Here is a 144,179-nt window from a genome sequence, read left to right as displayed (position 1 = left end):
CTCCCAGCTACCGCTTTCACCAGTGCTGACAACTGAGGTCTCTTGCACCAGATACGGGGGCGTGGCTACCAGAAGGTAAGCAAATTTGCTGGGGGTTCTCAGCCCCAAGCTCTACAAACTTAGGGCCTGAGGGAGGCAAACAAGGAGAGTGTGCCCAGGCACTAATGAAACAGCTGCTCCACGCGTGTGCAAGGTTGGCGGAACTGTGACCACCGACAAAACAGGCCCAGTGGACCGCCAGACACATCGCTCCAGTTGGGGGAGGGGCAGAGCCGCCGGGCGCCTGCAAGGTAGGCGGACCCACTACCCACCAGCAGAACAGGCACAGCAATACACAGAGCGGCAGAGCCACCCCCCGAGCCTACAAGGTAGGCAGACCTGCGACCCACCGGCAGGTCAGGCCCAAAAACCTGTGGAGGGGCACAGTTGCCCCACGTGCCTGCTAGGTAGGCTGAACTGTGACCACCAAAAGAACAGGCCCAGCGGCCGGCCAGACACATCGCCCCGCCCCGGTTGGGGGAGGGGCAGAGCCACCGGGCGCCTGCAAGGTAGGCAGACCTGCGACTCACCAGCAGATCAGGCCCAGTGACCCGCGGAACGGCAGAGCCACCCCCGCGCCTGCAAGGTAGGCGCACTTGCCACCCACCGGCAGGTCAGGCCCAGCAACTCTCGGAGGGACACAGCTGCTCCACGCGCGTGCAAGGTAGGCGGAACCGTGACCACCGACAAAACAGGCCCAGTGGCCCGCCAGCTACATCGCCCCGGTCGGGGGAGGGGCAGAGCCGCCACCAGCACCTTTTAGGTAGACAGACCTGCAACCGACAGACAGAACAGGCCTAGTGGCCAGCGGAGGGGCAAAGCCGCTGCTCACGCCTGCAAGGTAGGCAGACCTGTGACCACCGAAAGAACAGGCCCATCGAAAGTACAGGTACAGCGGCCTCCTGGCGTGGTAGGCACATTGCCTCAATTGGAGGAGGGGCAGAGCCACCGCCAAAGCCTGCGAGGGAGACTTTGCAGCTATACAAGAGCAATATAAATATATAGGGGGAAAAATCAATAACACAACAGTTTCACCAAGCAGAAAGAAACGCGATCAGTATGAAAAGACAAGGAAAGAAAGGACCACAAGCAATGCAGGTCAACTCAACTTTAGAAGAGGTAATATCTGCAGCAGATGGAATGTCAGATAAAGAATTCAGGATATACATGCTTCAGATGATCTGGAGTCTCAAGGAAGACATTAGACAGCAAAATCAGACAATGAAAGACCACTTCGACCACTTTGACAATCAATTACATAAACAAATCCAAGAAGCTAAAGATCAATTATACAGGGAGATAGAGGTTATAAAAAACAAACAAACAGAAATCCTGGAAATGCAGGAAACAATAAACCAACTTAAAAACTCAATTGAGAATACTACCAGCAGAGTAGAACACTTAGAAGATAGAACATCAGACAATGAAGACAAAGTATTTCAACTGGAGAAGAACATAGACAGCTCAGCAAAGCTGTTAAGAAACCATGAGCAGAACATTCAAGAAATATGGGATAACATAAAGAGACCCAACTTAAGAGTCATGGGGATACAGGAAGGTATTGAGGTCCAAACCAAAGGAATGAGCAATCTATTCAACGAAATAATACGAGAAAACTTCCCAGACTTGAAGAATGAGACAGAATCCCAAATCCTAGAAGCCTACAGGACGCCGAATGTGCAAAATCATAAGAGATCCACACCAAGACACATTATAATGAAGATGCCCAACATACAGAATAAGGAGAGAATTTTAAAAGCTACAAGAGAAAGGAAGCAGATTACATTTAGGGGTAAACCAATCAGGATAACAGCTGATCTTTCAACACAGACTCTGAAAGCTAGAAGATCCTGGAATAACATATTTCAAACACTGAAAGAAAATGGGTTCCAACCAAGAATTGTGTATCCCGCAAAATTAAGCTTCAGGATGGAAGATGAAATTAAAACCTTCCATGATAAACAAAAGTTAAAAGAATTTGCAGCTAGAAAACCATCTCTTCAAAACATCCTTCTGCTGATTTTCATTGTTGTTCTTCAGTTCCTCTTCATGGAATATTTTGCCAAGGATTTTTTTAGTTCAGGCTTTCAAATTTTAAAATCTTTTAACTTCTGTTTATCATGGAATGTTTTAATTTCATCATCAAATCTAAAGCTTAAGTTTTCTGTATATAAGATTCTCGGTTAGCATCCATTTTTTCTCAGAGTTTGATATATGTTGTTACAGGATCTTCTAGCTCTCAACGACTGGATTGAAAAATTTGCACATATTCTAATTGGTTTCCCCCTATATGTAATCTGATTTTTTTCTCTCATGTCCCAAAGATCCTACCAATGAGATACATCACCAACCTTTTTGAATTTTTAGTTGGAGACAGGGTCTGGCTAAGTTGCCAGGGTCTCTGACAACTGCTGCGTCTGCCTGGGAGCTTGCCATCCTCCTGCCAAAGCTTCCCAAGTGTCTGGGACTACAGAAGTGCATCCCCACACCCAGCCAGTGAAAAGGCTTCTGAGCAACAATGACTGATCTGATACAAAGCACCTAGGCTCAGATTTCTAACCTACTTGTCTGTCGGTTCCATGTGTCAGAATACCTGATTACTCTTCTTCAGATTCTGCCTTACTTCAGTTCCCATTCATTAGACTAGGATGGACATCCTAGAGACAGAGGAAGGAAGGAATGCTGGAGAACTTCTGGGAGAGGCTCTCTTTATCCCTAGTCTATTTAGCTACAAAAATATATAAAATATATCAGACAATTGGCCAATGAAGAACTCAAAGAAGAGGTTTGTTATCTTTAAACTACTTTCAGAATTTATTGATGGTCTGAGCCTCTGCAAAGGGTTCAGTCTGAAATCTTTTGCTTTTTTTGACATAAAAAATAAAACCAACACTACGAAAAGATCAGGGGTAGGGGATAACAAATCGACAAAGATACACTGGCATGCTCTCATTGCTTCCTTTGGAGGTGCTGGTTTGGTCTGCAATGAAGTCAAGAAATAGTTTTGATTCATTTATAGGATCACTAAAAATATGCCTAGCATTCTGTTAAGAGCCCAAAGTATTTAGTGATTGTGGGATTCCTTGAAGTCTGTGGCACTAAACCATGCCTTCTGCTGCAGCACAGGTACTGTGGCAGGGGTGAACTCCCTCCAATGGGTGCAGAGTGCTGTGGTGTATTATGGGCATTTTAATAATATTGGCTTTCTAATCTGTGAGTATGACTTCTAATTATGAGCAATTCTTGTGTCCTTAGAATAAATATGACTTATTGTCATGCAAAATTTTTGACACGTTGTTGGGTTTTGTTTGACAGTATTTTGTTGAGAAATGTTGCATCTGTATTCATCCTGGGTATTGCTCTGCGCTTTTCTGTTGTTGCTGTGTGATTATCTGGTTTTACTCTGAGGATCATGCTCTAACCTTGTAAGGATGAGTTTGGTAGATATCCCTGTTTTTCCATTTTTTGAAATATGTTGAGAAATTTCAGAAGTAGTTTTTTTAAAAAATGTTTTGTAAAATTCAGCAGTGACTCTGTAATGCCCTGGTGTTTCCATTGATGGAGAAATCTTAATTACTGATTTAATCTGTTACTCATTGATGGTGTATTTAAATTGTCAATTTATTTTTTATTCATCATGGTAGGTTACGTGTGTTCTGGAATTTATTCATTTCTTCTAGGACTTAAGTAATTTACTGTGTAATTGTTCATAGCACTGTCACATGTCCCTTTGTATTTCTGTGGTATCAGTGGTAATATCTCCATTTTCATGCCAAGTTTTATTAAGTTTTCTTTTACTTTTCTTAATCCAGTTAATGGTTTATTTATTTTGTTCATATTTTTAAAGAACCAACTTTCTATTTCATTGACCTTTTATCTATATTTTGGTTTTAATTTTATGTTTTTCTTCTCTGATCATTATTATTTTTTTCCATATTCTCATGGGCATTTGCTTAGTTTTGTCTACCTTCTTATGGGTCATTATTAGGTAGTTTATAAAAATTCTGTCTGAATTTTGGTAAAGGAATTTAATGCTATAAACTGCTATCTTCTTACTTCTCTTGCTATCTCCCACAGTATTTGATATTTTGTGTATTACCATTTATTTGTCTCCAGCATTTTTTTTAATTTCCCTGTTTATGTTTTCAATGAACCACTAGACATTCAATAGCCATGTTGATCAATTTCCGTATCTTTTTATACTTTCCACTGTTCATTTAGTTGTTGAATTCTAGTTTCATTTTATTATACAGAGAATACATGATATGATTTTAATTTTTTAGTATTTATCAAGACTTGTTTGTTGTCACAGCTGGTGTTCTACCACTGGGAATATTCTATGTGCAGAGAAGTATGTGTATTTTTCAGATATTGAATGAAAAATGTTCTATAGATATCTCCTAAGTTCAGGTGATCTGTAGTGTAGATCAACTGCTCTGTTTAAATGTTATTTTTGTGTGTGAATGGTCTGTCCACTGTTGAAAGACAGGTGTTAAAGACTATGGTTATAGTCACATTTGTTTATCCCTTTCAATCTAAAAATACTTGTTTGACCCTGCTATAGCATGTATCTGAATTTCTTTCAAATCCTGTATTAAAGGGTCATCATCTTAGTGCAAGTGGAACATGGTATAACCATTTAGAAGTAGATCACAGAGAGACATCTTCAAGTCATTTCACCAGAGCACTTTCCTCTTTTTCCTTCATTATTGTCCATAAGGTGAATGGGCTTCCCCAGCCAAATCCTTCTGATGTGATGTACTGCCACACATTAGGCCCAGAAACAGTTTGTGCTAATTGACTATAGATTGTAACCTTCAAAACTAGGGGAAACAAAATAAACCCTCCTTTGTTTTAAGTTAATTATTTAAGGATTTTGTTGTAGTAATGGCAATCTGACTATTGATAGATTCTTTTCTCTCTTTAATTTGTTTGTCTGCCTTGCCAATGGGATTTATTACTATCTTTTATTTATTTATTTATTTATTTATTTTTTATAATAATGGCACTTCCCATTCTTTGAATCCAAATGTAGGGTTTCTTAAGCACTTCTTTTAAGTCTGCTGTACTCTTGATGAATTTCATTAGTTTTACCTTGTCCAAGTAATATTTTTTTTTATTTTTTGAAGGATAGTTTGCTGGCTATAACATGTTGGTTGGCAATATTTTTTCTTTTGGATTTGTGAATATATCGTCCCATTCTTCTCTGATCTGTAAGGTTTTGATGGAGAAATTCACTGTTATAAATAAGGAAATCCCCAAATATTATTATTCATGATGTTTCCTTTTGCTGATTTTAGAATTCTCTGCTAGTCTAAAGGAAATACCCAAATATTATTATTCATGATGTTTCCTTTTGCTGATTTTAGAATTCTCTGCTAGTCTTACACTTTTGATAGTTTGAATAAAATAGGCCATGGATAGGGTTGTTTTTATTTCAGACTAGTTGGAGTCCTTTCAACTTCCTGCATATAGAGTTTTATATATTCTTTAAAGATTTGCAAAGCAGGTTGAGCTGTTATTTTATTACATATGGTTTCAATGAATGCTCCCTTTTATTCTCTAACAAGAAAATGAATAATGCAAAAAAAAATATTAACTTGACAGTATCCAAAAGTCTCATAGACTTAATTTATTAGTTTTTATTCTTTCTTTTGTAATTGTGTCTGTTTGAGTTTTTTTAAAATACCTTTCCTCAAGTTCAGAATTCTTTCTTCTGTTAAGTCTGGTTCTTGTTCAAGATTGCAGTTGCAATTTTTTCTAAGATCGAATTGTTCAGTTCTTATTCTATCATATGATTTCTATGTGATCATTGACTATCTCATTCACATTATGAATTGTTTTTCATATTTTATTGAATTGTCTGTCTGGATTCTCTGACACTCACTGAGCTTCCTTAGGATCATTTTTTTAAAGTCTATTCTCATGCACTTTATATATGGTCTTTTTTTAGTGTCTGTTTCTGAAGAACCACTATGATCTTTGGAGGTATCATGCTTCTTTGTTTATTCATGTTGCTTATGTCTCAGGTACCTCCCAAGCCAGATTCAAAGCCTATGAAGACTGTTGAAATCCCCTGCAGTTAGAATACCTGGTCTGTGGTGAAGATAGGGACCTCTACACTTTTCTAATTATCTTTTATTTTTTTGGGGGGTGGGGCAATGTGAAACTCCCTATAATCAGGGAGACAAGATCAATGTTGTAGCATGCCTTATTCTTTCTCCTGTGCTGCAATCTCTAGTTTCTGGACCTTCCAGGGTTCCTGCTACTCCCTTATTGAATTCAATTTTTCTCTCTCTGTCACTCCCCTTGAGAAATGGTCATGCATTTGTTTCCTTGGTTCTTCCCTATGGAGGTGGAGAGGAGTAGGCACAACTATTCCAGCATATTAAATCTTCTCCAGGGAGAAATTCCGTAATTATTAAGGTGAACATCTGAGGAAATTATTCTTCTTAATAAAATATCAAGATTCTCATTTTGTTGATAATTGCCAATCAAATTCTATTTCTGAAAATCAGTGGTGAAACATGTGTGCCCCTCTTTCCAGAAATGACAACCGTGGTATAGGCAGTGAGGATGCTGTTCTTGTACTCCAATGTGATAACATTTCTTTTTTTTATTGGTTGTTCAAAACATTACAAAGCTCTTGATATATCATATTTCATACATTTGATTCAAGTGGGTTATGAATTCCCATTTTTACCCTGTATACAGATTGCAGAATCGCATTGGTTACACATCCACATTTTTACATATTGCCATACTAGTGACTATTGTAATCTGCTATCTTTCCTATCCTCTACTATCCCACCTCCTCTCCCCTCCCATCTTCTCTCTCTACACCATATACTGTAATTCATTTCTCTCCCTTGATTTTTTTTCCCTTTCCCCTCACATCCTCTTATATGTAATATCATATAACAATGAGGGTCTCCTTCCATTTCCATGCAATTTCCCTTCTCTCTCCCTTTGCCTCCCACCTCTCGTCCCTGTTTAATGTTAATTTTTTTCTCATGCTCTTCCTCCCTGTTCTGTTTTTAGTTGCTCTCCTTATATCAAAGAAGACATTTGGCATTTGTTTTTTAGGGATTGGCTAGCTTCACTTAGCATAATCTGCTCTAATGCCATCCATTTCCCTGCAAATTCCATGATTTTTTCAGTTTTTAGTGCTGAGTAATACTCCGTTGCGTACAAATGCCACATTTTTTTATCCATTCACCTATTGAAGGGCATCTAAGTTGGTTCCACAGTCTAGCTATTGTGAATTGTGCTGCTATAAACATTGATGTAGCAGTATCCCTATAGTACGCTCTTTTAAGGTCTTCAGGGAATAGTCCGAGAAGGGCAATAGCTGGTTCCATCAAATGATGGTTCCATTCCCAACTTTCCCAGGAATCTCCATACTGCTTTCCAAATTGGCCGCACCAATTTGCACTCCCACCAGCAATGTACAAGAGTACCCTTTTCCCCATATCCTCACCAGCACTTGTTGTTGTTTGACTTCATAATAGCTGCCAATCCTACTGGAGTGAGATGGTATCTTAGGGTGGTTTTGATTTGCATTTCTCTGACTGCTAGAGATGGTGAGCATTTTTTCATGTACTTGTTGATTGATTGTATATCCTCCTCTGAGAATTGTCTGTTCAGGTCCTTGGCCCATTTGTTGATTGGGTTATTTGTTATCTTATTGTCTAATTTTTTGAGTTCTTTTTATACTCTGGATATTAGGGCTCTATCTGAAGTGTGAGGAGTAAAGATTTGTTCCCAGGATGTAGGCTCCCTATTTACCTCTCTTATTGTTTCTCTTGCTGAGAAAAAACTTTTTAATTTGAGTAAGTCCCATTTGTTGATTCTTGTTTTTAACTCTTGTGCTAAGGGTGTGCTATTAAGGAATTTGGAGCCTGACCTCACAATATGTAGATTGGAGCCAACTTTTTCTTCTATCAGACACAGAATCTCTGATTTGATATCAAGTTCCTTGATCCATTTTGAGTTAAGCTTTGTGCATGGTGAGAGAAAGGGATTCAGTTTCATTTTGTTGCATATGGATTTCCAGTTTTCCCAACACCATTTGTTGAAGATGCTATCCTTCCTCCATTGCATGCTTTTAGCCCCTTTATCGAATATAAGATAGTTGTAGTTTTGAGGATTGGTTTCTGTGTCCTCTATTCTGTACCATTGGTCCACCTGCCTGTTTTGGTACCAGTACCATGCTGTTTTTGTTACTATTGCTCTGTAGTACAGTTTGAAATCTGGTATCGCTACACCTCCTGATTCACACTTTCTGCTTAGAATTGCTTTTGCTATTCTGGGTCTTTTATTTTTCCATGTGAATTTCATGATTACTTTATCTATTTCTACAAGAAATGCCATTGGGATTTTGATTGGCAATGCATTGAACCTATAGAGAACTTTTGGTAATATCGCCATTTTGATGATGTTAGTTCTGCCTATCCATGAACAGGGTATATTTTTCCATCTTCTAAGGTCTTCTTCTAGTTCTCTCTTTAGGGTTCTGTAGTTTTCATTATATGAATCTTTCACTTCTTTTGTTAGGTTGATTCCCAAGTATTTTATTTTTTTGAGGATATTGTGAATGGGGTGGTTTTCCTCATTTCCAGTTCAGAAGATTTATCGCTGATATACAGGAATGCCTTTGATTTATGCATGTTGATTTTATATCCTGCTACTTTGCTGAATTCATTTATTAGCTCTAGTAGTTTCTTTGAAGACTGTTTTGTGTCTTCTAGGTATAGGATCATATCATCCACAAATAGTGATAATTTAAGTTCTTCTTTTCCTATCTTAATGCCTTTAATTTCTTTTGTCTGTCTAATTGCTCTGGCCAGTATTTCGAGAACTATACTGAATATAAGTGGTGAGAGAGGGCATCCCTGTATTGTTCCAGATTTTAGAGGGAATGCCTTCAGTTTTTCTCCATTTAGAATGATGCTAGCCTGAGGCTTAGCATATATAGCTTTTATAATGTTGAGATAAGTTCCTGTTATCCCTAGTTTTTCTAGTGTTTTGAACATAAAGGGATGCTGTACTTTGTTGAATGCTTTTTCTGCATCTATTGAGATGATCATATGGTTCTTATCTTTAAGTCTAGTGATGTGGTGAATAACTTTTATTGATTTCCATATAGTGAACCAGCCTTGCATCCCTGGGATAAATCCTACTTGATCATGGTGCACAATCTTTTTGATATGTTTTTGTATCCGATTTGCCAGAATTTTATTGAGGATTTTTGCATCTAAATTCATTAGGGATATTGGTCTGTAGTTTTCTTTCTTTGAGGAGTCTTTATCTGGTTTGGGAATCAGGGTGATATTGGCCTCATAGAATGAATTTGGAAGTTCTCCCTCTTTTTCTATCTCCTGAAATAGATTGTAGAGTATTGGTATTAGTTCTTCTTTAAAGTTTTTGTAAAACTCTGCTGTATATCCATCCGGTCTTGGGCTTTTCTTGGTTGGTAGTCTTTTGATGGCTTCTTCTATTTCCTCACTTGATATTGGTCTGTTTAGGTTGTTTATATCATCCTGACTCAATCTGGGTAGTTCATATGTCTTAAGGAATTTATTGATGCCTTCACTATCTTCTATTTTATTAGAGTATAGGGTTTCAAAACAATTTCTAATCATCTTCTGTATTTCTGAATTGTCTGTTGTGATGTTGCCTTTTTCATCTCGTAAGCTAGTAATTTGGGTTCTCTCTCTTCTTCTCTTTGTTAGGGTGGCTAGTGGTCTATCAATCTTATTTATTTTTTCAAAGAACCAACTTTTAATTTTGTCAATTTTTTCAATTGTTTCTTTTGTTTCGATTTCATTAACTTCAGCTCTAATTTTAATTATTTCTTGCCTTCTACTATATTTGCTGCTGATTTGTTCCTCTGTTTCTAAGGCTTCAATGTTTAGTGTGAGGTCATTTATTTGTTGGCTTTTCCTTCTTTTAAGGAATGAACTCCATGAAATGAATTTTCCTCTTAGTACTGCTTTCATAGTGTCCCAGAGATTTACATATGTTGTGTCTGAATTTTCATTTACCTCTAAGAATTTTTTAATTTTCTCTTTTATGTCTTCTGTAACCCTTTGTTCATTCAGTAGCATATTGTTTAATCTCCATGTGATGTAGGATTTTTCCTTTGTCATTTTGTTATTGATTTCCAATTTCATTCCATTATGATCAGATAAAATGCATGGTAGTATTTCTACTCCTTTGTAATTGCTAAGATTTGCCCTATGACATAATATATGGTCTATTTTTGAGAAGGATCCATGTGCTGCTGAGAAGAAAGTGTATCTGCTTGATGTTGGGTGGTATATTCTGTATATAACAATTAAGTCTAAATTATTAATTGTATTCTTGAACTCTATGGTTTCATTATTCAACTTTTGTTTGGAGGACCTGTCCAGTGGTGAGAGAGGTGTGTTAAAATCTCCCATGATTATTGTGTTGTGGTCTATTTGACTCTTGAACTTGAGAAGAGTTTGTTTGATGAACATAGCTGCACCATTGTTTGGGGCATATATATTAATGATTGTCAAGTCTTGTTGGTGTATGATTCCCTTGAGCAGTATGTAGTGTCCTTGTTTATCCCTTTTGATTAACTTTGGCTTGAAGTCTATTTTATTTGATACAAGTGTGGACACCCCTGCTTGCTTCCAGGGTCCATATGAGTGATATTTTTCCCAACCTTCTCCTTCAGTCTGTGTATGTCTTTTCCTATCACATGAGTCTCCTGTAGGCAGCATATTGTTGGATCTTTTTTTTTTTAATCCATTCTACTAGCCTATGTCTTTTGATTGGTGCATTTAAGCCATTAGCATTTAGGTTTACTATTGAGATATGGTTTGTATTTCCAGCCATATTTGATTATGTATGTTACTTAACATGATTTGTTTTTCCTCTATGATTAGTTTTTCCTTCACTGTACTACCTCCCACTGTTGGTTTTCATTGTTATTTTTAATTTCCTCTTCCTGTAATGTTTTGCCAAGGATGTTTTGAAGAGCTGGTTTTCTAGCTGCAAATTCTTTTAACTTTTGTTTATCATGGAAGATTTTTATTTCATCTTCAATCCTGAAGCTTAATTTCACTGGATGCATGATTCTTGGTTGGAACCCTTTTTCTTTCAGCATTTGAAATATGTTGTTACAGGATCTTCTAGCTTTCAGAGTCTGTGTTGAAAGATCAGCAGTTATCCTGATTGGCTTACCCCTAAATGTAATCTGCTTCCTCTCTCTTGTGACTTTTAAGATTCTGTCCTTATTCTGTATGTTGGGCAACTTCATTATGATGTGTCTTGGTGTAGATCTCTTATGATTTTGTACATTCAGTGTCCTGTAGGCTTCTAGTATTTGGATTTCTTTTTCATTCTTTAAGTCTGGGAAGTTTTGTAGTATTATTTCATTGAATAGATTGCTCATTCCCTTGGTTTGTACCTCTATACCCTCTTGTATCCCAGTAACTCTTAGGTTTGGTTTCTTTATGTTGTCCCATAATTCTTGGATGTTTTGCTCATTATTTCTTAACCTTCTTACTGAGCTGTCTATGTTCTTTTCAAGTTGAAAAACTTTGTCTTTGTTGTCTGAAGTTCTATCTTCAAAGTGTTCTATTCTTCTGGTAATACTCTCATTTGAGTTTTTAATTTGGTTCATTGTTTACTGCATTTCCAGGATTTCTGTTTGTTTGTTTTTTATATACTCTAACTCCCTATAGAGTTGATCTTTTGCTTCTTGGATTTGTTTATGTAATTCATTGTCAAAGTGATTTTTCATTGTCTGAATTTGCTGTATAATGTCTTCCTTGAGACTCCAGATCATCTGAAGCATGTATATCCTGAACTCTTTTTCTGACATTCCATCAGCTGCAGATATTACCTCATCTAATGTTGAATTGAACTGTATTGTTTGTGGTCCTTTCTTTTCTTGCCTTTTCATACTGCTCATGATTCTTTCTAGCTTTGTGAAACACTTGTGTTAATGTTTTTCCCCTTATATATTTGTATTGTTCTTGTATAGCTCCAAAATCCCTCTTTTCCAGAGAAAAACAATGTTAACAGTTCCCAATATCAACAGTACATTATCTAAGCACAAGTTTTCATTATTAATACATTTATAGTTAGATTCTAAGTCTATAGGTATTGGTTTTAATTATTAATTAAGAATATATTCATTAGTTTCATAAAAGGCATACCATATCTGGTGGCATATAGAAAACTTAATTTCAGACGAAGGATGTTATACTTAGAGGGAAAGGAGTGAGGGTATGAGGTTAAACTAACTTAGCACCTTTGGAGAACTCTGACCAATAGACTGGTAATTTATGGAAGAATGTATAGACCCAACCTTCTATCTGTATTTAGATAGTTACCCTATGTATAGATAGCAATAGTTAGGAGATTGAAAGTGGAAAGAGAGAATACGAATGAAAAAAAAGAAAAAAATAACAAGGAAGAAAAGAGAAATAAGAGAAGGAAAAGGAAAGTAAGATATAAATAAAAAATGGGGGGAAGGTGGGGTATATGCAATTCCTCCATATTATATTTCTTTGGTAATTTGGTTGTTCATGCACAATTCTTGGTTTCACATATGTTGAAGTTGTGGAAGAGAGAGAAGAAAAGAGAGAAAGAATGAGAAAAAAGAAAAAAAGTCTCTCAGAACACTGTTTTCCTTGCTTCCAGTAGGTGGCGTTGCCTATTCCTAGCTTGAGCCTCTGTATTCAGGGTGGTGGGTATAGCCAGTGTGAAAGGAAATTAGCTTCCACCTGTATCTTCCTTACTCTATTCTCTGAGGTAGAAACCAGGTGCCTGTATAGTTGTTGCTTTGCGTTGATAGCTACAACCCCCAAAAGCTTGTGGGAAATATTTTGAGTTATCACAGCAAAGGGTGGGGGAGTTAGAAACAGGGTACCTGGATTAGCTGCAGAACCATGCTAGTAGCCACACCCCCTTTGATGGGTTTTAAGGGTTTATAGGCTTCCTCCGGAGTAGCAAACAGGGCGGGGCCGGGCTTCCTCTTCCGGTCTGGCTTGGTGCGCGCCTGTGATAACATTTCTGAAGCCTCAGGAGTAATAAAGCAGGGAAAACACAACTAATCTTAACCCTTCACTACAGACTATGTAGTTGGAACACTATAAATACGGATGTAAAAGAACATTTTTCAAAGCAAGTATATTCTACAAAGAAACTAATTCTCACGAGAGCAAGAATTTAAAACCATATAACCAATAGCATATTAATAGTCCTTTCAACCAAATGTTCAATTCCTACATTTCTCCAACTAGGATACAATGCCCAGACAAACTTAGAGCAGGGATAAAAGAAAATATGTTATTATCTGTAGATATATCAGATTATTCAGAAATTTTCTTTGGTAAGTAACATCTAAGACTCCTTTTTATCAGAATCTTAGACATTCTTCTAATTATTGAGTGTGTTTGTGGAGCAGATATTATTGAAATCTTGCAAACTTTGGGGTAATTTGTAGGTGGAAAAATAAAAACAGATGGAAGCTTGAGACACTGAGTGGCACTGGTAACATGACTGCTTATTGCTTATTCATGGGGTTTAAAAATCCATTTTTCTTCTAGTCACTGTATGCAGAGAATAAGCAGGTGTGTACTCAGAAGAAGAACATCAAAGCTCGTGATTTATTTGTTTTACAGAAAATTCAGATTAATCCAAATGCAATACACAAACCATTTTTGGATCATAATTTTAACACATTAAATTCTAAGTTTTATTATGTTCAAAATTGACACAGGTGCATTAAGTACATCAGAAATTATAACCTCCTTTATATACCTGTATATATATATATATATATATATATATATATATATATATGTGTGTGTGTGTGTGTGTGTGTGTGTGTGTGTATGGAAATATATTTTTCAAATGCTGTAGTTATTAATATTACTTTTATCAAATGAACAGACCTCTAATACATAAGAATTATTTCAAAGTTATTGTAAATGGAATATTACTTATTTTAAATTTTATACATATTCTGCATCTGGAACAAAATGGATTAATGAGCCTGAATTTATTCTACAAATATGCAAAATGTTATATTTGATATAATCAGGAAAGCATGAATATAAACTGGATTTAGCTAAACAAAACAGATAAAATTAGGAAAAATTAAGGATCAATCCAAATTCATTATGTGTCTTATCATAAAGTTGAGTTTTTGTTTGCTTCTATTTGTAAAAAAGGACAAAAATTTTCTTGACCTATGGAGAAGTTTATTTTGGTAACTCACTGGTGATCAACAGATAGATTCAAGTTCCTCAAGGGAAAATATATTTGGGAGACTATTACAGTAGCAAACAATATTTATTTATTTAATATCATTTCTAGGTTTCCAAAAATACATTGAGTAAACTCATCCTTCTTGGGAATGTTTTCCAACTGATTCTGAAGTACAGCCATATTATATTTAATAAAGGCAGCAAAATATAACAAAATATAAATAAACAAGAGTGAGCAGATTCTGCCATTAAATTTAGGAGAGTACACAGCAGAAGTCTTCCTAGCAAAATAACTTGGAAAAAATGACTTAATTTGGTGTTCTCTCTCTCTCTCTCTCTCTCTCTCTCTCTCTCTCTCTGCCTGTCTCCCCCTGCCCCTCTTCTTCTCTCCATTTGTATCTGTCCCCCAACTTCATCTCTATATTCTTCCTATTATATGTACTAATATACAAGATATACAAGTATAAGGCATTGGTGAATACAACCCATAAAATTGTGTTTCTGTTCTTTTCTTTCAATGTTTGCACAACGTAGGTCACCATCGAAGGTTGTTGTAAGGAATAGAATATGCCATGAAACATTGTAGGAACAATGGAATGATTAATATATCTTGAGCTACATAGGCAGACAAGGATTAATATTTATTATTTGATAAATACGGAAGTTCAATCACTGATGAAAACTTGATATTCAAAGTAGTTTGGAAAAAATCACAAATCCAATTATTTTAATGAATTTAGATCTTTACCTCTCAGTGTGGGGTTCCTCACAGAATGTGGTCAGGATTCCAAGAGGACAAGTTTGAATCAAATAGCACTTCTGTGCCCTAGAATCAAAAGCCACAAATTATCTCTTCCAACCTGCTCTCTTGGTTAAGGTGGTTGTAAAGCACCACCATGTTTCAAGAAAAGGAATCAGATCTCACCCTTGAAGAGAGGACATCAGGTCCTTGATAAAATGTAATCACTGAATGAAACGCACTGCTGTGCCATTCCTTCAAATATACAATCTGCCATACATCCCAATTTCCAAGACATTAATTACAAATGTACTTTGTGAAATAACAAAGTATCGCCAGGTGGGCAGTGCCTCACCAGGAGTCCTTTTCCCTGCTCAAGAAAGTGTAAGCCAACAGAGAAAATAAAACTGAAATACTGAGTGAGAAAATAAGATGCAGAGTCAAAAAAAAAAATTAGTTTTAAAGCAGACTGACTGATAGGTCCAGCCTACATAGAAGCTGGAGCTGAACAATTAGAAAATGACTCCTGTGGTTTGTTTAAGGGGGTACATCAAAGGCAGGGATAAGGTTTCAGGGGTGGAGTTTTGCTTCATGATGTCTTGCAGTCAGCAGGTTGACTGGCATCTTGGCATGTTACACCCATCTCTGAGAGGGTGCCCTGCAGCACGTCACCCCATCTTAGGTGCTGTGTGGAACCAGAAAGAGCTGAATAGAGATTCACATGTATATGGGTGATATCACCCTCTAGGATTGCAACAGAAAGTTCCCAAATTCCAGAATTTCCAATTCAAAGGCGACAATGCCATTGCAGTTCACACATAGCCCACAGATGGCTCTCCACCATAAAATATGGTGGTTGTCCATGTAACTACCAAAGTGGTTATCAGAGAGGCATTCCACATTCTGAAGGAAAATATATATGTTCATGTTGAATAAAATGGAGTCACATTAATAGCTTGGGAAAAAAACTCTCTCTTAAGGAATCTGATTACCTGCATTTTGTATATTTTTAGAAAACTATGAGGGAGAAATGCCTTGCTTCATATCTCATGTGGAAGAAGTAATGACTGTATTTCTCTCTGAACTCAGGAAGAAGAGTAACTGAAAGTTCAGAACACAGCTTGACACTGGTAAAACAGTGGTGGTCTGAGCCTAAAGGGACTCCCTGGGGGGATGGAAGAGTGCCTCCAATCCAGCCTGCAGAATCTGAGGACTTGACTGCCCACCATGGGCAGGATAAGGGAGGCCACTCAGGCAGAAAACTCTAAGCAGGGCAAGTGATACAGGCTACATGCTTTGATAGACAACTTTTTTTTTTTTTTTTTGGTACTAGGGATCAAGCCCAAGTGTGATTAACCACTGAACCACATCTCCAGCACCACCCCCTGCCCCCTTTTTTTAGAGACAGGGTCTTGCTAAGTTGCTTAGAGCCTCACTAATTTGTTGAGGCTTGCTTTGAACTCACAATCCTCCTGCCTCAGTCTCCTGAACAGCTGGGACTAGAGGTGTGAGCCATAGCACCAGCTGATAAGACCACTCTTGTCCTCTCTCTTTATTTTCTAAAAATTAGTCATTATCAGTATAACAATCTTAGAATAATCCAGGTAAAGGGCATCCAGAAATTAAGCTAATGTTAATATATCTCCACAGAAAACTCCATTTCGGATGCATGAGGTAATTAATACATGCATGATGTTCATCCCCAGAGTTTTTGTATTAGAAAGCAAAAGGAAAAACTACCCTGTTATTGTTGCGTGAAGAAGAGTAACAGAATACTAAATGACCATGGAAATGGCCATATCAATGACAAAATCAATTATTTGGGGAAAGAACTTTTCGAACTCATCTATTAAGGTTCAGGAAGCATTTCACCTTGTTCGACTCCTCAATGAGTAACTTATTCCTTCTCGGCTTCTAAGGAAACATACTACAGGAAACAATGGGACAGAGCAACAGGAAAGCAGGCCCTGGGTTTGGCTGCCTCCCACACATTGAAGGCCTTTACATCCAACTTGGCCTGTGACCCTGTCTTCTCATCTGCAATAGTGATAATGACAATAATTATATTAAAAAGTTTCTGAAGAGAAATGGCATGTGGTAAGTGCTTAATAAATGTTACCTGTTATGTAGATTCTGGGCTCTCTTGGCACATATTGATAAGCCAGAATGGAGACCATGTGTGACTGACTCCAGTAGGGACTTGAGGTAGAGATTAGGCATGTAGTCATAATGGGATCAATTTAGAAAAAAGATGGAGGTCAATTAGTTAATTGACACTGCTTGGGGGAATGAAAAGCCAATGGTAACTCATGGTTTTGAACAATGGGATAAAACAACAACAACATTAACTGAGTACAGATTGGGAGGTGGTGAGGGCTGATTTTCCCTACCCCAGTTCCCATGTTGAAGCCGAAACCTTAGCACCTCAGTCTAATAATGTATTTGAAGACTGACCTTTACAAAGGAGATTAACATGGGTCAAATCCAACATGATAAATTATGATAGGATGCCCTGCTTTCTCCAAAAGTCTAGTTGTACAACTATATGAAAGAAATCACTTGGCTTTGTGGTAAATGGGGGAAAAAAAAAACAGATATTTGGTCAACAGCCAATATAAGTCAACAGTGCAGTGTGATTCAATCCTGATAATGAGTGCTTTGGGAATGTAAAATAATTATCAGACAGTGTTCTGCATTAGCAAGATATTAATTTTTTTCATAGGGTATATGAACATTGTTTAGTTATTTAATTAAAACTATTTTAGAAAATACAGGGCAGTCATTCTCAAACTCTTTGGTCTTTGGATCTCTTTACAATTTTGACAGTTGTTAGGTGCAGGACAGGCTGAGTAAGCTGTCTGCAGGGCATGCCAAACAAAGTTAGCTGCAGGATGACCTGGCCACTCAAACCCTCTGTCTGGTTCTTTATCAACTATTTGCTTCAAGCCCAAATGCTCAAGCTCCCGCTCAAGGCTGAACACAAAACCCCCTGCTCAAGGCCACACACGTAACCCCCATTGTGCCAACAAGGCAGCTTGCAGACCCAGAGACCTCATTAGATTTGGGCTATAAAAACTCCCTCCTGCCAGGCCCCTCTCTCTCTTGCTATCTCTCTTGCTTTCTCTGTCTCTTCTCTTCATCTCTCTCTTCTTTTTCTCTCTTTTCTTCTCTGTTGCACTGCTGTAATAAAGATCTCTTGGTTGCTCTGAGTGTTGTGGTCACTTCCTTTCAACAGTTACTGAGGATTCCTAAAACTGTGTTTATATGAATTTTTCCTCTCAAAATTTACAGTATTAGAAATTAAAACTGAGAACTTAACAAAGAAAAAGGAGATTGCATTTTAATGAGGTTGACAGGATGGCACACAGTCGAATCTGCCTGGGGCTTGTGTTTTTATAAGAGGACATTTGGACACACCAAAGACACAAGGAGGCTTTTGCACAGAGGAAGCCCCATATGAGGACACAGCGTGCAGAAGACCCTCGGGTACTCAGGAGAGGCTTCTGAAGACACCTAACCTGCCACCTTAATTGTATATCTGTGGTCTCCATATCTGTAGAAAAATAAATTTCTGTTGCTAATGTCACCCAGTCCATGCATATTTTTAGCAGACAGTCAAACTAACATGAAGGAAAACAGAGATTCCAATGTGGAAATCTAGAATTCTATTGCTGGCAAATTAAGGGTTCCATACATATTTTGGAACAAGAGTATTGCTTGAGGGCATCCACACACTTAATCTGCCCAAGAGCCTGCTGCGGGCTGTACAACATTTCAACTTCCTGACAGTCCTCCCTCTCAACTCTTCCATAACCTCAGTTTGGTTGAGTCTAGTGAGGTCTTAGGTGGTATTTTTCTTTTATGACACCTTAATCTTGTTTATGCATTGCTGGCACCAGAGAAGGTCAGAAAAAGAGCCTCAGCTGAGTAACATTTAGAAGAATCACCTGCCCTGTACCAGGACCTGTCAGGTCAGGGACAAGGCTAACTGCCCCCAGGACCTTCTCCACTTCCACAGCCACCTGCACAGGGTGAGCATGTCTGCCTGGCTCTTCTCTCTTTCCTTCATTTTCCACCTCAACTATCAGCCACTTGGTAAGGACCACTCATCACTTTGTTCCCTTCTCATATAGTATTTGCATAAATCAAAGACAATCATGACAATAGAGGGACCTGCCATATGAAGCAACTTTACTATGTCTCCCAAAAAATTCACAATCCATGGAGAACTACTCTGCTTTATACATTACCAGCAAATAATTGCCGACTACTAATATATCCCCCCTTCAGAATACATGCATGATTATGCCAGAGGTGGGGGTTGGGGTATCAGCCTGGTCATCCTGCAAGAGTCATATTATCTAGAGCCAACCCCAGTGCTAGGAGGCCTTTCTTTTTCCACTAAGGGCCAGAACAAACACATGCACAGTAGAGGATCCAGTCATCCACACAAGGAAAAGGGTCTGTCTCCAAGATTTTTCCATGGCCCTATCTGCCTTACCTCTCAACTTTCATCAGTTTACTTCCAGTACTATAAAAAAATTTCACAATCACACACAAGGTTTAAAGGTCTGAAATGATGAGAAACAGAACTGATTATACAGATCAATGCAGATTTTCAATAAAAAGAATGAGCAGATAACTGGTAGATATGATAGAATAAATTGCAGGTGAACAGAAAACAGACAATGCAAGGAACCCAAAGGAGACCTGGTGGAAGTACAATCCCTTATTCCCAAAATTTGAAAAAAAGAAAAAATGAAACTACGTTTGTGAAAAATAAACTAGTTACTGACTGGAAAGTTTAGATAAAAGTATTCTTCAACAATTCAAGGGGGAAAAACAACATAAGATGATAAATAAACACAAAGAAGCTTGGATTAGAACACAAAATACCAACAAAACAGATTTGAAAGGAGAGAAGGAAGGATTTCCTTTCAAAAATTGCAGAAAAGTTCTCTGGTGAAAGTGATAGTGTGAACGTAGCATAGAATATGACTGTAAATCAGAAGGCAATGGCAATGCGATGGGGACTTGAAAGGTGGTATCAGACTCCTTTATTTAACTGCATAATTATGATCAATATCAGTGGCATGCATAATAATATTTCCTGGAAGATATAATGCCCCAAACAACATGGATAATCTGGCAAAGGGCAGAACTGAAAAAGTCTGATAGACATGGAATAGCACTGTTCATTCTAGGAATATATATTCATATTTCTATGTTGTGGAAATTCCATGGGGTTTCATTTTGCTTTGATAATACCCAAGGATAGTAATACAAAAATATTTAGGCTATCTGCTTCTATAATACTAAGGCCTCTCTAATTGGAACCTGACCTACTGAATTCTGGGCAATCTTTCTGGGTCAGAGCAGACTTAGGGTCAAATGAGAGTTCCATGTGTTCCTAACCCATTACATCTTTGAGCAGCAATGACCACTAAATCATCAAAACTTTAGTTAAATACCATACATATGTGACAATATACATCACCAGAGTACCTCATTCAAGGGCATAATTGTGGCAAATTAGTTTTTACTGGGATAATCAATAGTATTTCCTACAAAAAGTAAGATCTAAAGGCATCCTATAGAACATCCCACAAAAGGACAGGAACCTAGAGAACACTGAGAGAACGGAAATGTGTGGTTCCTCCAAGAACTATGCATTCACATTGCTGGGCCATGAAAACCCCGTGGGGTTCTTGTGGCCACTTTTGCTTTAATGACACCCAGGGATATCACTAAGAACATAATATTTTAGGGTATATGCTTCCACAGCACCAGGGCCTCCTCATTAGAACCAGATCCAGTGAACCCTGAATCATCTTTCTGGATCTGAACAGACTGAGGGTCAATGTTCAGTATGTGTCCATGTGGTATCCCAGTCGATTACAGGGAGGATCAGAAATGACCCCGAAGTCATCAAAACTTTAGCTAAATACCATACACATAGGGACATGAATATCATAATTGATGGAGTGTGGACTATAATACTACTCAGATATATTGACCATCTCCATTTTTGATGCTAGGTTCACTGCTGATACTAATGTACATAGATGTGCACTACAACTGCCCTCTACTCACAACACAATATAAAGACACACTCACATTCTTACCAACTAGACTGAATTCAAATAATGATGAAATTTCAGTTGGATTATCTGTGCTGAATGATCAACAAGTTTCCTTCAACACTCGCCCAGGTCACATACTGTACCTTTTAGAAAGGAGACACTGACAACCTCCTTCCCATCTATCCTGCTGGGCTGAGGTCCCAAAGAGAAAGCAGGGATGCAAGACATCCTAATGTGTCAGCTGTGAGGTCACCCATCATGGAGCTCAAAGGCACCACTGTTCTGCTCCTCCTTAAATAGGGAGCTGCCTGACTTCCCCCAGCACAGACTTAGGAGCAACTTGAGAGCCTCCTCCAAGATGCTGGTGGTCCTGCTCACACTGGCCTTGCTGGCCCTGAACCCAGCTCCGAGCTCCAGTGAAGGTATAAGGGAATGCTGCTACTGCTGCTAGTGGTGGCTGGGAGCTTGGGTTTGATTCTGGTTGGGGCCTAGGAGACCATGCTGGAGACGGGAGGGGGCGTGGAGAAGGGATGGGGGAGATGAGAAGAAACCCTGGAGTGCAGAATTCTTACAACAGGAGTAAGACCAGTTATGTCCTCATTCCACATTAAAGCTTTGGATTTTACTTAAAATACAAGGGAATGCCATAAACATTTTTGACTAGAGGAATGATAAAGTAAATGTTTAAATTGCAGAAAAAAATCTGTGATATAAGAATGGAAATGCATATGGCAAGACTGAATGTGGTGGTCAGGTTTTGAAGACCATATATCATAATTAAAATAGAAGTGGGTACCTGCAGCCTTACTGTTGAGGATGTGGGCAGAGAAAGGAGATAAGCACACATATCTTCAGAGCTGAAGAATCAGACAACAATTTGACTCTCTCCAAATAGACATAAACATCAGGCAGGGCCCAATTTTTGCATTTTACTCTTACTCATAATCAATATTGCAATGTGCTTTAAGAAGTAGCCAAATGTTTACTGCTGGTTCCTCTCTAGAGAAGGCACGTGTAGATAAGCAAAAATTTTTGAACAAAGCGATGAAAGAATAACAAAATGTGACACTAAAATACCACAATACTTAATAAATATTAGCAGCAATGTTGAGAGATTCTAGGAAGAATAAAAATATAGTTGTTTTTCTTTCTTAATGTACATAAAATTGTTAAGAGACAGCATAGCAGCCACTAGTCACTTACTGCTTCCTGCAGTGGGAACATCATCTCAGAGAGTGATTGGTGAGTTTATTTATAAGTTATAATGATTGTGGCTGGAAGTCACACTTCCCCACAGGACTCTTCGTGACCAGGTTTTCCCTTCCTTCTGCTCTACTTCCTTGAGGTCAGCTATAAAGACTTTTCCCTACTGTCAGTTGAAGCCCAAATGAGCCTCAATCGAGCTTTTCTTATTATATTCCCTTAGGAATTATGTCATTATCCTAAGTCATATTATCCTCATTTTTCTTTGGGGGATTGACTGAATTCTAGTTCTCCCAAAGGTAAAGGCAAACCCCCTGAACCTAGAACTGGAGTCCATGTACAGGACTGCCAACTTGGGTAACAGGGACCCCTGGCGAGGCTGCCTGTTCCCCCAGGCAGGAACTGATGGCTGGGAGATGATACATGATTGGGAAGGGTCCTAATTCTGACTTCTCCGTGGTGCTCAGAATCACTCACCAGCTTCCTTCCTCCTTGATGTTCCTCTCAAGCATTGTATTGTTTGAAGATGAAATGCACGAATATAATTTTCTGTCTTTTTTCTCCACTCAGCTGAGTCCCTGTAGCTGAGCAAAAATTTGCTGCAGCCATTTAGAGGATCCAGTGGGCCATCACTTTGTCTTTCTCTTCTCTACCTTACACTGTTCCCATGTAGGTGAAGAGGCCTGAACAATTAGTCCACTGTGTCAGCACAGGGCTCAGATGTCAAGACTTGAATTCATGGGCATCCCCTTATTATTGTGTCCAAAAACATAACTGGCAGCATACCTGACATTAACAATTCTTTCATTTTGTTTCTTTTCTGTCTCTGGACATATCCTAAATCTCATCTTTTGATACTGAACAACAAGTGATTGTTCCAGGAGCCAGATGTGAGATGGCTCATATGATGAGTATACTGTTGAAGGGAGCTCGTCTTCATAAGGAGGGAAACAACATGTGGGCGGCTGCTGGTTATAGGATCCTCTTGGTAGAAAAAATCTGTGTGATCAGTTCAGAGAGGGAAGTAGCAAGGAGAGTTTTCCACCACTAAGCTCCTGCATTCTTCTGCCATATCCATACAGGTTATGAGGTAGAAAAACAGAAAGGGCACCAGCAGCCTCAGGGAGCCCCTAATGGAGAATTCAGACCTCGACCCCCTGCGGGTAATAAAAACCATCAGGAAGATCCTCAGCAGGGCCCACCTCAACAAGGAGGCCAGCAGCAGCAGCCAAATGGACCCCCTCATCCTGGAAACCAGCAGGGACCACCCCAACAAGGAGGCCAGCAGCAACAGCCAAACGGCCCCCCTCAACCTGGAAACCAGCAGGGACCACCACAACAAGGAGGACAGCAGCAGCAGCAGCAGCAGCAGAAGCCAAATGGCCCCCCTCAACCTGGAAACCAGCAGGGACCACCCCAACAAGGAGGCCAGCAGCAACAGCAGCAGCAGAAGCCAAATGGCCCCCCTAATCCTGGAAACCAGCAGGGACCACCCCAACAAGGAGGCCAGCAGCAGCAGCAGCAACAGCAGAAGCCAAATGGCCCCCCTCAACCTGGAAACCAGCAGGGACCACCACAACAAGGAGGACAGCAGCATCAGCAGCAGCAGCAGAAGCCAAATGGCCCCCCTCAACCTGGAAACCAGCAGGGACCACCCCAACAAGGAGGCCAGCAGCAACAGCAGCAGCAGAAGCCAAATGGCCCCCCTAGTCCTGGAAACCAGCAGGGACCACCCCAACAAGGAGGCCAGCAGCAGCAAAAGCCAAATGGCCCCCCTCAACCTGGAAACCAGCAGGGACCACCACAACAAGGAAGCCAGCAGCGTCATCGTCGCTCTCCTCGTCCTGGAAACCATCAGGGACCACCCCAACAAGGAGGCCAGCAGCAGCAGCAGCAACAGCAGAAGCCAAATGGCCCCCCTCAACCTGGAAACCAGCAGGGACCACCCCAACAAGGAGGCCAGCAGCAACAGCAGCAGCAGAAGCCAAATGGCCCCCCTAGTCCTGGAAACCAGCAGGGACCACCCCAACAAGGAGGCCAGCAGCAGCAAAAGCCAAATGGCCCCCCTCAACCTGGAAACCAGCAGGGACCACCACAACAAGGAAGCCAGCAGCGTCATCGTCGCTCTCCTCGTCCTGGAAACCATCAGGGACCACCCCAACAAGGAGGCCAGCAGCAGCAGCAGCAACAGCAGAAGCCAAATGGCCCCCCTCAACCTGGAAACCAGCAGGGACCACCACAACAAGGAGACCAGCAGCAGCAGCAGCAACAGAAGCCAAATGGCCCCCCTCAACCTGGAAACCAGCAGGGACCACCCCAACAAGGAGGCCAGCAGCCGCAGCAGAAGCCTAATGGCCCCCCTCAACCTGGAAACCAGCAGGGACCACCCCAACAAGGAGGCCAGCAGCAACAGCCAAACGGCCCCCCTCAACCTGGAAACCAGCAGGGACCACCCCAACAAGGAGGCCAGCAGCAGCAGCAGAAGCCAAATGGCCCCCCTCAACCTGGAAACCAACAGGGACCACCCCAACAAGGTGGCCAGCAGCAGCAGCAGCAGCAGCCAAACGGCCCCCCTCAACCTGGAAACCAGCAGGGACCACCCCAACAAGGAGGCCAGCAGCAGCAGCAGCAAAAGCCAAATGGCCCTCCTCGTCCTGGTAACCAGCAGGGACCACCCCAACAATGACTGCTGTAATCAAAAGGTAATCAGAAGCATGGTCCCCCATTTCACCCTGGGTTACCCTTGTCCCACCACCAACCTCCCCAGGGATAGATTAAAAAGCTCTCCACCAGGCTTACTATTTCATAATCAAAATTCAGTGACATCCAAGATGGGTAGTTCATTCTCCAAAAAAGGCCCTTGATCCTATCCTTACCAAGTTCAAAGTGCCAAAACATCTGATGGTAAATGGGGAAATTACAGGGTCATAGAGCCAATTTTTAAATATTCCTAAATATTCTGGGGTAGGATGGAAAGATAAGGTAATGCTCAGTTTCAGCACTACTCCCCTAAATTTTCCTTTTTCCAAATGGTTACCTGTCTTCTTGTTGGTTCCTTTAAGCAGAGCAGTGTTCTCCCTCTGGTCCTCTGCCTCTTTTCTCAGACTCAATGATTTCTCTTTTCACAGTGGACCCTGATTTCTCTTGGCTCAGTTCTATCTCTCTGTACAGAATTCAGGTCCAGAACACCTGCCAATCAGTATTCAAGTCTATGCTCTTCATTGTCTTCTAGCTTTCAAAATGCTCAGGGCCCAATTAATCTATGCTCATGTTAAAAAGCAGCCTAGCTGAAGAGAGAGTATGAAGCCAAATCTGAAAGGCATATTCTTTCTTCTTACCCACATGCCTTACCATAACTACAATCATAATTTATTTTTGACATCTTCTTGGAAACATTTATGGACACAGAAGTACATCATCTTTATTTTTTAATAAAAAATTACACTAAAAAAAAGTAAACTGAAGTGATGCCATCAGTTATATGCAGATCTCTTCATTGCTGCTCATTTCAGAGTATATTTCTTAGAAAAATTTTACCTTAGTTCATAAACATATACAGATAGCTCTTTTCTTCCTTTCTTTCTTCCCTACCTACATCTTTCCTTCTTTTCCTTTATTACTTTCTTGCTTCCTTCCTTTTCTAATTCTTTATCTTTTTTATGCAATGTTATATTTTTCTTCCTCATTTATTATTTTTACAATTCCACAATATGCCATTTTTTTAATTTTTCAATAACTGCTTCAATCCAACCCTATGAGTATATGCCTACCTTGTTTCTGTATCACTATTATAGGTATACATTGTGATGACAATCTTTGAAAATATAGCCTTGGTTATTTTCCATGGGAACCAAAAACTAAACAGCTTCATCTTTATTTCTTCAGATAACAAGCAAAAATTTTAAGTATATTACATTGTGGCTGCCTACTAAGAATGAATGATTAAATTAAGAAGAAAATAGGGGAAGGAGAAGGAGTTGGGCAACAGGAAGAGGAGGTGGGCTGTCACCTAGCCTCACTTCAGTGATACCAACAGGAATTATAAATTTCCTACCTTATCAAGTGTCCTCTACAACCTTCTTTGTTTATTTGTTTCAGACACCAGAACAGAAGATGATGTCCTTCAGAGTATTTGGCTTTGCAATAAGTAATCATAGCTGTATCTTCTATGACCCAATAAAATAATCAGCATACCATTTCTGACTTCTGTCTCTCTCTCTGGGGCCTGGACAGTATGAAATTTGGGGGCTATAGATGCAATGTAAGAAAATCTAGGACCCTTTCCTATGGGTGCTTCCAACAAGCTTCCCACCTCCTTCAACCACAAGCCAGCTGTCAGGCAAAGGACTTCCACTTTCCCCTAACATCTCTGGATTCCATAGGACATGTGCAATCTTTGAAATTATTTTTAAAGTATTTACTAGTCCTTGTAACTTTAGAAGAACAACAAATATGTAATAAATATGAGAAAATTGTACAGGCTGAAAAAGCCTTCAATTTTCTAAAAATATTTGAACTAGGTTTGGTGAAGGGACATGAATGAGAACGTAGGTTGCTTCTTCCTGGAACCCACCATTCTCTTTCTGCTACTTTATCATTGCTGAATTCTGAGCCTCCCTACGTCCCCCACCATTCTTTATCAAATCCTCAGTAAATTTCATAAGAGGCAGCATGATGGACTTTAAGTTGGAAGTTAGGTGCAGTCCTTCAGACTTGATTTTAAAGTCTTTTCTCTTATGATCTTTGGACACCCGGTAACTTAATTATACTCAACATAAGGAATGATAAGAGGGACACAATTAGATTTTTCAGGAATTTCATACAATCTGAGATATTAATCACATTTATCTATGTGACTCAGCAGACATGAAACATTTCTCATTGCCTGTGAAAATGTAACATAGCCAATAACCCTAATTAGTTTACTATCTCTCTTATATAAAGAAAGTAATTTCTTTGAGGGTATTCCAAGATCCTCAGGAAGCTTGCAAACTTAGTGTGAGAGCAAAAATTCTTAAAATGGCCTTTGATTTTGGAAAGTTGTCAAAAATGCCAAAGGCTAAGAACATTTCATTGAAAACAATTACAGCTTACTGTGAAGCAATACTAAAGTGACAAAATGTTGTCAGGCAAATATATAATTTATGTAGTGGCCAAATGAAAACCAAGTTGTTTTAACACCGAGAAGGCTCACTTTTCTTACGTGATTTCATAAAAGGCAACATGAAGCATAAGAAAGCATTTTGAGGGCTGGGGATGTGGCTCGGGCGGTGGCGCACTCGCCTGGCATGGGTGCGGCCCGGGTTCGATCCTCAGCACCACATACGAACAAAGATGTTGTATTTACCGATAACTAAAAAATAAATATTAAAATTCTCTCTCTCTCTCTCTCCTCGCTCACTCTCTCTTAAAAAAAAAAAAAAAGAAAGCATTTTGAAGAAACACAAAAGTCTTTATTACCTATAGGGGTATTTGAAAGACAAAGAAAAACATCTACCTTTTAAGACCAATGTTAGAAAAAGATTTTGTCATTTTAACAGAGATCATTCTAGCTGTTATATTTGTAACATTTTTTGATATTAAGAATCGCCATTAAAAATAAAATATAAATTAATGTATTCAATATTAGCTAGTTTACACAGATTGAATTATTTTTCAAGGTTCTTTTTCACAAATCTATAATTTTGTTGTATCTATTTGGATTTTGTCCTATGTTTTTCCTCTTCTTCTTTGTGAAATGAGCAATAATTCTTAGGGCAAAAATGATCCTCGTTTTTCCTTAAGAAGAACAAATCCTTCATACTTCAAAGATCCACATGACAAATACATGATTCACTTTTCTCACATGGTTGTTTTCCTTACATTTTTTACCTGTAATTTTCATACATTAATAGGACTTTTTGACTCGCAGTAACTGTAGCTGTGTGAAGCAAGTGCTTAGTCATAATACAGTTATTGGATTTAGCATTGATCAAGTTCATTAACACAGGAAAATGCCTTCCATGTTCTTTAATAAGAAAAAGATACATTTGTATTCAGAAATTGGTATTTTTTCGTATCCTCATATGAGATTTGAATGAGAACTGGAAATGTTCTAGTAGAAGACATATTATAAATATTATCATTGTACAAAAGTTCATTTAAACACGTTTATCTTTCACAAACCTATTTATATATTCTTAACAATTATGTTTGGATTACTCATGAATGTTCCATGACATTTGACACAGCTAACCATCATCTGCAATTAACTCTGTGTACAGTGTTTGTCTATCAGGCAGTCATCATCCGAGTAAGACTCATAAAAAAGTTAAATGCATGTTGATTCCTTGAGAATCAAGTTGCTGTTTTTACAGTTTTCCCTCAGCATAAACTTCCAGTTCATCATACTAAACATGTTAGTACTTTTGGATGTCAAAGGACTTCTTTCAAATGTAAATTTTTTGTTCTTGCTTAAAGAAAAAGAAAGAAGCCCAAAGAGGGTCTTTACTTATTTATTTATTTATTTATTTATTTATTTATTGTAGTTTATGCTGGTATCACCCTCTGGGGTGACAAATGTCTAGAGTCTTCTCCAGTAACACAGCACTAATATTCTGCTTCTAAGGAGAAATTACCAAGGCAGAGAGGATACGTCCTGTATTGATGTTTTTGTTTTTTTTCAATTGCCCTCAAAGAGTTTTCATGCAAAAATGCAGAGGTGTGACTTCTTATTTTCTCACTGCTGTTTGATAGACATGAAGTAACAGAACCTGCATTTCCACTTGCATATCTATTCTTTGGTTGTGTGATATTAACTTTCAGTATGGTTGTAAAGACCCAACAAAAATTATGGGTGCTCATATAATTCTGCAAGCAAATTAGTAACAAAGGAAGACATTTTTCTTAAATTAAAAAAAATTAAGCTAGTTTTATTTGCTGAAGACTTAAGTCACAGGAACTTGAAAAGCATTTCAGTTCATTTTTGTAAAATTCTTAGAGAAGATTAAATTTACATAAAACTTATTTTTCTTTATGACAATTAAATAGATTTCTTTTATCTAGTCATTGGGCACTACCATCTATGCTTAAAAAATATTGCACATATAAAACATTTACTTGAACTTATATAAATGTACAGATGTTAACAGATCTTATTTTCATTTAGTGTTTTAGAAAACTGTGTGACATGAATAAATATATCCCACTTTTTTCCTGCAGCATTTGAGATCCCTCATGTTTTCTTCCATTTATTACACACATGAATAATACTTTAGATTAAAACTTCTCTTTGGCCATGAGAGCCTTAAATTATTTTTCACTAGTTCATCACTGTCTCTAAAAAAAGTGCAGTTTGATGATAGAAGAGAAACTGAGTCCCTGGATTGAAATTAGCTCATTATTGCCTTTCTACTGGAACTTGTCCTATCTGATAAAGGTCAGTCCATTTACTGTGAAGACTTCTGATGTGGGAGCCAGTGTAACTTTTGTACCAAGAATATAAGTAACAAAAACTATTGGTGAGAATGTGGGGGAAAAATACACTCATACAATCTAATTGTGGGTGGGACTGCAAATTGATGCAACCACCCTGGAAAGCAGCATGGAGATTCCTCAGAAAACTTGGAATGGAACCACCATTTGGATTATTTATCCCACTCCTCAGCTTATACACAAAGGACTTAAAATCAACATACTACACTGACACAACCACATTAATGTTTATAGCAGCTCAATTCATAATAGCTAAGCTATGGTGCCCTTCAACAGATGAAAGGATAAAGCAAATGTATTATATACATAATGGAATATTATTCCACATTAAAAATGAATATGATTTTTCTGGTAAAAGGATGGATCTGGAGACTATTATGCTAATTGAAATAAGCCAATCCTCCCCAAAAAATAAAAGTTGAATGTGTTCTTTGATATGAGGATGCTAACATACAAAAAAGGGGAAGTCCAGTGGATTAGACAAAGGGGAATGAAGGGAATGGATGGGAGGGTAGAAATAGGAAAGACAGTGAAATGAATCTAGCATAACTTTCCTATGTTCATATATGAATACATCACAACGAATCTCTACATCATGTACAACCACAGGAATTGGATCCTAAGTTACATTCCATGTATTTATAGTCTGTCAAAATACACTCTATCTATTGTTATATATGCCTAAAAAGAAGCAATGAGCACAGAGTCTGCATGTAGTTTTCCTGCAGATTACAATCCTGCTATTAGAACAATTTAAAAATAAACTTGAGCATCCACTTAAATTCGAGGTAATCATCCATGAATAAGGACTAATAAACCCCATTAAATAATGTGCTTTTAAATTTCATTATACTTCTTTCTTCTTTTCTTATACTCATCTGTTGTGTTTAGATACTTAGTTATATGTTTTGATTCATATATATATATATATATAATTTTTTTAATTTTTCAATTACATACTTTTGCTTGGTGGCTACCTTGATGCTCACAACCCCATATTTTGATTTTATGAAGTGATTTTAAAATGATAACAACATAATATAATTTTAAAGATAAGAGAAAATATACTAATTAAAGTTTCTAACCTTGCTCTCCCTTAGTTCCTGCATTTTGAATTTTTGATGTACCTATCTACATATCTTTTTTTTTAATATGGAGATTGAACTCAGGAATACTTGGCCACTGAGCCACATCCCCAGCTCTGTCTTGCATTCTAGTTAGAGATAGGGTCTCACTGAATTGCTTAGTGCCTTGTTTTTACTGAGGCTGACTTTGAACTGGAGATCCTCCTGCCTCAGTCTCCTGAGCTGATGGGATTACATGTGTACATCATTGTACCCAGACTACATATCATTCTTAAATGTTTTTTTTTAATTTTGGTCTTCATTGTAAAGATATCAGAGGCTTACACACCACATTTACCAAGTCACAGCCTTTTCAGTTTGTCTGTACAGTTACTCCTAGCAGTCAGCTTCATATCATCTCATGTTTTTTTCTTAGCAATAATAATCTGTTTCTCTCAGTTGAGGAATTCCCACTAGCATTTCTTGTATGTCAGGTCTGGTGCATATACAATATCACAGCTTCTGTTTGTCTTGGCATGTCTTTATTGCTCCATCATTTCTAAATGAAGCATTCCTGGGTACTGTATTCTTAGTTGGCAGATTTTATCCTTCAGCACTGTGAAAACCTTCATGCTACTATTTCCTGGCCTGATAGGTTTCTCTGGAAGAATTTGCTGTCAGGCAAGTTGGGGCACAAGTTTTCATTTCTTTTCTATTGCTGCCTTGAGTATCCATCCTCTCTTAATCTTTCACTTTGAGATCTTTATTACAATACTAATGGTTTTAGACTTGAGTGATACCTGACTTTTGATTGAATTACTTGAACCCAGATATTTGTGCCCTTTTCTAGGACTGGAAGTTTTGTTATCTCTTTGAATAAGTTTTCCAAATCTTGGGTATTCTCAGGTCTCTCTTGTACCCTAATATCCTAAATACCTGATTTTTAAATGCTATCCCATAGTTACCACAATATCTTCATTCCTCTCTATTCTTTTTCCTTCTTTCTCCTCTAACTATGTACTTTCACGTAGCCCATTTTCCAGCTCACTAATTTTGTTTCATCTACTCTACTATCATTTTTTTCTTTCCTGTTTTTAATTCCATTTATTTTTCAGCTCAAAATTTTCTGTTTGATTTTTTCGTCACTTTCTTCTCTCTGTTAAGACTTTGTTGGAGTACTGACTCATTTCTCTGTGTCCTCTTGGAGCTCACTGAACGTCCTTTATTTGTATATCTGTTAAATTCTCTATGTAAGAATTTGCCCTTGCAGGACAGTTTCTGGATTTTATTTTGATTGTTAGTTGGGGCTAACACATTAAAATAGCCACCCCCAGTGTCTTTCCTCTGAGTTTTTAGTCACTTCTGATAATTCAGCACTTGATGGCTGACTAAGTGCCATTTTGGTCATCATTTTTCTTAATTTTTAGTGTACATTAATTATACAGAATAAGGGGCTTCACCTCGCCTTTTCATACATGTGTATAATATGCTTGATCATAGCCACCCCCAGTTACCTTCTCTGACATTACCCTGATCCCCTACCTCTTTTCTAACAGTCTCTGTTCTACTTTCATGTCATCTTACTTTTTTCCTGAAGATTGTACATATGCAACAAAAATAATATACACTACTTGTTTTTGAGTCTGGCTTATTTTGCTTAATGTGATGATCTCTATTTCCATCCATTTTTCTGCAAATGAAATGATATTATTCTTTTATTTTTACCTTTTACTTTTTGAGGTACTGGGTATTGAACTCAGGGGCACTCAAGCACTGAGTCACATCCCCAGCCCTATTTTGTATTTTATTTAGAGACAGGGTCTCACTGACTTGCTTAGGGCCTTACCGTTACTGAGGCTGACTTTGAACTTTCTATCCTCCTGCCTCAGCCTCCTGTGCCTCTGGGATTATAGGTGTGTAGCAATGCACCAGGTGATGTTCTTTTAAATAACTGAGCAATGCTCCATTGTTTACACATACCATATTTCTTTACACATTCATCCACTATAGGGCACATAGTCTAATTCCTTAACTTGGCTATGTGTTGTGCTTAACATGAGTATGTGGTATCTCTATAGTATACTGCCTTTAACGTATTAAGGTATGTACTGAAAAGTGGTAGAGCTACTCATATGGTAGTTCTATTTTTAGTTTTTTGAGGAATTTCCATAGGCTGTACTAATTCACATCCCCACAAATAGAGTATAAGTTTTCTTGCCACTCCATCTTTAACATCTTTATTATTTATATTCTTGATGATTGTCATTTTGACTTGGGTGAGAAAGGATCCTTTTTTAATATTTTTTTTAGTTGTAGTTGGATATAATACCTTTATTTTATTTATTTATTTTTATGTGATGCCTCGCATGTGCTAGGCAAGCGCTCTTCCACTGAACCACAACTCCAGCCCAAGACAAGATCTTAATGGAGTTTTGATTTTCATTTCCCTGATGTCTAAAGATGTTGAACATTTTTTATATAAATTTTTGCCATTTCTACTTCTTTTGAGAAGTGTTTGTTCAGTTCACTTGCTCATTTATTGGTTGAGTGGGTGGCTTTTTAAAAGGTTTGAGTTTTAAACATATTCTGGATAATAATTCTCTACTGGGAGAATGTTTTCTCCCATTCTGTAGATTCTCTCTCTAATTTACAAAACCTTTAAATTTGATGCTATCAAATTATCTATTCTTACTATTATTTCCTGAGCTATTAGCACCCTTTCTGGGAAGTCATTGCCAGTGCTTATATATTGAAGTATGCCCCCTGTTTTCTTCTAGCAGTTTTAAAGTTTCAGATACTATACATAGGCCTTTGATTCATTTTGAGTTGATTTTTATCCAGTCTGAAATCTAATTTCAACCTTTTACATGTAGATATTGAGTTTTCTCAATAGATTTATTGAAGAGGCTATCTTTCTCCAAAGTATATTTTTGGCACTTTTGCCAAGAATCAGCTCACTGTACACATATGGGTTTATTTTCGATGGAGTCAGCCTTTCATGTTTTGTGACCATTTGAGTAGTAGAGGGCAACCGAGGCATAAAAATGTCCAAAATCTATAGTGAATGTGTTCAACATAAATTGACTGAGCACCTATTATTCTTTGTATTCTTGATGATTGCCATTTTGACTTGGGTGAGACAGGATTTGTCCTTGCAAGCCTCTATTTGGGGTTTGGGGGGCATAGAGTCTTCATCAACAGTCACCTGTCTCCTGAAAGAATTCTGTTCTGCTCTGGGAAGAATCACCTTGAAGTGACTATCCTCAGGTCACCATACCAGATCTATGATCATGAATGCGACAATGCTGTCACATCCCAAACCCAAACTTCACTGAGACAAGTGAAGTGCTGGGTAGGACCAAGACACACCCTTTATTTACTTCTCACTGTGTAAGTTGACTTGTGGACCAAGATTACTGCAAACCAGCAATTGGTCACATGAGACAGATTAGAAATCTGGTAGACTGAGGCCAGGTCTCTATCTGGAATAAAAGACTACTGTTCAAAGGAGCAACCATGAGAATTAACCTGAGAGTGTGAGCTTTTAGCATCTGCTCACAGTTAGGCTTATCCAGCCTGGCCCTGAGTTCTTAGACAAAATATTGTGCATACCATTGGTAATAGAGCCATACTCCACACCATCCTGTCCAATATTTCAGTAGTGTTAATGAGGACAGTGCTTTGATCTCCAAGTCTATCACGAAATTAGGTGAGACCCAGTCTCAAAATTTCAGGGACCTATGCCTACTGGGGGTTAGGTGTGAGCCAGCCCACTTGAAGGCTGTAAATAATACAAACCAAAACTAGACTATTTCCCACTGGTATGTGGTATCTGCCAATGCCAGGCAGGTATTAAAGCACTTTCTGCAGAAGAGTGGCCTTTGGTGCCCATCTGGTGCCAGGGTCTCACAATTGTGCACTTGACACCAAACTTAAAGGCAAAATCCTGTGCTACATTTTATGCCCTGCTCCTGGGGGATAGAGTCTTACTCCCCCTTCTACTATCCAAGGTTGGGGAGGAGTGGTGGCAGCAGTCCCTCAGGCCACCTGGCTAATTCAAGGATAGCAAGTTAGGTTGCATTTACCAGTTTCCTATAGCAATCATGAGGATCAGCCTGGAATTGGATTTCACAAAGGCATTGCTGGTACTGGGCTTCAAGTCTAAAGCCTGGATTTAACTTTTTTTTTCTCTCTCTCTCTCTGCTTAGCTGTGTGAAGTTGGTGAAGGAGTGACATGACCACCTATTTCCTTCTCGGCTCTTTCACTGTTTCTTGTTATTATTCTAAAATCAGAAACTATGCTCTATCAGCTGGATTTTTAACTATTATACATGTATTTTTTGTTAGGGCAATTTGTTCAACTTGATCTGTGGGCAGTTGATTACTGGAGAATCTAGCTCAGCCACCATCTTCTTCTATCTCTAATTTTTCATGAGTTTAAGCACTGAGTGATTCAATATTGAGGCATCACTAGACTATAAGGAGTTGAGCTAGTATACTAAGGAATCAAACAGAAAATCTTTGTAAGCTTATAAACCAAGTTTCTGTTCCCAACACTATATTGAAACAACTTGGTTTATAACAATGACTTCTAGCTTGCCACAATGAATGAGCATCTTTCAGTTATCATCTTAACTTGCTTCTCAGCAGTGATGAACAGAGTTTACAATTCTGTCCTACTTAGTATATTCTTCTCCTTTCGTTCCATGATACTGTACGAATCTGTTCTAATTCTCTTGATTGTTTACTCCTTACTTATTTTCTTTTCAGATACTTTTGAGTGTTTAATCTATGCCCATGTGTTTCTAGGAATTTACCATTGTGAACATAATATCTTTGTCCACACACAAAGGTGCTAATGGATCCACCTTTGTGAAGGAAATTAGTTCCTTTACACAAGAAACTTCAAATATATGTCTTATCTTTACTCTGTCTTTCTCCACATGATGGCTTTTCTTTCTTCCCTTTCCAGTCTTTCCTCCATAGAGGACCCTACAAGAAGGGCCCTCATCCACCGAATCTGGCATTGATATCACATTTGACTTTCCCCAGAAATGTGACAAATAAATGGCTCCTATTTAAAAATTACTCATGCTAAAATCTTTTGCTCTTGTAGTATGAGCTGGCCAATACAAAAAAATTAGTACCAGAAGTGGGATGCAGTTGTCAACAATATTTAAAAATGTAGAAACAGTTTTGGAATGACATAGTGACTGAAAGAACCTTAAAGTAACATGAGAAAAAGCCTGAATAGCCCAAATTAATATTTTCAATTATAGTAAGGGCCCAGAAGAACAGGGGAATCATATGAAAGCTCTCAATGTACATGGGAGTTACTTACAAGACTGTGATCAAATCTTTACAATAATATGAACAGTAAAGTCCGTTGTGATGGGGAGTTAATGAATGTCATGGCAACTTTAATAAGACCTTCCTTGCTATAAAGTGGCAACCATTTTGCTGAAGAGTGTTTCTATCCTTGTGTCTTTAGAAGGCAAACTTAAGTGTGATGAAAGAGTATATTGGGTTGTATAATTTTCTAAAAAATATGTTGTGGTTATACCATGTGTTCTCCTAACTTTTTATAGTAAAAGAAGAAAGGCAAAATTAATTAAAAGTGCAATTTATCATTAAAAATTATTTAGAAGTTCAAGAGCTGAAAAATTCTCAGCCTCACCAGGCTGGAAAGAATAATAAGCTAGCATGGCAGAGAATATCAGGAATGTTGTGACTAAGAGAATGTGTAATAAGTAGATTAGTATGGAGAGAAGGAAAACAGATGCTATTTATAAAGACAGGGGGAGAAGGACCCTAAAGGCATTCCAGAGATCTTCAGTACTGTAGTTCTGTCCCAGGTACAAAAGGAAAGGAACTTAAAGGCAAGATGGATTGGGGGAATGGTTCCAATTACCTGTGGTACTTCAGTGTTTGCTCTCTGAGGAGCCAGATGAACATATTCTAACAGAGCATATCTTAAATGCTCTACCTGTGGCTCAAAGGGCTACAGTGTGACTTTGACTGGATCTCTAGCAGGCACAGGACATAAACCATGGCAGCATTCACATGAGTTGACTTTATTCAAAACTGTTTATTCAACATATAAATGCTAACTTTAGTATTTAAAACACTCCAAAGAAGGAGGAAAAGAAATGTAAGTGGAATGCTGATGAAATAAAGTATCTTTGCACATCAGCAGGTTGCTTGTAAAAAAGAATGACATGTAAGTCTACATCCTCATTGAAGTGCCAATGATTCCAATCTTTGACATGAGAGACTCAGTTTGTTTTCTATGTGTACAGAGAATCATGACATCTCTAATTAGGTCTATGTTCTCAAGGTAGAAAGTGAAGCCCAATCTCTCATACAGACTATAAGATTCCAGAAGAATATTACCTGCTGTTTCCTTATATCTAAAGTAAACTAATTACCATATTCAAAAAGATAAGGTTTGTGTAATTTACTCTATTTCTCCCACTAAGAAGTACTAAAATCCCTGGATGTTTTATATAACAAAAACATAAAGAGACTCTGAAAAATGGAGAAAACAAGGCAAAATTATCAGGGACCGAGAAGCAGATAAGATGGTAAGTTCTCTACATTTTTCTTTTGCCTTTATATATTACAGACACGTAGTTGAAGAAATCAAGAATAAAGAAAGGCCAATGATCATAAATGGAAACAATAACAACAAATGCCTATTGTTTTAGCTGTTCAAACAGAAAGTAGACAAGCTGGGAAGACAGAAATTCTATGGTGGCCAAACATATACAGAGATGTTATGACCTTCAGACTATATTGCAGTCCTTCACATATGTGAAGGCATAAAGAACCCTAAACCCTTCATTGTTGCAGTGTGAGCGAAGAGTAGAAATTGGAAATACCTTCCCACCTAGGAAGAATGAGCCCTCATGTTTTGTTCACCATAGGTAATCAATGGACCATAAAAGGGTAGTCTGGATTCCCTTCCAAACCAGCAGTAATGATGCACAATTTGTCTCCACACTGGTGTGTTGTCAGTGGAGACAAGGTGGGAAGCAGTAATAAGGCATTTTTACCCCTAATAGACATGGTGGCTTCCCTGGAAGTCTGCATGGGAGCCAGAATTTTATCCCCAGCCAGCAGTCATGACCAAAATTCCCTTTTTATTAATGTCAACAGATGTTGAAAGACTAAAGCAGCAGCCCTATTCCCACCTTCAGGAAGACTTTCTTGAGCAAAAGTCAAATAATTAAAAAATTAAATAATATATAAATTCTCATAATACTTGAAGTAATCCAATGAAAAATATCCACAGTCAGCTGGTTACATGTGGTTTATAACAAAAACCCTGCTATCCTGCCAGCTGAATCACAGAAGAAGAAAAAATAGGCTTGAAAGAACTCAGCAAATTAATCCTCAAAACAACCCAAATTTGACAAAAGACACAAGCATACAGGTTGTAGGTTTGTGATTCCAACTGCCTTAGTCCATTGTGCCACTACCATACAATACCATATTCCAGGTGGCTTATATTAAAAAGAAATATATTTCTCATAATTCAGGAAGCCAGAAGTCAGATAGTAAGTGGCCAGTGTGGTTGGGTTCTGATGAGGACCCTCTCCTGGTGTGTAGACAACCTTGTTCTCATTGTATCCTTGCAGGGCTAAGAACAGAGATACTTCAATTGTCCTCCTGTTTTCATTATGGCACTAATGTCCACATGAATTCCTGGCATGCATGATGTGATTTAACCTTAATTACTTTTGAAAAATTCCACCTTCAACTGTCATCACAGGTCAGGATTTTAACTGATGGATTTGGAGGCACATAAAAATTCAGTTCACAATCCAAGTAAGTTTAGCAGTGGCATGCACACCAGGATACACAATACGATAACAAAGACAAAGGGAAAATGCTTAGAAGCAGTGAAAGTGAAAGAGCTTTCCTTTGTTGGAGGAAATTACACAAATGAATCAGGAAACATCGGAAACATGAGAAAGCCACAAGGAAGTAGCTCCATGTTTTCCACAGTGCTGAAATAAAATATCTGTTCATCCTGACTTCTTTATTTGTTGATTTTTTTTAGGAAAGAAAGGAATGGAAAGACAATGTATGGAGAAAAACAGAGAATTTGTGAGCAGCAGACCCTACTTAAAAAAGAAATAATAATTATAGGCCAATTTTGTAATCAGTAGTGAAATAATATAAAAAGAAGGTGAAACAACAACAAAAAAAACAACATATATGGAAATATACGTGGAATGCAATGTATCCTTCTCTTGCTCTTGAGTGTCTAAATATATTTTGTGGTTGAAGTAAAATTGTAATATCATCAGATAGGAACCAAAGTGTATATTGAGAAATATAGTCATCCTCTGGTGTTCCTGGGAATTGGATCCAGCACACCGATTGTCCTAATTTCCTTGCAGGCTCATGTATTTTACATACATGCCAAATATTCTGTATGTAATCTATGCACATCCTGCCATACACTTAATTTACTTCTAAGCCACTTGTAAGAGTTAATATAATGTGTGTACTATGCAGATAGATGTTAAGGGTATTGTTAAGACATAAGGAAGAAAAATTGTGCATGTTCGGTACAATCATTGTTTTTGAAAATTTTTGATCCATATGTAGTTGAATGAAAGAAAGTAGAACTCACAGATACAGAGAGCTGATGGAATACAACTATATTTTAAACAGATGAGGGAATAGATTAATATAATGCTAAAATATGAACTGCAGTAGACTCTGCTAATTATATATAATGTAAAATCTAGAACATCCCATGAATGAAGAATGTAAATAATTTAAAATAAATAAAAAAGGTTGAAATTTGGAGACTTTATAAAATAAATTAATTATTTTTATGCACTTAATAATGTTGAACAGAACTGGTACACATTGTAAATAATGCATGTAAGGCTCTCAGTGCCGTCCTTTCCTGGCCTTTGGTACCTGCCCTTAGAAGGACAGCAGCTGGATTGGGCTCCTTATCCTTAGCTACTGCCTGTGACACAGGGCCCTCTCAAAAACCTTTCTCCTCTTGACAGATACACTATCTCTAAATGACTCCATCTAAGCCCAGAGCTTCGAATCCCACTTAGACGAGGACACACTATTTGCATGGCACATGCACAACTTCCCTGGTTTGAAACCACATCACTGTTCTCTAGGTAGCCATGTCTTTTCAGTTAAAATTTGAAACAGAAACTTGTTTCCATCATTGCAAATACTAACATGTGACAATTTGGAGACCACTGACACTTTCTACTGGCTTAATTTTGGAAATCATCAAAATGATTCATTGTAAACTTCCAAGCTAAAATCTACTTTGAAACTACAAAGAAAAAGTATAGAAAGTGGAAAAATCATGACTGGAAAAACAAAATTATCTTGTTAAAGAAGATCAGTGAAGGGCAAGTGTAAGAAATCTTCAAATTTGATATGCTCTGGTACAAACTTAACATAAGAATGAGAGATTTACTACATGTTGTACAAGAAACATAGATGAATGTGCAATATTTGCCTCTAGCATAAAGTAATGAGCAATTATATAAGTTAATAATGCCAAACACTTTTGTAATAGCTCTTAAAATATATATTAAGAGAGCAAAAAGAAACTTAATCACCAAAGTGTGGCTGCACAGCCCCAACATCAGGGTATATATGGGCTTAAGGCTGCTGCCACCATGAACCTGAGTTATCACAGCTTTTATCAAGGGACAATAAGGACCTGGTAAGCTGTCACCAAGGTCCCTGTGGGCTTGGCTGCACCTGAGTACCTCTACTAGGGGTGCTAACCATTATCCTGTTACTGAAGTAACAGGGAGTTCTTCCATGGGGTTGCCTCTCTCTTGTTTCTCCCACTAACAGCCAACTTGTTATAATTACCCTTTCACTAGTCATATAATCTAATACCTCTATATTCTCACATCCTGCCTCACAAACATCTCAGCCAACTCTCCAGTCCCCCATTCTACCATTAAAAACTATAAACCCTTACACAAACCTACTATCTGGTAGAAGATAACTGAACTTATCATTTCTGATTATGGTGACAAAACTATAAATGTAAAAATAGAAGCTAACTGATATATGGCTGCATGTTGGGATATTGAGTGCTATAATATTGATCTCCCCATTAAAGGTGAGATATTGGCACCCTATAGGGATACTGTAAGAGAACAGGGAAGCTGTAATACCTCAGATCTAAATTGCATGTGAGGAAGACACAGAGACATCATGAAAAAACAAGGAGAGTGCTCCATACAAATCAAGATATTACAATAAAAGAATCCATAGATAGTGCAGTAGATAAAATGTCAGAAAAGGAATTCAGGATATATATAACTAAAATGATCTGGGAAATAAAAACAACTTAAGTGAGCAGATATAGGCACAAATGGATCACTCCAACAAATAGATAAGAGAACAAATACAGGTTGTTAGAGATTACGTCAAGAAAGAGAGATTCTGAAAAGAAAAGAAAAAAAGAAAGAAAAGAAATCCTTGAAATGATAGAAACAACAAGCCAATCAGAAAACTTGATAGATAGCATCACTAACAGAACAGATCACTTGGAAAACAGGACCTCAGACAATAAAGACAAAATATACAATCTTGAAAATAAAGTTGACCTCACACTCAAAATGGTAAGAAACTGTGAACAGAATATCCAAGAATTAGGAAATACCATCAAAAGACCAAATTTATGAGTTAATGGGATAGGGGAAGATTCAGAGATTCAAACCAAAGGAATGCACAATCTCTGCAGTAAAATAATATCAGAAAATTTCCTACGCTTGAAGAATGAATTGAAAAATTAAATACAAGAGGCCTATAGGATACCAAATGTACAAAATTACAACAGATCTACAGCAAAACACATTATAATGAAAATACCTACCATACAGAATAAGGATAGAATCTTTTTTAAAATTTTTATTGTTGGTTGTTCAAAACATTACATATCTCTTGATATATCATATTTCAAACTTTGATTCAAGTGGGATATGAACTCCCATTTTTACCCTGTATACAGATTGCAGAATCACATCAGTTACACATCCATTAATTTACATATTGCCATACTAGTGTCTGTTGTATTCTGCTGCCTTTCCTATCCTCTACTATCCCCCCTCCCCCCCTCCCCTCCCCTCTTCTCTCTCTACCCCCTCTACTGTAATTCATTTCTCCCCCTTGTAATTTTTTTCCCTTTCCCCTCACTTCCTCTTGTATGTAATTTTGTATACCCCTGAGGGTCTCCTTCCACTTCCATGCAATTTCCCTTCTCTCTCCCTTTCCCTCCCACCTCTCATCCCTGTTTAATGTTAATCTTCTTCTCATGCTCTTCGTCCCTACTCTGTTCTTAGTTACTCTCCTTATATCAAAGAAGACATTTGACATTTGTTTTTAAGGGATTGGCCAGCTTCACTTAGCATAATCTGCTCTAATGCCATCCATTTCCCTGCAAATTCTATGATTTTGTCATTTTTTAATGCAGAGTAATACTCCATTGTGCATAAATGCCACATTTTTTTATCCATTCGTCTATTGAAGGGCATCTAGGTTGGTTCCACAGTCTTGCTATTGTGAATTGTGCTGCTATGAACATGGATGTAGCAGTGTCCCTGTAGTATGCTCTTTTTAGGTCTTTAGGGAATAGACCGAGAAGGGGAATAGCTGGGTCAAATGGCGGTTCCATTCCCAGCTTTCCAAGAAATCTCCATACTGCTTTCCAAATTGGCCGCACCAATTTGCAGTCCCACCAGCAATGTACAAGTGAACCCTTTTCCCCACATCCTCTCCAGCACTTGTTGTTGTTTGACTTCCTAATGGCTGCCAATCTTACTGGAGTGAGATGGTATCTTAGGGTCGTTTTGATTTGCATTTCTCTGACTGCTAGAGATGGTGAGCATTTTTTCATGTACTTGTTGATTGATTGTATGACCTCCTCTGAGAAATGTCTGTTCAGGTCCTTGGCCCATTTGTTGATTGGGTTATTTGTTTTCTTATTGTCTAATTTTTTGAGTTCTTTGTATACTCTGGATATTAGGGCTCTGTCTGAAGTGTGAGGAGTAAAGATTTGTTCCCAGGATGTAGGCTCCCTATTTACCTCTCTTATTGTTTCTTTTGCTGAGAAAAACTTTTTAGTTTGAGTAAGTCCCATTTGTTGATTCTAGTTATTAACTCTTGTGCTATGAGTGTCCTATTGAGGAATTTGGAGCCCAACCCCACAGTATGTAGATCATAGCCAACTTTTTCTTCTATCAGACGCCGTGTCTCTGATTTGATATCAAGTTCCTTGATCCACTTTGAGTTAACTTTTGTGCATGGCAAGAGAAAAGGATTCAGTTTCATTTTGTTGCATATGGATTTCCAGTTTTCCCAGAACCCTTTGTTGAAGATGCTATCCTTCCTCCATTGCATGCTTTTAGCCCCTTTATCAAATATAAGATAGTTGTAGTTTTGTGGATTGGTTTCTGTGTCCTATTCTGTACCATTGGTCCACCCTCCTGTTTTGGTACCAGTACCATGCTGTTTTTGTTACTATTGCTCTGTAAAGGATAGAATCTTAAAGGCCACAAAAGAGAAAAAATCAGATTATCTATAAGAGAAGACAAATTTGGATCTCAGCAGGTTTTTCAACCCATACTCTCAAAACCAGGAGATACTGTGAAAAACATATATCAAGCTCTAAAAGATAATGGATGCCAGCCAAGAATCTTATATCCAGCAAAATTAAGCTTAAGATTTAATGACAAAATAAAAGCCTTTCATAATAAACAAAAGTAAAAGAATTTACATCAAGAAAGGCTGCACTAAAGAACATTCCTGGCAAAATATTCCATGAGGAGGAAATGAAAAACAACAATGAAAATCTGCAAACGGAAGAGCTACAATAAAGGAAAAGCTAACCAAAAGAGAACAAATAAACCAAAAGCTAACCAAGTTCAATACCAAAAATAAACAAAAATGACCAGAAATACAAACCATGTCTCAACAATAACGCTAAATGTTAATGGCATAAATTCACCATTCAAAATATATAGGCTGATAGATTGGATTTCGAAAAAAAAAAAAAAAAGACCCAACAATATGCTGCCTTTTAGAGACTCATCTCATAGGAAAAGACATACACAGACTGAAGGTGAAAGGTTGTGATAAAAAGTAGTATTCACATGATCTGTGAAACAAGCTGGGGTTTGAAATAAAAGAGACTTTAAGCCAAAGATAATCAAAAGGGATAAAGATGGACATTTCATTCTGCTTAAGGGAACCATGCATCAATAAGACATAACAGTTATAAATATATATGCCCCAAGCAATGGAGCATCTATGTTTATCAAACAAACTCTTCTCAAGTTCAAGAGTCAAATAGTCCACAACACAATAATTCTGGATGACTTTAACACATCTGTTTTACCACTGGATGGATCTTCCAAACAAAAGCTAACCAAAGAAACTATAGGACTCAATAATATAATCAATAACTTAGACTTAACTTACATATATAGAGTATATTAATCATCAAGAAATGAATACACTTTCTTCTCAGCAGCACATGGATCCTTCTCTCAAAAATCAAATCTTAGCAAATATAAAACAGTAGAGATACTACCCTGCATTCTATCAGATCATAATGGAATGAAATTAGAAATCAATGATAAGATAAAAAATAAAAGGTACTCGAACACCTGGAGACTAAACCATATGCTACTGAATGAACAATGGGTCACAGAAGACATCAAGGAGGATATTAAAAAATTCTTAGAGGTAAATGAGAACATAGACACAACATATCAAAATCTCTAGGACACTATGAAAGCAGTATTAAGAGGAAAATTCATTGCATGGAGTTCATTTCTTAAAAGAAGAAAAAGTCAACAAATAAATGGCCTCACAGTACATCTCAAAGCCCTAGAAAAAGAAGAACAAATCAGCAGCAAGAGCAGTTGAAGGCAAGAAATAATTAAAATTATAACTGAAATCAATGAAATTGAAACAAAAGAAACAATTGAAAAAAAATGACAAACAAAAGTTGGTTCTTTGAAAAAATAAATAAAATTGACAGACCCTTAGCCATGCTAAAGAAGAAAAGGAGAGAGAGAACTCAAATTACCATCATATGTGTTGAAAAAGGTAATATCACAACAGACACTACAGAAATACAGAGAATAATTAGAAATTATTTTGAAATCTTATACTCAATAAATTAGAAGACATTGAAGGCATTGACAAATTTCTTAAGTCATACGATTGGACCAAATTGAGTCAGGAATATATACATAATTTAAACAGACCAATATCAAGTTAGGAAATAGAAGAAGCCATTAAAATCTTCCCAATCAAGAAAAGTCCAGGACCAGATGGATACACAGCCGAGTTCTATAAGACCTTTAAAGAAGAACTAATACCATAATCTTCAATTTATTTCAGGAAATAGAAAAAGAGGCAGCACTTCCAAACTCATTTTATGAGGCCAATATCACCCTGATTCCAAAACCAGAAAAGACACATCAAAGAAAGAAAACTTTAGACCAATATATCTTATAAACATAGATGCAAAAATTCTCAATAAATTTCTGACAAATCATATACAAAAACATATCAAAAAGATTGTGCACCATGATCAAATGGAATTTATCCCAGGGATGCAAGGTTAGTTCAACATAGGGAAATAAATAAATGTAATTTATTGCATCAATAGACTCAAAGATAAGAATCATGTGATCATCTTAATAGATGGAGAAAAAGCATGTGACAAAATACAGCATCCCTTCATGTTCAAAACAATAGAAAAACTAGGGATAACAGGAACATATCTCAACATTAGTGAAAAAGAATCCCTGTCTTGTGCAGTTTTTTAGAGGAAAAGCCTTTAATTTTTCTCCATTTAGAATGATTTTGGCCTGGGGCTTAGCATAGATAGCTTTTAAAATCTTTCTATTATTTCTAGTTATTTTAGTGTTTTGAACATGAAAGGGTGTTGTGTTCTGTCAAATGCTTTTTCTGTTTCTATTGAGATAATCATATGGTTCTTATCTTTAAGTCTATTATATGATGAATTACATTTTTTTTTTAATTTCCACATGTTGATTTTAATTCTTGCACCAAAGAAGTCTTATTAAGGAAGTTGGGGCCTAATGCCACATGATGAAGACAAGGACCTACTTTTTATTCTATTAGATGCAGTGTATGTGGTTTTATTCTTAGGTCCTTTGTCCATTTTGAGTTGAGTTTTGTGCATGGTGAGAGATAGGGGTTTAAATTTATTTTGTTGAATATGGATTTCTAGTTTTCCCAGCATCATTTGTTTAAGAGGCTATCTTTTCTCCAATGCAAGTTTTTGGCAACTTTGTCTAATATAAGATAACTGTAATTTTGTGGGTTAGTCTCTGTGTCCTCTATTCTGTACCATGGTCTACCACTATGTTTTGTTGCCAATACCATGCTGTTTTTGTTACTATTGCTCTGTAGTATAGTTTAGCTCTGGTATTGTGATGCCACCTGCTTCACTCTTTCTGCTAAGGATTGCTTTAGTTATTCTGGGTCTCTTATTTTTCCAGATGAATTTCATGATTGCTTTTTCTATTTCTATGAGGAATGTATTGAGATTTTGATTGGAATTGCATTGAATCTGTACAGTGATTTGGGTAGTATGGTCATTTTGATAATATTATTTCTGTCTATTCAAGAACAAGGTAGATTTTTTTCATCCTCTAAGGTCTTCTTTTATTTCTTTCTTTAGGATTCTGTAATTTTCATCTTATAGATCTTTCATCTCTTTCATTATGTGATTACCTAGTTTTTGTTTGTATGTTTGTTTTATTTGTGGATTTTTTGAGGCTATTGTAATTGGGGTAGTTTTTCCTCATTTCCCTTTTTGAGGATTTGTCACTGATATACAGAAATGCCTTTGATTTATGGGTGTTGATTTTATATCTTGCTACTTTGCTGAATTCATTTATTAGATCTAGAAGTTTTTTGGTGGAACTTTTAGGGTCTTTTAGGTATAGAATCATATCATAAGCAAATAGTGCCATTTTGAGTTTTTCTTTTCCTATGTGTATCCCTTTAAATTCTTCATCTAATAGCTCTGGCCAGTGTTTCAAGAACTATGTTAAACAGAAGTAGTGAAAGAGTCATCCCTGTCTTGTTCCAATTTTTAAATGGAATGCCTTCAATTTTTCTCCATTTAGAATGATTTTGGCCTGGAGCTTAGTATAGACAGCATTTATGATGTTGAGATATGTTCCTGTTATCCCTAGTTTTTCTAGTGTTTTGAACATAAAGGGGTGCTGTATTTTGTCAAATGCTTTTTCTGCATCTATTGAGATGATCATATAATTCTTATCTTTAAGTCTATTGATGTGATGGATTACATTTATTGATTTTCATATGTTGAACTACCTTTGCATCCCTGGGATAAATCCCATTTGATCATGGTGCATGATCTTTTTGATATATTTTTGTATTCAATTTGCCAGAATTTTATTGAAAATTTCTACATCTATGTTCATTTAGAGATATTGGTGTGAAATCTTTCTTTGATATGTGTTTGTTTGGTTTTGGAATCAGGGTGATATTGGCCTCATAGAATGTGTTTGCAAGTGCTTCCTCTTTTCTATTTCTTGGAATACATTGATGAGTGTTGCTATTAGTTCTTCTTTAAAGGTCTTGTAGACCTAGGCTATGTATCCATCCAGTCCTGGGCTTTTCTTGGTTTGTAGGCTTCTGATGGCATCTTCTATTTCATCACTTGAAATTGATCTTTTAAATTTGGGCAAATTATATGACTCTAGAAATTTTCCAATGCCTTCAATATTTTCTATTTTATTGGGGTACAAATTTTCAAAAATATTTCTAATTATCTTCTGTATTTCTGTAGTGTCTGTTGTGATATTTCTTTTTCATCATGTATGTTAGTTATTTGAGGTTTTTTTTTCTCCTTCTCTTTGTTAGCCTCCTCGGGGTTGGTCAATTTTATTTATTTTTTCAAAGAAACAACTATTTTCTGTCAATTTTTAAAAATGTTTCTTTTGTTTCAATTTCATTGATTTTAGCTCTGATTTCAATTATTTCCAGTCTTCTTCAACTTTTGGTGTTGATTTGTTCTTCTTTTTCTAGGGCTTTGAAATCTATATTAAGTCATTTATTTGTTGACTTTTACTTCTTTTAAGGAATGAACTCCATGGAATGAACTTTCCTCTTAAAAGTGCTTTCATATTGTCCCAGAGATTTAAATATGTTGTATCTGTGTTCCTATTTACCTCTAAGAATCTTTTAATCTCTTCTTTGATGTCTTTTGCAACCCATTGTAACTCAGTAGCATAATATTTACTCTCCAGGTATTGAAATAGCTTTTCTCATTTTATCACTGATTTCTAATTTCATTACATTATGGTCTGATAAAATACAGGGTGGGTTCTCTACTTTTCTATATTTGCTAAAAGTTGATTTGTGGTATAATATATGGTCTCTTTTAGAGAAGGATTTATATGCTGCTGAGAAGAAACTGTATTTATTCATTGAAGGATGAAATATTATATATATGTTAGTTAAGTCTAACTTATTAATTGTATTATTGAGTTCTCTAGTTCCTTTGTTCAGATTTTTTCAGAAGATCTATCCAGTGGTGAAAGAGGTGTGTTAAAGTCACCCAGAATTATTGTGTTGCGATCTATTGGACTCTTGAACCTGAGAAGAGTATGTTTGATGAACATCGATGTTCCATTGTTTGAGGCATATAAATTTATTATTGCTATGTCTTGTTGATGAATTGTTCCCTTAAGCAGTATGAAATATACTTTTTATTCCTTTTGATTAACTTGGGCTTGAAGTCTACTTTATTTGATTTGAGAATGGAAACCCCTGCTTACTTCCACAGTCCATGTAAATGGTATGATTTTTCCCTACCTTTCACCTTCAGTATGTGGATGTCTATTCCTATGAGATGAGTCTCTTGGAGGCAGCATATTTTGGGGTCTCTTTTTTTTTAAATAATCTGTCAGTCTATGTCTTCTGACTGGTGAGTTTAGGCCATTAACATTCAGGGTTATTACTGAGACATGATTTGTATATCCAGCCATTTTTGTTTATTTTTTATATTTAATTGAGTTGATATATTTAACTTCTCCTTTCATATGTTTTTCCTTTAGTGTAATATCTGCCTTCTGCTGATTTTCATTGTTGTTCTTAAGTTCCTCTTCATGGAATATTTTGCCAAGGATTTTTTTTAGTTCAGGCTTTCAAATTTTAAAATCTTTTAACTTCTGTTTATCATGGAATGTTTTAATTTCATCATCAAATCTAAAGCTTAAGTTTTCTGTATATAAGATTCTTGGTTAGCATCCATTTTTTTCTCAGAGTTTGATATATGTTGTTACAGGATCTTCTAGCTTTCAACGACTGGGTTGAAAAATTTGCACATATTCTAATTGGTTTCCCCCTATATGTAATCTGATTTTTTTTTCTCTCATGTCCCAAAGATCCTACCAATGAGATACATCACCAACCTTTTTGAATTTTTAGTTGGAGACAGGGTCTGGCTAAGTTGCCAGGGCCTCTGCCAACTGCTGAGTCTGCCTGGGAGCTTGCCATCCTCCTGCCAAAGCTTCCCAAGTGTCTGGGACTACAGAAGTGCATCACCACACCCAGCCAGTGAAAAGGCTTCTGAGCAACAATGACTGATCTGATACAAAGCACCTAGGCTCAGATTTCTAACCTACTTGTTGGTTCCATGTGTCAGAATACCTGATTACTCTTCTTCAGATTCTCCCTTACTTCAGTTCCCATTCATTAGACTAGGATGGACATCCTAGAGACAGAGGAAGGAGGGAATGCTGGAAAACTCCTGGGAGAGGCTCTCTTTATCCCTAGACTATTTAGCTACAAAATATATAAAATATATAAGACAATTGGGCAATGAAGAACTCAAAGAGGAGGTTTGTTATCTTTAAATTACTTTCAGAATTTATTGATGGTCTGAGCCTCTGCAAAGGGTTCAGTCTGAAATCTTTTGCTTTTTTTGACATAAAAAATAAAACCAACACTACGAAAAGATCAGGGGTAGGGGATAACAAATTGACAAAGATGCACTGGCATGCTCTCATTGCTTCCTTTGGAGGTGCTGGTTTGGTCTACAATGAAGTCAAGAAATAGTTTTGTTTCATTTATAGGATCACTAAAAATATGCCTAGCATTCTGTTAAGAGCCCAAAGTATTTAGTGTCTGTGGGATTCCTTGAAGTCTGTGGCACTAAACCATGCCTTCTGCTGCAACACAGGTACTGTGGCAGGGGTGAACTCCCTCCAGTGGGTGCAGAGTGCTGTGGTGTATTATGGGCATTTTAATAATATTGGCTTTCTAATCTGTGAGTATGACTTCTAATTATGAGCAATTCTTGTGTCCTTAGAATAAATATCACTTATTGTCATGCAAAATTTTTGACATGTTGTTGGGTTTTGTTTGATGGTATTTTGTTGAGAAATGTTGCATCTGTATTCATCCTGGATGTTGCTCTGCACTTCTCTGTTGTCGCTGTGTGATTATCTGGTTTTACTCTGAGGATCATGCTCTAGCCCTGTAAGGATGAGTTTGGTAGATTTCCCTGTTTTTCCATTTTTTGAAATATGTTGAGAAAAATCAGAAGTAGTTTTTCTTTAAATGTTTTGTAAAATTCTGCAGTGAGTCTGTAATGCCCTGGTGTTTCCGTTGATGGAGAAGTCTTAATTACTGATTTAATCTGTTACTCATTGATGGTGTATTTAAATTGTCAATTTATTTTTTATTCATCATGGTAGGTTACGTGTGTTCTGGAATTTATTCATTTCTTCTAGGACTTAAGTAATTTACTGTGTAATTGTTCATAGCACTGTCACCTGTCCCTTTGTATTTCTGTGGTATCAGTGGTAATAGCTCCATTTTCATGCCAAGTTTTATTAAGTTTTCTTTTACTTTTCTTAATCTAGCTAATGGCTTATTTATTTTGTTCATATTTTTAAAGAACCAACTTTCTATTTCATTGATCTTTTATCTATATTTTAGTTTTAATTTTATCTACTTCTTCTCTGATCATTATTATTTTTTTCCATCTTCTCATGGGCATTTGCTTAGTTCTTGTCTACCTTCTTATGGGTCATTATTAGGTAGTTTATATAAATTCTTTCTGAATTTTGGTAAAGGAATTTAATGCTATAAACTGCTATCTTCTTACTTCTCTTGCTATCTCCCACAGTATTTGATATTTTGTGTATTCCCATTTATTTGTCTCCAGCATTTTTTTAAATTTCCCTGTTTATGTTTTCAATGAACCACTAGACATTCAATAGCCATGTTGTTCAATTTCTGTATCTTTTTATACTTTTCACTGTTCATTTAGTTGTTGATTTCTAGTTTCATTTTATTATAATCACAGAGGATACATGATATGATTTTAATTTTTTAGTATTTATCAAGACTTGTTTGTTGCCACAACTGGTGTTCTACCACTGGGAATATTCTATGTGCAGAGAAGTATGTGTATTTTTTAGATACTGAATGAAAAATGTTCTATAGATATCTCTTAAGTTCAGGTGATCTGTAGTGTAGATCAACTGCTCTGTTTAAATGTTATTTTTGTGTGTGAATGGTCTGTCCACTGTTGAAAGACAGGTGTTAAAGACTATGGTTATAGTCGCATTTGTTTATCCCTTTCAATCTAAAAATACTTGTTTGACCCTGCTACTGAATTTCTTTCAAATCCTGTATTAAAGGGTCATCAGCTTAGTGCAAGTGGAACATGGTATAACCATTTAGAAGTAGATCACAGAGAGACATCTTCAGGTCATTTCACCAGAGCACTTTCCTCTTTCTCCTTCATTATTGGTGAATGGATTCCCCAGCCAAATCCTTCTGACATGATGTACTGCCACTTGTTAGGCCCAGAAGCAGTGTGTGCTAATTGACCATAGATCGTAAACTTCAAAACTAGGGGAAACAAAATAAACCCTTCTTTGATTTAAGTTAATTATTTAAGGATTTTGTTGTAATAATGGCAATCTGACTATTGATAGATTCTTTTCTCTCATTCATTTTTCTGCCTTGCCAATGGGATTTATTACTATGTTTTTGGGTAGTAATGACACTTGCCATTCTTTGAATCCAAATTTAGGGTTTCTTAAGCATTTCTTTTTAGTTTGCTGTACTGTTGATGAATTTCATTAGCTTTACCTTATCCAAGTAATAATTTATTTTTTTTTCATTTTTTGAAGGATAGTTTTGCTGGCTATAACATGTTGGTTGGCAATATTTTTTCTTTTGGATTTGTGAATCTATCATCCCATTCTTCTCTGACCTGTAAGGTTTTGATGGAGAATTCCACTGTTATACATAAGGAAATACCCAAATATTATTATTCATGATGTTTCCTTTTGCTGATTTTAGAATTCTCTGCTCATCTTACACTTTGATAGTTTGAACAAAATAGGGCATGGATAGGGTTGTTTTTAGTTCAGACTAGTAGGAGTCCTTTCAACTTCCTGCATATAGAGTTTTATATATTCTTTAAAGATTTGCAAAGCAAATTGAGCTGTTATTTTATTATTTTTGTTTCAATGACTGCTCCCTTTTATTCTCTAACAAGAAAATGATAATGCAAAAAAATTATTAACTTGATGGTATCCAAAAGTCTCATAGACTTACTTTATTAGTTTTTATTCTTTCTTTTGTAATTGTGTCTGTTTGAGTTATTTAAAATACCTTTCCTCAAGTTCAGAGTTCTTTCTTCTGTTAAGTCTGGATTTTGTTCAAGATTGCAGGTGCAATTTTTTCTAAGATTGAATTGTTCAGCTCTTTTTCTATCATATGATTTCTATGTGTTCATTGACTGTCTCATTCACATTATGAATTGTTTTTCCTATTTCATTGAATTGTCTGTCTGGATTCTCTGACACTCACTGAGCTTCCTTAGGATCATTTTTTAAAGTCTATTTTCATGAACTTCATATATGGTCTTTTTTTTTAGTGTCTGTTTCTGAAGAACCACTATGATCTTTGGAGGTATCATGCTTCTTTGTTTATTCATGTTGCTTATGTCTCAGGTACCTCCCAAGCCAGATTCAAAGCCTATGAAGGCTGTTGAAATCCCCTGCAGTTAGAATACCTGGTCTGTGGTGATGATAGGGACCTCTGCACTTTTCTAATTATCTTTTTTTTTTTTTTGGCAATGTGAAGCTCCCTATAATCAGGGAGACAAGATCAATGTTGTAGCATACCTTATTCTTTTTCCTGTGCTGCAATCTCTAATTTGTGGACCTTCCAGAGTTCCTGCTATTCCCTTACTGAATTCCATTTTTCTCTCTCTGTCATTCCCCTTGAGAAATGGTCATGCATTTGTTTCCTTGATTCTTCCCAATGGAGGTGGGTGGAGTAGGCACAACTATTCCAGCATATTAAATCTTCTCCTGGGAGAAATTCCATAATTATTAAGGTGAACATCTGAGGAAATTATTCTTCTTAATAAAATCCCAAGATTCTCAGTTTGTTGATAATTGCCAATCAAATTCTATTTCTGAAAATCAGTGGTGAAAACATGTGTGCCCCTCTTTCCAGAAATGACCACCGTGGTATAGGCAGTGAGGATGTTGTTCTTATACTCCAATGTGATAACATTTCTGAAGCCTCAGGAGTAATAAAGCAGGGAAAACACAACTAATTTTAACCCTTCACTACAGACTATGTAGTTGGAACACTACAAATACTGATGTAAAAGAACATTTTTCAAAGTACGTATGTTCTACAAAGAAACTAATTCTCACGAGAAACTAATTCTCACAAAGCCTTCATAGGCTTTGTATGTTCTACAAAGAAACTAATTCTCACGAGAGCAAGAATTTAAAACCACATAACCAATAGCATATTAATAGTCCTTTCAGCCTAATGTTCAATTCCTATATTTCTCCAACTATGATACAATTCCTAGACAAACTTAGAGCAGGGATAAAAGAAAATATCTTATTATCTGTAAATATGCCATATTATTCAGAAATTTTCTTTGGTAGGTGACATCTAAGACTCCTTTTTATCAGAATCTTAGACATTCTTCTAATTATTGAAGTGTGTTTGTGGGGCAGATATTATTGAAATCTTGCAAACTATGGGGTAATTTGTAGGTGGAAAAATAAAAACAGATGGCAGCTTGAGACATTGAGTGGCACTGGTAACATGACTGCTTATTGCTTATTCATGGGGTTTAAAAATCCATTTTTCTTCTATTCACTGTATGCAGAGAATAAGCAGGTGTGTACTCAGAAGAAGGACATCAAAGCTTGTGGTTTATTTGTTTTATAGAAAATTCAGATTTATCCAAATGCAGTACACAAACCATTTTTGGATCATAATTTTAACATATTAAATTCTAAGTTTTATTATGTTCAAAATTGACACAGGTGCATTAAGTACATCAGAAATTATAACCTAGTTTATATATCTGTATACATATATATATGTATGTGTGTGTGTGTGTGTATGGAAATATACTTTTAAAATGCTGTAGTTATTAACATTACTTTTATCAAATGAACAGACCTCTAATACATAAGAATTATTTCAAAGTTACTGTAAATGGAATATTACTTATTTTAAATTTTATACATATTTTGCATCTGGAACAAAATGGATTAATGAGCCTGAATTCATTCTACAAATACGCAAAATGTTATATTTGATATAATCAGGAAAGCATGAATATAAAGTGGATTTAGCTAAACAAAACAGATAAAATTAGGAAAATTAAAGATCAATCCAAATTCATTATGTGTCTTATCATAAAGTTGAGTTTTTGTTTGCTTCTATTTGTAAAAAAGGACAAAGATTTTCTTGACCTATGGAGAAATTTATTTTGGTAACTCACTGGTGATCAACAGATAGATTCAAGTTCCTCAAGGGAAAATATATTTGGGAGACTATTACAGTAGCAAACAATATTTATTTATTTAATATCATTTCTAGGTTTCCAAAAATACATTGAGTAAACTCATCCTTCTTGGGAATGTTTTCCAACTGTTCTGAAGTACAGCCATATTATATTTAATAAAGGCAGCAAAATATAAATAAATAAGAGTGAGCAGATTCTGCCGTTAAATTTAGGAGAGTACACAGCAGAAGTCTTCCTAGCAAAATAACTTGGAAAAAAATGACTTAATTTGGTGTCTCTCTCTCTCTCTCTCTCTCTCTCTCTCTCTCTCTCTCTCTCTCTGCCTGTCTCCCCCTGCCCCTCTTCTTCTCTCCATTTGTATCTGTCCCCCAACTTCATCTCTATATTCTTCCTATTATATGTACTAATATACAAGATATACAAGTATAAGGCATTGGTGAATACAACCCATAAAATTGTGTTTCTGTTCTTTTCTTTCAATGTTTGCACAACGTAGGTCACCATCGAAGGTTGTTGTAAGGAATAGAATATGCCATGAAACATTGTAGGAACAATGGAATGATTAATATATCTTGAGCTACATAGGCAGACAAGGATTAATATTTATTATTTGATAAATACGGAAGTTCAATCACTGATGAAAACTTGATATTCAAAGTAGTTTGGAAAAAATCACAAATCCAATTATTTTAATGAATTTAGATCTTTACCTCTCAGTGTGGGTTTCCTCACAGAATGTGGTCAGGATTCCAAGAGGACAAGTTTGAATCAAATAGCACTTCTGTGCCCTAGAATCAAAAGCCACAAATTATCTCTTCCAACCTGCTCTCTTGGTTAAGGTGGTTGTAAAGCACCACCATGTTTCAAGAAAAGGAATCAGATCTCACCCTTGAAGAGAGGACATCAGGTCCTTGATAAAATGTAATCACTGAATGAAACGCACTGCTGTGCCATTCCTTCAAATATACAATCTGCCATACATCCCAATTTCCAAGACATTAATTACAAATGTACTTTGTGAAATAACAAAGTATCGCCAGGTGGGCAGTGCCTCACCAGGAGTCCTTTTCCCTGCTCAAGAAAGTGTAAGCCAACAGAGAAAATAAAACTGAAATACTGAGTGAGAAAATAAGATGCAGAGTCAAAAAAATTAGTTTTAAAGCAGACTGACTGATAGGTCCAGCCTACACAGAAGCTGGAGCTGAACAATTAGAAAATGACTCCTGTGGTTTGTTTAAGGGGGTACATCAAAGGCAGGGATAAGGTTTCAGGGGTGGAGTTTTGCTTCATGATGTCTTGCAGTCAGCAGGTTGACTGGCATCTTGGCATGTTACACCCATCTCTGAGAGGGTGCCCTGCAGCACGTCACCCCATCTTAGGTGCTGTGTGGAACCAGAAAGAGCTGAATAGAGATTCACATGTATATGGGTGATTTTACCCTCTAGGATTGCAACAGAAAGTTCCCAAATACCAGAATTTCCAGTTCAAAGGCGACAATGCCATTGCAGTTCACACATAGCCCACAGATGGCTCTCCACCATAAAATATGGTGGTTGTCCATGTAACTACCAAAGTGGTTATCAGAGAGGCTTTCCACATTCTGAAGGAAAATATACATGTTCATGTTGAATAAAATGGAGTCACATTAATAGCTTGGGAAAAAAACTCTCTCTTAAGGAATCTGATTACCTGCATTTTGTATATTTTTAGAAAACTATGAGGGAGAAACGCCTTGCTTCATATCTCATGTGGAAGAAGTAATGACTGTATTTCTCTCTGAACTCAGGAAGAAGAGTAACTGAAAGTTCAGAACACAGCTTGACACTGGTAAAACAGTGGTGGTCTGAGCCTAAAGGGACTCCCTGTGGGGATGGAAGCAGTGCCTCCAATCCAGCCTGCAGAATCTGAGGACTTGACTGTCCCACCATGGGCAGGATAAGGGAGCCACTCAGGCAGAAAACTCTAAGCAGGGCAAGTGATACAGGCTACATGCTTTGATAGACAACTTTTTTTTTTTTTTTTTTTTTTTGGTACTAGGGATCAAGCCCAAGTGTGATTAACCACTGAACCACATCTCCAGCACCACCCCCTGCCCCCTTTTTTTAGAGACAGGGTCTTGCTAAGTTGCTTAGAGCCTCACTAATTTGTTGAGGCTTGCTTTGAACTCACAATCCTCCTGCCTCAGTCTCCTGAACAGCTGGCACTAGAGGTGTGAGCCATAGCACCAGCTGATAAGACAACTCTTGTCCTCTCCCTTTATTTTCTAAAAATTAGTCATTATCAGTATAACAATCTTAGAATAATCCAGGTAAAGGGCATTCAGAAATTAAGCTAATGTTAATATATCTCCACAGAAAACTCCATTTCAGATGCATGAGGTAATTAATACATGCATGATGTTCATCCCCAGAGTTTTTGTATTAGAAAGCAAAAGGAAAAACTATCCTGTTATTGTTGCCTGAAGAAGAGTGACAGAATACTAAATGACCATGGAAATGGCCATATCAATGACAAAATCAATTATTTGGGGGAAAGAACTTTTCTAACTCATCTATTAAGGTTAAGGAAGCATTTCACCTTGACCGACTCCTCAATGATTAACTTATTCCTTCTCAGCTTCTAAGGAAACATATTACAGCAAACAATGGGACAGAGCAACAGGAAAGCAGGCCCTGGGTTTGGCTGCCTCCCACACATTGAAGGCCTTTACATCCACCTTGGCCTGTGACCCTGTCTTCTCATCTGCAATACTGATAATGACAATAATTATATTTAAAAGTTTCTAAAGAGAAATGGCATGTGGTAAGTGCTTAATAAATGTTACCTGTTATGTAGATTCTGGGCTCTCTTGGCACATATTGATAAGCCAGAACGGAGACCATGTGTGACTGACTCCAGTAGGGACTTGAGGTAGAGATTAGGCATGTAGTCATAATGGGATCAATTTAGAAAAAAGATGGAGGTCAATTTGTTAATTGACACTGCTTGGGGGAATGAAAAGCCAATGGTAACTCATGGTTTTGAACAATGGGATAAAACAACAACAACATTAACTGAGTACAGATGGGGAGGTGTTGAGGGCTGATTTTCCCTACCCCAGTTCCCATGTTGAAGCCGAAACCTTAGCACCTCAGTCTAATAATGTATTTGAAGACTGACCTTTACAAAGGAGATTAACATGGGTCAAATCCAACATGATAAATTATGATAGGATGCCCTGCTTTCTCCAAAAGTCTAGTTGTACAACTATATGAAAGAAATCACTTGGCTTTGTGGTAAATGGGAAAAAAAAAAACAGATATTTGGTCAACAGCCAATATAAGTCAACAGTGCAGTGTGATTCAATCCTGATAATGAGTGCTTTGGGAATGTAAAATAATTATCAGACAGTGTTCTGCATTAGCAAGATATTAATTTTTTTTCATAGGGTATATGAACATTGTTTAGTTATTTAATTAAAACTATTTTAGAAAATATAGGGCAGTCATTCTCAAACTCTTTGGTCTTTGGATCCCTTTACAATTTTGACAATTGTTAGGTGCAGGACAGGCTGAGTAAGCTGTCTGCAGGGCATGCCAAACAAAGTTAGCTGCAGGATGACCTGGCCACTCAAACCCTCTGTCTGGTTCTTTATCAACTATTTGCTTCAAGCCCAAATGCTCAAGCTCCCGCTCAAGGCTGAACACTAAACCCCCTGCTCAAGGCCACACACGTAACCCCCATTGTGCCAACAAGGCAGATTGCAGACCCAGAGACCTCATTAGATTTGGGCTATAAAAACTCCCTCCTGCCAGGCCCCTCTCTCTCTTGCTATCTCTCTTGCTTTCTCTGTCTCTTCTCTTCATCTCTCTCTCTCTCTTCTCTTTCTCTCTTTCTCCTCTGTTGCACTGCTGTAATAAAGATCTCTTGGTTGCTCTGAGTGTTGTGGTCACTTCCTTTTAACAGTTACTGAGGATTCCTAAAACTGTGTTTATATGAGTTTTTCCTCTCAAAATTTACAGCATTAGAAATTAAAACTGAGAACTTAACAAAGAAAAAGGAGATTGCATTTTAATGAGGTTGACAGAATGGCACACAGTCGAATCTGCCGGGGGCTTGTGTCTTTATAAGAGGACATTTGGACACACCAAAGACACAAGGAGGCTTTTGCACAGAGGAAGCCCCATATGAGAACACAGCGTGCAGATGACCCTCGGGTACTCAGGAGAGGCTTCTGAAGACACCTAACCTGCCACCTTAATTGTATATCTGTGGTCTCCATATCTGTAGAAAAATAAATTTCTGTTGCTAATGTCACCCAGTCCATGCATATTTTTAGCAGACAGTCAAACTAACATGAAGGAAAACAGAGATTCCAATGTGGAAATCTAGAATTCTATTGCTGGCAAATTAAGGGTTCCATACATATTTTGGAACAAGAGTATTGCTTGAGGGCATCCACACACTTAATCTGCCCAAGAGCCTGCTGCGGGCTGTACAACATTTCAACTTCCTGACAGTCCTCCCTCTCAACTCTTCCATAACCTCAGTTTTGTTGTGTCTAGTGAGGTCTTAGGTGGTATTTTTCTTTTATGACACCTTAATCTTGTTTATGCATTGCTGGCACCAGAGAAGGTCAGAAAAAGAGCCTCAGCTGAGTAACATTTAGAAGAATCACCTGCCCTGTACCAGGACCTGTCAGGTCAGGGACAAGGCTAACGGCCCCCAGGACCTTCTCCACTTCCACAGCCACCTGCACAGGGTGAGCATGTCTGCCTGGCTCTTCTCTCTTTCCTTCATTTTCCACCTCAACTATCAGCCACTTGGTAAGGACCACTCATCACTTTGTTCCCTTATCATATAGTATTTGCATAAATCAAAGACAATCATGACAATAGAGGGACCTGCCATATGAAGCAACTTTACTATGTCTCCCAAAAAATTCACAATCCAGGGAGAACTACTCTGCTTTATACATTACCAGCAAATAATTGCCGACTACTAATATATCCCCCCTTCAGAATACATGCATGATTATGCCAGAGGTGGGGGTTGGGGTATCAGCCTGGTCATCCTGCAAGAGTCATATTATCTAGAGCCAACCCCAGTGCTAGGAGGCCTTTCTTTTTCCACTAAGGGCCAGAACAAACACATGCACAGTAGAGGATCCAGTCATCCACACAAGGAAAAGGGTCTGTCTCCAAGATTTTTCCATGGCCCTATCTGCCTTACCTCTCAACTTTCATCAGTTTACTTCCAGTACTATAAAAAAATTTCACAATCACACACAAGGTTTAAAGGTCTGAAATGATGAGAAACAGAACTGATTATACAGATCAATGCAGATTTTCAATAAAAAGAATGAGCAGATAACTGGTAGATATGATAGAATAAATTGCAGGTGAACAGAAAACAGACAATGCAAGGAACCCAAAGGAGACCTGGTGGAAGTACAATCCCTTATTCCCAAAATTTGAAAAAAAGAAAAAATGAAACTACGTTTGTGAAAAATAAACTAGTTACTGACTGGAAAGTTTAGATAAAAGTATTCTTCAACAATGCAAGGGGGAAAAACAACATAAGATGATAAATAAACACAAAGAAGCTTGGATTAGAACACAAAATACCAACAAAGCAGATTTGAAAGGAGAGAAGGAAGGATTTCCTTTCAAAAATTGCAGAAAAGTTCTCTGGTGAAAGTGATAGTGTGAACGTAGCATAGAATATGACTGTAAATCAGAAGGCAATGGCAATGCGATGGGGACTTGAAAGGTGGTATCAGACTCCTTTATTTAACTGCATAATTATGATCAATATCAGTGGCATGCATAATAATATTTCCTGGAAGATATAATGCCCCAAACAACATGGATAATCTGGCAAAGGGCAGAACTGAAAAAGTCTGATAGACATGGAATAGCACTGTTCATTCTAGGAATATATATTCATATTTCTATGTTGTGGAAATTCCATGGGGTTTCATTTTGCTTTGATAATACCCAAGGATAGTAATACAAAAATATTTAGGCTATCTGCTTCTATAATAATAAGGCCTCTCTAATTGGAACCTGACCTACTGAATTCTGGGCAATCTTTCTGGGTCAGAGCAGACTTAGGGTCAAATGAGAGTTCCATGTGTTCCTAACCCATTACATCTTTGAGCAGCAATGACCACTAAATCATCAAAACTTTAGTTAAATACCATACATATGTGACAATATACATCACCAGAGTACCTCATTCAAGGGCATAATTGTGGCAAATTAGTTTTTACTGGGATAATCAATAGTATTTCCTACAAAAAGTAAGATCTAAAGGCATCCTATAGAACATCCCACAAAAGGACAGGAACCTAGAGAACACTGAGAGAACGGAAATGTGTGGTTCCTCCAAGAACTATGCATTCACATTGCTGGGCCATGAAAACCCCGTGGGGTTCCTGTGGCCACTTTTGCTTTAATAACACCCAGGGATATCACTAAGAACATAATATTTTAGGGTATATGCTTCCACAGCACCAGGGCCTCCTCATTAGAACCAGATCCAGTGAACCCTGAATCATCTTTCTGGATCTGAACAGACTGAGGGTCAATGTTCAGTATGTGTCCATGTGGTATCCCAGTCGATTACAGGGAGGATCAGAAATGACCCCGAAGTCATCAAAACTTTAGCTAAATACCATACACATAGGGACATGAATATCATAATTGATGGAGTGTGGACTATAATACTACTCAGATATATTGACCATCTCCATTTTTGATGCTAGGTTCACTGCTGATACTAATGTACACAGATGTGCACTACAACTGCCCTCTACTCACAACACAATATAAAGACACACTCACATTCTTACCAACTAGACTGAATTCAAATAATGATGAAATTTCAGTTGGATTATCTGTGCTGAATGATCAACAAGTTTCCTTCAACACTCGCCCAGGTCACATACTGTACCTTTTAGAAAGGAGACACTGACAACCTCCTTCCCATCTATCCTGCTGGGCTGAGGTCCCAAAGAGAAAGCAGGGATGCAAGACATCCTAATGTGTCAGCTGTGAGGTCACCCATCATGGAGCTCAAAGGCACCACTGTTCTGCTCCTCCTTAAATAGGGAGCTGCCTGACTTCCCCCAGCACAGACTTAGGAGCAACTTGAGAGCCTCCTCCAAGATGCTGGTGGTCCTGCTCACACTGGCCTTGCTGGCCCTGAACCCAGCTCCGAGCTCCAGTGAAGGTATAAGGGAATGCTGCTACTGCTGCTAGTGGTGGCTGGGAGCTTGGGTTTGATTCTGGTTGGGGCCTAGGAGACCATGCTGGAGACGGGAGGGGGCGTGGAGAAGGGATGGGGGAGATGAGAAGAAACCCTGGAGTGCAGAATTCTTACAACAGGAGTAAGACCAGTTATGTCCTCATTCCACATTAAAGCTTTGGATTTTACTTAAAATACAAGGGAATGCCATAAACATTTTTGACTAGAGGAATGATAAAGTAAATGTTTAAATTGCAGAAAAAAATCTGTGATATAAGAATGGAAATGCATATGGCAAGACTGAATGTGGTGGTCAGGTTTTGAAGACCATATATCATAATTAAAATAGAAGTGGGTACCTGCAGCCTTACTGTTGAGGATGTGGGCAGAGAAAGGAGATAAGCACACATATCTTCAGAGCTGAAGAATCAGACAACAATTTGACTCTCTCCAAATAGACATAAACATCAGGCAGGGCCCAATTTTTGCATTTTACTCTTACTCATAATCAATATTGCAATGTGCTTTAAGAAGTAGCCAAATGTTTACTGCTGGTTCCTCTCTAGAGAAGGCACGTGTAGATAAGCAAAAATTTTTGAACAAAGCGATGAAAGAATAACAAAATGTGACACTAAAATACCACAATACTTAATAAATATTAGCAGCAATGTTGAGAGATTCTAGGAAGAATAAAAATATAGTTGTTTTTTTTTCTTAATGTACATAAAATTGTTAAGAGACAGCATAGCAGCCACTAGTCACTTACTGCTTCCTGCAGTGGGAACATCATCTCAGAGAGTGATTGGTGAGTTTATTTATAAGTTATAATGATTGTGGCTGGAAGTCACACTTCCCCACAGGACTCTTCGTGACCAGGTTTTCCCTTCCTTCTGCTCTACTTCCTTGAGGTCAGCTATAAAGACTTTTCCCTACTGTCAGTTGAAGCCCAAATGAGCCTCAATCGAGCTTTTCTTATTATATTCCCTTAGGAATTATGTCATTATCCTAAGTCATATTATCCTCATTTTTCTTTTGGGGATTGACTGAATTCTAGTTCTCCCAAAGGTAAAGGCAAACCCCCTGAACCTAGAACTGGAGTCCATGTACAGGACTGCCAACTTGGGTAACAGGGACCCCTGGCGAGGCTGCCTGTTCCCCCAGGCAGGAACTGATGGCTGGGAGATGATACATGATTGGGAAGGGTCCTAATTCTGACTTCTCCGTGGTGCTCAGAGTCACTCACCAGCTTCCTTCCTCCTTGATGTTCCTCTCAAGCATTGTATTGTTTGAAGATGAAATGCACGAATATAATTTTCTGTCTTTTTTCTCCACTCAGCTGAGTCCCTGTAGCTGAGCAAAAATTTGCTGCAGCCCTTTAGAGGATCCAGTGGGCCATCACTTTGTCTTTCTCTTCTCTACCTTACACTGTTCCCATGTAGGTGAAGAGGCCTGAACAATTAGTCCACTGTGTCAGCACAGGGCTTAGATGTCAAGACTTGAATTCATGGGCATCCCCTTATTATTGTGTCCAAAAACATAACTGGCAGCATACCTGACATTAACAATTCTTTCATTTTGTTTCTTTTCTGTCTCTGGACATATCCTAAATCTCATCTTTTGATACTGAACAACAAGTGATTGTTCCAGGAGCCAGATGTGAGATGGCTCATATGATGAGTATACTGTTGAAGGGAGCTTGTCTTCATAAGGAGGGAAACAACATGTGGGCGGCTGGCGGTTATAGGATCCTCTTGGTAGAAAAAATCTGTGTGATCAGTTCAGAGAGGGAAGTAGCAAGGAGAGTTTTCCACCACTAAGCTCCTGCATTCTTCTGCCATATCCATACAGGTTATGAGGTAGAAAAACAGAAAGGGCACCAGCAGCCTCAGGGAGCCCCTAATGGAGAATTCAGACCTCGACCCCCTGCGGGTAATAAAAACCATCAGGAAGATCCTCAGCAGGGCCCACTTCAACAAGGAGGCCAGCAGCAGCAGCCAAATGGACCCCCTCATTCTGGAAACCAGCAGGGACCACCCCAACAAGGAGGCCAGCAGCAACAGCCAAACGGTCCCCCTCAACCTGGAAACCAGCAGGGACCACCACAACAAGGAGGACAGCAGCAGCAGCAGCAGCAGCAGCAGAAGCCAAATGGCCCCCCTAGTCCTGGAAACCAGCAGGGACCACCCCAACAAGGAGGCCAGCAGCAGCAGCAGAAGCCTAATGGCCCCCCTCAACCTGGAAACCAGCAGGGACCACCACAACAAGGAAGCCAGCAGCGTCATCGTCGCTCTCCTCGTCCTGGAAACCATCAGGGACCGCCCCAACAAGGAGGCCAGCAGCAGCAGCAGCAGGAGCAGAAGCCAAATGGCCCCCCTCAACCTGGAAACCAGCAGGGACCACCCCAACAAGGAGGCCAGCAGCAGCAAAAGCCAAATGGCCCCCCTCAACCTGGAAACCAGCAGGGACCACCCCAACAAGGAGGCCAGCAGCAGCAGCAGCAGCAGAAGCCAAATGGCCCCCCTCAACCAGGAAACCAGCAGGGACCACCCCAACAAGGAGGCCAGCAGCAGCAGCAGCAGCAGAAGCCAAATGGCCCCCCTCAACCTGGAAACCAGCAGGGACCACCCCAACAAGGAGGCCAGCAGCAACAGCAGCAGCAGAAGCCAAATGGCCCCCCTCAACCAGGAAACCAGCAGGGACCACCCCAACAAGGAGGCCAGCAGCAGCAGCAGCAGCAGAAGCCAAATGGCCCCCCTCAACCTGGAAACCAGCAGGGACCACCCCAACAAGGAGGCCAGCAGCAGCAGCAGCAGCAGAAGCCTAATGGCCCCCCTAGTCCTGGAAACCAGCAGGGACCACCCCAACAAGGAAGCCAGCAGCGTCATCGTCGCTCTCCTCATCCTGGAAACCATCAGGGACCACCCCAACAAGGAGGCCAGCAGCAGCAGCAGCAGCAGCAGAAGCCAAATGGCCCCCCTCAACCTGAAAACCAGCAGGGACCACCACAACAAGGAGGCCAGCAGCAGCAGCAGCAGCAGAAGCCAAATGGCCCCCCTCAACCTGGAAACCAGCAGGGACCACCCCAACAAGGAGGCCAGCACCAACAGCAGCAGCAGAAGCCAAATGGCCCCCCTCAACCAGGAAACCAGCAGGGACCACCACAACAAGGAGGCCAGCAGCAGCAGCAGAAGCCAAATGGCCCCCCTCAACCTGGAAACCAACAGGGACCACCCCAACAAGGTGGCCAGCAGCAGCAGCAGCAGCAGCCAAACGGCCCCCCTCAACCTGGAAACCAGCAGGGACCACCCCAACAAGGAGGCCAGCAGCAGCAGCAGAAGCCAAATGGGCCCCCCCAACCTGGTAACCAGCAGGGACCACCCCAACAAGGAGGCCAGCAGCAGCAGCAGCAGCAGCAAAAGCCAAATGGCCCTCCTCGTCCTGGTAACCAGCAGGGACCACCCCAACAATGACTGCTGTAATCAAAAGGTAATCAGAAGCATGGTCCCCCATTTCACCCTGGGTTACCCTTGTCCCACCACCAACCTCCCCAGGGATAGATTAAAAAGCTCTCCACCAGGCTTACTATTTCATAATCAAAATTCAGTGACATCCAAGATGGGTAGTTCATTCTCCAAAAAAGGCCCTTGATCCTATCCTTACCAAGTTCAAGGTGCCAAAACATCTGATGGTAAATGGGGAAATTACAGGGTTATAGAGCCAATTTTTAAATATTCCTAAATATTCTGGGGTAGGATAGAAAGATAAGGTAATGCTCAGTTTCAGCACTACTCCCCTAAATTTTCCTTTTTCCAAATGGTTACCTGTCTTCTTGTTGGTTCCTTTAACCAGAGCAGTGTTCTCCCTCTGGTCTTCTGCCTCTTTTCTCAGACTCAATGATTTCTCTTTTCACAGTGGACCCTGATTTCTCTTGGCTCAGTTCTATCTCTCTGTACAGAATTCAGGTCCAGAACACCTGCCAATTAGTATTCAAGTCTATGCTCTTCATTGTCTTCTAGCTTTCAAAATGCTCAGGGCCCAATTAATCTATGCTCATGTTAAAAAGCAGCCTAGCTGAAGAGAGAGTATGAAGCCAAATCTGAAAGGCATATTCTTTCTTCTTACCCACATGCCTTACCATAACTACAATCATAATTTATTTTTGACATCTTCTTGGAAACATTTATGGACACAGAAGTACATCATCTTTATTTTTTAATAAAAAATTATACTAAAAAAAAGTAAACTGAAGTGATGCCATAAGTTATATGCAGATCTCTTCATTGATCATTTCAGAGTATATTTCTTAGAAAAATTTTACCTTAGTTCATAAACATATACAGATAACTCTTTTCTTCCTTTCTTTCTTCCCTACCTACATCTTTCCTTCTTTTCCTTTATTACTTTCTTGCTTCCTTCCTTTTCTAATTCTTTATCTTTTTTATGCAATGTTATATTTTTTTCCTCATTTATTATTTTTACAATTCCACAATATGCCATTTTTGTAATTTTTCAATAACTGCTTCAATCCAACCCTATGAGTATATGCCTACCTTGTTTCTGTATCACTATTATAGGTATACATTGTGATGACAATCTTTGAAAATATAGCCTTGGTTATTTTCCATGGGAACCAAAAGCTAAACAGCTTCATCTTTATTTCTTCAGATAACAAGCAAAAATTTTAAGTATATTACATTGTGGCTGCCTACTAAGAATGAATAATTAAATTAAGAAGAAAATAGGGGAAGGAGAAGGAGTTGGGCAACAGGAAGAGGAGGTGGGCTGTCACCTAGCCTCACTTCAGTGATACCAACAGGAATTATAAATTTCCTACCTTATCAAGTGTCCTCTACAACCTTCTTTGTTTATTTGTTTCAGACACCAGAACAGAAGATGATGTCCTTCAGAGTATTTGGCTTTGCAATAAGTAATCATAGCTGTATCTTCTATGACCCAATAAAATAATCAGCATACCATTTCTGACTTCTGTCTCTCTTTCTGGGGCCTGGACAGTATGAAATTTGGGGGCTATAGAAGCAATATAAGAAAATCTAGGACCCCTTCCTATGGGTGCTTCCAACAAGCTTCCAACCTCCTTCAACCACAAGCCAGCTGTCAGGCAAAGGACTTCTACTTTCCCCTAACATCTCTGGATTCTATAGGACATGTGCAATCTTTAAAATTATTTTTAAAGTATTTACTAGTCCTTGTAACTTTAGAAGAACAACAAATATGTAATAAATATGAGAAAATTGTACAGGCTGAAAAAGCCTTCAATTTTCTAAAAATATTTGAACCAGGTTTGGTGAAGGGACATAAATGAGAACGTAGGTTGCTTCTTCCTGGAACCCACCATTCTCTTTCTGCTACTTTATCATTGCTGAATTCAGAGCCTCCCTACGTCCCCCACCATTCTTTATCAAATCCTCAGTAAATTTCATAAGAGGCAGCATGATGGACTTTAAGTTGGAAGTTAGGTGCAGTCCTTCAGACTTGATTTTAAAGTCTTTTCTCTTATGATCTTAGGAAACCCGGTAACTTAATTATACTCAACATAAGGAATGATAAGAGGGACACAATTAGATTTTTCAGGAATTTCATACAATCTGAGATATTAATCACATTTATCTATGTGACTCAGCAGACATGAAACATTTCTCATTGCCTGTGAAAATGTAACATAGCCAATAACCCTAATTAGTTTACTATCTCTCTTATATAAAGAAAGTAATTTCTTTGAGGGTATTCCAAGATCCTCAGGAAGCTTGCAAACTTAGTGTGAGAGCAAAAATTCTTAAAATGGCCTTTGATTTTGGAAAGTTGTCAAAAATGCCAAAGGCTAAGAACATTTCATTGAAAACAATTACAGCTTACTGTGAAGCAATACTAAAGTGACAAAATGTTGTCAGGCAAATATATAATTTATGTAGTGGCCAAATGAAAACCAAGTTGTTTTAACACCGAGAAGGCTCACTTTTCTTACGTGATTTCATAAAAGGCAACATGAAGCATAAGAAAGCATTTTGAGGGCTGGGGATGTGGCTCGGGCGGTGGCGCACTCGCCTGGCATGGGTGCGGCCCGGGTTCGATCCTCAGCACCACATACGAACAAAGATGTTGTATTTACCGATAACTAAAAAATAAATATTAAAATTCTCTCTCTCTCTCTCTCCTCGCTCACTCTCTCTTAAAAAAAAAAAAAAAAGAAAGCATTTTGAAGAAACACAAAAGTCTTTATTACCTATAGGGGTATTTGAAAGACAAAGAAAAACATCTACCTTTTAAGACCAATGTTAGAAAAAGATTTTGTCATTTTAACAGAGATCATTCTAGCTGTTATATTTGTAACATTTTTTGATATTAAGAATCGCCATTAAAAATAAAATATAAATTAATGTATTCAATATTAGCTAGTTTACACAGATTGAATTATTTTTCAAGGTTCTTTTTCACAAATCTATAATTTTGTTGTATCTATTTGGATTTTGTCCTATGTTTTTCCTCTTCTTCTTTGTGAAATGAGCAATAATTCTTAGGGCAAAAATGATCCTCGTTTTTCCTTAAGAAGAACAAATCCTTCATACTTCAAAGATCCACATGACAAATACATGATTCACTTTTCTCACATGGTTGTTTTCCTTACATTTTTTACCTGTAATTTTCATACATTAATAGGACTTTTTGACTCGCAGTAACTGTAGCTGTGTGAAGCAAGTGCTTAGTCATAATACAGTTATTGGATTTAGCGTTGATCAAGTTCATTAACACAGGAAAATGCCTTCCATGTTCTTTAATAAGAAAAAGATACATTTGTATTCAGAAATTGGTATTTTTTCGTATCCTCATATGAGATTTGAATGAGAACTGGAAATGTTCTAGTAGAAGACATATTATAAATATTATCATTGTACAAAAGTTCATTTAAACACGTTTATCTTTCACAAACCTATTTATATATTCTTAACAATTATGTTTGGATTACTCATGAATGTTCCATGACATTTGACACAGCTAACCATCATCTGCAATTAACTCTGTGTACAGTGTTTGTCTATCAGGCAGTCATCATCCGAGTAAGACTCATAAAAAAGTTAAATGCATGTTGATTCCTTGAGAATCAAGTTGCTGTTTTTACAGTTTTCCCTCAGCATAAACTTCCAGTTCATCATACTAAACATGTTAGTACTTTTGGATGTCAAAGGACTTCTTTCAAATGTAAATTTTTTGTTCTTGCTTAAAGAAAAAGAAAGAAGCCCAAAGAGGGTCTTTACTTATTTATTTATTTATTTATTTATTTATTGTAGTTTATGCTGGTATCACCCTCTGGGGTGACAAATGTCTAGAGTCTTCTCCAGTAACACAGCACTAATATTCTGCTTCTAAGGAGAAATTACCAAGGCAGAGAGGATACGTCCTGTATTGATGTTTTTGTTTTTTTTCAATTGCCCTCAAAGAGTTTTCATGCAAAAATGCAGAGGTGTGACTTCTTATTTTCTCACTGCTGTTTGATAGACATGAAGTAACAGAACCTGCATTTCCACTTGCATATCTATTCTTTGGTTGTGTGATATTAACTTTCAGTATGGTTGTAAAGACCCAACAAAAATTATGGGTGCTCATATAATTCTGCAAGCAAATTAGTAACAAAGGAAGACATTTTTCTTAAATTAAAAAAAATTAAGCTAGTTTTATTTGCTGAAGACTTAAGTCACAGGAACTTGAAAAGCATTTCAGTTCATTTTTGTAAAATTCTTAGAGAAGATTAAATTTACATAAAACTTATTTTTCTTTATGACAATTAAATAGATTTCTTTTATCTAGTCATTGGGCACTACCATCTATGCTTAAAAAATATTGCACATATAAAACATTTACTTGAACTTATATAAATGTACAGATGTTAACAGATCTTATTTTCATTTAGTGTTTTAGAAAACTGTGTGACATGAATAAATATATCCCACTTTTTTCCTGTAGCATTTGAGATCCCTCATGTTTTCTTCCATTTATTACACACATGAATAATACTTTAGATTAAAACTTCTCTTTGGCCATGAGAGCCTTAAATTATTTTTCACTAGTTCATCACTGTCTCTAAAAAAAGTGCAGTTTGATGATAGAAGAGAAACCGAGTCCCTGGATTGAAATTAGCTCATTATTGCCTTTCTACTGGAACTTGTCCTATCTGATAAAGGTCAGTCCATTTACTGTGAAGACTTCTGATGTGGGAGCCAGTGTAACTTTTGTACCAAGAATATAAGTAACAAAAACTATTGGTGAGAATGTGGGGGAAAAATACACTCATACAATCTAATTGTGGGTGGGACTACAAATTGATGCAACCACCCTGGAAAGCAGCATGGAGATTCCTCAGAAAACTTGGAATGGAACCACCATTTGGATTATTTATCCCACTCCTCAGCTTATACACAAAGGACTTAAAATCAACATACTACACTGACACAACCACATTAATGTTTATAGCAGCTCAATTCATAATAGCTAAGCTATGGTGCCCTTCAACAGATGAAAGGATAAAGCAAATGTATTATATACATAATGGAATATTATTCCACATTAAAAATGAATATGATTTTTCTGGTAAAAGGATGGATCTGGAGACTATTATGCTAATTGAAATAAGCCAATCCTCCCCAAAAAATAAAAGTTGAATGTGCTCTTTGATATGAGGATGCTAACATACAAAAAAGGGGAAGTCCAGTGGATTAGACAAAGGGGAATGAAGGGAATGGATGGGAGGGTAGAAATAGGAAAGACAGTGAAATGAATCTAGCATAACTTTCCTATGTTCATATATGAATACATCACAACGAATCTCTACATCATGTACAACCACAGGAAGTGGATCCTAAGTTACATTCCATGTATTTATAGTCTGTCAAAATACACTCTATCTATTGTTATATATGCCTAAAAAGAAGCAATGAGCACAGAGTCTGCATGTAGTTTTCCTGCAGATTACAATCCTGCTATTAGAACAATTTAAAAATAAACTTGAGCATCCACTTAAATTCGAGGTAATCATCCATGAGTAAGGACTAATAAACCCCATTAAATAATGTGGTTTTAAATTTCATTATACTTCTTTCTTCTTTTCTTATACTCATCTGTTGTGTTTAGATACTTAGTTATATGTTTTGATTCATATATATATATATAATTTTTTTAATTTTTCAATTACATACTTTTGCTTGGTGGCTACCTTGATGCTCACAACCCCATATTTTGATTTTATGAAGTGATTTTAAAATGATAACAACACAATATAATTTTAAAGATAAGAGAAAATATACTAATTAAAGTTTCTAACCTTGCTCTCCCTTAGTTCCTGCATTTTGAATTTTTGATGTACCTATCTACATATCTTTTTTTTTAATATGGAGATTGAACTCAGGAATACTTGGCCACTGAGCCACATCCCCAGCTCTGTCTTGCATTTTAGTTAGAGATAGGGTCTCACTGAGTTGCTTAGTGCCTTGTTTTTACTGAGGCTGACTTTGAACTGGAGATCCTCCTGCCTCAGTCTCCTGAGCTGCTGGGATTACATGTGTACATCATTGTACCCAGACTACATATCATTCTTAAATGTTTTTTTTTAATTTTGGTCTTCATTGTAAAGATATCAGAGGCTTACACACCACGTTTACCAAGTCACAGCCTTTTCAGTTTGTCTGTACAGTTACTCCTAGCAATCAGCTTCATATCATCTCATGTTTTTTTTCTTAGCAATAATAATCTGTTTCTCTCAGTTGAGGAATTCCCACTAGCATTTCTTGTATGTCAGGTCTGGTGCATATACAATATCACAGCTTCTGTTTGTCTGGGCATGTCTTTATTGCTCCATCATTTCTAAATGAATCATTCCTGGGTACTGTATTCTTAGTTGGCAGATTTTATCCTTCAGCACTGTGAAAACCTTCATGCTACTATTTCCTGGCCTGATAGGTTTCTCTGGAAGAATTTGCTGTCAGGCAAGTTGGGGCACAAGTTGCATGGTTTTCATTTCTTTTCTATTGCTGCCTTGAGTATCCATCCTCTCTTAATCTTTCACTTTGAGATCTTTATTACAATACTAATGGTTTTAGACTTGAGTGATGCCTGACTTTTGATTGAATTACTTGAACCCAGATATTTGTGCCCTTTTCTAGGACTGGAAGTTTTGTTATCTCTTTGAATAAGTTTTCCAAATCTTGGGTATTCTCAGGTCTCTCTTGTACCCTAATATCCTAAATACCTGATTTTTAAATGCTATCCCATAGTTACCACAATATCTTCATTCCTCTCTATTCTTTTTCCTTCTTTCTCCTCTAACTATGTACTTTCACGTAGCCCATTTTCCAGCTCACTAATTTTGTTTCATCTACTCTACTATCATTTTTTTCTTTCCTGTTTTTAATTCCATTTATTTTTCAGCTCAAAATTTTCTGTTTGATTTTTTCGTCACTTTCTTCTCTCTGTTAAGACTTTGTTGGAGTACTGACTCATTTCTCTGTGTCCTCTTGGAGCTCACTGAACGTCCTTTATTTGTATATCTGTTAAATTCTCTATGTAAGAATTTGCCCTTGCAGGACAGTTTCTGGATTTTATTTTGATTGTTAGTTGGGGCTAACACATTAAAATAGCCACCCCCAGTTTCTTTCCTCTGAGTTTTTAGTCACTTCTGATAATTCAGCACTTGATGGCTGACTAAGTGCCATTTTGGTCATCATTTTTCTTAATTTTTAGTGTACATTAATTATACAGAATAAGGGGCTTCACCTCGCCTTTTCATACATGTGTATAATATGCTTGATCATAGCCACCCCCAGTTACCTTCTCTGACATTACCCTGATCCCCTACCTCTTTTCTAACAGTCTCTGTTCTACTTTCATGTCATCTTACTTTTTTCCTGAAGATTGCACATATGCAACAAAAATAATATACACTACTTGTTTTTGAGTCTGGCTTATTTTGCTTAATGTGATGATCTCTATTTCCATCCATTTTTCTGCAAATGAAATGATATTATTCTTTTATTTTTACCTTTTACTTTTTGAGGTACTGGGTATTGAACTCAGGGGCACTCAAGCACTGAGTCACATCCCCAGCCCTATTTTGTATTTTATTTAGAGACAGGGTCTCACTGACTTGCTTAGGGCCTTACCGTTACTGAGGCTGACTTTGAACTTTCTATCCTCCTGCCTCAGCCTCCTGTGCCTCTGGGATTATAGGTGTGTAGCAATGCACCAGGTGATGTTCTTTTAAATAACTGAGCAATGCTCCATTGTTTACACATACCATGTTTCTTTATACATTCATCCACTATAGGGCACATAGTCTAATTCCTTAACTTGGCTATGTGTTGTGCTTAACATGAGTATGTGGTATCTCTATAGTATACTGCCTTTAACGTATTAAGGTATGTACTGAAAAGTGGTAGAGCTACTCATATGGTATTTCTATTTTTAGTTTTTTGAGGAATTTCCATAGGCTGTACTAATTCACATCCCCACAAATAGAGTATAAGTTTTCTTGCCACTCCATCTTTAACATCTTTATTATTTATATTCTTGATGATTGTCATTTTGACTTGGGTGAGAAAGGATCCTTTTTTTTTTTTTTTTTTTTTTTTTTTAATTGATTTTTATTGTAGGTTGTTCAAAACATTACATAGTTTTTGATATATCATAATTCACACTTTGATTCAAGTGGGATATGAACTCCCATTTTTACCCCATATACAGATTGCAGAATCACATCAGTTGCACATTGATTTACATATTGCCATTCTGGAGTCTGTTGTATTCTGCTGCCTTTCCCATCCTCCGCTATCCCCCCTCCCCCCTCCCCTCCCCTCTTCTTTCTCTACCCCCTCTACTGTAATTCATTTCTCCCCCTTATATTTCCCCTCCTTTCCCCTCACTTCCTCTTGTATGTAATTTTGTATATCCCTGAGGGTCTCCTTCCATTTACATGCAATTTCCCTTCTCTCTCCCTTTCCCTCCCACCTCTCATCCCTGTTTAATGTTAATCTTCTTCTCATGCTCTTCTTCCCTACTCTGTTCTTAGTAACTCTCCTTATATCAAAGAAGACATTTGGCATTTGTTTTTAAGGGATTGGCTAGCTTCACTTAGCATAATCTGCTCTAATGCCATCCATTTCCCTCCAAATTCTATGATTTTGTCATTTCTTAATGCAGAGTAATACTCCATTGTGTATAAATGCCACATTTTTTTTATCCATTCGTCTATTGAAGGGCATCTAGGTTGGTTCCACAGTCTTGCTATTGTGAATTGTGCTGCTATGAACATGGATGTAGCAGTGTCCCTATAGTGTGCTCTTTTTAGGTCTTTAGGGAATAGACCGAGTAGTGGAATAGCTGGATCAAATGGTGGTTCCATTCCGAGCTTTCCAAGAAATCTCCATACTGCTTTCCAAATTGGCCGCACCAATTTGCAGTCCCACCAGCAATGTACAAGAGTACCCTTTTCTCCACATCCTCGCCAGCACTTGTTGCTGTTTGACTTCCTAATGGCTGCCAATCTTACTGGAGTGAGATGGTATCTTAGGGTGGTTTTGATTTGCATTTCTCTGACTGCTAGAGATGGTGAGCATTTTTTCATATACTTGTTGATTGATTGTATGTCCTCCTCTGAGAAATTTCTGTTCAGGTCCTTGGCCCATTTGTTGATTGGGTTATTCGTTATCTCATTGTCTAATTTTTTTAGTTCTTTGTATATTCTGGATATTAGGGCTCTGTCTGAAGTGTGAGGAGTAAAGATTTGTTCCCAGGACGTAGGCTCCCTATTCACCTCTCTTATTGTTTCTTTTGCTGAGAAAAAACTTTTTAGTTTTAGTAAGTCCCATTTGTTGATTCTAGTTATTAACTGTTGTGCTATGGGTGTCCTATTGAGGAATTTGGAGCCCGACCCCACAGTATGTAGATCATAGCCAACTTTTTCTTCTATCAGACGCCATGTCTCTGATTTGATATTAAGTTCCTTGATCCACTTTGAGTTAACTTTTGTGCATGGCGAGAGAAAGGGATTCAGTTTCATTTTGTTGCATATGGATTTCCAGTTTTCCCAACACCATTTGTTGAAGATGCTATCCTTCTTCCATTTCATGCTTTTAGCCCCTTTATCAAATATAAGATAGTTGTAGTTTTGTGGATTGGTTTCTGTGTCCTCTATTCTGTACCATTGGTCCACCTGCCTGTTTTGGTACCAGTACCATGCTGTTTTTGTTACTATTGCTCTGTAGTATAGTTTGAAGTCTGGTATAGCTATACCGCCTGATTCACATTTCCTGCTTAGAATTGTTTTTGCTATTCTGGGTCTTTTATTTTTCCATATGAATTTCATGATTGCTTTCTCTATTTCTACAAGAAATGCCGTTGGGATTTTGATTGGCATTGCATTAAACCTATAGAGAACTTTTGGTAATATCGCCATTTTGATGATGTTACTTCTACCTATCCATGAACAGGGTATATTTTTCCATCTTCTAAGATCTTCTTCTATTTCTCTCTTTAGGGTTCTGTAGTTTTCATTGTATAAGTCTTTCACCTCTTTTGTTAGGTTGATTCCCAAGTATTTTATTTTCTTTGAGGATATTGTGAATGGGGTGGTTGTCCTCATTTCCATTTCAGAGGATTTGTTGCTGATATACAGGAATGCCTTTGATTTATGCGTGTTGATCTTATAGCCTGCCACTTTGCTGAATTCATTTATTAGCTCTAATAGTTTCTTTGTAGACCCTTTTGGGTCTGCTAGGTATAGAATCATGTCATCTGCAAATAGTGATAATTTGAGTTCTTCTTTTCCTATTTTTATGCCTTTAATTTCTTTCGTCTGTCTAATTGCTCTGGCCAGTGATTCGAGAACTATGTTGAACAGAAGTGGTGAGAGAGGGCATCCCTGTCTTGTTCCAGATTTTAGAGGGAACGCCTTCAGTTTTTCTCCATTCAGAATGATGCTAGCCTGAGGCTTAGCATAGATTGCTTTTACAATGTTGAGGTATGTTCCTGTTATCCCTAGTTTTTCTAGAGTTTTGAACATAAAGGGATGCTGTACTTTGTCGAATGCTTTTTCCGCATCTATCGAGATGACCATATGGTTCTTATTTTTAAGCCTGTTGATGTGGTGAATAACATTTATTGATTTCCGTATATTGAACCAACCTTGCATCCCAGGGATAAATCCTACCTGATCATGGTGCACAATTTTTTTGATATGTTTTTGTATCCGGTTCGCCAGAAGTTTATTGAGGATTTTTGCATCTAGGTTCATTAGAGATATTGGTCTGTAGTTTTCTTTCTTTGAAGTGTCTTTGTCTGGTTTAGGAATCAGGGTGATGTTGGCCTCATAGAATGAATTTGGAAGTTCTCCCTCTTTTTCTATTTCCTTAAATAGCTTGAAAAGTATTGGTGTTAATTCCTCTTTAAAGGTTTTGAAAAACTCTGCTGTATACCCATCCGGTCCTGGGCTTTTCTTAGTTGGTAGTCTTTTGATGGTATCTTCTATTTCCTCAATTGATATTGGTCTGTTTAGGTTGTCAATATCCTCCTGGCTCAATCTGGGCAAATCATATGACTTAAGAAATTTATCGATGCCTTCACTATCTTCTATTTTATTGGAGTATAAGGATTCAAAATAATTTCTGATAATCTTCTGTATTTCTGAAGTGTCTGTTGTGATATTGCCTTTTTCATCCCGTATGCTGGTAATTTGAGTTCTCTCTCTTCTTCTCTTTGTTAGCGTGGCTAAGGGTCTGTCGATTTTATTTATTTTTTCAAAGAACCAACTTTTAGTTTTGTCAATTTTTTCAATTGTTTCTTTCGTTTCGATTTCATTAATTTCAGCTCTGATTTTAATTATTTCTTGTCTTCTACTTCTTTTGCTGTTGTTTTGCTCTTCTTTTTCTAGGATTTTGAGTTGAAGTATTAGATCATTTATTTGTTGGTTTTTTCTTTTTTTAAGGAATGAACTCCAAGCAATAAATTTTCCTCTTAGAACTGCTTTCAATGTGTCCCATAGATTCCGATATGTTGTGTCTGTGTTTTCATTTATCTCTAAGAATTTTTTAATTTCCTCCTTGATGTCTTCTATAACCCATTGATCATTCAGTAACCTATTGTTCATTCTCCAAGTGATGCATGATTTTTCCTTACTTCTTTTATTGTTGATTTTCAATTTCATTCCATTATGATCAGATAATATGCATGGTATTATCTCTACTCCTTTATATTGTCTAATAGTTGCCCTGTGACATAATATATGATCTATTTTTGAGAAGGATCCATGTGCTGCTGAGAAAAAAGTGTAACTGCTTGATGTTGGGTGGTATATTCTATATATGTCAATTAAGTCTAGGTTATTAATTGTGTTATTGAGCTCTATAGTTTCCTTATTCAACTTTTGTTTGGAAGATCTGTCCAGTGGTGAGAGAGGTGTGTTGAAGTCTCCCATGATTATTGTATGGTGGTCTATTAGACTCTTGAACTTGAGAAGAGTTTGTTTGATGAACATAGCTGCACCATTGTTTGGGGCATATATATTTATGATTGTTATGTCTTGTTGGTGTATGGTTCCCTTGAGAAGTATGTAGTGTCCCTCTTCATCCCTTTTGATTAACTTTGGCTTGAAATCTATTTTATTTGAAATGAGTATGGACACTCCTGCTTGTTTGCGAAGTCCATATGAGTGATATGATTTTTCCCAACCTTTCACCTTCAGTCTATGTATGTCTTTTCCTATCAGATGTGTCTCCTGAAGGCAGCATATTGTTGGGTCTTGTTTAGTGATCCATTCTGCTAGCCTGTGTCTCTTAATTGGTGAGTTTAAGCCATTAACATTTAGAGTTATTATTGAGATATGGTTTGTTCTTCCAGCCATATTTGTTTATTTATGTTACTAAACATGGTTTGTTTTCCTCTTTGATTATTCCCCCCCACCTTTACTGTACTACCTCCCGCTGTTGGTTTTCATTGATATTTTCCATTTCCTCTTCCTGTAATATTTTGCCGAGGATGTTTTGAAGAGCTGGTTTTCTAGCTGCAAATTCTTTTAACTTTTGTTTATCATGAAAGGTTTTAATTTCATCTTCCATCCTGAAGCTTAATTTCGCGGGATACACAATTCTTGGTTGGAACCCCTTTTCTTTCAACGTTTGAAATATGTTATTCCAAGATCTTCTAGCTTTCAGAGTCTGTGTTGAAAGATCAGCTGTTATCCTGATTGGTTTACCCCTAAATGTAATCTGCTTCCTTTCTCTTGTAGCTTTTAAAATTCTCTCCTTATTCTGTATGTTGGGCATCTTCATTATAATGTGTCTAGGTGTGGCTCTCTTATGATTTTGCACATTCGGCGTCCTGTAGGCTTCTAGGATTTGGGATTCTGTCTCATTCTTCAAGTCTGGGAAGTTTTCTCGTATTATTTCGTTGAATAGATTGGTCATTCCTTTGGTTTGGACCTCAATACCTTCCTGTATCCCCATGACCCTTAAGTTGGGTCTCTTTATGTTATCCCATATTTCTTGAATGTTCTGCTCATGGTTTCTTAACAGCTTTGCTGAGCTGTCTATGTTCTTCTCCAGTTGAAATACTTTGTCTTCATTGTCTGATGTTCTATCTTCTAAGTGTTCTACTCTGCTGGTAGTATTCTCAATTGAGTTTTTAAGTTGGTTTATTGTTTCCTGCATTTCCAGGATTTCTGTTTGTTTGTTTTTTATAACCTCTATCTCCCTGTATAATTGATCTTTTGCTTCTTGGATTTGTTTGTGTAATTTATTGTCGAAGTGGTCGAAGTGGTCTTTCATTGTCTGATTTTGCTGTCTAATGTCTTCTTTGAGACTCCAGATCATCTGAAGCATGTATATCCTGAATTCTTTATCTGACATTCCATCTGCTGCAGATATTACCTCTTCTAAAGTTGAGTTGACCTGCATTGCTTGTGGTCCTTTCTTTCCTTGTCTTTTCATACTGATCGCGTTTCTTTCTTCTGGTAGCCACGCCCCCGTATCTGGTGCAAGAGACCTCAGTCGTCAGCACTGGTGGGTGCTGTAGCTGGGAGACCCGCGCCACGCGGCTCCCGCCGGCTCCTGCGTCAGCGCCGCCTCAGCTCCCGCCGGTTCCCGTGCCGCTGCCACGGTTCCCGCCAGCTCCGTCCGGCTCCCTCGCCGCTCCTGCTAATTTAGAGTCCGCTGGGAAGGAATCTCTTTGGCCGATCTTTGGTGACTTCCCCTCTCTGCTATGGCGGGCCCCTGGCTCCTTGCAGGAGTGACCGAAGGGAGAGGTGGAACTGGCTTGTCTCTGGTCTGATATAATCTCTGGTTTTAGATCCCAGTTCGCTAATTCATAGAGGCTTGGTTAGATTTCCTTCCCATCCTCTCAAGGTGGGGAGCCCTTTCCTGGGTGGGCAGGGCCGTTAGCAGAGCCGGAAGGGCACGTGCCTTCTGTCGGGCCAGGAGGGGACCCTTCTGGCTGCGCTGGGCCGCCGGGGGCTCCCTCAGCGCCAGGCAGATGGCGCCCGCGTGGCTAAGAGCCGGGTGGGGTAACCCTTCGCAGAGCGGGCGGGCCGCCAGGAGTGCCGGGATGGTGGGAGCTGTCTGCCGGCCAGGCAGGGACCCTTCTCGACGAGCAGGGCCGCTGGGGGCGCTTGTAAAGCCGGGCGGCTGCCGCCGCGTGTCTAAGACCCAGGCGGGCGGGGTGGCTGTTTGCAGGGCAAGAGCGGGACCGGCAGGGTAGCCGGGATGGCGGAAACTGTCTGTTGGCCGGGCAGGGACCCTTCTCGCCGAGCAGGGTCGCCGGGGGCGCTTGTAAAGCCGGGCGGCTGCAGCCTCGTGGCTAAGAACCAAGCGGGCGGGGTGGCTGTTTGCAGAACAAGAGCGGAATGGCGGGAGCTGTCTGCCGGCAGGGCGGGGACCCTTCTCGCCGAGCAGGGCCGCCGGGGGTGCTTGTAAAGCCGGGTGGCTGCAGCGGCGTGGCTAAGAACCAGCCGGGTGGGGTGGCTTTTCGCCGAGCGAAAGCAGGGCCGCCAGGGTAGCCGGGATGGCGGGCGCTGTCTGCTGGCTGGGCGGGGACCCTTCTGCCGCGCTGCTCTGGGCCGCCTGCCGCTTGCAGAAGCGGCGGGTGGCCGCGGGATTGGACTCTGAGCCCGCGCTGCCAGTCAAGTTTCACTTGTCTGGGGCAAACTGTCACGTCTAATAAACTTACTAATTCTCGGCAGGTCTCCTTTCAACGGAATTTTGCTAGAAGATCCTCAGTAGGTAGAATGTAGCTGTTTTAATTGGTGTTTCTGATCCCGTTAATGTGGAGATATTGAAAGTGCAGCTTCCTCGCCGGCCGCCATGTTGGATCCCAGGATCCTTTTTTAATATTTATTTTTTTTTAGTTGTAGTTGGATACAATACCTTTATTTTATTTATTTATTTTTATGTGATGCCTCGCATGTGCTAGGCAAGAGCTCTTCCACTGAACCACAACTCCAGCCCAAGACAGGATCTTAATGGAGTTTTGATTTTCATTTCCCTGATGTCTAAAGATGTTGAACTTTTTTTATATAAATTTTTGCCATTTCTACTTCTTTTGAGAAGTGTTTGTTCAGTTCACTTGCTCATTTATTGATTGAGTGGGTGGCTTTTTAAAAGGTTTGAGTTTTAAACATATTCTGGATAATAATTCTCTACTGGGAGAATGTTTTTCTCCCATTCTGTAGATTCTCTCTCTAATTTACAAAACCTTTAAATTTGATGCTATCAAATTATCTATTTTTACTATTATTTCCTGAGCTATTAGTACCCTTTCTGGGAAGTCATTGCCAGTGCCTATATATTGAAGTATGACCCCTGTTTTCTTCTAGCAGTTTTAAAGTTTCAGATACTATACATAGGCCTTTGATTCATTTTGAGTTGATTTTTATCCAGTCTGAAATCTAATTTCAACCTTTTACATGTAGATATTGAGTTTTCTCAATAGATTTATTGAAGAGGCTATCTTTCTCCAAAGTATATTTTTGGCATTTTTGCCAAGAATCAGATGACTGTACACATATGGGTTTATTTTCGATGGAGTCAGCCTTTCATGTTTTGTGACCATTTGAGTAGTAGAGGGCAACCGAGGCATAAATATGTCCTCAATCTATAGTGAATGTGTTCAACATAAACTGACTGAGCACCTATTATTCTTTGTATTTTTGATGATTGCCATTTTGACTTGGGTGAGACAGGATCTGTCCTTGCAAGCCTCTATTTGGGGTTTGGGGGGCATAGAGTCTTCATCAACAGTCACCTGTCTCCTGAAAGAATTCTGTTCTGCTCTGGGAAGAATCACCTTGAAGTGACTATCCTCAGGTCACCATACCAGATCTATGATCATGAATGCGACAATGCTGTCACATCCCAAACCCAAACTTCACTGAGACAAGTGAAGTGCTGGGTAGGACCAAGACACACCCTTTATTTACTTCTCACTGTGTAAGTTGACTTGTGGACCAAGATTACTGCAAACCAGCAATTGATCACATGAGACAGATTAGAAATCTGGTAGACTGAGGCCAGGTCTCTATCTGGAATAAAAGACTACTGTTCAAAGGAGCAACCATGAGAATTAACCTGAGAGTGTGAGCTTTTAGCATCTGCTCACAGTTAGGCTTATCCAGCCTGGCCCTGAGTTCTTAGACAAACTATTGTGCATACCATTGGTAATAGAGCCATACTCCACACCATCCTGTCCAATATTTCAGTAGTGTTAATGAGGACAGTGCTTTGATCTCCAAGTCTATCACGAAATTAGGTGAGACCCAGTCTCAAAATTTCAGGGACCTATGCCTACTGGGGGTTAGGTGTGAGCCAGCCCACTTGAAGGCTGTAAATAATACAGACCAAAACTAGACTATTTCCCACTGGTATGTGGTATCTGCCAATGCCAGGCAGGTATTAAAGCACTTTCTGCAGAAGAGTGGCCTTTGGTGTTCATCTGGTGCCAGGGTCTCACAATTGTGCACTTGACACCAAACTTAAAGGCAAAATCCTGTGCTACATTTTATGCCCTGCTCCTGGGGGATAGAGTCTTACTCCCCCTTCTACTATCCAAGGTTGGGGAGGAGTGGTGGCAGCAGTCCCTCAGGCCACCTGGCTAATTCAAGGATAGCAAGTTAGGTTGCATTTACCAGTTTCCTATAGCAATCATGAGGATCAGCCTGGAATTGGATTTCACAAAGGCATTGCTGGTACTGGGCTTCAAGTCTAAAGCCTGGATTTAACTTTTTTTTTTCTCTCTCTCTCTCTGCTTAGCTGTGTGAAGTTGGTGAAGGAGTGATATGACCACCTATTTCCTTCTCGGCTCTTTCACTGTTTCTTGTTATTATTCTAAAATCAGAAACTATGCTCTATCAGCTGGATTTTTAACTATTATACATGTATTTTTTGTTAGGGCAATTTGTTCAACTTGATCTGTGGGCAGTTGATTACTGGAGAATCTAGCTCAGCCACCATCTTCTTCTATCTCTAATTTGTCATGAGTTTAAGCACTGAGTGATTCAATATTGAGGCATCACTAGACTATAAGGAGTTGAGCTAGTATACTAAGGAATCAAACAGAAAATCTTTGTAAGCTTATAAACCAAGTTTCTGTCCCCAACAGTATATTTAAACAACTTGGTTTATAACAATGACTTCTAGCTTGCCACAATGAATGAGCATCTTTCAGTTATCATCTTAACTTGCTTCTCAGCAGTGATGAACAGAGTTTACAATTCTGTCCTACTTAGTATATTCTTCTCCTTTTGTTCCATGATACTGTACGCATCTATTCTGTTTTAATTCTCTTTTGATCGTTTACTCCTTACTTATTTTTCTTTTCAGATACTTTTGAGTGTTTAATCTATGCCCAAAATGTTTCTAGGAATTTACCATTGAGTGTGAACATAATATCTTGGTCCACACACAAAGGTGCTAATGGATCCACCTTTGTGAAGGAAATTAGTGCCTTTACACAAGAAACTTCAAAGATGTGTCTTATCTTTACTCTGTCTTCCTCCACATGAGGGCTTTTCTTTCTTCCCTTTCCAGTCTTTCCTCCATAGAGGACCCTACAAGAAGGGCCCTCATCCACCAAATCTGGCATTGATATCACATTTGACTTTCCCCAGAAATGTGACAAATAAATGGCTCCTATTTAAAAATCACTCATGCTAAAATCTTTTGCTCTTGTAGTATGAGCTGGTCAATACAAAAAATTAGTACCAGAAGTGGGATGCAGCTGTCAACAATATTTAAAAATGTAGAAACAGTTTTGGAATGACATAGTGACTGAAAGAACCTTAAAGTAACATGAGAAAAAGCCTGAATAGCCCAAATTAATATTTTCAATTATAGTAAGAGCCCAGAAGAAGAGGGGAACCATATGAAAGCTCTCAATGTACATGGGAGTTACTTACAAGACTGTGATCAAATCTTTACAATAATATGAACAGTAAAGTCCGTTGTGATGGGGAGTTAATGAATGTCATGGCAACTTTAATAAGACCTTCCTTGCTATAAACTGGCAACAATTTTGCTGAAGAGTGTTTCTATCCTTGTGTCTTTAGAAGGCAAACTTAAGTGTGATGAAAGAGTATATTGGGTTGTATAATTTTCTAAAAAATATGTTGTGGTTATACCATGTGTTCTCTTAACTTTTTATAGTAAAAGAAGAAAGGCAAAATTAATTAAAAGTGCAATTTATCATTAAAAATTATTTAGAAGTTCAAGAGCTGAAAAATTCTCAGCCTCACCAGGCTAGAAAGAATAATAAGCTAGCATGGCAGAGAATATCAGGAATGTTGTGACTAAGAGAATGTGTAATAAGTAGATTAGTATGGAGAGAAGGAAGACAGATTCTATTTATGAAGACAGTGGGAGAAGGACCCTAAAGGCATTCCAGAGATCTTCAGTACTGTAGTTCTATCCCAGGTACAGAAGGAGAGGAACTTAAAGGCAAGATGGATTGGGGAAATGGTTCCAGTTACCTGTGGGACTTCAGTGTTTGCTCTCTGAGGAACCAGATGAACATATTCTAACAGAGCATATCTTAAATGCTCTACCTGTGCCTCAAAGGGTTACAGTGTGACTTTGGCTGGATTTCTAGGAGGCACAGGACATAAACCATGGCAGCATTCACATGAGTTTGACTCTATTCAAAACAATTTATTCAACATATAACTATTCACTTTAGTATTTAAAACACTCTAAAGAAGGGGGAAAAGACATGTAAGTGGAATGTTGATGAAATAAAGTATCTTTGCACATCAGCGGGTTGCTTGTGAATAAGAATGACATCTACATCCTCATTGAAGTGCCAATGATTCCAATCTTTGACATGAGAGACTCAGTTTGTTCTGTATGTGTACAGAGAATCATGACATCTCTAATTAGGTCTATGTTCTCAAGGTAGAAAGTGAAGCCCAATCTCTCATATAGACTATAAGATTCCAGAAGAATATTACCTGCTGTTTCCTTATATCTAAAGTAAACTAATTACCATATTCAAAAAGATAAGGTTTGTGTAATTTACTGTATTTCTCCCACTAAGTAGTACTAAAATCCCTGGATGTTTTATATAACAAAAACATAAAGAGACTCTGAAAAATGGGGAAAACAAGGCAAAATTATCAGGGACCCAGAAGCAGATAAGATGGTAAGTTCTCTACATTTTCCTTTTGCCTTTATATATTACAGACACATAGCTGAAGAAATCAAGAATAAAGAAAGGCCAATGATCATGAATGGAAACAACAACAACAAATGCCTATTGTTTTAGCTGATTACACAGGAGGTAGACAAGCTGGGAAGTCAGAAATTCTATGGTGGCCAAACCTATACAGAGAAAGTTATGACCTTCAGACTATATTGCAGACCTTCATATATGTCAGCATAAAGATCCCTAAACCCTTCATTGTTGCATTGTGAGAGAAGAGTAGAAATTGGAAATACCTCCCTACCTAGGAAGAATGAGCCCTTATTCTTTCTTCACCATAGGTAATCAATGGACTATAAATGGGGAGTTTGGATTCCCTTCCAAACCAGCAGTAATGAGGCACAACTTGTCTCCACACTGGTGTGTTGTCAGTGGAGACAAGTTGGGAAGCAGTAATAAGGCATTTTTACCCCTAATAGACAGGGTGTTTTCCCTGGAAGCCAACAGTCATGACCAAAATTCCCTTTTCATTAATGTCAACAGATGTTGAAAGACTAAAGCAGCAGCCCTATTCTCACCTTCTGGTAGACTTTCTTGAGCAAATGTCAAATAATAAAAAAATTAAATAATATATAAATTCTCATAATACTTGAAATATTCCAATGAAAAATATCCACAGTCAGCTGGTTACATGTGGTTTATAACAAAAACCCTGCTATCCTGCCAGCTGAATCACAGAAGAAGAAAAAATAGGATTGAAAGAACTCAAGAAAATTAATCCTAAAAACAACCCAAATTTGACAAAAGACACAAACATACAGATTGTAGGTGTGTGATTCCAACTGCCTTAGTCCATTGTGCCGCTACCATACAATACCATATTCCAGGTGGCTTATATTAAAAAGAAAGATATTTCTCATAGTTCAGGAAGCCAGAAGTCAGATAATAAGTGGCCAGTGTGGTTGGGTTCTGATGAGGACCCTCTCCTGGTGTGTAGACAACCTTGTTCTCATTGTATCCTTGCAGGGCTAAGAACAGAGATACTTCAATTGTCCTCCTGTTTTCATTATGGCACTAATGTCCACATGAATTCCTGGCATGCATGATGTGATTTAACCTCAATTACTTTTGAAAAGATCCACCTCTAACTGCCATTGCATCGTGGGACAGGATTTTAACTAATTTGGGGACACATAAACATCCAGCACACAAGTCCAAGCAAGTTTAGCAGTGGCATGCACACCAGGATACACAACATGATAACAAAGACAAAGGGAAAATGCTTAGAAGCAGTGAAAGTGAAAGGGCTTTCCTTTGTTGGAGGAAATTACACAAATGAATCAGGAAACATTGGAAACATGAGAAAGCCACAAGGAAGTAGCTCCACGTTTTCCAAAGTGCTGAAATAAAATATCTGCTCATCCTGACTTCTTTATTTGTTGATTTTTTTTAGGAAAGAAAGGAATGGAAAGACAGTGTATGGAGGAAAACAGAGAATTTGTGAGCGGCAGACCCTACTTTAAAAAAAAAAAATTAAAGGCAATTTTGTAATCAGTAGTGAAATGATATAAAAAGAAGCTGAAACAGCAAAAAAGAAAAAACAACATATATGGAAATATACGTGTGAACGTGATGTATCCTTCTCTTGCTCTTGAGTGTCTAAATATATTTTGTGGTTGAAGTAAAATTGTAATATCATCAGATAGGAACCAAAGTGTATATTGAGAAATGTAGTCATCTTCTGGTGTCCTTGGGAATTGGATCCAGCACCCCGATTGTCCTCATTGCCTTGCAGGCCCATGTATTTTACATAAATGGCAAAATATTCTGTATGTAATCTATGCACATCCTGCCATACACTTAATTTACTTCTAAGCCACTTGTAAGAGTTAATATAATGTGTGTACTATGCAGATAGATGTTTAGGTATTGTTAAGACATAAGGAAGAAAAATTGTGCATGTTCGGTACAATCATTGTTTTTGAAAATTTTTGATCCATATGTAGTTGAATGAAAGAAAGTGGAACTCACAGATACAGAGTGCTGATGGAATACAACTATATTTTAAACAGATGAGGGAAAAGGTTAATATAATGCTAAAATATGAACTGCAGTAGACTTGTTTAGTTATATATATAATGTAAAATCTAGAACATCCATTAAAAGCATCTGTGCAACACTTAAAAATACTATAGTAAAGGAAAATGGAAATCTAACAAAATGTCCAGGAGACACAGAGGAAAGGAGGGCATAGAAACAGAGGAAGTAATGAGATAAGCATAAATATTTTAAAAATGGCAGAGTTAAGGTCCAACATATTGATAATTACTTGAAGAATGTAAATAATTTAAAATAAATAAAAAGGTTGAAATTTGGAGACTTTATAAAATAAATTAATTATTTTTATGCACTTAATAATGTTGAACAGAACTGGTAAACATTGTAAATAATGCATGTAAGGCTCTCAGTGCAGTCCTTTCCTGGCCTTTGGTACCTGCCCTTAGAAGGACAGCAGCTGGATTGGGCTCCTTATCCTTAGCTACTGCCTGTGACACAGGGTCCTCTCAAAAACCTTTCTCCTCTTGACAGATACACTATCTCTAAATGACTCCATCTAAGCCCAGGGCTTCGACTCCCACTTAGACCAGGACACACTATTTGTATGGCACATGCACAACTTCCCTGGTTTGAAACCACCTCACTGTTCTCTAGGTAGCCATGTCTTTTAAGTTAAAATTTGAAACAGAAACTTGTTTCCATCATTGCAAATAATAACATGTGACAATTTGGAGTCCACAGACACTTTCTACTGGCTTAATTTTGGAAATCATCAAAATGATTCATCATAAACTTCCAAGCTAAATTCTACTTTGAAACTACAAAGAAAAAGCATAGAAATTGGAAAAATCATGACTGGAAAAACAAAATTATCTTGTTAAAGAAGATCAGTGTAGGGCAAGTGTAAGAAATCTTAAAATTTGTTATGCTCTGGTACAAACTTATCATAAGAATGAGAGATTTACTACATGTTGTACAAGAAACATGGATGAATGTGCAATATTTGCCTCTGGCATAAAGTAATGAACAATGATATAAGTTAATAATGCCAAACACTTTTGTAATAGTTCTTAAAATATATATTAAGAGATAAAAAAAGAAATTTCCAACAGACTTGTTTTAACTATCTCATTTGACAAGAAATAACTGGGTTTTCTTTGATTATCCCACAGTCAGTATAGAAAGATGAGAATCATATGTTCTCATTCCCAGGTATGCACAACCCTCCACAGAAAGGATTGCCCTGATTTTCTAATACAGAAAAAACTCACAGTAAATTTGTTCAATTTTAGTTTGTCACTATAGCACATACATACTATGAAGTGCAAATTCATACCATATTAACCAATTTTATATGAAATCGTACATACCTCTTGCAAATATCTTGTTTTAACATTAACAGCATGTAGTGAACTGTCTCCTTTCAACATTGAAACGAACACAATACAGACTCATAAGAACTTTCATCCTGTCCACGGTCAAAAGAAAACATCCACCACAGATATCTAGACCATGTGTTGCAGAACCTGTGAATATGTGAAATGACAAGGGAAAGAAGAATTAATTTTACTGATCAATAGACCTTCAAATAGAGGGATTATCCTGTATCATGCAGGTGAAAGCAATGTAATCACAAAGGTCCTTAGATGTGGCAGAGGAAGAAGCACCAGTGTCTGAGTGAAATGATGTGAGAAGATCAGCCACTGCTGTGCTTGAAGGTGGAGGGGGCAGAAGTCCAGGAGTGAGGGGAATTCCAGGCTGACCTTTCCTAGAACCTCTGTAAGGGAAAATAGCCTGCTGACCTCTTCAGCCCCGGGAGGCCTGTTTTTGACTTCTGACCTACATATATTTTTATTATTTTAATTTATTAAATTTCTGCCTTTTTGGTATAGTAGTCACAATATAAATGCACTCTCATAGGTCTGTGTGATCTTTTCTGGTGACACCTGTCAAGATTTGGTGTTAGGGTGAAAAAAAAAAAAAAGGCTACTTGCAGGGAAATACCACTATCGCTATTCCTAACCAAGGCCAATAAACAGTCTGTGATCTAATGAAATGCAAAATAATCTCAAAATGAAATCTAAATAAATAATTACTGAGTACATACCAAATGGTTAAGAAATGTCCCCCTCCTCCATCTTTGCACAGTTGGCTCCACCCTGCTCTTTCTCCTCAGCAGGAAACACCATCTTATGTGTGGCTACTTGCTGAAGCTGTGCTGTCCTTGATAGTGTTATTGTAGACATTTTTGAATCTCACAATTCACGCAGAGGGTGTTTGGTAGCAGGATGGTGTTCACACCTATAAAGAGAGAGAAAGAGGACTGCTCTGTGGCCTGGTGACCCAGAGAGAAGCCCACCCCATACCTGCACCCCACACTGGGGATCCTTAATCACCAAAGTGTGGCTCTACAGCCCAACATCAGGGTACATATGGCTTGAGGCTGCTGCCACCTGAACCTGGGTTTTCACAGCTTTTATCAAGAGACAATAAGGACCTGGTAAGCTGTCACCAAGGTCCCTGTGGGCCTGGATGCACCTGAGTACCTCTACTAGGGGTGCTAACCATTATCCTGTTGCTGAAGTAACAGGGAGTTCTTCCATGGGATTGCCTCTCTCTTGTTTCTCCCACTAACATCCAACTTGTTATAATTACCCTTTCACTAGTCATATAATCTAATACCTCTATATTCTCACATCCTGCCTCACAAATATCTCATCCAACTCTCCAGTCCCCCTTCTACCATTAAAAACTACAAACTCTTACACAAACCTATTGACTATGTGGTAGAAGATAACTGAACTTATCATTTCTGATTATGGTGACAAAACTATAAATGTAAAAATAGAAGCTAACTGATATATGGCTGCATGTTGGGTACATTGAGTGCTATAATATTGATCTCCCATTAAAGGTGAGATATTGGCACCCTATAGGGATACTATAAGAGAACAGGGAAGCTTTAATACCTCAGATGTAAACTGCAAGAGAGGAACACACAGAGATGTCATGAAAAAACAAGGGAGGAGAGTGCCCCATACAAATCAAGATATTACAATAAAAGAATCCATAGATAGTGCAGTAGATGAAATGTCAGAGAAGGAATTCAAGATATGCATAACTAAAATGATCTGGGAATTAAAAACATCCTAAGTGATCAGACATAGGCACAAATGGATCACTCTAACAAATAGGTAAGAGAACAAATACAGTTTTTTAGAGATTACGTCAAGAAAGAGAGATTCTGAAAAGAAAAGAAAAAAAGAAAGAAAAGAAATCCTTGAAATGATAGAAACAACAAGCCAATCAGAAAACTTGATAGATAGCATCACCAACAGAACAGATCACTTGGAAAACAGGACCTCAGACAATAAAGACAAAATATACAATCTTGAAAATAAAGTTGACCTCACACTCAAATGGTAAGAAACTATGAACAGAATATCCAAGAATTAGGGAATACCATCAAAAGAACAAATTTAAGAGTTATTGGGATAGAGGAAGATTCAGAGATTCAAACCAAAGGAATGCACAATCTCTGCAGTAAAATAACATGAGAAAATTTCCTACTCTTGAAGAATAAATTAAAAAATTAAATACAAGAGGCCTATAGGATACCAAATGTACAAAATTACAACAGATCTACAGCAAAATTTATAATGAAATTATAAACACATTATAATGAAAATACCTACCATACAGAATAAGAATAGAATCTTAAAGGCCACAAAAGAGAAAAATCAGATTATCTATAAAGGAAGACCAATTTGAATCTCAGCAGATTTTTCAACCCATACTCTCAAAGCCAGTAGATCCTGTGAAAAACATATATCAAGCTCTAAAAGATAATGGATGCCAGCCAACAATCTTATATTCAGCAAAATTAAGCTTAAGATTTAATGACAAAATAAAAACCTTTCATAATAAACAAAAGTAAAAGAATTTACATCAAGAAAGGCTGCACTAAAGAACATTTCTGGCAATATATTCCATGAGGAGGAAATGAAAAACAACAATGAAAATCTGCAAACAGAAGAGCTACAATAAAGGAAAAGCTAACCAAAAGAGAAACAATAAACCAAAAGCTAATCAAGTTCAATACCAAAAACAAACAAAAATGACCAGAAATACAAATCATGTCTCAATAATAACCCTGAATGTTAATGGCCTAAATTCACCATTCAAAATATATAGGCTGGTAGATTGGATTTCCAAAAAAAGATCCAACAATATGCTGCTTTTAAGAGACTCATCTCATAGGAAAAGACATACACAGACTGAAGGTGAAAGGTTGAGATAAAAAGTAGTATTCACATGGTCTGTGTAAACAAGCTGGGGTTTGAAATAAAGGAGACTTTAAGCCAAAGATAATCAAAAGGGATAAAGATGGACATTTCATACTGCTTAAGAAAACGATGCATCAATAAGACATAACAGTTATAAATATATATGCCCCAAGCAATGGAGCATCTATGTTCATCAAACAAACTCTTCTCAAGTTCAAGAGTCAAATAGTCCACAACACAATAATTCTGGGTGACTTTAACACATCTCTTTTACCACTGGATGGATTCCAAACCAAAGCTAACCAAAGAAACTAGAGGATTCAATAATATAATCAATAACTTAGACTTAACTTACACATATAGAGTATATTATTCATCAACAAGTGAATACACTTTCTTCTCAGCAGCACATGGATCCTTCTCTCAAAAATCAAATCTTAGCAAATATAAAAAAGTAGAAATACTACCCTGCATTCTATCAGATCATAATGGAATGAAATTAGAAATCAATGATAAGATAAAAAATAAAAGCTACTCGAACACCTGGAGACTAAACCATATGCTACTGAATGAACAATGGGTCACAGAAGTCATCAAGGAGGATATTAAAAAATTCTTAGAGGTAAATGAGAACATAGACACAACATATCAAAATCTCTAGGACACTATGAAAATAGTACTAAGAGGAAAATTCATTGCATGGAGTTCATTCCTTAAAAGAAGAAAAAGTCAACAAATAAATGGCCTCACAGTACATCTCAGGGCCCTAGAAAAAGAAGAACAAATCAGCAGCAAGAGCAGTTGAAGGCAAGAAATAATTAAAATTAGAACTGAAATCAATGAAATCAAAACAAGAAAAACAATTGAAAAAATTGACAAACAAAAGTTGGCTCTTTGAAAAAATAAATAAAATTGTCAGACCCTTAGCCATGCTAAAGAAGAAAAGGAGAGAGAGAACTCAAATTACCAGCATATGTGTTGAAAAAGGTAATATCACAACAGACACTACAGAACTACAGAGGATAATTAGAAATTATTTTGAAATCTTATACTCCAATAAATTAGAAGACATTGAAAGCATTGACAAATTTATTAAGTCATACAATTGGACCAAATTGAGTCAGGAAGATACACACAATTTAAACAGACCAATATCAAGTGAGGAAATAGAAGAAGCCATCAAAGCTTACCAATCAAGGAAAGCCCAGGACAGGATAGATACACAGCCAAGTTCTACAAGACCTTTAAAGAAGAAATAATACCAATACTCTTCAATTTATTTCAGGAAATAGAAAAAGAGGCAATAATTCCAACTCATTCTATGAGGCCAATATCACCCTGATCCCAAAACCAGGCAAAGACACATCTAAGAAAGAAAACTTCATACCAATATCTTTAATGAACATAGATGTAAAAATTCTCAATAAAATTCTGGCAAACCAATTACAAAAACATATCAAAAATATTGTGCACCATGATCAAGTGGGATTCATCCCAGGGATGCACGGTTGGCTCAACAGATGGAAATAAATAAATGTAATTCATCACATCAATAAACAAAAATATAAGAATCATATAATCATCTCAATAGATGCACAAAAAGCATTTGACAAAATACAACACCCCTTTATGTTCAAAACACTAGAAAAACTAAGGACAGCAGGAATATGTCTCAATATCGTAAAGGCTTTTACACTAAATCTCAGGCCAATATCATTCTAAACAGAGAAAACTTGAAGGCATTCCATCTAAAAACTGGAAGAAGACAGGGATGCCCTCTTTCAGCACTTCTATTCAACATAGTTCTTGAAACACTGGAGAAAGCAATTAGACAAATGAAAGAAATCAAAGGGATATGTATAGGAAAAGAATTTAAATAGCACTATTTGCTGATGATATGATTTTATACCTAGAAGACCCAAAAATTCCACCAGAAAACTTCTAGAACTAGTAAATGAATTCAGCAAAATAGCAGGATACAAAATCAACAGCTTTAAATCAAAGGCATTTCTGTATATCAGTTACAAAGCCTCTGTAAAAGAAGTGAAGAAAACTACCCAATTCACAATAACCTCAAAAAATAAGATACTTGGAAATCAACTTAATGAAAGAGGTGAAAGATCATTTCAATGAAAACTACAGGACCCTAAAGAGAGAAATCAAAGAAGACCTTAGAAAATTAAAACATTTACCTTGCTCTTGGATAGGCAGAATTAATATTATCAAAATGGTCATACTACCAAAAGCACTATACAGATTTAATGCAATTACCATAAAAATCCCAATGGCTTTACTCATAGAAATAAAAAAAGCAATCATGAAATTCATCTGGAAAAATAAGAGAACTAGAATAGCTAGAGCAATCCTTAGCAGGAAGAGTGAAGCAGGTGGCATCGCTATACCAGACATTAGACTATACTATAGAGAAATAGTAACAAAAACAGCATGGTATTGGCACCAAAACAGACTGGTAGACCAATGGTACAGAATAGAGGAAACAGTGACTAACCCACCTAATTACAGTCATCTTATATTAGACAAAGGTGCCAAAAACATGCACTGGAGAAAAGAGAGCATCTTTAACAAAAGGTGCTAGGAAAACTGGAAATCCATTTGCAACAAAATGAAATTAAACCCCTATCTCTCACCATGCACAAATCTCAACTCAAAGTGGGTCAAGGACCTATGAATTAAACCAGAGACTCTAATAGAAAAAAAGTAGGCCTCAATCTTCATCATGTGGGATTAGGCCCCAACTTTCTTAATAAGACTCCTATAGCACAAGAATTAAAACCAAGAATCAATAAATGGAATGGAATCAAACTAGAAAGTTTCTTCTTAGCAAAGAAGCAATCTGTGAGGAGAACAGAGAGCCTACATCCTGATAGCAAATTTTACCCCTCACACAACAAATAGAGCACTAATCTCTAGGGTATACAAAGAACTCAAAAAGCTAAGCATCAAAAATCAAATAACCCAATTAACAAATGGGCCAATGACCTGAACAGACACTTCTCAGAAGAGGATATACAATCAATCAACAAATACTTAAAAAAATGCTCATTATCTCTAGCAATCAGAGAATGCAAATCAAAACTATGCCAAGATTTTATGTCACTCCAATCAGATGGCAGCTATTATGAAGACAAACAACAATAAGTGTTGGCAAGGAAGTGGGGGAAAAGGCACACTCATACATTGTTGGTGGGGCTGCAAATTGGTGCAGCCAATATGGAAAGCAGTATGGAGATTCCTTGGAAATCTGGGAATGGAACCACCATTTGACCCAGCTATCCCTCTCCTCAAACTATACCCAAAGGACTTAAAAACAGCATACTACAGGGACATAGCCACATCAATGTTTATAGCAGCACAATTCACAATACCTAAACTGTGGAGCCAACCTAGATGCCCTTCAGTGGATGAATGGATTAAAAAAAATGTGGCATATACACACAATGAAATTTTACTCAGCATTAAAAGAGAATAAAATCATGCCATTTGCAGTTAAATGGATGGCATTGGAGAAGATAATGCTAAGTAAGCCAATCCCCCAAAAAACAAATGCTGAATGTTTTCTCTGATATAAGGAGGCTGAGTCATAGTGGGGTAGGGAGGGGGAGCATGGGAGGAATAGATGAATTCTAGATAAGAAAGAAGAAAGGGAGGGAAAAGGAGGAGGCAGAGGATTAGCAAGGGCAGTGGAATGTGATGGACATCATTATCCAAAGTACATGTACGAAGACTCAAATTGGGTGTCAACATACTTTATATATAAACAGTTATGAAAAATTGTAGTATATATGTGTAATAAGAATTGTAATGCAAAAAAAACAAAGTACATGTATGAAGGCATGAATTGGCATGAACAAACTCTATATACAAAGATATGAAAAATTGTACTCTATATGTGTAATAAGAACTACAATGCATTTCACTGACATGTATTTAAAAAAAATAAAATCAATAAAATGCAGGGGGTAGAAGAAAAGTTTCTTAGAGGTGAATGAGAACACAGATACAATGTACCAAAATCTCTGGGACACTATGAAGGCAGTTCTAAGAGGAAAGTTCATTGTATGGAGTTCATTCCTTAAAAGAAAAAAAAAGTCAACAAATAAATGACTGAATATTATATCTCAAAGCCCTGAAAAAAGAAGAACAAATCAACACCAAAAGCAATATAAGACAGGAAATAATTACAATCAGAGATGAAATCAATAAAATTGAAACAAAAGAAACAATTGAAAAAAATTGACAGAACAAAAGTTGGTTCTTTAAAAAAATAAATAAAATTGACAAATCCTTAGCCATGCTAACAAACAGAAGGAGAGAGAAAACTCAAATTACTAACATACCTGATGAAAAAGAAAATATCACGACAGATACTACAGAAATACAGAAGATAATTAGAAATACATTTGAAAACTTGAACTCCAATAAAATAGAAAATATCAAGTCATCAACAAATTTCTAGAGGCATACGATATGCCCAAACTAAACCAGGATGATATACACAATTTAAGCAGAACAATTTCAAAACAAGGAAATAGAGGACACCATCAGAAGCCTACCAACCAAGAAAAGCCCAAGACTTGATGGATACAGAGCTGATTGCTACAAGACTTTTAAAGAAAAACTAACACTAATTTCTCAAACTGTTTCATAAAACAGAAAGAGGGAACACTTCCAAACACATCCTATGAGGCCAACATCACCCTTATTCCAAAACCAGACAAAGACATATCAAAGAAAGAAAACTTCAGACCAATATCTCTAATGAATATATATACAAAAATTCTCAATAAAATTCTGGCAAATTGAATACAAGAACATTTCAAAAAGATCATGCATCATGATCAAATAGGGTTCATCCCAGGGATGCAAGCTTGGTTCAACATATGGAAATCAATAAATGCAATTCATCACATTAATAGACTCAAAGATTAAAATCATATGATCATCTCAATAGATGCAGAAAAAAAGCATTTGACAAAATGCAGCATCCCTTTATGTTCAAATTACTAGAAAAATTAGGGATATCAGAAACATATCTCAGCATTGTAAAAGCTATCTACACTAAGCCCCAGGCTAACATCATTCAAAATGGAAAAAAAAATTGAAGGCATTCCCTCTCAAATTTGGAACAAGACAGGAATACCCTCTTTCACCACTTCTGTTTAACATGGTTCATAAAACTCTAGCTAGAGCAATTAGACAGATGAAAGAAATTAAAGGGATACAGATGGGAAAAGAAAAACTCAAATTATCACTATTTGCCAATGATATGATTCTAATACCTAGAAGACTGCAAAAATTCCACCAGAAAACTCCTAGAACTAGTAAATGAATCAGCAAAATAGCAGGATATAAAATCAACACCCATAAATCAAAAGCATTTCTGCACATCACTGACAAATCCTCAGAAAGAGAAACTAGGAAAACAACCCCATTTATAAAAGCCTCAAGGGAATAAGTAATAAATAAATAAAATACTTGAGATTCAACTTAATGAAAGAGGTGAAAGACCTCTACAATGAAAACTACAGAATGCTAAATAAAGAAATTAAAGATGACCTTAGAAGATGGAAAGATCTTCCTTGTTCTTGGATAGGCAGAATCGATATTGTCAAAATGACCATACTACCAGAAGTACTATACAGATTCAATGCAATTCTAATCAATATTCCAATGACATTTCTCATAAAAATAGAAAAAGCAATCATGAAATTCATTTGCAAAAATAAGAGACCCAGAAGTCCTTAACAAGAAAAGTGAAACTGGTAGCATCATTATTCCAGACCTTAAACTATACTACAGAACTACATTAACAAAAACAGCATGGTATTGACACCAAAATAGACCTGTAGACCAATGGTACAAAATACAGGACACAGAGACAAACCCAGATAATTACAGTTATCTTATATTAGACAAAGGCACCAAAAACATATATTGGAGAAAAGATAGCCTCTTCAACAAATTGTGCTGGGAAAAGTGGAAATACACATGTAACAAAATGAAATTAAACCCCTATCTCTCACCATGCACAAAACTCAACTCAAAATGGACAGAGGAGTTAGGAATACAATCAGAGACTCTGCATCTAATAGAAGAAAAAGTAGGCCCTAATCTCCATCCTGTGGGATTAGGCCCCAGCTTCCTTAATAAGACTCCTGTGGCACAAGAATTAAAATCAAGAATCAATAAATGGAATGAACTCAAACTAAAAGGTTTCTTCTCAGCCAAAGGAGCAATCTGTGAGGTGAATAGAGAGCCTACATACTGGGAGCAAATCTTTACCCTTCACACATCAGATAGAGCACTAATCTCTAGGGTATATTAAAGAACTCAAAGAGCTAAAAACCAAAAAAAAACAAAAAACAAGTAATCCAATCAATACATGGGCCAAGGACATGAACAGACACTTCTCAGAAGAGGATATTCAAATCAGTCAACAAATATAAATCAGTCAACAAATATATGAAAAAAAATATTCATCAATTCTAGCAATCAGAGAAATGCAAATCAAAACTACTCTAAGATACCATGTCCCTCCAGTCAGAAAGACAGCTATTATAAATATGAACCACAGTAAGTGTTGGCAAGGATGTGGGGTTAAAGGCACACTCTTACATTGCTGGTGGAACTGCAAGTTGATGCAGCCAATATGGAAAACAGTATGGAGATTCCCTGGAAATCTGGGAATGGAACCACCATTTGATCTAGTTATCCATCTCCTTGGTCTGTACCCAAAGACTTAAAAACAGCATACTACAGGGACACAGCCACATCAATGTTTATAGCAGCACAATTCACAATAGCAAACTGTGGAACCAACCTAGATGCCCTTAAGTAGATGAATGGATAAAGAAACTGGTACATATATACAATGGAATATTAGTCAGCAATAAAAGAGAACAAAATCATGTCATTTGCAGGTAAATGGATGGTGCTGGAGAAAATAATGCTAAGTGAAGTTAGCCAATGCCAAATGTTTTCTCTGATATAAGGAGGCTAACTCATAGTTGGGTAGGGAGGGGGAGTGTGGGAGGAATAGATGAACTCTAGATAGGACAGATGGGTGGGAGGGATAAGGGAAGGGGCATGGGGTTAGAAATGATGATGGACTGTGATGATCATTATTATCCAAATTACATGTATGAAGACATGAATTGGTATGAATATACTATGTATACAACCAGAGATATAAAAAATTGTGCTCTATATGTGTAATAAGAATTGTAATGCATTCCACTGTCATATAAATTATTAAAAATGGTAAAAAAAAAGAAACTGTGGTACATATACACAATGGAATATTACTTAGCAATAAAAGAGAATAGAATCATGGCATTTGAAGATAAATGGATGGAGTTGGAGAACATAATGCTAAGTGAAGTTAGCCAATCCCAAAAACACAAATGCCGAATGTTTTCTCTGATATAAGGAGGCTGATTCATAATGGGATTTGGAGGGAGAGCATGGGATTATTAGATAGAACAAAGAACTAGATAGGGCAAAGAGGTGGGAGGGGAAGGTGGGTAGAATAGATGGTGGAATGAGATGAACATCATTACCCTAAGTACATGTATGAGACACAAATGGTGTGAATATACTTTGTATACACCCAGAGATATGAAAAAATGTGCTCTGTATGTGTAATATGAATTGTAATGCATTCTGCTGTCATATATAACAAATTAAAACTAAAATAATTCATTAAAAATTAAATAAATAAATAGAGAGGAAAAGAAATACAGTGGGAGAAAAATAGGAATCACTAATAGCGAAAAGAGGCAGTACTCCGAAGACCAGCCCCATCTTTTCACACTAATGACCGTGGTCCTTGACACAGGGCTTAATTTCTGGTGGGTTTCCCCCTACCCCTGGGCATGGTACTGTGGATTGAATCCGCGCCTTGCGCACACTAGGCGAGTGCTTTACTGTCAGGTTATGTCCTCAGCATGGTACTTACTTTTCCATATTCTTCCTCCCCACCCCTGTGCTTTAATTGAGATATCTGCACACAGTTCAGGAATCCATTTTACCTTCAGCTGATCCAACATTAAGGGATTAAGAAAAAGAGTATGACAAATGTTAAAATTAGGTCCCCTTATTTTTATAAGGCCTAGAATTCCTAGGTTTTTAAATTTTTAACCCAGTCACCTATTACATTCAACAGAAAACTTGATGGCAATTTTCAGCATATCCCTTAGAAACGCCATAGACGAGACTGATCTTTATACCCTATCCTTCCTCCATTGCAATAATATTAGAAAATTCAAAGGAAAGTCCATGTTCATCCTATGTGTACTTAGGACTAAAAATCCAGACCTATATAAATGAAAGACCTCAGGAAGGAAAGATGTTGATGTCAGGTTGTGGGGACAAGTACATGGAGTACTGCATACATGGCATACATTAAGGGCGTCTGAGTGGCAGGCCACTCCCCTTGTGCTAGGCATGTGAGCTACAGGCCTCTTATCCTGCAGGGACAGCCCTGGGCATGAAGCCATGTGTTGCAGTCCCTGTGCTTGCTCCATGGCCCACTCCTCGATTGGTCGCTGCAAGAACAGTTAGCAGAAATTGCATTGGTGGCTGCCTATAATCTTCTTAGCTACTTGCCTCAGTATATATACATGGTAACTGCACAATAAAATCAGACCTGCTTTCTGCTTGGTCTCTGGAGGTCTTGATTAGTGACTCCACAGTCACACTCTCCTCTACCCTGTTCCATTTACCTCCTCGTTGGACAAGAGACAGCTCACGCATCAGGTTCCTCATTAGATTACAGAGTTGATCTGAGCACCTGAAAAGTAGTAGGTTTGAAATTCTTTTCTACTGGATTAAAATCCACATCAAAAAGGTATCAAATATCTAGCAAGACATCAGGTACAGAAGGCGATATTTATAAACATGCACTGGGATAGAATTCTTGCTTTCTGTGGAGGTGCTGGTGCAGTCTGCAATTAAAGAAATGGTTTTCATGTACTTTCAGTATCAGTCATGATATGTCCAGCATTCTTTTAACATGCTGATGTTCTTTTAGTAAAAGTAGGATTTCACAAAGTCTTTGGCAACAATCTTACTTCAACAAAACACCCAGGCATGGAGTTAGGGCTGAAATTTCCCAACCAGAGTGGCGCTCAGAAGGGTGTGGTGAAGGTTTCTGCATTCACTCACACTCTGGTTCTTACCACAAAGAGGACTTAACCGCATGAATTGGACTTACCTTCATATACCAGGACTATATTTCCTCTTTTCCTCAAGAGTTTATTCAGCTAAACAAATATAGTGCTAGGCGAGAACAGCATATAACTGGTAACAGAGCATAAGAGTCCTTCTTCTTGATTTATTCCTGGAATGCCAGGGAGGAAAAGTCACTCAAAGTCCACAATAAAGAAAAGATGCAAAGACCTTTGTCCTTACCTACTATTCCAGTCTAGTGTTCATCAGAATAAATAGCAGTTACATCACTTGAATTAGAAGAGTAAAATTATATGACATGATTTCAGGAAAATTTCTCTTCCTATTTAAAAACCAAAGAGTCACAGGGTTTTGATTATTGCCACAGTGGAAAACCATCTTTTGATAGGTAGGTGTGGATTTCCAAATGCCTGGGGTCTAATACACTAGCAGAAATCTCCTGAAAGGGCAGGACTTTGAGCTTGCTTTGTATTTGCTCTGGTAATCCAAACTGATAATTTTCCTGATATCACAGGGGTTATCAAGGAAGGAAGAAAAACCTAGCCTTAACTATTCTCATGAACTAATAATTGGAGCACTGCAAATACTACATGGAACATCATTTGGCAAGAAAGGTGTATTCTACAAAGAGAGCAGAAGAACAAGAATCAACCAATCAACCCCATTTTAATAGGGACCTCAACCTCCACTAAAATACAATTTTGAGGTTCCTAAACTACAATACAAACCTTCAATACTCTTAGAATAGTGCTGAAATACCATCTGCTATTATCTGTACATTAAGAATCAGACTATCTAGAAATTTGTTTTTATACATAAGAACCAAAGCTCCCTGGGAGCAAAATCCCCAAACATGTGACAGGCTACTGAAGTTATTTCATGGACAGAAAGCATTGAAATCTTGTTACACCATGGGTAAGTGGCAGATATGAAAGTGAAAAAATTAGGGGGGGTTGAGCAAATAAGAGGCAGACATAGGACAACTGCTTACTCATGGAGATTTTGAATCTATTCTTCTGTTTGGTCTACCCAGGGTCTTGCATGAACCCTGTGCAGATGAGGGATCCCAATTATCTTATTAGAAAAGTTTTAGAGCCAACACTAATCTATATAATATCTTTGTATGAATGTGAGGAAAAACAGGATAACAGAAGTCTGGGTAAAGTGCTTATGATTTTAAACAATTATTCAGGAAGATATTATTTTTCTCAACTCATCTATTATTACCCTAGAAAGCTTTCCCTTAACTAACTCCAGAAACAAGTAGTTTTGTTTGTTCTCTAGTTCTCATTCCTGCTCTCCTTCAAAGCAAACAAACAGCAGGAAAGCAGTGGAGCCTAGCAGCAGGAAACAGCCCTGGACATGGCTGCCTCTGTGACCACTGTCTTCACAACAGCCTTGTCCCATGCCTCACAATCCCACCTGCAAAAGTGAGATGATGATGATAATCAGCGATACCTAATAACTAGGTTCTCCCAATGAAATGGATTGAAATAAGTGCTGAATGAAGGTTCTTGGTTATACCCAGCCTTGGTTGTTAGAGACAATCACTGCCTGAATCAGGATTTTGGAGTAGATTACACAAGTGGTCATATTTGGGATGCATTTGGAAAGTAGAGTCAAATAGATTTGGAAATAGGCAGGGTCTTGGGGAGTGGGGAACCAAAAAGACTCCTTTATAAAAAAAAATAGTTTAGTGAAACAGTTGTCATTAGCTGAGAAAGCACTGGGAGATTTTATGAGCTATATTTTCTCCCTTTCCCAGAGTTCCTCTGAGTTTAAGACTTCATCTGGGTTTAGGACCTCAGAACATTACTATATTTGGAGGCAAGCCCTTTAAAAAATGCTTAAGTAAAAATGAGGCTGTGGCAGGTATAGTGGTGCATGCCTATAATCCCAGTGGCTCAGGAGGCTGAGGCAGAAGGATTGCAAGTTCAAAGCCAACCTCAGCAACAGCAAGGCACTAAGCAACTCAGTGAGATCCTGCCTCTAAATACAATATAAAATAAGGCTGGAGATGTGGCTCAGAGGTTGGGTGTCCCTGAGTTCAATCCCCGATTTCCAAAAAAAAAAAAAAATGAAGCTGTTAGTGTGTTAGTGTCCATCCTAACACAATATGACAGGTGTCCTCGTAAGAAGATGGTGTTTGGATACACAGAGAGACAGCAGGGATGCATGTGCATAAATAAGGTCCCCTATGAGCACCAAGGCAATACTCTGGGAGCCAGGGACAGCAGCCTATAAAAAAGACAGAGCTGCTGCTACTTTCATCTTGAATTTGTAACTTCAAACCTATGTGAAAAAAAAATCTGCTGTTAATTTTACCCAGACTATAGATTTTTTTCGGCATTTGTTGCAGACTAAGATGATGAAAAAATAAGAATTAGGATGTAGAAGGCAAGAATTCTATTGATGACAGCTAAGTATAACACATGTATTCAAGAGAAGTGGGCTACTTGAGGTCTGCAATTCACCTTAAGGCACCTCACCTGCTACCGAGGTCTTGCTTATTGCTTCAACCATACCCTTCCTACCTGACAGTCTTACCTGTGGGTTCTTCCTTAACCACTGTTTTGGTTGTGTGTGGTGGGGTCACAGGTGATATTTCTTTCATACTACACTAATTGCTTTCACTCATTGCTAACTTGGGAGAAGGTCAGGCAAAGGGCCTAATCGGAGTGATATTTGAAAGAATCACAAAGCCAGTGAAAAATTGCCAACAGCATTTATATTCCCCTTTAGAATACATCTATGATTATGCCAGAGGAAAAAATCCATCAGCCTGGACACCCTGTGAATGTCATGTTATCTATAGAAAAACCCATTGTTTAAGACATCTTCCTGCAATAGGTCTGCATACTACAGGAAGGGCCAGAAGACTGGACAAGGGGCCTATTTTTAAGATTTCCAGTCACAAGCCTGGGGCCTTAGTTCAGTAGCAGAGCAGTTGCCTAGCATGCTTTTGAGGCTCTGGGTTCGATCGTCAGCACCACATAAAAATACACAAATAAAATAAAGGAAATCTGTCCATTTAAAACTAAAAAAAAAAAAAAAAAAAAACAGATTTCCAGTCACATGGCCATCCCTGGTATATCTCCAACGAATCTGTCCTCAATTTACCACGAGCTCTGTAATGAAAGGAATCACACACACACACACACACACACACACACACACACACAAGATCTAAAATGATAAGATGCAGCTAGTGAGACTGATCAATCTAGATCTTCCATGAAAAGGATGAGCAGGTAAGTACCTGAAACAACAGAATGAGCACAAGGTGAAAAGAGGTAAACAATGCAGTACCCAAGAATACTTGTTGGAAACACAATACCTTTTAACCAAATTTTGAAGTAAAAATTCAACAATCTAATACAATCAATGCAGACTTGTAAGATTCAATAAAGGAGTTCATTCTAAATAAAAAGGAGTGGGGAGCTAAACGTAAGATGATATGTAAAATCAGGAGGTTGTTCAAAACTTGAACATCTGATTCCAAAGGAGAGTGGAAAACGATTATCAGGGTACCACACACAAAAGTCTCTGGTGGAGAACAACCTGAGGAAACAGCACAGAACATGACTGCTAAACTAAACACAAATGCAAAGCAATTGAATCTACAAAAGTGATGTCCTGCTGCCTCATTCAAGTGAATAGTTGTGGCCCATCAATTTTCACTGGTGTGATTCATAATGCTTTCTTCAATAAAGCAAGTTCCAAAGGCATCCTATAGAACATCTCACAAAAGGACAGGAGCCTAGAAGAAGACTGAGACCTGAAATGTGCATTCCCATTTCTGGGGGTGCGAAACCCCATGACTTGTTTTGTGACTGCTTTTGCTTTAACAATACCCAGGGATATCAATGAAAACAGAATACTTTAGGGTATATGCTTCCACAGAACCAAGGCCTCCTGATTAGAACCAGATCCAGTGATTCCTGGACATTGTTTCTGGGTCTGAACAGACTGAGGGTCATCTTTCAGTCACCAAGTGTCCATGTGATATCCTAAGCTATTGCAGAGTTGAGAAGGAAGGACCCTAAATAATCAAAACTTCAGCTACCTATCATATGCACGAGAACCTAGACATGATTGATGGAGTTTTGACTATAATAAGAAAAAAAAGACTATCTCCATTTTTGATGCTAGGGTCATTGCTGACACAAATATGCACGTGTGTGTAGCACCAACCTCCCACAAACACAATACACAATGGAAGGGTAAAGTCACAGTCTCATCAATCAGACTAAAGTTCAAACAACTAGAAAACCTCAATTCTAATATCTTTGCTGAATACTTGCCTAGTTTCCTTCAACACGATTGCCCAATTCACATGTTGTACTTCTTATAAATGACATGTGACAACCTCTTGCCCAGCCTATCCTGCTGGGCTGAGGTCCCAAAGAGAAAGTAGGGAGGCAAGACATGCTAGTGTGTCAGCTGTGAGGTCACTGAGACCTGGAGCTCAAAGGCACCACTGTTCCTCTCCTCCTTATAAAGGGAGCTGCCCTGCTTTCCCCAGCACAGACTTGGGAGCAACTTCAGAGCCTCCTCCAAGATGCTGGTGGTCCTGCTCACAGTGGCCTTGCTGGCCCTGAGTCCAGCTCAGAGTTCCAATGAAGGTATTAGCAAAGGGATGGGAGGTGGGATGACTTTGGGAACTCAGGAGGCCCCTTGGGAGAGAAAAAGAAGGCAGATTAGGCTAAGTGGGATGTGGCCCCACAATTTTTATGAAAAGTGTAAGGCCATACATTCTATATCAGGGCCATAGAGTTGAAGTTGAAATAAATAAAATAGAATAAAAATTTCTGATGCGAGGAATGACAAGGATTTGCATTTATAGAGAAATGTCTCTGTGTTTTGAAGGGTACAGGGGAAGGTTGGAAGACAGACCCAGGGAAAGCAGTCGTGAAGGCATTACTGTAATCAAAGCAGACAGTGGGTACAGGCTGTCTTACTGGACAGTGATGCCAGTTGAGGAAGAAGAGGAACACATATGGGGGCTGTGTCAGAGACAGAGATCCAGGAAAATGTGGGACTTTCTCTACACAGTAAGATAGAAATATCAGGAACCAATTTCTCATTTCCTCTGACCTTCATTCAATATTGCAAAGTGCTGAAAATTGTGTATATGACATTGCACCCAAGAGTTTACTACTGATGTCCCCTCTCTAAAAAACATGTCAAATGTGCAAATAATTTAATGCAGAAAAAGCTTAAAAGAAGACTAAAATGGGACAGTGTAATACCCAGAATACTTAACAAATATTAGCAGTAAGGCTTGACAGATTCTAGAGAGGACCAAACGGTAGACATTTGCTGAGTTGAGACTCAGCTTAGTGACCCCCAGCCACTGCCTCACAACTTCCTGCCTTGCCAACAGCCACACAGGGAGAGGCTGACACGTTCACTTAGAGCTTAACAGGCTGTAGTTGGAAGTACTCTACCTTTCCTTGTAGAATATTTGTGAGCACGGAGGTTGGGGAATAACTTAATTTCATCATGTGCTTCATTTCCTAGAGGCCATCTATGAAGATTCTCCTTCCTCCCTGCCATCAGGTAAGTCTCAACTCATCTTCACTTGGCTTTCTCCTCCTCTTCTTCAGGAATTTCTTGAGTTCTACAATGTCTCATTGCTATAACTTTTATTTGGGGGCATTAATGACTTTTGGATCCCCTAATGATATAGACAAACCTTGCCCACCCTTGATTGTGGGGAACATTAGCAGAACCACCAATAGGGAAATGGGTTTGATGACAACAGGAGTAGTTTGCTATCTCAGGCTGAGAGGTGAACAACAAACGTGAGGTCTCCTAACTGACTCCTCTGTGGTACTGAAAGTGGCAAAATGGCTTTCTCCTCCACCATATTGTTTTCTAGAAAAAAAAACTATAACTTCAAGGTGAAATGCACAACATTGTACCTGTGTCCTTTTCCTCCAGGGGTTATGTCCCTATACTTCAGGTAGTCAGTGAAACCAATGTGGGGCCATCACTTTGTCTTCCTCTTCCCTCTCTTAGATCTGATCCACATTGGGCCTGGGGCACTAAGTAATTAGCTCCAGTTTCAATTTCTGCCTTAAGTGTCCTGACTTGGATTTACAAAGGGCAGATTTTCACTGTGTCCTGAAATACAATCAGCAGACATTTATAATCCTTTGCTTGTCATCTCTTGTGTACAGGGAAACATCCTCTGGGGATGGGAAGGCATCCAAGACCTTCCTTTTGCGCAGAATTAAGTTTAAATACTCGTCATACGTAGATGTTAGACATTCCACATGATTAGTACACAGGCTGAGGGAAGGTCCTCATGAGGAAACACTGGACACAAGGGAGGTTAGCAGTTAAAAAGAAAGTCTGGCACAAAATGTCTGTGTGACAAAGTTAGAGAAGTAGATGGTGAGGAGGTTCTTCCACCACTAATGCCATCTACTCCTGTGCTGTACCCACACAGAGGCTGAGGACTTAAGCCAGAGCTCTGAACAAGTCCCTCACAGGCCACCCCCTGGAGGACGCCCACCCAAACCCCCTGCTGATGGTGGAGATGACAATGAAGATGAAGATGAAGGTGATGACTCAGAGCAGGGACCACCCCAAGGAGGCAATCAGCAGTCTCCTAAACCTCCTCGTCCTGGACAGCAGCAGGGACCACCCCAACAAGGAGCCCAACAGCAGCATCCTCGCCCTCCTCATCCTAATAACCCACAGGGACCTCCACAAGAAGAAGCCCACCAGCGTCATCGTCGCTCTCCTCATCCTGGTAACCAGCAGAGAACACTCCAACAAGAAGAGCAGCAGCAGCAACAGCAGCAGCAGCAACAACCATTTCGCCCTCTTTGTCCTGGTAACCAGCAGGGACCACCCCCACAAGGAGGCCAGCAGCAGCAGCAGCAGCAACAGCCAAATGGTCTTCCTCGTCCTGGAAACTAACAAGGACCATCTCAATAAAAAGGTAATCGGGAGCTTCCTGCCACATATTATCCTGCAAAGCCCTGGGCATCACCAGAACCTTCTCAAGAAGATAGAGTTCAAATACCTCCCCAGCTCCATCTCCCCTAGTTCTAGAATTCAGTGGCAGCTGGGATTTAGGCTCACTCTCCACCAAGGGCCCTAACTTGTTAATCTCAAAATTCAAGGTGTTAACAAATTCTCTGGGAACATGTTGAAAATATGTGATCATGGAGCTCATTTCTAAATGTCTAGATTCAGGTATTCCTGGGTACTGTAGGATGACCCTTTTAAGTTCTCCAAGGTCATTCTGATTTTGAAAAGAACTGCATCAAACGCCCCTTTCCCCACATTTACTTGTGTTTCTTTGTAGAATCAAAGCAGTATTCTTTCTCCCTTGCATCCTCTGTCTCCTTGCTCACACTCCAATGGCTTTTCATTTCCTGTTTCTACTTGACTTTTCTGCTCAGTTCTATCTCCCAACAGCCCTGTCAGTCAGTACACATTCTAAATAATTTCAATCTGTGCCTCCAAGCATAGATATTTAAATGCTTACTTGCAAATGAATCTATGCTTGCATCATAAAAATTATGACTGAATTGAAGTTCAGTAGCTGTATCTAACAGGCATAACATATGTTACTCCATATTGATTTGGATGTAAGTCTCATTCATCAATTCATTCGAATATCCTCCTGGGAACATTTAATCACATATAATCACGACACTTTTTTCTTACAAATGATACCATCAGTTACATGCAGATATATATGTTGCTGATTTCAAATATAATAGTTCAGCAAATTTTCCATACCTTTTTTGAAGATACGTGCATCTTTCTAGTGTCTTTTTCCCTTCCTTACTTTAATTTCTTCCTCCCTCCCTTTCTTCCTTTTCTCTCTTTATTTTCTTCTTTCTTTCTTACTTTCTAAATTTCTGTCTTAACGTCTAAATTCATTTTTCTTAATTTCTAAATATTATTCTTCTCCTCCTCTTATTCTTGCTCCTCCTCTTTCTCTTTCTCATCCTCCTCCTTCTCTATTATTTTTGTTCCACTGTGTTACTATGCCAAAATTTTGCTCATCAGGCCATGTTTAAGATACTAAAACTGGTCTTGCTCCCCTATTATAGTTATAGGTTTCAGTGACCTGCTTTATAAGTATATCTTTGATCATTTTCAATAGCAACTCAAAAATAAGCAATAAATGATACTCTTCATCTCTTTACTGTGTACACAACAATATTATGTGCTAGGCGCCTAACCAGAGTGAACAAAAAGAAATAGGGAATGAGAAGGGGAAGAGGGAGAGGAGGTAGGCTCTCACCTACCTTACTTCAGAGACAGCAGCAAGGGATCAGAAGCCTCCTGCACGCCACATCTTCCCTATAACCTTCCTTGTTTCTTTGTTTCAGAAAGTGAATGAGAAGATGATGTCCTTCAGGAAGTTGTGCCTTTGGATCATACAGTCACAACAGTCTCTTCTCTATACCAATAAAATAATTAGCAAATGATTTCTGATTGCTGTCTCTCTTTCTGGGGTTGGAGAGTCTGGACTTGGAGGGTCATGGACATGATAAAAGAACATCCTGGACCCCTTCTCATGAATGCTTCCAGAAAGCTCCCCTCTATCTTTATCCACAAGCCAGTTACCAGGAAAAGATTTTCAGTATTCTTGGTCTTCCTTGGATTGCATTATACAAATGCAATTTTTAAAAGTTATTTCAGAATACATGTACTGATGCTCTTGTAATTTGGAGGAATGAAGGAATGTATGGAAATGTTGTGTAATGAAAGTTTGATACATTTTTCAAAGGCAAGTGAATTTGAGTCCTCAAACCCGATGTTAAGATCTATCTTTTTTCTTGCAGAATCTGTACTGTCATCAAGCTAATATAGTAGAATTATAAGTGGTAATATTGCAGCAGGACACATTGGGCTTTTGGAACTTCAATTTCTTAGCCACACATTAATCACATCATTTATATAACTCAGGGAAGATAAAACACCATTTCTTATTTCTCATGTAATTTTAATATAGCAAATAATCCTAATAGATCATTTATTTTTTGAGTCCAGGTCATTCTCTGGCGCCAAATATGACCTCAAACTCAATATACTCTTACCTCAGTCAAAAACAGACGAGAATATAAGCCCAGTGAATCCTAATTAGTTTTCTCTCTCTCTCTCTCTCTCTCTCTCTCTCTCTCTCTCTCTCTCTCTCTCACACACACACACACACACACACACACACACACACACAATAAGGAACATTTATTCTCAAGCAAAAAAAAAAAAAGTCATGTAAAAAACTACAAGGAGTTCCCAAGCACCTGGTGTCTGTGTCAAAGAGGGCCCCTGAAATCTACAACACTTTGGGTGGTGTGGTGAAGGAGGGATCAGCCCTCTTATAAAGGTGACAGGCATCATACACAACAGGGATTCAATTCTAATGCAATCTGTTCTTTCCACATCTTCATTGTGAGTCTCTTCAGATTATTTTGTGCAGTGAATTTTTTACGAACCATAGATCCTTCTTGGAATAACATGGTGTTAAGGCCTACCATTCTTCCTCCATTTCCCCAGTGCATTCCTTCTTTTATGTTTTCCACAGCCAAACGACATCTCAGCACTGGGTGTGTGATGGGACAGATGCATTAAAATCTGGTTTAGCTGTCAGCGTTTTCTACCTCCAATATATTCAGTATCCTGGGTATTTCTGCTAGACAAATTCTTCTCAAAAAAACAATTTCATCATTTCCTTTTATAATTTAAGAATCTATGGAAATTTACCACTAAGTTCAAACACCATTTACTATGGTTTAAATGATGGTGTCCTCTCCAAAATTCAGGTTGAAACTTGATTTCCAAATACAACAGTTTTAAGAAGTTGTGACCTTGAGAGGGACAGTGGTACACATCTGTAATCCTAGTCACTCTGGAGACAGAGGCCAGAAGATTCCAAATTTAAGGTCAGCCTGTGCAATTTAGCAAGACTCTGTCTCAAAAAATAAAAAGGGCTAGAGATGAAGCTCAGTGGTAAAGTGCCCTGGGCTCAATCCCAGTAGAGGGGGAAGTGGGTGTAGGTGTGACCTTTGGGAGAGTCAAGCATCCTTACAGAAGAGCTCAGGGCTAAAGTGAACACTTGCTTTCCCTTCCATACTTTCTACCATGTGAGGACACAGTGTCCTTCCCTCAAGAGTAGCAACAAGGTAACACCCTGGAGGAAGAGAGCAATCCTCATCAGACATCAGTCAGCCCTGCTGGCTCCTTGATCTTGGATTTTCCAGCCTCCAGAACTGTGAGAAATACATTTCTGTTCTTTATAAATTATACAGTCAGGTATTTTGCTGTAGCAGCACAAATGGACTAAGACACTATTTAAACAATCAAATCTTCATTTTCTCTCTGAAGAGACTTTTCTCTACGCACATAGCTAGGCTGCTCATCTCCCTGCCTCTTCAGCGTACTTCCATCATCCAGGTGAATTTGCTTTAGTCTTTTTTGGCTTTAGTTGTAGATGGAAATAATATCTTTTGTTTATTATGTGGTGCTGAGGATCAAACCCAGGGCCTCACAACTGCAGGGCAAGCGCTGTATCACTGAGCTACAGCCCCAGCCCTGCATTAGTCTTAATATTCCCTTCCCCTACCTGAGGTACTCTTGCCGTCACTTGGAATCTTGCTTTTCTCTTGTGTGCAAGCTCCATTTCTCCACAAAACTTTCTCTATCCTCAGAAATCCTTACCTTCTGGTCACCATTGATATTTATATGGAATATTCTACATGTTAAATAAGAAACGAGATGGGAATGACAAAGAGAAGACCTATCTCCAAGCCCATAATACCAGACTATAACTAGCCTAAGAAATAACATGTGAGTCTTCACTTATTACTAATAACAGTAACCAAAAACATGCTGTTTCCTTTGCACACTCATGAATGAGAACACATCTTAGTTAACACCGAAAAAGAATATATCAACAAGTGATTTGTTCTTATGCACATAACCGATAAGTGACACAAAAAAATCCTCATAAAATCCATTGTTTATGGATAATAAATATCCAGTAGTTTCTACTGGACCAAAATTTTCTTTCCTGAGTTTCTCTCTTTTAGGGCACAGTTTATCATTCCATAAATAAAATCAGTAAAAGAATCCTTGGGGACCAAAATTTACTAAGTTCAATACATTTTTTTACATCCCTGAGGTCTCCAGGCTGCACAAGGTCACAGAAGCAGCTGTGGACCACTGAGCCCTGGAGACAGGCACTGGCAGGAATGAATATGGACTGTGAAGGGATATGATCCACAGTGACACTGGGGTGACATTCCAGAACCATCTACAATAGGGGGTGTCTAGGCTTTTTAAAAGATGCATCATCCTTTGGGAGTCTCCCCAAGAAAATGCATTTAAACTCAAACAAATGCATATATTTTATAGACTCCATGAAACCCAGCCAGTGAATTCTCAGAGGTCTAAGACCCCAAGTTAAGAACTATTGATCTACACTTCCACCAGAAACTCACTTACTCCTACTATTGAAGAATCAGCTGCACACCATTTCCCATTTTCCTTCTCAGACTTGGGACTGCAATAGTAGATGAGTCATACCTATTGTGAGGAGTGGAGTCGGCCTGCAGCCTAGTGAGCAGTTTATATATTTCTTTAATTATTGTCCTTGTTTTTAGTTATTCCAAAGTTGGTCCACAGAACTTCAGGGGACTATAACATTTATTTTCTTCTTACGAGACTTCTATGATGGGTCCACGTTGACCAGGAGTATACAGAAAACTACACCATCAAGTACCCACAGGACAATGTGTCAGAATTGGCAGTCTGTCAGTTGTTCCACAATGTCAGATTAAGGGAAGCACTGGAGGCTGATACTGGGCCCATTCCCTTTCCAGGTGACAGCCTAGCCTTAAAACAGGGATGCCTCAAAGATGATCTGGGATTAGAATAGTTCTAATCATATAAAAGTCTTCTTCCACAGCCAGGGGTATAGCTCAGTGATTGAGCGCTTGCCTAGTATGTATAGGCCTTGGGTTTGATCCCCAGAACCACACACAAAATAATAATAATTGTAAAAGTCCTCTTCCAGGTCCTAGATAAAGTACATTCCATATCAAGGCCAAAGAGCTGAAGAGGACTCCTTTTGGTGGGGGGTCTCAGACAGCTCTTGCACCTGAGTTTCATCTCACCTTTGCTCTGTCACTCTGGGTACCAAGAACCTTGGTCAGGTATGAGAAAGTTTCCATTTCTATTCTTTGTTCTAACTGTCCTGTGCATAGATGCCAAATAAGGATGGCGCACAGGCCTTGGCAGTTACTCGTGCCTTGGATGGATGAATGGCTGTAGTCCATCTAGTTCCTCGGTTGCACCTGTTTGTATATTCCAGGCACTGGGAACACAGATGTTCAGAACCTCTTTACAATCAACATGCCAAATATCTGTAATCATTCCCCAGATCTGACAAACCTTCTGGGATCTGAAGGCAAAGAAAGAATTTGTGACTATTGCTGAAGCTGCCTTAAGGCTGGCCATTAGAAACCTGAACCACAATTTTCACTGAGAATCCAAATCCCAGACCACCTTTTATTTGCTTGGGCTAGGATGAAGGCAACACAAAAAAGATGCTGCAAGTTCCAGGGAAACCAAATTTTGTGGCAAGCTACGTCTACCACCATTTCTCAATGGTGACTTCTCCACAGGACTTGCCCAAGCACAAGCAAAGGACCCACCAATAGTCCAATGTACACCATACACAGATCAAACCTGCGGAAAAGGGCTGGTGCTGGTCCTGAGACACAAGCCTGCACACAAAGGCCCAGAGGCTGGCATTTTTGTCCATCACAGCAAATACCTTCCTAGTGTGAGCATTAGGACAGAGGGGCTGGCAACATGCAGATGAGCTATTTGACACCAAGTCAGTCCAAAGAAGCAGCTCACAGGCCGCCTCTGCTGCCTCATGGCAGCCTCCATGTACCATGTCGAGGAATAACTCCTATCTACTGTGGGCGTCATCTCCTTCCGTAACCCCTCTTCACTTCTATTCTGTCGTTTCCACATGGGCTAGAGGCTGGACCCCACACTCCAAGCCAGAGAACATGGAGGAATTTCTCTGCAGGGGATCCTGGATAAGTATTTAGTCACAATATCTAGATTCGGTAATGATGAGAAAAATGCTGGCCAAAACACTGCCGAAATTTCCAAAAGGTAAATTTCTGTGTATTCCTGCCTAATCTTCCACAGTGGTATAAACAATTTTTCTACCATTTCTCATCATTTGCAAAATTTTTTGTCAAGTCCAAACGTAATTGAAAATGAGGTAGGTAGTTTCTCTCCTCATGCCTTTGTCTTTGTGGTGACAGTTGAGGCCTGTGCCATGAAAGCACTCGTCTCCAGGGCAGAGGCAGCCCCAAGGGCGGACACCAGTAGCTGGTAGAGCTTCTCAGTTGGCTATTTTTTCAATCTCGTCCAAATCATCTGTATTCAATCTTCCTATCTTCCTATTAAAATGCTTCTGGATTCTGTTCAGGATGCTCATGCTGTGCTTTCTGTCAACCATGTTCACCGCCAGGCCTCTCTTGCCAAAGCGGCCAGTGCGTCCAATCCAGTGCAGGTAGGTCTGGTTGTCTGGGTTCCCGTCCTTGTCCACAGAAAAATCGAAGTTGATGATTACAGACACTTGTTCAACATCGATACCTCGAGCACAAACGTTGGTGGTCACCAGAACCTTCTCTTTGCCCTCTTGGAAGCGCTCAATCACAGCAGCCCTCTGCTCCACCATCATTTCTCCACTCAGCAGAGCCACCTGGTGGCCTTCTTTTGAGAGCTCTGCTGCCAACCAACTAGCTGTTTTGCGGGTATGGCAGAAGATCATGGCTTGTGCGATGGTGATGGCCCCATGCAGGTTGCACAAGGCCTGAAACTTCTCATCTCTTGTTATTGCACAGGATATAGTACTGCTTGATGATATCCAATGTCTCCTTCTCATGCTTTAGTTTGATAATATTAGGGGTCTGGGACCACTTTCTGGGCAAACTTCCACACAGAGTCTTCAAAAGTGGCAGAGAAAAGCAACATCTGGCAGTTCTTGGGTAGCAGCCTCTGGATACGGATGCTCTGATCTTGGTGGCCCTGAGTGGCTATCATCATGTCAGCCTCATCCAGAACAAACACCTTGATCCTTCTGCAGTCAATGAACCTGAGCTTGGAGTACATCAGTCCAGGATAGTCCCCAGAGTACCAATGACAATCTACTCACTGATCTTCTGACCTCTTTCCAATGTATTGCCTCGAACAGCATAAGCTAGCTTCAATTCAGGGTAAAATCTGGCCATCTGTTCAATCACTTTTCCTGTTTGAAGGGTGAGCTCATATGTGGGGGAGAGGCACAGACACTGGGGATATACATTTGCAGGTTCTACTGGGCTGAGAATAGCCAACACAAAGACAGCTGTTTTACCAGTACCAGACTGAGACTGAGCAAGTGCTGTGGGGGTTAAGCAAGCATCAGAGGCTATGCGTTCTCTTGGATTTTGGATGGACAATTGAAACCCATGGCATAGACTCCTTGGAGAAGCTGTGCTTTCAGTCGAAGCTCTTCAAAAGACTTCACTGAGTAGAGTGGGGAGTTCAGATATTGCTACAGGACTTCCACTTGGTTAGTGTTATCCACAAGGTTGCTTCGGATCAGCTTGTTGAGTAAAGACTGGGCAGCTTTGTCCTCTTTCTCTTCTTCATCTGTCTTCTCTGCATTAGCATTGGTCTTGACAACAGCACCATTGACATCTGGTTTGATTTTCCCTTCCTTAAGATTCAAGTTGCTTAACGACTCAGCCGCTGCTTCCTGTTCCTCCACCGCCAGGGCCCACCAGTTGGTGACCAGGGTCCCCAGCACAGGCTGGACAGGACGCAGCCACTGGAGGGTGTGCCAGCAGGTGCGGTGCAGTCTCTCTCTCTCTCTTTTTATAAGACAAAAATACCTTCTTTAGTGATATTTCAAGGGCACTCTGGAATCTCCTAAAATTAGATTGAGCCCAAAAATTTAATTTTGGGAACAGGTCAAAATGTCAAATGTTAAGAATACTTGAATAAATAAAATCAGAGCTCACTATCAAACAATACCAAAGTATTGTTAGTTGTCACAAAATACTGTAAGTAATATGTATAGGGCTATATAATTGGAAAATAAGAACTGAGGTGTCTTACCATTAAGAAAACTCACTTTTCTTAAGAAATCAAGGACTTCACAGAACACCATATGAAGCAAAATAAATTATCTTTTTTTTTAAAGAGAGAGAGAGAGAGAGAGAGAATTTTTTAATATTTATTTTTTAGTTCTCAGCGGACACAACATCTTTGTTTGTATGTGGTGCTGAGGATCGAACCCGGGCCGCACGCACACCAGGCGAGCGCGCTACCACTTGAGCCACATCCCCAGCCCAAAATAAATTATCTTGATGAAACCAAAAATTGATTCTAAGGCCAGTTACTTAAAAGATAAAATTCTTCACCTTGCAAGACTGAATTTTATCATTTTAATAAGACTAAACCACTTCTAGTTTCCTTCCAACGTCATTTTGTTATTAAGAATCACCATTGAGGGCCGGGGCTGAAGCTAAGTGACAGAGCACTTGCCTAGCATGCATGAGGCACTGGGTTTGATCCTCAGCACCACATAAAAATAAACAAATCAAATGAAGGCATTCTGTTCATCTACACCTCCAAGAAAAAAAAATTTTTTTTTAAATTTCCAGTCACGTGGCCATCCCTGGTATATCTCCAACCAATCTGTCCTCAATTTACCACGAGCTCTGTAATGAAAGGAACAATGACATAAGATACACATACAAGATCTAAAATGCTAAGATGCAGCTGGTGAGACTGATCAATCTAGATCTTCCATGAAAAGGGTGAGCAGGTAACTACCAAACACAACAGAATGAGCACAGGTGAAAAGAGGCAAGCAATGCAGGTGCCAAAGAAGACTTGTTGGAAACACAATACCTTTCAACCAAATTTTGAAGTAAAAATTCAACAATCTAATGAAACATAGAATCAATGCAGACTTGTAAGATTCAATAAAGGAGTTCATTCTAAACATAAAGGAACGGGGAGCTCAAAATAAAATGATATATAAAATCCGGAGGTTGTTCAAAACTTGAACATCTGATTCCAAAGGAGAGTGGGAGAAATGATTATCAGGGTACCACACACAAAAGTCTCTGGTGGAGAACAACCTGAGGAAACAGCACAGAACATGACTACTAACCCAAACACAAATGCAAAGCAATTGAACCTACAAAAGTGATGTCCTGCTGCCTTATTCAAGTGAATAGTTGTGGCCCATCAATTTTCACTGGTGTGATTCATAATGCTTTCTTCAAAAAAGCAAGTTCCCAAGGCATCCTATAGAACATCTCACAAAAGTGACAGGAGCCTAGAGGAAGACTGAGACCTGAAATGTGTGGTTTCTCTAGGAACTGTGCATTCCCGTTGCTGGGGGTGCAAAACCCCATGGCTTTTTTGTGACTGCTTTTGCTTTAACAATACCCAGGGATATCAATGAAAACAGAATACTTTAGGGTATATGCTTCCACAGAACCAAGGCCTCTTGATTAGAACCAGATCCAGTGATTCCTGGACATTGTTTCTGGGTCTGAACAGACTGAGGGTCATCTTTCAGTCACCAAGTGTCCATGTGATATCCTAAGCTATTGCAGAGTTGAGAAGGAAGGACCCTAAATAATCAAAACTTCAGCTACCTATATCATATGCACGGGAACATAGACATCATGATTGATGGAGTTTTGACTATAATAAGAGAAAAAAGACTATCTCCATTTTTGATGCTGGGGTCATTGCTGACACAAATATGCACGTGTGTGTAGCACCAACCTCCCACAAACACAATACACAATGGAAGGGCAAAGTCACAGTCTCATCAATCAGACTAAAGTTCAAACAACTAGAGAACCTCAATTCTAATATCTTTGCTGAATACTTGCCTAGTTTCCTTCAACACTATTGCCCAAGTCACATATTGTACTTCTTATAAATGACATGTGACAACCTCTTGCCCAGCCTATCCTGCTGGGCTGAGGTCCCAAAGAGAAAGTAGGGAGGCCAGACATGCTAGTGTGTCAGCTGTGAGGTCACTGAGACCTGGAGCTCAAAGGCACCACTGTTCCTCTCCTCCTTATAAAGGGAGCTGCCCTGCTTCCCTCAGCACAGACTTGGAAGCAACTTCAGAGCCTCCTCCAAGATGCTGGTGGTCCTGCTCACAGTGGCCTTGCTGGCCCTGAGTCCAGCTCAGAGCTCCAGTGAAGGTATAACAAAAGGGATGGGAGTTGGGATGATTTTAGGGACACAGGAGGCCCCACGGGAGAGAAACAGAAGGTAGATTATTTAAAGTGGGATGTGGCTTCAGAGTTTTTATGAAAAGTGTGAGGCCATGCATTCCATATCAGGGCGGTAGAGTTGAAGAAACCACTGAAAATATAAAATAGAATAAAAATCTTTGATGCGAGGAATGACAAGGATTTGCATTTATAGAGAAATGTCTCTGTGTTTTGAAGGGTACAGGGGAGGGTGGGAAGACAGACCCAGGGAAAGTAGTCGTGAAGGCATTACTGTAATCAAAACAGACAGTGGGTACAGGCAGCCTTACTGGACAGTGGTGCCTGTTGAGGAAGAAGAGGCACACATATGGGGGCTGTGACAGAGACAGAGATCCAGGAAAATGTGGGACTTTCTCTACACAGTAATATAGAATTATCAGGAACCAATTTCTCATTGTCTCTGATCTCCATTCAATATTGCAAAGTCCTGAAAATAGTGTATGTGACATTGCACCCAAGAGTTCACTACTGGTGTCCCCGCTTTAGAAAGCATGTCAAATGTGCAAATGATTGAATGCAGAAAAAGTTTAAAAGAAGACTAAAATGGGGCAGGGAAATACCCAGAATACTTCACAAATATTAGCAGGAAGGCTTGATGGATTCTAGAGAGGACCAAATGGTAGACATTTGCTGAGTTGAGACTCAGCATAGCAACAGCCACACAGGGAGAGGCTGACACGTTCACTTAGGGGGTGACAGGCTGTAGTGAGAAGTACTCTACCTTTCTTGTAGAATATTTGTGAGCACGGAGGTTGGGGAATAACTTAATTTCATCATGTGCTTCATTTCCTAGAGGCCATCTATGAAGATTCTCCTTCCTCCCTGCCATCAGGTAAGTCTCAACTCATCGTCACTTGGCTTTCTCCTCCTTTCCTTTTGGAATTTTTTTTTCATTTCTACAATGTCTCATTGCCATGATTTTTATTTGGGGGCATTAGTGACTGTTGGTTCCCATAATGATATAGACAAACCTTGCCCACCATTGATTCGGGGGAAATTAGCAGAACCACCAATAGGGAAATGGGTTTGATGACAACAGGAGTAGTTTGCTGCATCAGGCTGAGAGGTGAACAACAAATGTGAGGTCTCCTAACAGACTCCTCTGTGGTACTGAGAGCAGCAAAATGGCTTTCTCCTCCACCATGTTTTTTTCTACAAAATAAATATGGCTTCAAGGTGAAATGCACAAAACTGTATCTGTGTCCTTTTCCTCCAGGTGTTATGTCCCTATAGCTTTAGGTAGTCAGTGAAACCCATGTGGGTACATCACTTTGTCTTCCTCTTCCCTGTCTTAGATCTGATCCACATGGGCCTGGGGCACTAAGTAATTAGCTCCAGTTTCAACTTCTGCCTTAAGTGTCCTGACTTGGATTTACAAAGGGCAAATTTTCACTGTGTCCTGAAGTACAATCAGCAGACATTTATAATCCTTTGCTTGTCATCTCTTGTGTACAGGGAAACATCCTCTGGGGATGAGAAGGCATCCAAGACCTTCCTTTTGCACAGAATTAAGTTTAAATACTCGTCATACGTAGATGTTAGACATTCCACATGATTAGTACACAGGCTGAGGGAAGGTCCTCATGAGGAAACACTGGACACAAGGGAGGTTAGCAGTTAAAAAGAAAGTCTGGCACAAAATGTCTGTGTGACAAAGTCAGAGAAGTAGATGGTGAGGCGGTTCTTCCACCACTAATGCCATCTACTCCTGTGCTGTACCCACACAGAGGCTGAGGACTTAAGCCAGAGCTCTGAACAAGTCCCTCACAGGCCACCCCCTGGAGGACGCCCACCCAAACCCCCTGCTGATGGTGGAGATGAGAGTGAGGATGAAGATGAAGGTGATGATTCAGAGCAGGGACCACCCCAAGGAGGCAATCAGCAGTCTCCTAAACCTCCTCGTCCTGGACAGCAGCAGGGACCACCCCAACAAAGAGGCCAACAGCAGCATCCTCCTCAACCTGATGACCCACAGGGACCTCCACAAGAAGCAGCCCATCAGCGTCGTCGTAGGTCTCCTCATCCTGGTATCCAGCAGGGACCACCCCAACAAGAAGAGCAGCAGCAGCAGCAACAACCATTTCGCCCTCTTCGTTCTGGTAACCAGCAGAGACCACCCCAACAAGGAGGCCCCCAGCAGCAGCAGCAGCAGCAGCAACCAGGTAGCCCCCCTCGTCCTGGTAACCAGCAGGGACCACTCCAACAAGGAGGCCAGCAGCAGCAGCAGCAGCAGCAGCAGCAACAGCCAAATGGTCTTCCTCGTCCTGGAAACTAACAAGGTAAATAAAAACTTAATCGGGAGCTTCCTGCCACATATCATCCTGCAAAGCTCTGGGGATCTCCAGAACCTTCTCAGTAGATAGAGTTCAAATACCTCCCCAGCTCCATCTCCCCTAGTTCTAGAATTCAGTGGCAGCTGGGATTTAGGCTCACTCTCCACCAAGGGCCCTAACTTGTTAATCTCAAAATTCAAGGTGTTAACAAATTCTCTGGGAACATGTTGAAAATATGTGATCATGGAGCTCATTTCTAAATGTCTAGATTCAGGTATTCCTGGGTACTGTAGGATGACCCTTTTAAGTTCTCCAAGGTCATTCTGATTTTGAGAAGGACTGCATCAAACGCCCCTTTCCCCACATTTACTTGTGTTTCTTTGTAGAATCAAAGCAGTATTCTTTCTCCCTTGCATCCTCTTCCTGTTTCTACTTGACTTTTCTGCTCAGTTCTATCTCCCAACAGCCCTGTCAGTCCAGTATACATTCTAAATTAATTCAATCTGTGCCTCCAAGTGTAGATTTTTAAATGTTTACTTGCAAATGAATCTATGCTCGCATCATAAAAATTATGACTGAATTGAAATTCAGTAGCTGTATCTAAGAGGCATATCATATGTTACTCCATATTTATTCGGATAGATGTATCATTCATCAATTTGTTTGAACATCCTTCTGGAAACATTTAATCACATATAATCATGACACTTTTTTCTTACAAATAATACCATCAGTTACATGCAGATATCTATGTTGCTGATTTCAAATATCATACTTCAGAAAATTTTCCATACCATTCATGAACATATGTGCATCTTTCTAGTGTCTTTTTCCTTCCTTCTTTCCTTTTATCCTCCCTTTCTTCCTTTTCCCTTTATTTTCTTCCTTTCTTTCTTTCTAAATTTATTTCTTAATGTCTAAATTTCATTTTTCTTAATTTCTAAATTTCCTTCTTCTCCTCCTCTTCTTCTTGCTCCTCCTCTTTCTCTTGCTCATCCTCCTATTTCTCTATTATTGTTGTCCACTCATCAAATTTTCACTCATCAAGCCATGTTTAAGATTCTAAAACTGGTCTTGCTCCCCGATTGTAGTTATAGGTTTCAGTGACCTGCTTTATAAATATATCTTTGATCATTTTCAATAGCAACTCAAAGATAAGCAATAAATGAATAATCTTCATCTCTTTACTGTGTACACAACAATACTATGTGCTAGGCGCCTAACCAGAGTGAACAAAAAGAAATAGGGAATGAGAAGGGGAAGAGGGAGAGGAGGTGGGCTCTCACCTACCTTACTTCAGAGACAGCAGCAAGGGATCAGAAGCCTCCTGCATGCCACATCTTCCCTATAACCTTCCTTGTTTCTTTGTTTCAGAAAGTGAATGAGAAGATGATGTCCTTCAGGAAGTTGTGCCTTTGGACCATACAGTCACAACAGCCTCTTCTCTATACCAATAAAATAATTAGCATATGATTTCTGATTGCTGTCTCTCTTTCTGGGGAGAGAGTCTGGACTTGGAGAGTCTGGACTTGGAGGGTCATGGACACGATACAAGAACATCCCGGACCCCTTCTCATGATTGCTTCCAGAAAGCTCCCCTCTATCTTTATCCACAAGCCAGTTACCAGGGAAAAGATTTTCAGTATTCTTGGTCTTCCTTGGATTGCATTATACTACTGCAATTTTTAAAAATTATTTCAGTTACATGTACTAATGCTCTTGTAATTTGGAGGACTGAAGGAATACAGAACAAAAGTATCATACATTTTTCCAAAAGCAAGTGACTTGGAGTCCTTCAAACATGATGTTAAGATCTACCCTTTTTCTTACAGAATCTGGACTGTCATCCAACTAATATACTAGAATTATAACTGGTGATTTTGCACCAGGACACATTAGGCTTTGGGTAACTTCAATTTCTTAGCCACACTTTAAACACATTCATTTAAATAACTCAGTAAAGATAAAACACCATTTCTTATTTACCATGTAACTTTAATATATCCAATAATCCTAATCGATTATTTATTTTTTGAGATCAGATCACCCTCTGTTGCCCAATATGACCTCAAACTCAATAGACTCCTGCCTCAGTCAAACACATAGCTTAGAATATAATAAGCCCAGTGAATCCTAACTAGTTTACTATCTCTCCTTTTATAAGACCAAATACCTTCTTTAGTGATATTGGAAGAGCACAATCTAATCTCCCAAAATTATATTGAACACAAAAAATTTAGTCAAAATGTCAGAAGGTTAAGAATACTTGAATAAATAAAATCAGAGCTCACTATCAAACAATGCCAAAGTATTGTTAGTTGTAACAAAATAGTGTAAGTCAAATATATAGGGCTTTGTAATTGTAATATAAGAACTGAGGTGTCTTACCATTAAGAAAACTCACTTTTATTTAGAACTCAGGGACTTCATAGAACACCGTATGAAGCATAAGATATTATCTTGATGAAATCTCTTTACTGTGTACACAACAATATTATGTGCTAGGTGCCTAACCAGAGTGAACAAATCTTTGATTCTTAGGCCAGTTACCTAAAAGATCAAATTCCTTACCTCGCAAGACTGAATTTTATCATTTTAATGAAGACTAAACCACTTCTAGTTTGCTTCCTATGTCATTTTGATATTAAGAATAACCATTTTGGGGAGAAAAAAAAAGAATTACCATTTTGGAAAAAAAAAAAGAATAACTATTTTGGGCTGGGGCTGTTGCTCAGTGTTAGAGCTCCTGCCTCACACTTGTGAGGCACTGGGTTCTATGCTCTGCACCACATACAAATAAATAAAGATATATTTTTAAAAAGAATCACCATTTTAATAGTAATTACATAAATGCATTTAATGGTAACTTGATTATCTGTACATAAAATTCATTATTCTCTGCAAGTTGTAGTGGCACACACCTGTAATCCTATCAGCTCAGGAGGCTGAGGAAGGAGAATCTCAAGTTCTAAGCCAGCCTCAGCAACTTAGTGAGGCCCTAAGCAATTCAGGGAGACCCTGTCTCTAATAAAATACAAAATAGGGCTCGGGATGTGGCTCAGTGGTTAAGTGCCCTGGGTTCAATACCCAGTGCAGGAAGAAATTCTTATTCTAGATTCCTTTTCCAAATAACTTCTAATTTTTCTTATACATGTATTTAGGGTTTGTTCTATATTTTCTTCTTTCTTATAGTGAGTAATTCATTTATAATGGTAAGCATTCTAATTTTACTTAAAAAAAAACTTCATTCCTCAAACTTCATTTGTCCAAAATATAATTTATTTTACCATATGCAAAGTTCATTTTCTTGCTTTTTCTAATATTAATTTGAATATAATAATTAGAATATTTTACTTAATTTTAATTATTATAGGTATACATAAAAGTAGAATTTAGTGTTTTGTTTTGTTTTTCACTGTCTAGCATTTATTCACACTCAAGGGTAAGAATAGGTACAAATAATAAACAGTGCTTTAAGTACAGATAAATAGTTCTAGTTTCTAAAGAAAACAATTCTATATAATTCTAAGTTAAGTATTTTCTAAATTCTTATTTAAAATAGAAGGCTATTTGCATTAAGTTCTACTCCACCATAACCCTTTGAGAGCATAAGGATAAGCGGTGAATTCTATACTTCAAGAAGTCAACAGAAAGATGGGAGATAGTTCACCCACCTCCCTGAACTATATCCCTCAACTGGAAAGAGAATTACTTGCATCATAGATAACATAGATAATAAATGCAGAAATTATTTGCTAGCTAAAGATAGCAAATCACTTGGAAAAAGTGATAAGAATTTCTCTGAATCAGTTCTGTGGATTCTGAAACTTCACTGCACTGAAGTTTTGATTCCAACGTCTTAAATTCATTTAAACTCCAGGAAGACTTAAATTCCCATAATGAAAGCTTCCTGTTGCTAGGAATGATGGTGGAAGACAGTCTGTAATCATCATGAATGGCATCTAGAGTAAGTAACAAAATGGTTTACCTAGTAAAGAAGCAACAGTGCTGTCCATGAAATAGTTGTCAAGTGTGGCACCAAAATGACCACAACTGTGAAGGAACAAACCCCAAATCTGTCAATTTATATATCTAAGTTGTTATATTTTGAATGTTCAAGATGGCAAAAATATCTAGGTTAAAGTATGTTCCATAAATAAAGGATCATTTTCAAGTCATGCAGTTTTTAAAAACTACATAAAACATAAAGTGATTGCAATCTTGATGCCGGAATGGTGCCTGCTCCACTGACTTTCTGCCCAAGATCATTTGACCTCTTCTACTCAGACCTCTACATGATTATCAGAAAATAACATATTTGATAATGACCAACATAGCAATGTTTAGATTTTCCCAAAAAAATTTGCTTTCTATTTAGATTGATCATGATACAATAGAACAATCTCCAAATAGAACGATCTCATGCTTTAAAAACAATCTCATGCAATAAGTGCAATTTTAAAAGTCCTGTGTTAATAACAACATTTGGTATTATAAGAGGCAAAATCATTTGGATTTAAAAAAATGATTACTATAGAATAAAAATTAGATTTCCAAACAAAACTTTCAGTGTATAAAATGCTAAATTTGATTCTATAGTCTATTGATGCAAAGAATTTTAAGATCTACACCATATTTTCCTAATTGGGATTTTGAAACAATAAGCATAATTCTTAAGCAGATTACTACAATGTTTGCTCAAAGGACAAGCTCCCTTTTGCCAAGAACTCTCTTTTTTAGTTCAGTTGGAGGAATTTCCATTATAAATTCTTGAACAGCAGTTCTAAACATGATTTAAAATGTATTACTTTCCTCCCTGTCTCTTAACTTTTTCTTTATGTTGTAAAGACATGTGCACAGAAAAATGTTCTTTTGACAGAGGTTAATAAATTTAGTTTCCTGATTAAATAATAACATTTTTGTCTGTTTGACTTTCTCTCTGGCATACTATATAATGTTTCTGTAGTTACAAATCCAAACAAACCAGCCAACTGGAGCATCCCAGTGTTCGAATCAAAATTTTGGACACAATCCTATTTATTCTGGATGATGCTCAATTCTACACATAGTTCAGGGAAGACACATCCATAAGAATATCCAAAATATTATGTTACCGAACTCTAACATGTGATTGTGCTCTGTTGGATAATACCATCCACATCTACAAAGTACCAAGGCAGAGGAGTCAGGTGTGGAGACCAATTTGCTTTTGCTGCCACAGTAATTCACAACCATCATCTTCGAGATTTCCAAGCTATTTAGAATAAGAAATAGTCCTTTTTTTAATCTGGTGGCTTAAAGTAGGAATCAACAGGTGCTGCTGGATACTCCTCATCAGGATTTTCTGCCATCATTTTCAGCTTTGCTTCAATGGCTTTAATCTTTGCAGTGACACATAGGTTAGACTGAGTAGGCTCAGTGCTTGAGGAAGGTTCAAGACTGATTGGAAGAATCTTGTCATTTTTGTTATGATCGTATCTCTTTACTTGAGCATGTGCCCATCGTACCACCAGCTTCTTAGACAGTGCCAGCTTGCCATTGAGACACTGGATGGCTGATTCTGCTTCCTGCTTAGTTTCAAAGTTAACAAAACAGTACCCTCAAGGCTGTCCCTCCAAAGCACCTGACTTGTGGAGGAGGAAGTCGAACTGCTTCACCTTACCAAACTTCTGGAGGAGTTTGAGGAGGTAGTATTCTGTGATTTTGGGGTCCGGGTTGCCAATCCATAATCTGTGCCCTTGCTGTGGAGAGCCCTCTGAAAGGATGGATGGGTTCTCCAAGGGAAGAGTTTTGGTTTCTGCTTCTATCAATCTCTATGAAATACTGGTGGCCTCGACATTGTAGCCTCAGCTCATGCCCCGAAAGCAGGTCCTAACTCCGGGTCTGACAGACATCTAGCTCGGTCTGCTTCAACACCCAAGTAGAATTTATTGTGATATATACTTGAGAATGCACATAACGTCATTTGGTCAATTTCATTCTGCAGTTCCTCCCCTTTCCCACTCCCTTCTCTATCTGCCTTCTTCTACTCCACTATTCTCCCTTCTATTTTCAAGACATCTCTCCCTTTTTAAAAAATTCTGTTTTTCTCTCTAGCTTTCACATGTGAAAGAAAACATTAAACCCTTCACATTCTGAGTCTGGTTTATTTCATAAGGTATGAAATTACCCATTTCTATCCATTCACCAGCAAATGACATAATTTCCTTTTCTATGGCTGAGTAGAACTACATTGTGTATATATCACGTTTTCTTTATCCATTCATCTGATGATGAACACTAGGCTGGTTTTACAACTCAGCAATTGTGAACCGTTCCACTATAAACTTTGGAATGTATATATCACTACAGTATCCTGAGTTTAACTCTTTTGCATAAATACCAACATGGGATGGCTAGCTCATATGGTGCTTCCATTCCTAATCTTTTGAGGAATCTCCTTAATGCTTATTAAAGGGATTGTACTATTAATAATATTGTGTAAAATATCTACTTGTACTGTTACTGAGTACTGTTGTACACTTTCTGAAAGTGGCACAGAAAGTGATTGTTAGCATACTGAAAAGTCTCATTGTTCTGTAATAAAAACCCACACATGAACAAATTTGTGTTAGCAAATTAATGTGTTTTATATAATTATTTAGATTACTTAGATATTTATCATATATGCATTATTGAACTTTACTGATCAAAATCCTAAAAACTGAAGGTCTGAATGAATAATGAAAAATGTTCTAACAGACATATCATAAATATAATTATTGTTTAAAAGTTTACACTTTTATCTTTCTCCCACACATTTGCTTGTTCTTAACAATTATGCTTAGACTGCTTATGAAAATTTTATGACATTTGATGAAGGTAGCCGCCATCTCCATTAGTTTTCCTGCTAAATGTGTGTATACCATTTTCCTGTTCGGCAGTCATCATCAGAGTGGGACTCTTAGAAAAGTTTATAGGTCCTTATTGTTATTGTTATCCTTGAGAATTAAGCTGCTGTTTGTTCCTTAGCATAAACTTCTGGCTTAAGACAGTTTGTTGGTACTTTCTGATATGGGGAAATCTTCTTTTACATGGGAATTTTAAGTCCTCCTTTAAAGGTAAAGAAGGAGAGTCAAAGTGCCTCTGGAGTGATGCAAGTGTAGAGTTGTCTCCAGTACAGAATTAATATTCTGCTTTTGAGCAGATTCAGAGAGGCAGTGGCAATGCTCTTACACTGCTTTTTCACATTTTTCCTAAAAAAAAAAAAAAAAAACTCTATGTAAAACTGCATGTCAGTGACTTCTCATTTGACCTTTGTTGTGACAGTTGTATATGAAGTATCAGAAATTACATTTCCATTCACACAGCTGTCCTTTGGTTGAACACAGAGTTGTGTGCTCTTATACTGTGCTCATATGACCCTTGAAGGTGACCAGTAAGAATAAACAACCATTCACATTAAATCAAAAAACCAAAATAGTCTTGTCTTCTAAAGTTCTACACAAGTGACATGAACTTGAAGAGCATTTTGGTAATTTTTATATTTCTGAGAATACTTATTTAACATATGTTTATTATATCATCATATATTATCATAATAACTGTAAATAATAAAAATAGCCAACAACAGAGGACTGCTTTAATAAGTTACAAGGCATACATATATGCATATTGTGGGCTGTTACACAGCCATTAAATTTTTTTGTTTTTTTTTTTTCAAATTTTGATTCATTATATATGACAGTGGAATGCATTACAGTTCATATTACATATATAGGGCACAATGTTTCATATCTCTGGTTGTATAAAAAGTATATTCACACCATTCATATCTTCATTCATGTACTTTGGATAATTATGGCTATCACGTTTCACCATAATTTTTAACCTCATGCCCCCTCTCTTCTCCTCCCACCCCTTTGCCCTATCTAGAGTTTGTCTATTCATCCCATGCTCCCCCTCCCTACCCCACTATGAATCAGCCTGATGCTGGTTGTTTTAATGAATAAAAATAGTAGCCATTATTGGGGCTGGGATTGTAGCTCAGTGGTAGAGTGCTTACCTGGCATGCGTGAGGCACTGGGTTCGATCCTCAGCACCACATTAAAAAAATAAAATAAAGATATTGTGTGTCCATCTACAACTAAAAAAAAAAAATTAAAAAATAATAATAATAGCCATTATTTATGTGGTTAGTATGTGACCAATACTGTTAGAACACTTCATGAACTAAATTTCTTTTTAAGGTCATATTTGTTGAGATATAACATATATGGTACAATTTGCCCTACTTAGTTTTATAGTTATATGAATTTTGACAGCAAAAATATAAAAAATGACAACATAATTATTCATATGGGTATATAGTACTACAGTCAAGATACAGAATATTTTACCTTGTTTCCTTTACTTCTTTTTTTAATGACACATAGAGAAACTAATTTTAATATATTTTCATTTATCCCAATGAATTACCAACATAATTTGCAAAGAAAATAATTGTTAGCAATATATTTCATGTTCATTTTATTTGAATTACTAAATTCTTTATAATCTAATATCTATTTAACACATAGCACACCTCAATTCAGACTAGGCACATTTCAAATACTCAGTAGCTTCATGTAACCAATGGCTGCCATTGGCTACATTGGCTCCTTTCTCCACTTTTAACCTTTTGGTGCAATATATGCTGTAGGCTGCATGATAAGTCCCCTTTTCATGTAGTTTCTTGTTGAGTTGCATGAGAAAGGGACACCAAAGAGATGAACTTGGAATATACAAAAGTAGAGCAAGGTGCTGTATTCCTCCCTATAAGACTTTTAGACTGTGAGTTGGTTTTTTCATGCTTTTCATGGGAATAACTTCAGTTAGCTCACCTTCTACTACAAGGTTTTTTCTTCTTTCACCTCCTACACCTCCAAGTGTACAGGAGGAAAGGTGCTTCACAAAATTTGTTGGTTTCCTTCAACCTTGCCCTTACCTTTGTAAATACCTTATTAAACAATTTTTACCCTGATTGATCTTTTTCATCCTTCAATCTTGAATAATGGTTTTTTAATTATAACAAAGTAAAATATACCTCATTTCAGACAAGATTGGGCGCATTCAGGGTGGTATGGCCGTAGACTATATACCTCATTTCATATCACAGGCAATGTATATACAAATACCAGATTAATTATATATTGAAATATAACATATAAAATGCTAAAACTTTTAAAGAAAATATTAGTGTTACTTTGTGAAGAGAAATGGAAAATAAGATATACAAAATAAAACTGAAAAATTAAATGATATTGTAGTTAAAATTTTTATGTGTAAAAATTTACCAAAAAGGGTTGAAAGAGACATGAACTTTATTACTAGTCATTTTTGTTTATTTTTGGTATTTAGCTTGACTTGGTTTCTCCTTTGGTTAGCTTTTCCTTTATTGCAGTTCTTCCCTTTGAAGATTTTCATTTCCTCTTCATGGAATATTTTGCCAAGAATGTTCTGTAGTGCAGCCTTTCTTGCTGTAAATTCTTTTAGCTTTTGTTTATCATGAAAGGTTTTTATTTCATCATCAAATTTGAAGCTTAATTTTACTGGATATAAGATTTTTGGTTGGCATCCATTATTTTTTAGAGCTTGGTATATATTTTTTCAGGATCTCCTGACTTTTGAGAGTCTGGGTTGGAAAATCTGCTGAGATCAAAATTGGTCTTCCCTTATAGGTAATCTGATTTTTCTCTTTTGCAGCCTTTAAAATTCTATCCTTATTCTATATTCTAGGCATTTTCGTTATAATGTGTTTTGGTGTAGATCTGTTTTTAATTTTGTACATTTGGTGTCCCATAGGCCTCTTGTATTTGATTTTCCAATTCATTCTTCATGCTCGGGAAATTTTCTGGTATTATTTTACTGAAGATATTGTGCATTTCTTCGGTTTGAATCTCTGAATCTTCCTCTATCCCAATAACTCTTAAATTTGGTCTTTTGATGATATCCCCTAATTCTTGGATATTCTGTTCATGGTTTCTTATCATCTTCAGTGTGAAGTCAACTTTATTTTCAAGACTGTATATTTTGTCTTCATTTTCTGAGGTCCTGTCTTCCAGTGATCTAGTCTGTTGATGATGTTATATACTGAGTTTTTTGATTGGCTTATTGTTTCTTTAATTTTTAAGGATTTCTGTTTGTTTACTTGTTTTTGTTTTGTTTTGTTTTGTTAGTATTTCTATCTCTTTCTTGAAGTAACCTCTTGCAATCTGCATTTGTTCTCTTATCTCTTTGTGTGACTGATGTTCACCTGTATTTGTTATTTTATCTCTTTGTTAGAATGATCAATTTTTGCCTGTATCTGCTCATCTAAGCCATTCTTTAATTCCCAAATTATTTTAGTTATGTATATTCCAAACTCCTTCTCTGACATTTCACCTACTGCACTACCTATGAATTCTATTGTTGTAGTATCTTGGTTTGTTTTGGGCACTTTCCTCTCTCATTTCTCATGATGTCTATGTTTCTTCTTCTCTTACAGTGTAGACCTGAGGTATTACAGCCTCTGCCCTATTGTCTTATAGTATCCCTGTAGGTTACCAATATCTCACCTTTAAGGGGGAGATTAATATTACAGCACTCAATGTACCCCAACATGCAGCCATATATCAGTTAACTTCTATTTTTACATTTATAGTTTTGTCACCATAATGAGAAATGATGAGTTCAGTTGTCTTCTACCATATAGTCAATAGGTTTGTATAGGGGTTTACAGTTTCTAATGGTAGAAAGGAGTCTGGAGGGTTGGCTCAGATGTTTATGAGGTAGGATGTGAGAATATGGAGGTATTAGATTATATGACAAGTGACAGGGTAATCATAAGAAGTTGGCTGTTAGTAGGAGAAACAAGAGGCAACCCCATGTGTGAGGTAGCTCTCTGCGCGGGCATGGAGTGGCTCTCTCTCTGGATCTCCAGGCTGCAGTGTCCACAGCCATTAAACTTTACATTAACCAGTAATTTTGGATAACATGGGGAAATGCTTACAATGCACCAAGTGAAAGAAGTGGCATACAAAGCTATTTATATAACACCATCTTATCACTGTTTTGTAAGTTTGTATGCAAAAAAAAAAGTAGAAAGCTATTAAAAAGTGGGTAAGGTTACAAGTGATTTTTATTTTATTCTTTACAGTGCTCCTTTATTTTTCCAAGTTTTCTATAATAAGCATGAATTGCTTGAATAATTAGAGAAGTATTAACTTAAATTACATCCATAATATGTCACTCAAGGGCGTGGAGACCTTCTGCTTATGCTGGTGCCTTCTAGCTCTCATTATTTCCTAAGCACATCAGATAATTAATGGCCATACCTTCATATTTTTCTTTTTAATATTCTGTTTGGAACATCTTCTAGGTAGCATTCTATGAAGTTCTTCTAGGTAGCATTTTGTGCAACTCTCCTAGTAAAAATGGATAGTTTTCTCAACTTTTTAAAAAAAAATTTTTCTTTTTAGATATACATGACAGTAGAGTATATTTTGATATATTATGATGAAACAGTATTTTTAAAGTTGAAAATTTCTCTCTTTGACCACAATAACCTTAAATTATTTTTCATTAGTATATTGATATCTCTAGAAAAGTTCAATTTCAAGATGAAAGAGAACCATAGTTCCTGGATTGAAATGGGTGCATTATTGCCTATTAGAACTTCTTCTACCTGAAGCCTCTTTACCGGAACCAGTTCATTTTCTGTAGGGACTTATGGTGGTAGAAACCAGCCTGACTTTTGAACCTAGGCAGAATCAAGAATGTTCGAATATATTTGGGCAACTCAAGCATGGCATTCATATTTGAGAAACGTCCCAGTGATGACCTCTGCAATGATTGGGTATGGTTTGAGTGCCCATCAAGGTTTCATGCATTGAAATTTAATCCTCATTAAGAGCATGATACATTTTACATGATACATCATTGGATACATTTTGATGATGACCTCTACAAGTTCAGAGAGAAGCAATGAGCACAGGGGGCTCCACACTTGTTTTCTTGTTGCTTCCTGTGGTCTTTATCTGGGATCTCCTTTGGATTACAATCCTTCTATTAGAACAGTTTAAAGATAACTTGAGTATTTAAAATTGTTGAGTTTGTCTCATCTCTCTGCCCTCAATCTATGTGTGTCCCTAGAGTTTCTTGTAAGAAACATATTGTTGAGTCTTTTTTTAAAATCCATTCACTCATATGTGACTTTTGATGAAAGTATTTAATCCATTTGGATTTGATGTAACTATTAGTAAGTAAGGACTTACAAAAGCCAGTTCATAATTTGGTTTTGAGTTTCATTAGGGTTCTTTTCTTCTTCTCTTCTTTACAGTTTCTCTTGTTAAGAGACTAACTCTAGTAAGTGTGTTTTGGTTTCTTCCTTATTAAGTTTTTCAATGACAGACTTTTGCTTGGTGACTACCTTGAGGCCTAAAAATCTATGTTATGACTACTACAAACTATTCTGAATAATAGCAACATAACATAATCTTTTAAAGATAAGACAGAAAAAGAAAAAAAGAAAGAGAAAATACACTAATAAAACATTATACTTGCAATCCATACCTCTCCACAGTTTGAATTTTTGATGTCCCAATTTATATATTTTCATGTTGCCTATCTCTTAACACATTGATGTAGTTATTGTTCATAATTGTTTTGTATTTTGGTCTTCATAGTAAAGATATCAATGGCTTATACATCGTGTTTACAATGTCACAGCATTTTCAATTTGTACAGTTACTCTTAGCAGTGAGCTTTATACCTTCTTGTGTCTTCTTCTTAGAAATAACAGTTTCTTTCATTTTGAGGAACTCCCTTTAGCACAGGTCTAATGGAGATGCATCATCTTGGTTTTTGCTTGTCTGGGAATGTTTTTATCTCTCCTTTATTTCAAAAGAACAGCATTTCTATATGCAAGATTATTGATTGGTGGGTGCTTTTCTTCATTACCATAAAAAATCTCAGGCCACACTTTCCTAGTCTGATAGGTTTCTATGGAGAAGTCTGCTCTTGTACAAGTTAGTGCACACACTTGTGGGGTTTTTTTATTATTATTATTCTCTTGCTGCCTTGAGAATTTTTAATATTCTCCTTGAGGTCTTAATGGCAATGTTACTTGATTTAGACTTGTTTGGATTAAATCTATCTGCTGCCATTTGACCTCCTTGTACCTTGGTATTAGTATCTATCTACAGCATTGGGAATTCTCTGTAGCAATCTCTTTGAATAGGTTTCTACACTTGAGCATTCTCAAGTCCATCTTGAATCCCAGTATCCTAAGCATTTGCTTTTAATGCTGACCTCTAGTTCTGATAAACTTTATTTATTCATCTTCTTTTTTTTCTTCTTTATTCTCTGTGTATTTTCAAACAGCCCACATTCGAGCTCACTATTTTTCTCTTTTTTTGTTTGATCTACCCTGCTGTTGATCACTTACTTATATGCTGTTGTTAATTTCATTTATTGTATTTTTTGGTTCATTCAATTCTGTTTGTTTGTTTGTTTTTTAACTACTTGCATCTCTCTGTTAATTTTTTCTGTTAGAATTTTGAATTATTTCTCTGTGTTCTTTTGAAGCTCGCTGAGTTTCCTTTAAAATATCTCTGTTAAATTCCCTATCTAAGACTTTGGTCATACTAGATACTATCTGGTCAGTTTCTGGTAATTTATTTTGACATGTTAGACTAGGCAGCAACTCCCTGAATGTTCTGGATGTTTGTTGATTTGTGACATAGTCTGCACATTGAAGAATTAGGTATTTTATTTCAGTCTTTATAATCTGGCAATTTTTGACTGTGTTTTCTTAAATTCAACTATGCTGTTTCTTTTATCTGTGCCTATAGTAACATCTGCTGTTTTAGATGTCAGTGGTGGCATAAATACAAGTTTGTTGTGGATTTGCTTTGGTATTTTGTCAATATTTCAGAAGAAGAGGACAATTCAAGTCCAGGTTAGCCCCTAATCTCTGGTTGTTGTATTCTGAATAAATTAGGTAAACATCAAAAAATACTAAATACTAAAAAACACTAAAATACTAAAAAATACTCCTTTCAAGTCCCCTGGGGCAAGTGAAGCACAAATATTCCTCATCAACACTCACTTGCCTGTGATTTAGCAAAGCAGAATTCTGTTCTGCTCTGGGAAGAATTACCTTGGAGTGACTAGCCCCAAGCCACTATACCAGACCTGTGGCCATGAATGCCATAATTCTGTCACATCAAGAGTCCACATCCCACTGATATCAGTGCAGTACTAGGTAAAAATAAGACACACCCTTTATTGGCTTTCTACTGCCTAAGTATGTTTGTGGGCCAGAGCACTACAGTCAATCAGGTCAGATTGTACTGAATGACTGAGGCCACATGTGTCAATCTGACACCAGTCTTGTTTAAGAGGCTCAACTATAGGAACTGGCCTATGGAGTGTGAGTTTTTAGAATCTGCCCATTATCAAGTTGAATAAGTCTGGACATGAATTCCAAGGTAGTGTTGTGCCTAATACCATGTTATACCCTCAGTAAATGGAGTTTTGCTGCATACGCTCTGCTGCCAAAATTTTCAGTAGTGTTAGTGAAGGCAGTGCCCTGACCTCCAAGTCTGTCACTAAGCTAGGTTGTACTGGCATTTCAAAAGCTGCAGGAACCTGCACAATCCATGAGTCTGGCCAAGTCTAAGAATGAAAATAATTTAGCAGGCCAAAACTTGGCTCTGATCCACTGGCAAGGGGGTATTTGTATAATGTAAGGCACATCTCCAGGCTGGATTTTGCAGGATCTGGCCTAGGCATAGTGTTCTTTTATGTCTTTCCAGTGCTGGGTCTCAACATGGTACATCTGACACTAAGCCCCAAAGCAAAATCTTGTGCTGCCTTTCATGCCCTTCTTCCCAAGATGGAAGAGTCTTACATCATACTCATTATCTAAGTGGAGGAGGAGTGGTAGAGTGGTCCTTTGACCACCTTGCTATTGTAATTATAGCCTCTTAGCTTGCTACAGGAGTCATGGGGATCTACTTGGAAATAGGTTTTACCAAGCCATGTGTAGTACTGGGTTTCAGGTCTAAAGCCTGAACTTAATTGCTTCTCTCTCCCACAGATTGAAAGTGTCTCTGTCCCAGCATAGCGGCATTGAGTTAGGGAAGGAGTGATATCAAAATCTCTTTTCTTCCTGACTTTTTCAATGTTTTTTTTTTTTCTTGTTATTATACTAAAACCGGTCGCTGTGGTCTTACTGGGTTTTCTTAGTTCTTGAGAAAGCAGTTTGGTGCTTTACTAGCTAGCTATTCAACTTGGTGTGTCTGTGGACAGATGGTTGCTGGAGAATCTAGCTCAGCCACTATCTTATTCCACCTCTTCTTTTTGTCCAGAATGAGAGGGCTTAAAGGTAATATAGTTTAAAGGGATGGTCCCAGTTCCATCTGGGATCTGAGAACTTGCTATCCAGGGATAGATGCTCTACAGAGCCTAGCAGAACAAGCCTGAAATGCTTCTGTTGTGGCTCAGGGGGTTGAGGTCTGACTTGGGCTTAATATCTAGGAAGCACAGGATGTAAACCATGACAGAATTTGCATAAGTTTGTCCTAATACTTTACTGATAAGCAGATGCTCTCTTTAACAATAAAAACATGAAAGTGGAGGGGAAAAAACATCTAAGAAGAATATGACAAAATAGGTCTGGGGATGTGGCTCAGTGGTAGAGCACTCGCCTAGCACGTGCGAGGCCCTGGGTTCGATCCTCAGCACCACATAAAAAAAATAAATAAACAAAATAAAGGTATTGTGTACAACTAAAAAATAAATATTAAAAAAGAAGAATATGACAAAATAAAGTGTCACACGTAAGTCTGCATCCTCACTGAAGTGCTAATAATGATTCCAATGCCTTGACATAAGAGACTCAGCTTATTTTCTAGATATACAGAGAAGCCTGACACCTCCAAGTAGGTCTGCCTCCTTAAAGTATTTTAATCTCAAAAATGAAGCACAATGTCTCCTGCAGAAGCAAAGACTCAAGAAAAATACTGCTGCTTCCTTATAACTTAAGTAAACCAAGTTCCACTTCCAGAAAGATAGATTTTATTTTGTACTTTGCTCTGTTCCTCCAAGTACTACTAAAATCCCTGGATTTATTTTTTTATATATAGAAAAAACCATAAGGAGATTCGGAAAGATGGGGAGAATGAGGTATTAGGGACCAAGGAGAATACAAGATGGTGAGTTTTGTTTTATTTTTGGCTTAAAAGTCACAGACACATAGCTGAAGAAAACAGGAATAAAGAAATGCTAATGGTCACAGATGAAAAAAGCCCCAACAAATGCCTATTGTTTTCAACCAAAGGACCAGGAAGCAGAGAGGTTGGACAGACAGAAACACTTTGACAGCCAAACACCTCAGAAAAAGCCATGACCTTAAGAGTGGAGCTTAGAACTCCATGCTGTAAGGCAGAAAGAGGACGCTTCAACCTTTCACCAAGTGGAGTAAGAGAAGAACTAAGAGGGATGAGCCCCTCACTTTTTCCTCACTGTATATGATCACTGAATAACAGGTAGGAATCCTGGATCCTGTCACAAACTAGCCATAATAAAGCACCCCTCCTTCCATCCTGGAGTGGTTTTAGTGGAGCCCACTTGGGAAGCAGTAACAACATTCTCCCACCTCATAGAAGAATGGTTTCTCTTCCCCTACACAGAAGTAGAGGGGAGTCAGAATGTGATCCCATACAAAGCAGTAAGAAATAAGATGGCTTATAATCCAGAGAAATTAATTTCTTGCAGTTCTGGGGGCTGTAAGTGGGAGATCAGGGTACCTACTGGGGGGGTTCTGAGAAGGACCCTCTTCTGCATTGGAGGCAGGTATCCTCTCATTGTGTCCTCAGTGGGAAAGAGCAGAGAAAGGAGGGTGAGGAATCCCAAGTCTCCTCATTTTTTTATTAAGGCACTACTGTTGACACACAATCTCCACCTGCTTTACAAATGGCCCCCTTCGAAATACCTTCATATTGAGTTGAGATTTCAATTGATGAATTTTAAGGAACACAGACATTCAGTCTGTACCACCAACCAAGAGAAGCAACGAAACCATACCAAGATGCCTCATAATCAAATATCTGATAATAAAGACGATGAAAATCTTAAAAGATAGTAGAGCAAAGGAGTTTTTCTACAGGAAGGGGGCAACATAAATGAAAGCAGAAAGCATCAGAAAAACATGAAAGCCATAGGAAGAAGCATTTTATTTTCAAAGTGTTAAAATAAAAGAACTTTCAATACTGATTTCTGTATTTGGTGAATTTATTTTTCAGGAATGAAAGGAATGTAAAGATGATATGAAGGAAAACTAAGGGAATTTGTCAAAAGCAGACCTAACTTCAAATAATGACTAAAGACAATTTTCCAATCTTTAAGAAATTGTTTTTCAAAATCTTGAAACAAGAAGGGGAAAAAAAAGGAATAGAAAATATATGCCTAGCAAGCCAATATTTACTTCTTTTCCAGACATTTTAGTCCTTTGATGATATTTGGCATTATTTCCTCATTTCAGAAGAAGGAATAAAAGCTAAATATAATTGGATGACTCTTCTAAGGTTGTACATTTATAAGCATCATCATAGTTAGGAAATATGAGACAGAGGGGGTGGGGAGGGGGAAGGGAGGGAGGGAAAGAAAGAAATAGAAATGAGGGATGTGCCTTGTTCATGAGAAAACTTTTAATTAATTCCATACATTTAGGACAGTATTGGAATATAATTTGCTATTATCTGTAAATGTTATTTGGGTTATTTAAACATTTTAGGCTTTTGCAAATAAGGACCAAATCTCGTTATTTGGCGCTAACTCCAGGTAACTCTCAGTCTGCTGAAGTTTTACTTTTGTTGCTATGGTTGTTGTTGTTTTATGGTGTGCAAAGCATGAAAATCTTACCACATGAGTAAGAGTCAGATATAAAATGAGAAAAGGCAGTAGCTTGAGAGAAGGAGTAGCAGAATGAGAACCACTGCTTTGCATCCCTCTCACTCCCAGTACTGGGGATTGAATGCAGAGAGGGCTTCACCACTGAACTACATTCCCACCATTATTATTTTGAAATGAGTTCTTGCTGAACTATGCAGATAGCCTCAAACTTACGATTCTCCTGCCTCTGTCTCATGAGTCACTTTGATTACAGGAGTGTGCCACCATGCCTGCAGGACTGCTGCTTATTCATGGAGCTTTAAATCCATTTTACTCCTCCTCAGTCTAAACATAGGATCTTGGAAGAAGCCTGCACAAAAGAAGGATTCCAAAACTTAAGAAAAATTTTTTAACTTAAAATTTTAAAAATTTAACTTTATAGAAAAATTTTTAAAAATTTTTAGGAAAAGGAATTCATCTGCAGGAGGATCTTTGTCTGGAGATGAGGAGAAACAGAGTAAATGACTCTGATTTTAGCCAAATAATTATTCAGAAAAATATTATTTTCTTGTCTTGCTTGTTAACGTAACCCAAGACATTTCCCTTAATCATTTCCAGAAATAAGAACTTTTGCTTCTTCTCTGAGCCTAATTCCCTCCCACCCTTTAAGCAAGTATATATCAGGAAAGTGGTAAAGCAAGAATGCAGGCCCTGGGCCTGGCTGCCTCCCAGACAATAATGGCCTTTTAAAAACAGCCTTGTCCTTGTCCCATCATCTCATCTGAAACAGTGAGGGGGTAATGATAATCAGAACTAGCTAGTAAGATGGTTATGATTAAATGGAATGCAGTAAATTCTGGGTAAATGTCCTCTGTTATACTCAGCCTTGGAAAGAATAAGTTGGTAGAATATTAATAGCCCCAAAGGGAGAGAACCAATATGCTTAAGAAAAGATTATACAAGTGGTCATATTTGGGATATATTTAGAAGGTAGAGTCAATTGAATTTGCTTATGAGCCATGTGTGAGGGAGAAAGAAATTAAAGTGATACCCTATACTGAACAATTTGTGAAACAACTATCATTAACTGAAAAAAGCATTGGATGTGTTTTTTCCCCTTTCCTGAGTTCCTATATTTAAATCCTAACTCCAGTTCTTCACAAAATGATTATACTTAGAAAACTTGTCTTTATCAAGATGATTAAGTTAAAATTAGCCTTTGAGGACAGGCCCTAACCCAATTTTTCCTGTGTTGTGGTAAAAAGAGCACATTTAGTCACAGAGAGAAACAGTGGGGCTGCTTGTGCACAGAGGAAGCCCCACAGGAGAACACAGTAGAGATGACACAGAAATAAGAGAGGAGGAGAGGGCCTTGGAAAAACTGAATTTTCTGACAATTTAATCTTGGATTTTTACTCTACAAAGTTGTATGGAAATAAATTTCTTTTACTAAGTCCACAAATTAGTAGTTCGGTTTTTTTGTTGTTGTTGTTTGGTTGGTTTTTGTTTTTGTTTTTGTTTTGCAATCATATTAGGAGGTGGAAATCAAGTCTGTTTGTGAAATTAAGTACAAAATACATATTCCAGGAAAGTGGGTTGCTTCAGGGCTTTTACTCACCTAAAGGTCCCCAAGAGCATGCTGCAGATTTGCTCAATCTTCAACCCCACCTTTTTGACAGTCTTTCCTCTCAACTCTTCCATAACCTTGGTTTGGTAGTGTCTGCTGAGTTCACAGGTGATATTTTTCTTTTATGACACTTTAATCCCATTAAAGCATTGCTGACACTGAAGAAGGTCAGGAAAACCATGGCCCTGTGGCAGGACCTACCAGGCCAAAGCCCCCCACTTCCATAGCAGCCCACACAGGATGTGAGCACTTCCTTCCGGCTCTTCCCTATGCTTCTTCTCTCTCAGCTTCCTTTCCCACCTGAAGGTCAACCACCAGCCACCTGATGAAAACCACTCTTCTCCAGATTTCCTTCACAAATAGAGAAAGAAGTAGCCATAAACATTCATCCCTAGTAACATAGAGGGATCTCCAGACACAAATAAATGTTCCCTGCCTCTCATAAGACCCGTAAGCACAGCTAGAACCATTCAGCTTTCCCCACAGGCAGCAAAGTGTCAACTACATCTACAGTCCCTTTCTTAATATAGTCATGGCTGTGCCAGCACAGCACAACAGCACAGTCATCCTGCAAGAGTCATATTATCTGTAGTCAATACCATTTTTTAGAATATTCTCTGCACCCTTACAGAGAGGGCTGCAATAGACACTCATGAGCAGAGCATGAGACCCAGTCTTCCATAATGGACAAGGGCCCTGTCTTTAGGATCTCCAGTCACATGAGCATCCCTACATTACCTCCAGCCAAACTCTCCTTTAATTACCACCAGTTCTGCAGTAAACAATCATTTGAGAGGTAACAGGGATTAAATGAAGAAAAGCAGCTGGTTAAGAAAGATCTTTGTAGATTTCTATGAAAAAACAAGCCAATAACTACTAAATATAACAGAATCAAGAGTAGAAGGATAGAGATCAGCAATGAAAATACCCAAGGAAGACCTATTAGAAACATAATATCTTCTTACCAAATCTTGAAAATAACACATAGCAAAGAATAAAATAGAAAACAACTTGGAGATCATCTAAAGGACTTCTACCCAAATGCACGAGAAAATAAACCAGATTCAAGATGATAAACAGAGGGAGTATTGGTTTAGAACATAAAATATCAACAAATAAAATTCAGAAGGAGAGCAGGATAGAATAAGCATCAAATACTGTAGATAAAGTTCTGTGTGGTAAAGACTGCTCAGAGAAACTGTGTATCTGATTAAAACAGAAGGTGAATGCAATGCAGTATAACTACTGAAGGTGATGTCAGACTCTCTATTCAACAATTATGGCCAATTAGTATTTTGCTCTATTCCATTATTTCAGTACATTCGCAAATTTGGTAGGAGCTTTGAAGAAGTCTGATAGTCTTGAAAGAGTGCATTACTTCCAGGAACTGTGTATTCCTGTTGCTCTTCTGTGGAAATCCCATGGTGGTTTCTGTGACTACTTCAGCTGTCATAACCCCCAAGAATTATAATAAGCACAGTATTTTTAGGATATTTGTCCCTACAACAATATTTTCCTTATTAGAACAACCCAGTGAGCCCTGGATAATATTTTTGGGTTTGAGGCAGCTGTGGAAGTTCAACCTTGCCCTTGGCTTGGTGGGTCCTGGCACTGGACAGGTGATTCTATTGATGGGTCCCTTTTCCTAACCTTGTGTTCACTGAGATATGTATATTCATGTGTATTCATGTGGTTTCCTAAACCCTTACAGACTTGAACAGGAATGACCTGGATATTATCAAAATTCATCAGAATATTATACACTTGGGAATACACGTATCTTGGTGGTAGATAGAGTTTGGGCCATAATAACTTTCAAAGGTATTAACCATTTTCTCTTTTTCTATAGGATCAGGGCTGACATGACTATACACATTTGTGCGCACACACACACACACACGCGCGCACACGCGCGCACACACACACAAAACCAGCACAAAATTATGAGAAACATGGAACATCAGAGTTTTTACAAAAAGTATAAGTCACGTCCACATTCCATGTCAAAGCCTTAGAAATTAAGGTACATTTGAAACAGGAAAAAAAAATCTGTTTTTACCAGAGGAATGGTAAGGTAAATTTTCCATTTGCAGAAATATCTTTCTATGCTATGAATAATACACATGAAGGTGGGAGGCCTGATACAGGGAATTCTAGTTGCAAAGACATCACTGTAATCAGACAGTAGATGCTGGCAGCCTTGCTGTACTGTGGATATGTAACTGTGCTATTTCACAGAGTCATGAAATAAATTTGACTCTCTACATAAGAGATAATATCAGGGCCCAATTTTTTATTAATCTCCTACAACATTCAACATTTCATTGTGCTGTGAGCAGTGTTTAACATTGTTCCCAATTGTTTGCTGCTCTTGGGAAAGCATGTTAGTATAAGCAAAAAATATATTGAGGAAAATGACTAAAGGAATTCTAAAATAAATCATTGAAACACTCAGAATACTTAACAAATATCAGCACTAAGGTATGAGGGATGCTTGAGAGGACCAAAAGGGCTTTGATTGCTTACTTGTTTGAAATTAGTCTATTTGTACCATGTGGTTGAGATGCAGTGTAGCAACCACCCAGCCACTCCCTCAAAGCTTCCTGCCTTGCCAACAACATCATAGACAATGACTAAGGGGTTCACTTATGGGATGTACAGGTTGGGGTTGGAAGTGATCTTTCCCTATAGGACACCTATGAGACCTGAGATTGGTGACTAACTTTTCACTTTATCCTGTTCTCATTTCTTAGATTCCAGCTATGAAGACTTATTCCCTATCATCAGGTAAGGCCCAATTCATGCTCAACCAAACTTCTTTTCCTCACGAATGTCTTAGTTCTCCAGTGTCTTATTATCATCATTTACTTAGGTTAATAATGAATGAGTGCTAGTTTCCCCAAAGACATACGTAAATATTCTCCAACCTCGATTCTGGGGACCAAGAGCACTATCTTGAACAACTTACAGGCCTGGCTCCTTGATAACAGGTTTATTTTTCTCGCTCCCTCCCAGAAAAGTGACCGTTGGAAGATAACACACAAATACACAGTGTCCTAATTCTGACTCCTATGTGGTACAGAGAGTCCCTCAACAGCTTCTTCCTTCCCCAATCATCCCTTTTAGAATTATATGGTTTCATGATGAAATGCACAGAAATAAGTATCTGTGTATCTTTTTTCTGGATTTCTCCACTCAGCTGTGTGCCACAGGTAAACAGTGAATTCCCCCATCAACTGTCACTTTGTCTTTCTCTTCTCTCCCTCAAGATTTCTCATTGTGGGTCTAGGATGCTGAATAAGTAACTCATTTCAACATTTTGGCTTAGATATCCAGACTTGGTTTCACAGGCAGCAAGTTAGCACCATGTTGCAAAATATAACTGGTGACATAACTGAGATTTATAATCCTTTCACTTTGCTTCTCCCTTGTCCTGGGGAAACAATTTCTGGGAATGGCAAGGTAGTCAAAACTTTATTCTTCAGCACATTCAAAGGTACATGATTGTCCCAGGAACACAGATATGAAGCTTTCCATATCATCCATATTTGGATTGAAAGGAGATCTTTATGAGGTTGCTGTAGATACAGGAGAGGTTAGCTGTTCAGAGGCAAGTTCTGGAACAAAGTGTCTGTGTGACAGGATCAGAGAGGTACACAATGAGGAGGTTCTTCCACCACTGATGCCATTTACTCTTGTGCTGTACCCACACAGAGGCTGAGGACCTAAGCCAGAGCTCCGAACAAGTCCCTCACAGACCACCTCCTGGAGGACGCCCACCCAGACCCCCTGCTGATGGTGGAGATGACAATGAAGATGAAGATGAAGGTGATGACTCAGAGCAGGGACCACCAGAAGGAGGCAATCAGCAGCAGCCAGGTCGTCCCCCTCATCCTGGACAGCAGCAGGGACCTCCCCAATAAGGAGGCCAGCAGCAGCCAGATAGCCCCCCTCATCCTGGAAACCAGCAGGGACCACCCCAAAAAGGAGGCCAGCAGTAGCCAAATGGCCCCCCTCATCCTGGTAACCAGCAGGGACCACTTCTAAAAAGGAGGCTAACAGCAGCCAAATGGTCCCCCTCATCCTGGTAACCAGCAAGGACCACCCCAACAAGGAGGCCAACAGCAGCCAAATGGGCCCCCTCATCCTGGTAACCAGCAGGGACCACCGCAAAAAGGAGGCCAGCAGCAGTAGTCAAATGGCCCCCTTTCTGGTAAACAGCAGGGACCTCCCCAGTCAGAAGGTAATTAGTAGCAACCTGTCCAATAACATCCCAGATGTCCCAAAGGGATATTCCATATACAGCTGTTCAAAACAAATCAACCCAATAATCTGGAACTCAGTGATAAATCTGATTTATGTTCAGTCTCCAGCAAAGAACTTCACACCTCAGTGAAGTTCAATGTGGCAACCAGTCATTTGGGTGTACTTTGAAATTGTATGGTCTTGAACCATTTGTAAATATCTCTATTCAAGATATTCTTGAAGAGCAGTAAGACTTTTCTTTTTAATAAATTCTCCAAGAAAATCATTTCAAGGAGCACTACCCCAAAATGTTATTTTTCCTAATAATTACCTACTTTCACTGCTGCTGTTTTTAAGAAATGGAGCTGTGTTCTTTCTTTGGTTCTTACCCTCTTTTTTTCTGTAACTCTTTTTTTTAAATTATTATTATTTTCATTTTTCCTTCCTTTTTTTAAGCACTTGTCTGTGCTTTGCAAACAGAATCAAGACATCAACAAAGATCAGCTTCTCTGAAGAAAAGCATTTCTATAAAACAAAGACAGCTACATGTTTTGCTGCCATTA

The 144,179-nt window shown here is 38.1% G+C and overlaps 2 protein-coding genes and 2 pseudogenes across 2 annotated transcripts; 2 read left to right on the top strand and 2 right to left on the bottom strand.

Annotated features, from left to right (window-relative positions):
* Positions 1-21,474: 21,474 nt before the first annotated feature.
* On the top strand, positions 21,475-25,005 carry LOC143398376 (uncharacterized). The gene is made up of 2 exons (XM_076855334.1): positions 21,475-21,538; positions 23,402-25,005. The coding sequence occupies exons 1-2, from the start codon at positions 21,475-21,477 to the stop codon at positions 25,003-25,005; spliced, it is 1,668 nt and encodes a 555-aa protein (XP_076711449.1).
* Positions 25,006-61,909: 36,904 nt separating this feature from the next.
* On the top strand, positions 61,910-143,565 carry LOC143398375 (uncharacterized). The gene is given in 4 exon segments (XM_076855333.1): positions 61,910-61,973; positions 63,837-65,391; positions 143,318-143,361; positions 143,426-143,565. Coding segments are annotated over 4 exon segments (1,803 nt in total).
* LOC143396716 (ATP-dependent RNA helicase DDX19B pseudogene) lies at positions 113,622-114,734 on the bottom strand (annotated as a pseudogene).
* On the bottom strand, positions 125,108-140,824 carry LOC143641621 (putative RNA-binding protein 18 pseudogene; annotated as a pseudogene).
* Positions 143,566-144,179: the final 614 nt, after the last annotated feature.

This window comes from Callospermophilus lateralis, chromosome 4 (assembly GCF_048772815.1).
Source record: "Callospermophilus lateralis isolate mCalLat2 chromosome 4, mCalLat2.hap1, whole genome shotgun sequence".
Taxonomy (NCBI): domain Eukaryota; kingdom Metazoa; phylum Chordata; class Mammalia; order Rodentia; family Sciuridae; genus Callospermophilus; species Callospermophilus lateralis.
Note: the sequence above shows the minus strand (reverse complement) of the source record. Positions and strands in the feature narration are given on the sequence as shown.

What these genes read in the sequence shown, in the direction of transcription:
- LOC143398376 (XM_076855334.1), top strand. Translation starts at nt 21,475, where the DNA reads ATGCTGGTGGTCCTGCTCACACTGGCCTTGCTGGCCCTGAACCCAGCT. An exon ending in AGCTCCGAGCTCCAGTGAAG is followed by an intron (nt 21,539 to 23,401) that starts GTATAAGGGAAT and finishes ATATCCATACAG; the next exon opens with GTTATGAGGTAGAAAAACAG.